Here is a 144179-nt window from a genome sequence, read left to right as displayed (position 1 = left end):
CCTATATAATTTGTGGTATAAGTGCTTAGTAAACATGCGATAACATAGCGATAACCTGAAAACACTACATGTAAAGCACTACAGTACAAGACTACAGGGTCTGAACACCTCTCTCTCCCCTCCCTTGCTCACCTCTCCATTGCATCTCCAATCAGTTCCTCCCCGTCTCCCTCATCCTCCTCCCCAGGCAGAGTTCCTTCACCCAGGAGCCCCTCAGACTCATCCTCAAAGGGGGGCAAGTCTCTCCCGGGGCTGGAGGTCAGTTCCCCCCGCCTGGAGAATCTGCTGGGGCTGGTTGCCATGTGATATGACTCAGATGAATCCTGACAACGGGAAAAAGACAAGCAGTCAAGTCAGATGTATTTTTGCATTGTTACATTTGCTACAGACGTTGCATTTCATATATTACAGAGTCCAGCTATTGTCTCAACACACAGTTTAGTGCTAGATAGCTTGCTAGCTAAGATTAATATACATATTCCTTAAACATGGTGAACAAAGGCTCAAACTACGGAAAGCAGTTTACTAGCCAGCTAGCTAACGTTAACAGTAATTTATTGCTGCATTTAAAATTAGTCATTTAGCAGACGTTCTTATCCAGGGCGATTTACAGGAGCAATTAGGGTTAAGTGCCTTACTCAAGGGCACATGACAGATGTTTCACTTGATCGGCTTCGGGATTCGAACCAGCGACCTTTCTGGCCCAACGCTCTTAGCAGCTAACTTTCATAGTGACAATGATGTGCCTAGCTATGATGGCTGACAAAATGGCACACTTTAGCTACCTGGCTAACAATAGAAGCCATGCAGATCACATTTTTTTGTGTAATTTAGTTACCGTTACATGGCAATGAACACTGAACTTACCTATATAATATAAACGATTAACTACAGATTTTAGATCAGTTTGATGTCTGACTAGCTAGCGAACTAATGAAGATTAATACAATCATGGATACAACGTTAACCAGCACATGAGTTGTCTGTCCCAGACACCGTGAGTCGATTCCTGACACTCAACTTTGACTGGCGAGCAAAAGACATCACGAACGAACGAACAGAAATCCTCAGATAATTTATTAAGGAACATAAACAACTTTCAATGCAATGGGCTTCATTGGCATGGGAAACATGTTTACAATTGCCAGAGCAAGTGGAATAGATAAACGTGAAATAAACAATCAACTATCTGTCAAATAGGAAATATGCTGAAACGTATAAGGTGAATATATTGCCGATTTTGCTAATAATCACTCACCGCCATTATTTCGTGCTTGCTTGTCTCTACTGCTGCCACGCAAAAGTATTTTTTTTTTTACCACTTACTTTTCCCGCGAAATCATCACGTGATATACAAAACGCGCGAAATATTATGAATATGTAATAATGGTACCAAAGAGCAGCATTATGATTGGTCGGAGCAAAAAGAGTAATCTGTGATAGGTCAATATAATGTAAAGCAGGATACTTAGGATGCGCTCGATTTGTTTCACTCAGAAAGCCGGGTGGCTGATTATCAGTTGTTTTACTGAAGACGTGACAAACAGAATTGTGGCGTGTTCTCACATATTGGCCATCTTTTCTTTGTGAAATACACATGACAAATTACGCAATTTTTTTACAGGAATTATACATTATTTCTGCACTAATGTTTAGAACCATTTACATTAAAAAGATGACAAAATATTTGACAATGTAATACATTTTAATAGACAGTACTCTAATTCAAATATTTCATAATGTATTACATTTGCTTTTTATCTAGATAATGCAACCAAATTATTTTAGCTTCACACTCAATATATACAGTATTGATTTAACATCAGTGCATGGTTCATTTTGCCTGTAGTAAAAACATAAACAGCAATCACAATATTCATATGTAATTATTTCATTGTAAATCAAGATGGACCCTGTAAGATTAATATCATTCTTACAGTACATAACATTAGTCAAACACCTCTAAAGAGGATATACAGCGCAGGAACAGTGACAGCAAGCGCACCGTAAGCCAGAACAGTGTTGTACATGGTAGTCTGGCTTATTGAGGCCTCAAGTCTTCTCTCCGTCTGGTCAAGACCTTGCATGACGCTCTTAGTGTCGCAAACAAACATCTGGGAATCTTGCTGACTTATAACTACTGACGGCTTTTCTTCCCTATGATAAGTCTCAATCAAGTTTTGAACAGCCAGAAGTTCTGATTCCACCTTCCCAACACTCTGTTCAAGCTGACCTAGCTGTGGCTGGATGCCTTCTAGAAGACTCTGTGCTTTCTGACTATAGAACAATATCTCTTTCAGAACTGCCTCGGAGGAGGCACTCGGAGAAGGCTGGGGTGGAACCACGATGGGTTCCGGAACCTGAACAGCCACTGGCTTCTTCACATCCTTCTCAGCTATCACCTGAGCTGCTCTATGCTGAAGAGTAACCCTCAGAGTGTCTATAAGGCCTCTCAGCTCCTGTTGTTGAGACTTATGCATACCGGCCTGAACTTTTATAGCCTCCTGTAGACTAACAGGTCCTTTCTGAGCCTCCAGTAGTAAGGTCTTCAGCTCCTGTAGGCGTACTCTGTTGATATAGGTTGACCCCATGACCCCTATCAAAGCTCCGAGCACTGAGCCTATCACAGACCAGTTCTTTGTGCGCTCCGCCCGAGTCCGCTCTTTTTCGTGGCTCTCACGCACACCAGCTGAGAATAAGGCAAACTTCTCTCGTTCTGCACCCTCTGCATTCTCGTAGGCTGTCCGCAGGCGACGCTCCTCCTACAAAAGTGAGAATGTCTTATTTTCTTTATTAGAAATGTATACAACAACTAAAGTCGCCAATGTGAGTCTCCTCAACTCAAGCACAACAAACTGCTTTGCAGCTGACACTGTGTGTGTGCGTCTGTGTGTGTGTGTATTTTCATGGGATTGGGCAATGTGACAGCAAAAATATACAAGTCATATTCAACAATGGATTGTACATCTGATTATGTCTATTAACAGTATTACCTGCAGCAGCTTGTGCTCCAGTGTGGCCAGCTCAAGGTAGTGGGCCTCCTCTCGTGAGACCCGATCCAGTCGGTCCCTCACCTCCTTCAGCTTGACCTGTAGGGCCTCCAGACTGCAATGGGCTTCGCGCACCATGCCTCTGGCCACCATGAAGGCCCTCTCTGCCTAAATATACAGATGATTAGAAATGTAGGGAAAGTATATGATCTGACCGGAAAAACCTCAGAGGCCTTAGTTATAGACCTTAGTTATAGGCTATGGGTCTTGAGCTGTTCAGATTACAAGTTTAGGAAACTGTGTGAGAAATAGAAACGGGAGTTTCCCTGACTACTTGACCTGAGCAGGAAGAACTCTGGGCACTAGTTATAGGTCTCCAGACAACACCTATACACAGGACCCAGAGTTTTCCCTCTTGTAAGGTCATGTGGTCAGGAAAAACTAAGCCTCAAGTGATGAAATAGGGAGATACTGTTAGAGAAAAATACCACAACCTTCAGTTTCCTGACTTGCCTTCCATACGGACTTACCTCTGTGACTTGAGACTGAGCATCTCGGACTTCATTCAGGCCGACAAACTCCTCGTACCTCTCCCACCAGTAGTTAACTGTGTTTGAGGCCGTGCTCACTGACTTCTGTCCCCACTGCTTCCCCAAGTCGGTCAGATTCTGTATTGTAGCCACAGCACGCTCTTGAATAGGAACAACAGGTTTGTCTGCTCCGTCATCTTTTGAAGATGGCGGCGGTTGTTGTTGTGTGCTGTAGGGCCTGCTGAAAGACACTGTCCCTCTAACCGTGCCAGTGATGTGGAAACGGTAGAGACATGATGTTCCATGGCACCATGGTAGGAGCTGTTTACCTCTGTACCTCATTGAGAAGCCAGTCGGTTATATTCACTATGATGCTAAAGCACAAGACATTGGAGCTGCCACCTGTGTACAAAAAAAATAAAATAAGAATAATGAACAACAGTACAGTAGTCAAAGCCTGTTGATGTTTGATGTATCAATGAATATTTATCAATGTTTCGACGTAGCTGTCAAAAATGATTGAATAACTCTAGTTAATAACGTTACAGTCTAGTTCGCTAGAGTTAGATCTTCCAAAACGCCACTATCTTAGTTACTGTACTTTGTATCCCCCTGGCATTTCCTGTATCACCTCTGCTTCAAATATGCTGGGCTATCTAGAGGATAATATCTACATTTCTGCAGCACTGCAGAAGCTCTGTTGACCTCTACAATGCTGGTGTTAATGGATTCATTGAAAATCTATGGCCATTTTGGATGTCATCCATGATGCAGTGGTTTAGACGCCCAATGAATTGCCATAGATAGCGGCCTAGCCAACGTAGCTACCTAGCTAGCAGCTGAGTTTTCAAACTTGCTTTAGGCAACCCAGGGCTAAATACACATCATGTTTTAATCCTGGCTATTGCTCTCTGGTTTGTTTGTTTTTTGTACATAATAAGAATAATCACGTACCGGTTGTCTTCAGTTATTAAGCAAATTATCAGCTGGCTACAAAACGTAGAGAGTAATTTTATCATAAAATGTTTATGATCAGGCACATCACAAACATTCTGCATCCGGTTTAGAGTGGAAGTAAGGTCCTAACAGCGCGGATTAGAAACAAAGATTGTCTAATATATTGCCAAGATAGTCAAGTGACCGCTCCGACAAAGAAAATACGCGTTCTCAAATATGTAAGCAAAGATTATGGATATACTGACAAGATACACGTCTCTGCCCTGGTATTCGTTGTCCACAAAACGTCTGTCTAGCTCCCGCCTATTATTTCTTTGGATTAGTGGATACATCTAATTTTTGTCATATTTTTTTGAATATTTGATGAGGGTTGCTGACGTCAACAGCCTGTATATCTTTATTTAACTAGGCAGGCAAGTCAGTTAAGAACAAATTCTAATTTACAATGACAGCCTACACCAGCCAAACCCGAACGACGCTGGGCTAATTATGCGCCGCTCAATCACAGCCGGTTCTAATACAGCTTGGAATCGAACCAGGGTGTCTGTAGTGACGCCTCTTGCACTGAGATGCAGTGAGTATGCATAGCAATCTCGAGACAACTCCAATATAAAGTGTTTTTTTCTCAAAGTTTCCGGAATGTTACGTGTCCTACTTATATCAGTACAGTCATAACAACTTAAGCATTATGAAACTTCTATTCGATCAAATAAACCTCACATAGCAAATAAGCCATTCATTTTTTGGTTGACCAAATTCGTCACTCTCTCATTGACCTCCGTTTGAAAACCCCATGCTTGGTGAGCGAAACAAACGAAAATAGCCACCTGCTGGAGGGAGACAGATTTTCCACCGAGTTGGGCCTCTTCCTCTTCCTCTCTGATGTAAAGCATGCAGGAAGAGACCAGATCAGGTGGGACCATTCTAGTCAATGAGAGAGTAAATAAACATGCGAACAACAGGCCAAAGAGATAGATATAGCTAGGACTCATCTTTGTATCTGTGCCATTATAGTGTCTATGACAGCATGGGCAGCGTCATTGAGGCTATCTCAATTTTAAAGCAGTCCATCTTATTTTTCTTCATTGGCAGATTGCTCCCAACTCAGGAATCACCACCCAGTTAACTCCTTTAAAATGGTGGATGCCCTCATTGGCAATGTCATCACTATAACAGGTTATATCCATGATGACTGGCGCAGCAGTCTAAGACACTGCATCTCAGTGCAAGAGATGTCACTAGAGTCCCTGGTTTGAATCCAGGCTGTATAACATCTGGCTGTGATTGAGAGTTCCATGGGGGCACACAATTGGCCGGGGTAGGCCGTCATTGTAAATAAGAATTTGTTCTTAACTGACTTGCCTAGTTAAATAAAAAATGGTATTCTATTTATCTCCATAGTAACAGTCATAACTCTGATATAAAGTGTGTGTTTGTAAATTCAATCTGGAGTGCCAGAATGTGCTCTGGGGTTCATAAATTCAGAGCATTGTCAGTTTGTAAATTCAGAGCGCTTTGCTCTCGGAGTGTTCAGAGTGCACACTGGGTGCTCTGGCCAAGGAGTAGGGTTGATGCAATCATTCTGACCTCACAATGGCAGTCAAGCACCAAAGCTAACTGGCTAACTTGTTAGCTACTTCCAGACTCAAATGAGAGAACCTCACTGACCATTTTACTTGCCCTGGTAGAGCTGGTTAGGCAGTGTTCATGTTATCCAGAGCGTTGGTGACTGTAACTGTGCTGCTGGAAACAATTGAATTACATTTTTTGCTGATGTTAACTGACACCGGCCATATTCAATGGTTGTTGAGCGTTTGTAAATTCGTCAGTTGTTCTGCGCTCAGATGAGAGTGCTCTAAAATCGGAGTAGATAGCCAGAGCGAATTTACAAACGCACCCAATGTTATTAATTTTTCAAAAATGCTGAAATGCCATGTGACTCCACTTATATCAGTGCAATTATAACAACCTAACTAACTATCATGAAACTTCTATAAAATCAAATAAGCCTCAGGTGGCAAATTAGCAATTAATGTATTTTTTAAAACAAATTTGACACAATGACCTCCATACAAACATTCCTCACTTCATGGGCTTATTTTGGTGTCCGGAGAAGTAGATGACAGTCAGGTGAAATCCATAGATTAGGGCCTAATGAATTAATTTAAATTGAATGATTCCCTTCTATGAACTGTAACTCAGTAAAAGCTTTGAAATTGTTCAATCTTGCGTTTATAATTTTGTTCAGTAGATATGTATATGTACAGTACCAGTCAAAAGTTTTAGAATACCTACTCATTCACTGGTTTTTCTTTATTTTTACTATTTTCAACATTGTAGAATAATAGCGAAGACATCAAAACTATGAAATAACACATATGCGATCTTGTAGTAACCAAAAAAGTGTTGAACAAATCAAAATATATTTTATATTTGAGATTCTTCAAAGTAGCCACCCTTTGCCTTGATGACAGTTTCACAAACTCTTGGCATTCTCTCAACCAGCTTCACCTGGAATGCTTTTCCAACAGTCTTGAAGGAGTTCCCACATATGCTGAGCACTTGTTGGCAGCTTTTCCTTCACTCTGAGGTCCAACTCATCCCAAACCATCTCAATTGGGTTGAAGTCAGGTGATTGTGAAGGCCAAGTCATCTGATGTAGCACTCCATCACTCTCTTTGGTCAAATAGCCATTACACAACCTGGAGGTGTGTTGGGTCATTGTCCTGTTGAACAACAAATGATAGTCCCACTAAGTGTAAACCAGATGGGATGGTCGCTGCAGAATGCTGTGGTAGCCATGCTGGTTAAGTGTGCCTTGAATTCTAAATAAATCACAGACAGTGTCACCAGCAAAGCACCCCCACACCACCACACCTCCTCCACACATGCAGAGATCATCTGTTCACCTATTCTGCATCTTGAACCCAAAAATCTCAAATATGGACTAGTCAGACCAAAGGACAGAGTTCTACCGGTCTCATGTCCATTGCTCGTGTTTCTTGGCCCAACCAAGTCTCTTCTTCTTATTGGTGTACTTTAGTAGTAGTTCCTTTCCATCAATTCAACCATGAAGGCCTGATTCACACAGTCTCCTCTGAATAGTTGATGTTGGAGATGTGTCTGTTACTTTATTTATTTGGACTGCAATCTGAGGTGCAGTTAACTCTAATGAATTTATCGTCTGCAGCAGAGGTAGCTGTGGGTCTTCCTTTCCTGTGGCGGTCCTCATGAGAACCAGTTTCATCATAGTGCTTGATGGTTTTTGCGACTACACTTGAACCAACTTTCAAAGTTCTTCATTTTCCGTATTGACTGACCTTCATGTCTTAAAGTAATGATGGACTGTCTTTGCTTATTTGTGCTGTTCTTGCCATAATATGGACTTTGTATTTTACCACCCTTATCTTGTCACAACGTAACTGATGTATTAAGAAGGAAATTAATTCCATGAATTTACTTTTAACAAGGCACACCTGTTAATTGAAATGCATTTCAAAAGGCTGGAGAATGCCAAGAGTGTGAAAAGCTGTCATCAAGGCAAAGGGTGGCTACTTTTAAGAATCTCAAATATAAAGTATATTTAGATTTGTTTAACACTTTTTTGGTTACTACATTATATCATATGTGTTATTTCATAGTTTTTATGTCTTCACTATTATTATAAAATGTAGAAAATAGTAAAAACAAAGAACAACCCTGGAATGAGTAGGTATGTCTAAACCTTTGACTGGTACTGTTAATTGTTTTTTCGTTGTTTGTGTGGATTTTTGGTCATTATATTTTCCCGATACCGGAATTACTTTTCTTTAGTGAAGTTTTTCACCCCCGTCCAGTTGATGGCGACAATACACCTTTTGCGTGTAGTTCGCCAATAAACCAGAAGAAGAAGAAGAAGCTTATTTTCGTGGACATACTTTGGGCGGAGTGGAATTTCTCGCTTAGCCTCTTCCTCTCTGTTAGAAAGCAACTGCGGACACGCTAGCTCAGTTGTTTTATTTAGATTTTATTGAAACACTCGCAAATATGTCCGGAAGAGAAGGTGAGATTCACATTTACATATTTGACATGCACCTCGATATTTATTTTAAGGTGAAAAGTAATAATGACGCTACAAGATAGAAAGTTGGTTAGCAACCCATGCAACGTAATGTATATATCTAGCTAGCTGGAATAGCTGGTGAGCCTAACTACTAATTTAGGTTAGAAAGCTGAATCTTTTTAAACTGTGATGGCATTTGTATGTACCATATATGCCCATACATTGCTGTTTGCTCAAAACATCTTTCTCACTGCTCCTAGGTAATACATATATCAAAGTTATTATCGATGGTCAGCTGTGTAAAGTGTGGAACTATCCCGCATGTCATGATCAGTTTAGCTAGCAAGCTTCCTACCTTCTGAAGGCTTCTGTGTGTGACGCGCTTATGCGGTATTCATTCATTCATTTCATTCACGATACATTGATTCATATTGATTGAATGGGATATGTTCTTGTCTCACAGGTGGTAAAAAGAAGCCCTTAAAAGCTGCCAAGAAAGCGACTAAGGAGATGGATGATGTGAGTTTGTCATTGTTTGCACGATGTTATATGTAGCCTATATCATGTAATAAACTATTCTAATGAGGGAACACTCAGTGGGTTTTTTTTCTAAATGTTTGGAATTAAATAGCAGCCTAGTGTATTTCCATTGTAATCCTTATCCAGGATGAAATGGCCTTCAAACAGAAGCAGAAAGAAGACCAGAAAGCCTTGGATGCGTTGAAGACGAAAGCAGCAGGAAAGGGACCATTAAGTAACAATCATTTATTTGTTTTTGTTGACGATCCGAATCTAATCTGGATTCTTAAATTTTTCTGATTCACTGAACAGCCAAAAGTAACCAAAAGGTGGACTTTCAATTCGCCCCAAATCTACCCAACAACCCATACACTGATTCCACATATGCAGAGTATTATTGTCCCCTGCCTTGTGTTTGTAAGTGTTTTATACTGCAGCGGATAACGCCCATTAGCCCAAAGAAAAAGCATTGCAAGTCAACGCTGAGCTGAGGAGAATAGCTCTAGTGATTCTGATGTCACTAGGTGGCAGTGTTTAGCTTTATGGATTTTCTTGACCTGTCATTCAATGTACTCTGCTTGCCACAGCTGTTTTAGTAGTCCCTCTGTCTACTTAAGTTTTCTAAAAGAAGATAAACATATTTTGCATGGTTTTCTCATTCTCTTGATTTTCCTTTTTGTTTCAGCTGGTGGAGGAATCAAGAAATCTGGAAAGAAGTGATTATACAGTTGAAGACCATGTACTCATTTGTTGCTGAATCGCAGCCCCCTGTCAAAATCAACTCCTGCTAACCCCCCCCCCCCCCCCATTATTTGTTTCATTTGGGTCCATTTTAGAAAGAGGAAAAACATATAATGACCCTTTTGAATAATTTCCAATGTGTTCTTGTCAAGAAAGTTCTGAAATAAACTATTGTGACTACTGCAGTATTTTCACTCAATCTATATTGAGATTCTGTCAAGAAACACATCAGTATTAGATCATTAGCTACACTAAACACGCATACAGTACTAATATGACTAGTATTGTGGTAAGTTCAATGTAACTTTTCCCAAGGTTGACCATCTGCATCTTCAGCACCAGTATCTCTAAATTTAGCTTCTCTGGTTGGATAAGGCTTCTTCTCCATCTCCATCACCTCTTCACTCACTTCCTCTGTCCTCCTGTCCATGTACAGGGTTCTATTTCCCAGTCGCAGAGCCTCAAAATGAGTGATACTTATCTGCATTTTTCTGCATAGTTTTTTTTTGTGTCTGTGGAGTGATATTTGTAAAGATGTTGCTGTTTTGTTCTGTGTTTAATACACCGTTTTGACAATTTTCTTTAAGAGGAAAGTTTGGGAGATTCAGAATAAAGTTCAATGATGCTGCTTACTCTGTTCTGCTGGTGTTTTCCTTTTCAGCTCTACCTCCACAGGGTAATGGTCGCTCACCTTCAGGGCCTAATACAGCAGAGTAGTTAGATGTTGAGACATGAGCCAGACGGCTCAACTTTGACATGTACTGTATTTCTATAGACGGGTTGTCACAATGTAGGCTACTAACATGTTCATTTCATCTAGTGCATTTGGAAAGTATTCAGAGCCCTTGATTTGTTTCCCACATTTTGTTACATTAACCTTACCCTAAAATTGATCACGTTTTGCCTCTAACCCATAATGATGAAGCAAAAACTGATTGTTAGACTTTTTTTTTTGCAAATGTGTTACAAATAAACATACCTTATTTACATAAGTATTCAGACCATTTATGAGACCTAAAATTGAGTTCCGGTGCATACATAGTTATCTTGAAATCACCATGTGTCTGGTGTTGTATTTTACTTGTCAAAGGCTCATATATAGTCTTTGGTGACAAGTGCACTCAGTACCAAGCACTGAGAAACACAGGAAGAGATGAGAAGTATATATTACAGCTGTTTATTAATGGGCTTTTATTATTTGCAGCAATCTCCACCTGCGTTTCTGTCAGTCTGTCATTCACCAGAGATGGGACCAAATTACAATTTTGCAAGTCCTAAGAGATCTCAAGTCTTAACCTATACGTCTCAAGTCAAGTTTCAATCAATAATGGGCAAGTCTCAAGAGTAGCCCAATGTTCCACAGCTCAGGTCAAGTCACATCACATGTCCCTAATTTGGGGTTTTGTCCTCAAGTCAATGATTAAGTGTTTTATATAAATGTCATTGCAATTGCAATGCATCAGTCATTTTGGATCCACATGTTTTACAAACTACATCCTTTTCCCCCCACTACCACCTAGTCTTTGAACCCACTGTACCGAATTCTGGGACCAATGATGCCCTGATCCAGAGGTGGCACAGGTCCCAGAGTGATGAGGAATTTTTTTTCCCCTGAGGCCCTGAGCTTTTCCTAATCTGATAACCTAAGCAGGTATAAATCAGTACCCTAAAGGGTCTGACCGTGATTAGTTAGTTGTAAAAAGGGTTTTATACGGACAATGAAACCAGATAAAAATGTTTTGCAGACACCCTTATCCAGAGCAATTTGGGTTAAGTTGCCTTGCTCAAGAGCACATTAACAGATTTTTCACCAAGTCAGCTCGGGGATTCAAACCAGCTACCTTACGGTTATTGGGCCAACACTCTTAATCACTAGGCTACCTTCCACGTAGCTGTATAGATATTTTCAAAACAGGTCACATGGTTTTAAAGAAATTCCGGCAAAAAATGCATGGCCCTAGGGAGAAGGAAAACTGCCAAACAGCAGCAGCCTTGTACTTGTTCATTTGAATTATATTCAACCTAGACTAACATGGGGTTTCTTTTCGCCAGGGAGCCTTGCATTCTCTGCTTTAAAATGTCTCAACACTGGTAAGGGGAAACCGGAGAGCTATAATTAAGATCCATCCAAATGCAATTTGATTTAGCAAATAACAAAGATGTGGACTCGAGTCACGTTACTTGGACTGGAGTACTACTCTAGTCGCAAATTGTTGTACTTGAGACATGACTTGGCAAAAATAAAAAACACTTGACACTCAACTTCGATTTGAGCGTCTATGACTCGTGACTCAACTTGGTCTGTAGCTGTATGACTTCCCTCCGTGGCGTCATCCCTCTAAAGCCTTTCTGTTAGCCTGCTAGCCCCGTGCCGCTAGCTGCCTGAAGCCACGCACTGGACGTGTATGATCACCCGACTACGCATGCCTTTCCCTAACGTCACCATGCCGTGTCGATTGCTGTTCTGGTTTGTAACTATTGTTTTATTTCACTGTAGAGCCTCTAGCACTGCTCGACACACCTCGGCTAACAATTTAGTTCCACCTCCCACACACACAGTGACATCACATGGTTTAAATGCTACTTCTAGAGACAATATCTCTTTCATTATGACTATATGCACAGGTTTACCCCCACTGTATTCACATCCTACTATACCTTTGTCTGTACATTATGCCTTGAATATATTCTACCGTGCCCAGAAATCTGCTCCGTTTACTCTGTTCTGAACGTACTAGGCATCCAGTTCTGTTAGCCTTTAACCGTACCCTTATCCTACTCCTCCTCTGTTCCTCTGGTGATGTAGAGGTTAATCCAGGCCCTGCAGTGTCTACCTCCACTCCCACCCCCCAGGCTCTCTCATTTGTTGACTTCTGCAACCGTAAAAGCCTTGGTTTTGTGCATGTTAACATTAGAAGCCTCCTCCCTAAGTTTGTTTTATTCACTGCCCTAGCACACTCCACCAATCCGGATGTCCTAGCCGTGTCTGAATCCTGGCTTAGGAAGAATTCCTAACTACAACATTTTCCGACAAGATAGAACTACCAAAGGGGGCGGTGTTGCAATTTACTGAAAAGATAGCCTGCAGAGTTATGTCTTACTATCCAGGTCTGTACCCAAACAATTTGAGCTTCTACTTCTAAAAATGAACCTTTCCAGAAACAAGTCTCTCACCGTTGCCGCTTGCTATAGACCACCCTCTGCCCCCAGCTGTGCCCTGGACACCATATGTGATTTGATTTCCCCCCATCTATCTTCTGAGCTCGTGCTGCTTGGTGACCTAAACTGGGACATGCTTAACACCCCAGTCATTCTACAATCTAAGCTTGATGCCCTCAATCTCACACAACTTATCAATGAACCTACCAGATATAACCCCAAATCTGTAAACACGGGCACCCTCATAGATATCATCCTAACTAACTCACCCTCCAAATACACCTCTGCTGTTTTCAACCAAGATCTCAGCGATCACTGCCTCATTGCCTGCATCCATAATGGGTCTGCGAGCAAACGACCACCCCTCATCACTGTCAAACGCTCCCTAAAACACTTCTGCGAGCAGGCCTTTCTAATCGACCTGGCCGGGGTATCCTGGAATGACATTGACCTCATCCCGACAGTAGAGGATGCCTGGTTGTTCTTTAAAAGTGCCTTCCTCACCATCTTAAATAGGCATGCCCCATTCAAAAAATGTAGAACCAGGAACAGATATAGCCCTTGGTTCTCCCCAGACCTGACTGCCCTTAACCAGCCCTTAACCAGCACAAAAACATCCTGTGGCGTTCTGCATTAGCATCGAATAGCCCCCGTGATATGCAGCTGTTCAGGGAAGTTAAGAACCAATATACACAGGCGGTTAGGAAAGCTAAGGCTAGCTTTTTTAAACAGAAATTTGTATCCTGCAGTACAAACTTAAAAAAGTTCTGGGACACTAAAGTCCATGGAGAATAAGAGCACCTCATCCCAGCTGCCCACTGCTCTGAGGTTAGGAAACACTGTTACATTCGACAAATCCACTATAATTGAGAATTTTTATAATTATTTCCCTACGGTTGGCCATGCTTTCCACCTGGCTACCTTTAACTCGGTCAACTGCCCGGCACCCTTCACAGCAACCCGCCAAAGCCTCCACCATTTCTCCTTCACCCAAATCCAGATAGCTGATGTTCTGAAAGAGCTGCAAAATCTGGACCCCTACAAATCAGCCGGGCTAGACAATCTGGACCCTCTCTTTCTAAAATGATCTGCCGAAATTGTTGCAACCCCTATTACGAGCCTGTTCAACCTCTCTTTCGTATCGTCTGAGATTCCTAAAGATTGGAAAGCTGCCGCGGTCATCCCCCTCTTCAAAGGGTGAGACACTCTAGACCCAAACTGCTACAGACCTATATCTATCCTACCCTGCATCTCTAAGGTCTTCGAAAGCCAAGTTAACAAACAGATTACTGACCATTTTGAATCACATCGTACCTTCTCCGCTATGCAATCTGGTTTCCGAGCTGGTCATGGGTGCACCTCAGCTACGCTCAAGGTCCTTAACGATATCATAACCACCATCGATAAGAGACATTACTGTGCAGCCGTATTCATCGACCTGGCTAAGGCTTGTTACTCTGTCAATCACCACATTCTTATTGGCAGACTCAACAGCCTTGGTTTCTCAAATGATTGCCTCACCTGGTTCACCAACTACTTCTCTGATAGAGCTCAGTGTGTCAAATCAGAGGGCCTGTTGTCAGGACATCTGGCAGTCTCTATGGGGGTGCCACAATACTCTGTATACATTAATGATGTCGCTCTTGCCGCTGGTGATTCTCTAATCCACCTCTACGCAGACGACACCATTCTGTATACTTCTGGCCCTTCAGTGGACACTGTGTTAACTAACCTCCTGACGAGCTTCAATGCCATATAACTCTCCTTCCGTGGCCTCCAACTGCTCTTAAACGCAAATAAAACTAAATGCATGCTATTCAACTGATCATTGCCCGCACCTGCCCGCCCATCCAGCATCATTACTCTGGACGGCTCTGACTTAGAATACGTGGATAACTACAAATACCTAGGTATCTGGTTAGACTGTAAACTCTCCTTCCAGATTCACATTAAGCATCTCCAATCAAAAATTAAATCTAGAATCGGCTTCCTATTTCGCAACAAAGCTTCCTTCACTCATGCTGCCAAACATACCCTCGTAAAACTGACCATCCTACCGATCCTTGACTTCGGCGATGTCATCTATAAAATAGCCTCCAATACTACTCAGCAAACTGGATAGTTGTGAAGTCTTCACTATTATTCTACAACGTAGAAAATAGTAAAAATTAAGAAAAACCCTGGAATGAGAAGGTGTGTCCAAACTTTTGACTGGTACAGTATTTAGCATGGTTTTATCAATGTCTAGATTTTTCCCTTTTTTTCAGCTGGTCGAAGAATCAAGAAGTCTAGAAAGAAGAGATTTGGCATTTGAAGACCATGCACTCATATGTTGCTGAATCACAGCCCCCTGTGAAATCCAGCCCCCCTCCGTCTCTCTCCCTCAGTTTTTTTCTTTCATTTCGATCAATTGTAAACAGAGGAAAAACATGAAATTACCTTTTTGAATTATAATTTCCAATGTGGTCTTGTAAATAATAAAGATTGTAACTACTGCAGGATTTTCACTCCATCTTTATTTGAGATTCTGTCAAGATACAAATCAGTATTAGATCAGTAGCTACACTAGACATACAAACATGATATGCAGTATTAATATGACTAGTATTGTGGTAAGATTTAATCAGAGATCAACGTAAGTGTTCCTAAGCTTGACCATCCGAATCTTCAGCACCAGTATCTCTAAATTCAGCTTCTCTGGTTGGATAAGGCTTCTTCTCCATCTCCATCACCTCTTCACTCACTTCCTCCGTCCTCCTGTCCATGTACAGGGTTCTATTTCCCAGTCGCAGAGCCTGAAAATCAGATTTATTTTGTTATATCTACAATTATTTTTCTGTGTCAGGTGATATGTGCATCTGTGTATGGATGGATATGTGAACGTCTGTGTGGAATGATTTGTCTGTAAAGATGCTGTTTAGTTTTTTTGTCTTTACACCGTTTTGACTATTTTTTTAAAGAGGAAAGTTTGGGAGATTCAGAATAAAGTTCAATGATGCTGCTTACTCTGTTCTGTTGGTGTTTTCCTTTTCAGCTCTACCTCCACAGGGTAATGGTCGCTCACCTCCAGGGCCTAATACAGCAGAGTAGTTAGATGTTGAGACATGAGCCAGACGGCTCAACTTTGACATGCACTGTATTTCTAGGACAGGTTGTCACAATGTAGGCTACTAACATGTTCATTTAATCTACTTATAATATTGTAATCAAACCATCTTCCAGGATGGAATTAGTCTGTAACCTGCATACTTACATCTTCTTCTGAAAGCCCGTATTCAATCTGGAAGTTGAATGGTTTGGCAGAGTTTGGCACGACGGCGTCAAGCATGTCATCCCCATAGATCACAATCCTAGATGTTGATCAGAAAAGGAAGTCAGCAGTCATTCCATATTACACACAAGTACACTAGTTTTATAATAGTTCTTATGACAGCTCTTATGACATTTTAACCACCTTTAAACAATACCAAAGAAATGTCAAATGAACTCCATAGGTGATCATCTGTTTCATACATGAGGCGTTCAATAATGAATTTCACAAATCACAGTGCGTCACCTGTCATAAGTGTTATCGTTGCCTGTGTTTGCTGTGGTATCCACATCATCTTTAATCAGCCAGTGGAAATTTTTGTCACTCCGGATACGGATGGCTTTCATGCCCTTTTTAGAAAGGTAGGAACCGTCTGCATTGAAGTCACCTAGGATCATAACGTTCTGGTACAGAGAGAAACATTCAACAACAAAGTTACGTTTCATCCAGAATAAGGAAACTGTTTTTAGTTATCTTGAAATCACCATGTGTCTGGTGTTGTATTTTACTTGTCAAAGGCTCATATATATAGTCTTTGGTGACAAGTGCACTTTCTAAACGGAAGGGAAGTGTTAAGCTCTGTCAATGGTTATTTCAGAACTTACATCAGTCTTCCATTTCTTTTTCACTTCCAGGAAGACATCATAAAGCTCATCCAGCTCCTTCACTGAATCGTCAGGCTTGGTGTGCACTGGGATCAGTACCAAGTCCTCCAGCACTGAGAAACACAGGAAGATATGAGAAGTATATATTACAGCTGTTTATGATTGGGCTGTCATTCTCTGCTGCAATATCCAGCTGTCTGTCTGTCACGTTCATATTATTTGCTAAATTAAATGCTATATGACTGGATCATGCTTAATTCTAGCACTCCTGTGCCCCTTACTAGTGTTGAGACATTTGAAGCGGAGAATGTAAGGCTCCCTGGCGAAGGCGTCCACATCTCCAACCTGGTTGTCCTCATATTGCCAGGAACCAACCAAGTCCACCAAATCATCCCTTTCAGAATAAACAATACAACACATTTAATAGCATTAGTCGTGCATTAAATATTTTTTTTAAATCAGATAACAATGTGAAAAAATCAATAGCATCAGATAGAGGTTTATGAGGGTAAAGTTGAATGGGTTTGAATTGTACCTGTACAGAAACATAAACTGCTCCTTGTATTTGTCTCTTCCCAGACGAGTGCTGATTTGCAGAGTGTAGTGTTGCTTCTTATTGGCCCTGTAATGACACACCTGTAATGAGTGATACTTATCATGTAGGTCCAGGAGTTTCCCCAGTTGTATGTTTTATAGCGTCACATGAGGGAAATCACTTGACTTATTTAATTCCTCCAGGAACTTTTTCACTGAAGTTTCTCTCTTATCCACCACCTCTAGAATCAGTATGATGTCATAGCGAGACACAATCTGAAAGGAAGGAAAATAAGAAAAAGTTCAATAGTTTATCTGTTTATATGTAGGATAACATCCTTGTTTTAGGATAGTTTGCCAAATGTTTATCTGAGGGAATTCTGAAATCATGAATACAATCATATATCTGTACCTTCACAAGGGTAGCAAGGGTGTTTGGGTTTGATAGCTTATGCTTCCCAAATTTCTGGATGTTGAAAGATGCAACCTTCATGACTGCTGCTTGAAAAAGAGAAAAATAAAATCCAACCCATGTAAAACTATAAGAAACTGCTAGTTGATCACACAAGCAACGATTACAGAGAAAGGATGTAATTACCTAAACCATAACGAGTTTAATAGTCTACACGTGTTTATTGCCCTCTGTGTGGGTTTTTATGATAATGCACAACAGCAATGTCTCATAAATGGCTCAACACAAGGAAAACATGCTTCAGGACATACATTAGGATATACTCAGTACATCTGGCTACATTCTTGTTAAAATTCCTGATGCAAAGGAAGTGTTTCTATTGGCATGGTCACATGATGAAACTACTTTAGTGAAAGGGTTGGAAAGCATGTCTCTGAGTACACTTATTTAGAACCTTTAAAAAAAGGTTATTCTGCATGACCCTGTAGAACCCTTTATGGTTCCAGAACCTTTTCACCCAACAAAGAACCCTTTTAGAGCCATTCATTCTGTAGAGAAGGTCCCTGTAAATAGAACTCTTTCTAAGAGGGCAGTCATGTACCTTGTTCTGTGGCCCTGTGAGATCTATAACAACCCTCCATTATTTTCAATGGCAGAAGATCGCCTCATGGTGTGAAAAAAACCTGACTATTACAGCGCAACACATGAATCTGCTAGAGATCATAATAGTAGTTTACAAACTATGTAATATGACGGTCATTACATTGTACATTGAATACTGAAAATCTAATTTGGACCGGAGTCTCCTTCAAGAAATTATTTAAGTATATCAAGGGATTGTGCTAAAATGTCCCTTTATTGTGTTAGGTTAAAGGTCCTGTCATATCAGCGGTAACTCCTGGTTGGTTGGAGATAAAAACCAGTTGATCAAGGTAGGATGGAGCTGGATAAACTGTAGCTGAGACATTCAAATTCAAATGCTCCAAGATTAGTTGATCTGCTGACCACAGAATAGAGGGCAATTTCTCTATGGAGCAATATCACAGCTCCACAGTCTGTGGTTGCAACTCTAATACAGTAATACAACTGTGAGCCAGCAGTTGTACCATTATTTAAATGTATCCTTTACTTAACCAGGAAGTGCTGTTAGATGAGAATGTATTTTTGAGGGAGACCTGGGAAAAGCAGCATTTCCGTACAGTACTTTCAACAAAGTCTAAAGAGGTATAGGCTTAGTCCCTCCAGATGTGTAGTTCCTCACCAGATGTGAAATCCCTAGTTGTGAGAAATTCCACCAAGCAGGACAGATAAAAAAAATACATGAAGTCACTTTAGTCCTACAGGGACTCAGCCTACGGACTAGGAGCAGGTTACTGTAGCAACAGCGTGTGACTGATTCCAACTTCTCTTTGTTGTGCAATAAACAGGGTTTCTTCTCACAGAACAGTAGTTCTGGATGACTGGCTGGAACATAATTATGAATTCAATGTCATGTAGGTAGCATGCAAAAACAATCCAGCATATTTCAGGCAAATGAAACCACTAGAGTTGTAAAAGGATGTAACATGATCTCTGTTGACAAGCTCCAACATGCTCAGACATTACCTGTGGTATATTGTGTGGGAAGGGGCTTACAATAATGTTCTGTCTGCTTTCTTTCACTGACAAACTTGCAAAAACAAAGGATATATTTTACCATCAGTTCAAATACTTCCTAATCCTAATAGCACCATAATAACAGAAGACTTAGAACAGTGTTTCCCAACTCCAGTCCTCCAGTTTCCCTGACAGTAAGTATTTATATTGTAGACCTGGACAAGATCCCATGATTCAACTTGTTAATTAATCATCATGTTCTCAATGAATTAAATCAGCTTTGTTTGTCCTGGGCTACAACAACAAGGTGTGCTGTTGGGGGTACTGGAAGACTGGACGTAGAACAACGTAGAACCAGCCAGTACAGGATAAACATAACATCAACACACCAGTCCTCTTTGCACACCACAACATTCCTGCCCACACACTTATCTCTGAGATCCCCCACAACAACATCTGGAAGTGGCTTAGCTTTCTATTGGAGGATACAGAAGTATTTTAAACCGGGTAGTTCTAGCCCTGGATGCTGATAGGCTGAGACAATATATATACTGCAGGTATTACACAAAAATACTTGTTTACTGTTCTATTTATGTTCGTGACCTGTTTATAATAGCAATAAGGCACCTCAGGGGGTTGTGGATTATCATATCAAATTCAAATCTAATTGTATTTGTCGCATTCTTCGTAGACAACAGGTGTAGACTAACAGTGAAATGCTTACTTACAGGTCCATTTCCAACAGTGCAGAGTTAAAGACGATATATGAAACAGAAATAGTGACACAATGAATAACAATTAAAAATACCATGGCTATATATAGGGAGTAGAAAATAACATGGCTATGTATAGGGAGTAGAAATAACATGGCTATATATAGAGAGTAGAAATAACATGGCTATATATAGGGAGTAGAAATAACATATCTATATATAGAGAGTAGAAATAACATGGCTATATATAGGGAGTAGAAATAACATATCTATATATAGGGAGTAGAAATAACATGGCTATGTATAGGGAGTACCAGTATCAAGTCAATGTGCAGGGGTACGAAGTAATTGAGGTAGATACAGTACCAGTCAAAAGCTGGGACACACTTACTCATTCAAGGGTTTTTCTTTATTTTACATATTTTCTACATTGTATAATAATAGTGACCAAAAAAGTGCTGAACGAATCAAAATATATTTTGTATTTGAGATTCTTCAATGTAGCCACCCTTTTCCTTGATGACACAATCTTGGCATTCTCTCAACCAGCTTCATGAGGTAGTCACCTTGAATACATTTAAATTAACAGGTGTGCCTTGTTAAAAATGAATTGTCATGCGTTTGAAACAATCAGTTGTGTTGTGACAAGGTAGGGGTGGTATACAGAATGTGGCCCTATTTGGTAAAAGACCAAGTCCATATTATGGCAAGAACAGCTGAAATAAGCAAAGAGAAACAACAGTTCATCATTACTTTAAGACATGAAGGTCAGTCAATCCAGAAAATATCAAGAACTTTGAATGTTTCTTCAAGTGCAGTCGCAAAAACCATAAGTTCATTAGAGTCACCAGCTTCAAAAATGGCTGCCCAAATAAATGCTTCACAGAGTTCAAGTAACAGACACATCTCAACATTAACTGTTCCAATTGGAGACTGTGTGAATCAGGCCTTCATGGTCGAATTGCTGCAAAGAAACCACTAAAGGACACCAATAATAAGAAGAGACTTGCTTGGGCCAAAAAACACGAGTAATGGACATTAGACCGGTGGAAATCTGTCCTTTGGTCTGATGAGTCCAAATTTGAGATAGGTGAACAGATGATCTCTGAATGTGTTGTTCCCACCGTGAAGCATGGAGGAGGAGGTGTGATGGTGTGGGGTTGCTTTGCTGGGGACACTGTCTGTGATTTATTTAGAATTCAAGGCACACTTAACCAGCATGGCTACCACAGCATTCTGCAGCGATACGCGATCCCATCTGGTTTGCGTTCAGTCGGACTATCATTTGTTGTTCAACAGGACAATGACCCAAAACACACCTCCAGGCTGTGTCAGGGCTATTTGACCAAGGAGAGTGATGGAGTGCTACATCAGATGACCTGGCCTCCACAATCACCTGACTTCAACCCAATTGAGATGGTTTGGGATGAGTTGGACCTCAGAGTGAAGGAAAAGCAGCCAGCAAGTGCTCAGCATGTGTGGGAACTCCTTCAAGACCGTTGGAAAAGCATGAAGCTGGTTGAAGCTGGTCTGCAAAGCCGTCAACAAGGCAAAGGGTGGTTACTTTGTAGAATCTAAAATATATTTTGATTTGTTAAGCACTTTTTTGCTTACTACATGATTACATATGTATTATTTTTGATGTCTTCGCTATTATTCTGCAATATAGGAAATAGTAAAAATAAAGAAAAACCCTTGAATGAGTAGGTGTGTATGTAACGTGCAGGGATGCGTGAATCTGTGTGTGTGAATATGACTGAGTGAAAACTACAGACAAACAAAACAGGATCATACCTGGAGGAGCAGAGAGAGAGAGAGAGAGAGAGAGAGAGAGAGAGAGAGAGAGAGAGAGAGAGAGAGAGAGAGAGAGAGAGAGAGAGAGAGAGAGAGAGAGAGAGAGAGAGAGAGAGAGAGAGAGAGAGAGAGAGAGAGAGAGAGAGAGAGAGAGAGAGAGAGAGAGAGAGAGAGAGAGAGAGAGAGAGAGAGAGAGAGAGAGAGAGAGAGAGAGAGAGGAGGGATTAGTGAAGCCGTTTAAATACCCTGAGCCCAGGTGACTCCAATCACTAACGACCCTCCTCTGCCTGCAGGAGAAACCACCCCTGCACTGCAGAGGAGGGGCCGTGACAGAGGATACAGTTTAAATGTTCAGTTGCAATAAGAGGAAACAAAATATTGATTAAAATAGGATATAGCTATATATACTGTAAAAACTCACCACGAGCAAATCTAGCGCTCAGTGGACACTCACCATCGCTCAGCGTCACCGATGTTATATAGAAAACTCCCGTTGGCAAAAAAAAAAAAAAACGAAGTGCAACACAAAGAATTTGTTCACAAACTGAAAGCATGTCCACGATGTGTCATATGAACGATATTGAGGGCTGAGAATATTGTTCAGATGAATGATCGATTGTGCAGGAAAAAAACCCGGAAACGCTCAAACTGATAATCATCAGGGAATGAGAAAACATCCAAGCGTGGTCTGATCACCCTCTCTATTTGTGCTTCAATATCAACTGGCTCTTCAAGAAAAGGACACGTCTCACACGTCCTTCAACCTGCAGGCTTCAGCTAAAGAGAAGGAGAAACTCCGGGCTTCGCGGAGTACGTTGCCATAGTAACTGACTCAGAGTTGAGCTGAACTGGCTTTGTGAAACCCCAAAACCCAGAGTTTGCCTTCAACTCTGAGTCAACTAACTCTGATTTCCTTCCCTATATCTGTCACCTCCTTAGTTCCATTCCCCAGGCAGTATTGACTGTGTGTTTCTTCTCTGTATACTACGCTTGTATCTGTCCATGATCCGTTTATTATTAAACTCACCACCTGTACTTGCTTCCCGACTCCCAGCTTCCACATTACAAATGTTCTCTTGATAATAAGTGTGGGAATTAGAACATTTTTTATGTCCTGCTGTGAATTTAAATGTAATGAGTACTTTTGGGTGTCAGGGAAAATGTATGGAGTAAAAAAGTACATCATTTTCTTTAGGAATGTAGTGAAGTAAAAGTAAAAGTTGTCAAAAATATAAATAGTAAAGTACAGATACTCCCAAAAGACGACTTAAGTAAAAAGTCTTGAAAGTACTATTAAGTGATTTACACCACTGTAAAGTGATTTAAGTGATTTACACCACTGTAGGCTACTTAACTAGAAGCAGCGAATTCTAAGGGTGTGAATAATGAGACAAATAAGTGATTATAATACAATAGCTAGGTCTAGGCTAACGCATACGAAAACAGAAAGTCGAACGTCTCCAAATAACAAAAATATTTCTCTCCCGAAGTTGTCTGTTTTCACAACAGCTCCCAACCGCAGCATGAAAAATGCCGACCTCTGTCCAGACCAGCAGGTCCCGCAGGCATTCTGCAGAAATGCAGCCCTCTACCCCAGACCAGCAGGTCCCGCAGGCATTCTGCAGAAATGCAGCCCTCTACCCCAGACCAGCAGGTCCCGCAGGCATTCTGCAGAAATGCAGCCCTCGCAACACCAGCAAAGGCATTTATCATTTGACTTCGTCTGTGACAACCATTACCACAGGCAAGTCTGATTAGGCTCACCCAGTCATTTATTTCTTAATATATGCCTCTGGTCTTACCTATAACACAGCCTCTACCATAGAAACAAACGGAGCAAGGCTTGGTGTCTGTGGTTGTCTCTACCTTCTTGCCCTTTGTGCTGTTGTCTGTGCCCAAGAATGTTTGTACCATGTTTTTGTGCTGCTACCATGTTGTGTTGTTGTCATGTTGTGCCGCTACCATGTTGTGTTGTTGTCATGTTGTGTTGCTACCATGCTGTGTTTTCATGTGTTGCTGCCTTTCTATGTTGTTGTCTTAGGTCTCTCTTTATGTAGTGTTGTGTTGTCTCTCTTGTCGTGATGTGAGTTTTGTCCTATATTTATATTTTATTTATATTTTTAATCCCAGTCCCCATCCCCGCAGGAGGCCTTTTGCCTCGTAGTAGGCTGTCATTTTAAATAATCATTTTGTCACGTTCTGACCTTGATTTTTCCGTTGTTTTGTATTTATTTAGTTGGTCAGGGCGTGAGTTGGGTGGGCAGTCTATGTTTGTTTTTCTATGTTTTGGGGCATTTCTATGTTTTCGGCCTAGTATGGTTCTCAATCAGAGGCAGGTGTCGTTAGTTGTCTCTGATTGAGAATCATACTTAGGTAGCCTGGGTTTCACTGTGTTTGTGGGTGATTGTTCCTGTCACTGTGTTTGTTGTCGTCACAGGATAGGCTGTATAGGTTTTTCACGGTCCGTTTGTTGTTTTGTAGATTTAAGTTATTTCATGTATCGTTCATTTTCCATTAAAGAACATGAGTAAGCTTTTTGGTCCGCTTCTCCTTCTACAGACGAACGTTGTTACAGAATCACCCACCAACCAAGGACCAAGCGGCGTGGTAAACAGAGGCAGCAGCAACAGCAGCAGCAGGAGAAGCGACTGGAGCAGCAGGAGCAGCAGCAGCAGCAGTGGGAGAGGCTGCACTACTTGGAGAAATGGACTTGGGAGGAGATTCTAGACGGGAAAGGACCCTGGGCAGAGCCAGGAGAATATTGCCGCCCCAAGGCCGAGCTGGAGGCAGCAAAAGCAGAGAGGCGGCATTATGAGGAACTAGCACGGCAGAGCGGATGGAAGCCCGAGAGTCAGCCCCAAAAATTTATTGGGGGGGGGGGGGCTCACAGGGAGTATGGCTACGCCAGGTAGGAGACCTGAGCCAACTTCCTGTGGTTACCGGGGGGCTAGAGAGACCGGGCAGGCACCGTGTTATGCGGTGGAGCGCACGGTGTCCCCCGTGCGGGTGCACAGCCCGGTGCGGTACATTCCAGCTCCGCGTATCGGCCGGGCTAGAGTGGGCATCGAGCCAAGTGCCATGAAGCCGGCTCTACGCATCTGGTCTCCAGTGCGTCTCCTTGGGCCGGCTTACATGGCACCAGCCTTGCGCACGGTGTCCCCGGTTCGCCTGCATAGCCCAGTGCGGGCTATTCCACCTCGCCGCACTGGCAGGGCGACCGGGACCATTCAACCGGGTAAGGTTGGGCAGGCTCGGTGCTCAAGAGCTCCAGTGCGCCTGCACGGGCCGGTCTATCCGTCACCACCTCCACGTACCAGCCCTCCGGTGGCAGCCCCCCGTACCAGGCTGTCTCTCCGGCCCATCCTTACAGGGGCTTCCTCTCCAGCGCTGCCGGAGTCTCCCGCCTGTTCGGCGCTACGAGAGCTACTCAGTCCGGCGCTTCCAGAGCCTTCCTCCTCTCCAGCGCCGCCAGTGCCGCCCGTCTGCCCAGTGCCGCCCGTCTGCCCAGTGCCGCCCGTCTGCCAGGAGCCGCCAGTGCCGCCCGTCTGCCAGGAGCCGCCAGGGGCCGCCAGTCAGCCAGGGGCCGCCAGTCAGCCAGGGGCCGCCAGTGCCGCCAGTCAGCCAGGGGCCGCCAGTCAGCCAGGGGCCGCCAGTGCCGCCAGTCAGCCAGGTGCCGCCAGTCAGCCAGGGGCCGCCAGAGCCGCCAGTCAGCCAGGGGCCGCCAGAGCCGCCAGTCAGCCAGGGGCCGCCAGGAAGCCAGGGGCCGCCAGTCAGCCAGGGGCCGCCAGTAAGCCAGGGGCCGCCAGTGCCGCCAGTCAGCCAGGGGCCGCCCGAGCAGCTGCCCCTCTGTCCAGAGCGGCTATCGCCCCTCTGTCCCGAGCTGCTATCGCCCCTCTGTCCCGAGCAGCTGCCCCTCTGTCCCGAGCAGCTGCTTCACCTCTGTCCCGAGCTGCCCCTCTGTCCCAAGCAGCCCCTCTGTCCAGTGGGGTCATTGAGAGGGGTGGCCATGGTGAGAAAGCCACGGAGGCGGACAATAAGGCGGACTAAGACAATGATGAAGTGGAGTCCGCGTCCCGCGCCGGAGCCGCCACCGCGGACCGACGCCCACCCAGACCCTCCCCTATAGGTCAAGGTTTTGGGGCCGGAGTCCGCACCTTTGGGGGGGGGGGGGGGGGGGGGGGGGGTACTGTCACGTTCTGACCTTGATTTTCTGTTTTGTATTTATTTAGTTGTTCAGGGCGTGAGTTGGGTGGGCAGTCTGTTTGTTTTTCTATGTTTTGGGGCATTTCTATGTTTTTGGCCTAGTATGGTTCTCAATCAGAGGCAGGTGTCATTAGTTGTCTCTGATTGAGAATCATACTTAGGTAGCCTGGGTTTCACTGTGTTTGTGGGTGATTGTTCCTGTCACTGTGTTGTCACAGGATAGGCTGTATAGGTTTTTCACGTTCCGTTTGTTGTTTTGTAGATTTAAGTTATTTCATGTATCGTTCATTTTCCATTAAAGAACATGAGTAACCACCACGCTGCTTTTTGGTCCGCTTCTCCTTCTACAGACGAACGTCGTTACACATTTGTTCTTAACTGACTTGTCTAGTTAAATAAAGGCTCATCTGTGGCCCAAACCGTTCACAATGGAAGACCAATTTTACAAGAGTTACATCTTTTTATTTCTGGCCAGTCTCGCTGGAATAATATGAAATTGGTAAACACAAATTAACCATGAGTAAGGAACTAACAAAACAGAATGTATTTCAAATACACCCGATTTAATATACTGTATACAGTACTAGTCAAAAGTTTGGACAACCCTACTCATTCAAGGGTTTCTCTTTATTTTTACTATTTTCTATTTTGTAGAATAACAGTGAAGACGACAAAACTATGAAATAACACATACGGAATCATTTGGCTTTTAGATTATTCAAAGTAGCCACCCTTTGCCTTGATGACAGCTTTACACACTCTTGGCATTGTCTCAAACAGTCTCGTAGGATTTCCCACGTATGCTGAGCACTTGTTGACTGCTTTTCCTTCACTCTGCGGTCCAACTCATCCCAAATCAATTGGGGTGAGGTCAGGTGATTGTGGAGGCCAGGTCATCTGACGCAGCACTCCATCACTATCCTTTGTCAAATAGGGCTCCTGAGTGTCGCAGCGGTCTAAGTTACTGCATCTCAGTGCAAGAGTCATCACTGCAGTCCCCGGTTCAAATTCAGGCTGCATCACATCTGGCTGTGATTGGGAGTCCCAAAGGGTGCCGCACGTCCATGTTTGACTGGGGTAGGCCTTCATTGTAAATAAAAATGGGTTCTTAACTGACTTGCCTAGTTAAATATAGTGTTTTAAATAAATAAAAATAGACCTTACACAGCCTGGAGGTGTGCTGGGTCATTGTCCTGTTGAAAAAAAAATGGTAGTCCAACTAAGAACAAAACAGATGGTGGTTAAGTGTGCCTTGAATTTGAAATAAATCACAGACAGTGTCACCAGCAAAGCACCCCCCACACCATACCACCTCCTCAGTGCTTCACGGTGGGAGCCACACACGCGGAGATCAGCCGTTCAGCTACTCATCGTCTCACAAAAACACAGAGGTTGGAACCAAAAATCTCAAATTTGGACAGATTTCCACCGGTTTCATGTCCATTGCTCGTGTTTCTTAGCCCAAGCAAGTCTCTTCTTATTATTGGTGTCCTTTAGTAGTGGTTTCTATGCAGCAATTCAACCATGAAGGCCTGATTCACTCAGTCTTCTCTGAGCAGTTGATGTTGAGATGTGTCTGTTACTTGAATTCTGTGAAGCCTTAATTTGGGCTGCCATTTCTGCGGTGCAGTTAACTCTAATGACCTTATCCTCTGCAGCAGAGGTAACTCTGGGTCTTCCTTTCCTGTGGCGGTCCTCATAAGAGCCAGTTTCATCATAGCACTTGATGGGTTTTGCTACTGCACTTGAAAAAACGTTCAAAGTTCTTGAATTATTTCGTATTGACTGACCTTCATGTGTTAAAGTAATAATGGACTGTTGTTTCTCTTTGCTCATTTGTGCTGTTCTTGCCATAATATGGACTTGGTCTTTTACCAAATAGGGCTATCTTCTGTATACCACCCCTACCTTGTCACAAGACAACTGATTGGCTCAAACACATTAAGAAGGAAAGAAATTCCACAAATGAACTTTTAACAAGGCACACCTGTTAAAATAAATGCATTCCAGGTGACTACCTCATGAAGCTGGTTGAGAAAAGGCCAAGGGTGTGCATAGCTGTCATCAAGGCAAAGTGGCTACGTTGAAGAATCTCTAATATCAAATATATTTAGATTAGTTTAACACTTATTTGGTTACTACATGATTCCATATGTGTTATTTCATAGTTGTGATGTCTTCACTATTATTCTCAAATGTAGAAAATAGATAAAGAAAAACCCTGGAATGAGAAGGTGTGTCCAAACTTTTGACTGGTACAGTATTTAGCATGGTTTTATCAATGTCTAGATTTTTCCCTTTTTTTCAGCTGGTCGAAGAATCAAGAAGTCTAGAAAGAAGAGATTTGGCATTTGAAGACCATGCACTCATATGTTGCTGAATCACAGCCCCTGTGAAATCCAGCCCCCCTCCGTCTCTCTCCCTCATTTTTTTTTCAATTGTAAAAATAAATGAAATGACCTTTTTGAATTATAAATTCCAGTGTGGTCTTGTATATAATAAAGTATTGTAACTACTGCAGGATTTTCACTCCATCATCTTTATTTGAGATTCTGTCAAGATACACATCAGTATTAGATCAGTAGCTACACTAGACATACAACTATGATATACAGTATTAATATGACTAGTATTGTGGTAAGATTTAATCACAGATCAATGTAACTTTTCCCAAGGTTGACCACCCGAATCTTCAGCACCAGTTTCTCTAAATTCAGCTTCTCTGGTTGGATAAGGCTTCTTCTCCATCTCCATCACCTCTTCACTCACTTCCTCCGTCCTCCTGTCCATGTACAGGGTTCTATTTCCCAGTCGCAGAGCCTGAAAATCAGATTTCTTTTGTTATAGCTACAATTATTTTTCTGTGTCAGGTGATATGTGCATCTGTGTATGGATGGATATGTGAACGTCTGTGTGGAATGATTTGTCTGTAAAGATGATGCTGTTTAGTTTTTTTTGTCTTTACACCATTTTGACTATTTTTTTTAAGAGGAAAGTTTGGGAGATTCAGAATAAAGATCAATGATGCTGCTTACTCTGTTCTGTTGGTGTTTTCCTTTTCAGCTCTACCTCCACAGGGTAATGGTCGCTCACCTTCAGGGCCTAATACAGCAGAGTAGTTAGATGTTGAGACATGAGCCAGACTTCTCAACTTTGACATGCACTTTATTTCTAGGACAGGTTGTCACAATGTAGGCTACTAACATGTTCATTTCATCTACTTATAATATTGTAATCAAAACTTCTACCAGGATGGAATTAGTCTGTAACCTGCATACTGTCACGTTCTGACCTTAGTTCTTTTGTTATGTCTTTGTTTTAGGTTGGTCATGGTGTGAGTTGGGGTGGGCTGTCTATGTTTGTTTTTCTATGTTGTGTTTTGCGTTTGGCCTGGTATGGTTCTCAATCAGAGGCAGGTGTCGTTAGTTGTCTCTGATTGAGAATCATACTTAGGTAGCCTTTTCCCACCTGTGTTTCGTGGGTGATTGTTTTCTGTCTTTGTGTATGTCACCAGACAGGACTGTTTCGTTTCGTGTCATACTCTTTGTTATTTTTGTTTTAGTTGTTCTGTGTTTAATAAACTCATCATGAACACATACCACGCTGCGCATTGGTCCTCCGATCCTTCATACTCCTCAGACGAGGACGACGCACGTTACACATACTTACATCTTCTTCTGAAAGCCCATATGCGATCTGGAAGTTGAATGGTTTGGCAGAGTTTGGCACGACGGCGTCAAGCATGTCATCCCCATAGATCACAATCCTAGATGTTGATCAGAAAAGGAAGTCAGCAGTCATTCCATATTACACACAAGTACACTAGTTTTATAATAGTTCTTATGACAGCTCTTATGACATTTTAACCACCTTTAAACAATACCAAAGAAATGTCAAATGAACTCCATAGGTGATCATCTGTTTCATACATGAGGCGTTCAATAATGAATTTCACAAATCACAAATCACCTGTCATAAGTGTTATCGTTGCCTGTGTTTGCTGTGGTATCCACATCATCTTTAATCAGCCAGTGGAAATTTTTGTCACTCCGGATACGGATGGCTTTCATGCCCTTTTTAGAAAGGTAGGAACCGTCTGCATTGAAGTCACCTAGGATCATGACGTTCTGGTACAGAGAGAAACATTCAACAACAAAGTTACGTTTCATCCAGAATAAGGAAACTGTTTTTAGTTATCTTGAAATCACCATGTGTCTGGTGTTGTATTTTACTTGTCAAAGGCTCATATATAGTCTTTGGTGACAAGTGCACTTTCTAAACGCAAGGGAGGTGTTAAGCTCTGTCAATGGTTATTTCATAACTTACATCAGTCTTCCATTTCTTTGTCACTTCCAGGAAGACATCATAAAGCTCATCCAGCTCCTTCACTGAATCGTCAGGCTTGGTGTGCACTGGGATCAGTACCAAGTCCTCCAGCACTGAGAAACACAAGAAGAGATGAGAAGTATATATTACAGCTGTTTATGATTGGGCTGTCATTCTCTGCTGCAATATCCAGCTGTCTATCTGTTTGCCATTCACGTTCATATTATTTGCTAAATTAAATGCCATATGGCTGGATCATGCTTAATTCTAGCACTCCTGTGCCCCTTACCAGTGTTGTGACATTTGAAGCGGAGAATGTAAGGCTCCCTGGCGAAGGCGTCCACATCTCCAGGCTGGTTGTCCTCATATTGCCAGGAACCATCCAAGTCCACCAAATCATCCCTTTCAGAACAAACAATACAACACATTTAATAGCATTAGTCATGCATTAAATCTTTTTTTTAATCAGATAACAATGTGAAAAAATCAATAGCATCAGATAGAGGTTTATGAGGATAAAGTTGAATGGGTTTGAATTGTACCTGTACAGAAACATAAACTGCTCCTTGTATTTGTCTCTTCCCAGACGAGTGCTGATTTGCAGAGTGTAGTGTTGCTTCTTATTGGCCCTGTAATGACACACCTGTAATGAGTGATACTTATCATGTAAGGCCAGGAGTTCCCCAGTTGTATATTTTATAGCGTCACATGAGGGAAATCACTTGACTTATTTAATTCCTCCAGGAACTTTTTCACTGAAGTGCCTCTCTCATCCACCACCTCCAGAATCAGTATGATGTCATAGCGAGACACAATCTGATAGGACAAAAGGAAGGAAAATAAGAAAAAGTTCATTAGTTTATCTGTTTATATGTAGGACAACATCCTTGTTTTAGGATAGTTTGCCAAATGTTTATCTGAGGGAATTCTGAAATCATGAATACAATCATATATCTGTACCTTCACAAGGGTAGCAAGAATGTTTGGGTTTGATAGCTTACGCTTCCCAAATTTCTGGATGTTGAAAGATGCAACCTTCATGACTGCTGCTTGAAAAAGAGAAAAATAAAATCCAACCCATGTAAAACTATAAGAAACTGCTAGTTGATCACACAAGCAACGATTACAGAGAAAGGATGTAATTACCTAAACCATAACAAGTTTAATAGTCTACATGTGTTTATTGCCCTCTGTGTGGGTTTTTATGATAATGCACAACAGCAATGTCTCATAAATGGCTCAACACAAGGAAAACATGCTTCAGGACATACATTAGGATATACTCAGTACATCTGGCTACATTCTTGTTAAAATTCCTGATGCAAAGGTAGTGTTTATATTGACATGGTCACATGATGAAACTATTTTAGTGAAAGGGTTGGAAAGCATGTCTCTGAGTACACTTATTTAGAACCTTTAAAAAAAGGTTATTCGGCTTGACCCTGTAGAACCCTTTATGGTTCCAGAACCTTTTCACCCAACAAATAACTCTTTTAGAGACATTCATTCTGTAGAGAAGGTCCCTGTAAATAGAACTCTTTCTAAGAGGGCAGTCATGTACCTTGTTCTGTGGCCCTGTGAGATCTATAACAACCCTCCATTATTTTCAATGGCAGAAGATCGCCTCATGGTGTGAAAAAAACCTGACTATTACAGCGCAAGACATGAATCTGCTAGAGATCATAATAGTAGTTTACAAACTATGTAATATGACGGTCATTACATTGTACATTGAATATTGAAAATCTAATTTGGACCGGAGTCTCCTCCAAAAAATGATTTATTTACATCAAGGGATTAAGCTAAAATGTCCCTTCATTGTGTTAGGTTAAAGGTCAAGAGTACTTGTCATATCAACGGTCTCTCACGGTTGGGTGGAGGTAAAACCAGCTGATCAAGGTAGGATGGAGCTGGATAAACTGGAGCTGAGGCGTTCAAATTCAAATGCTCCAAGATTAGTTGATCAGCTGACCACAGAATGGAGGGCAATTTCTCTATTGAACACGTTGCAACATCACAGCTCCACAGTCTGTGGTTGCAACTCTAATACAGTAATACAACTGTGAGCCAGCAGTTGTACCATTATTTAAATGTATCCTTTACTTAACCAGGAAGTGCTGTTAGATGAGAATGTATTTTTTAGGGAGACCTGGCAAAAGCAGCATTTCCGTGCAGTACTTTCAACAAAGTCTAAAGAGGTATAGGCTTAGTCCCTCCAGATGTGTAGTTCCTCACCAGATGTGAAATCCCTAGTTGTGAGAAATTCCACCAAGCAGGACAGATAAAAAAAATACATGAAGTCACTTTAGTCCTACAGGGACTCAGCCTACGGACTAGGAGCAGGTTACTGTAGCAACAGCGTGTGACTGATTCCAACTTCTCTTTGTTGTGCAATAAACAGGGTTTCTTCTCACAGAACAGTAGTTCTGGATGACTGGCTGGAACATAATTATGAATTCAATGTCATGTAGGTAGCATGCAAAAACAATCCAGCATATTTCAGGCAAATTAAACCACTAGAGTTGTAAAAGGATGTAACATGATCTCTGTTGACAAGCTCCAACATGCTCAGACATTACCTGTGGTATATTGTGTGGGAAGGGGCTTACAATAATGTTCTGTCTGCTTTCTTTCACTGACAAACTTGCAAAAACAAAGGATATATTTTACCATCAGTTCAAATACTTCCTAATCCTAATAGCACCATAATAACAGAAGACTTAGAACAGTGTTTCCCAACTCCAGTCCTCCAGTTCCCCCGACAGTAAGCATTTATATTGTAGACCTGGACAAGATCCCATGATTCAACTTGTTAATTAATCATCATGTTCTCAATGAATTAAAGCAAAACAAGAAAATCATTGATAATATTCCAAGTATTTAAAAAGCTTGTGCTGGAGTCTGCATACAAATGAAGTCATATCTCATATCTGTACATTCCAGTTCGACTTCACTTACCTGAAGGGGTGATAGGCTCTATGATGTTGTTGTGCAGTATCTTGTTTAGCAATGAACAACTGTAACTCTCTGACAGGGGCTTGGCCTTCTTATACTGAGCACCTGTCACTTGATTGGCTGAAACTTGTGTGTGAGCCAAGCCAAGCCCCTAGTTGGTTGGGAGGACCTATGGACTGGCCCCAGCTGAACCAGTCAGTAAAAGATAACCAAAACATTAACATCCTGCCTACACACTTTTCTCACAGATCACCTGCAACTACAGTATATCAGGCTGACCTTCTCTTAAAAGGAGGATAATATTCATTAGAAATACCCCTACACTGGTTTAAGAGGGTTTGGCCTACACGCTATCTATAGATACAGTAGCAATGTATTTCTGTATGTACAGTGCCTTGCAAAAGTATTCATCCCCCTTGGCGTTTTTCCTGTTTTGTTGCATTACAACTTGTAATTTAACTGGATTTTTATTTGGATTTCATGTAATGGACATACACAAAATAGTCCAAATTTGTTAAGCAAAATGAAATAAATAAATAGTTTCATAAAATGCAGAAAAAAAGAAACAACTGATAAGTGGTGCGTGCATATGTACTCACCCCCTTTGCTATGAAGCCCCTAAATAAGATCTGGTGCAACCAATTACCTTCAGAAGTCACATAATTAGTTAAATAAAGTCCACCTGGTTGCAATCTAAGTGTCACATGATCTGTCACATGATCTCAGTATATATACACCTGTTCTGAAAGGCCCCAGAGTCTGCAACACCACTAAGCAAGGGACACCACCAAGCAAGTGGCACTATGAAGACCAAGGAGCTCTCCAAACAGGTCAGGGACAAAGTTGTGCCGAAGTACAGATCAGGGTTGGGTTATCAAAAAATATCCAAAACACTGAACATCCCACGGAGTACCATAAAATCCATTATAAAAAATGGAAAGAATATGGCACCACAACAAACCTGCCAAGAGAGGGCTGCCCACCAAAACTCAATGCCTGGTCTAGGCATTGGAGGGTATTAATCAGAGAGGCAACGAAGAGACCAAAGATAACCCTGAAGGAGCTGCAAAGCTCCACAGCGGAGATTGGAGTATCTGTCCATAGGACCACTTTAAGCCTTACCCCCCACAGAGCTTGGCTTTACAGAAGAGTGGCCAGAAAAAAGCCATTGCTTAAAGAAAAAAATAAGCAAACACGTTTGGTGTTCACCAAAAGGCATGTGGGAGACTCCCCAAACATATGGAAGAAGGTACTCTGGTCAGATGAGACTAAAATTGAGCTTTTTGGCCATCCAGAAAAACGATATGTCTGGCGCAAACCCAACACCTCTCATCACCCTGAGAACACCACCCCCACAGTGAAGCATGGTGGTGGCAGCATCATGCTGTGGGGAGGTTTTTCATTTGCAGGGTCTGGGAAACTGGTCAGAATTTAAGGAATGATGGATGGCGCTAAATACAGGGAAGTTCTTATGGGAATCTGTTTCAGTCTTCCAGAGGTTTCAAATCAAATCAAATCAAATCAAATCAAATCAAATTTTATTTGTCACATACACATGGTTAGCAGATGTTAATGCGAGTGTAGCGAAATGCTTGTGCTTCTAGTTCCGACAATGCAGTAATAACAAGTAATCTAACTAACAATTCCAAAACTACTGTCTTATACACAGTGTAAGGGGATAAAGAATATGTACATAAGGATATATGAATGAGTGATGGTACAGAGCAGCATAGGCAAGATACAGTAGATGGTATCGGGTACAGTATGTACAAATGAGATGAGTATGTAAACAAAGTGGCATAGTATAGTATAAAGTGGCTAGTGATACATGTATTACATAAGGATACCGTCGATGATATAGAGTACAGTATATACGTATGCGTATGAGATGAATAATGTAGGGTAAGTAACATTTATATAAGGTAGCATTGTTTAAAGTGGCTAGTGATATATTTACATCATTTCCCATCAATTCCCATTATTAAAGTGGCTGGAGTTGAGTCAGTGTCAGTGTGTTGGCAGCAGCCACTCAGTGTTAGTGGTGGCTGTTTAACAGTCTGATGGCCTTGAGATAGAAGCTGTTTTTCAGTCTCTCGGTCCCAGCTTTGATGCACCTGTACTGACCTCGCCTTCTGGATGATAGCGGGGTGAACAGGCAGTGGCTCGGGTGGTTGATGTCCTTGATGATCTTTATGGCCTTCCTGTGACATCGGGTGGTGTAGGTGTCCTGGAGGGCAGGTAGTTTGCCCCCGGTGATGCGTTGTGCAGACCTCACTACCCTCTGGAGAGCCTTACGGTTGAGGGCGGTGCAGTTGCCATACCAGGCGGTGATACAGCCCGCCAGGATGCTCTCGATTGTGCATCTGTAGAAGTTTGTGAGTGCTTTTGGTGACAAGCCGAATTTCTTCAGCCTCCTGAGGTTGAAGAGGCGCTGCTGCGCCTTCTTCACGATGCTGTCTGTGTGAGTGGACCAATTCAGTTTGTCTGTGATGTGTATGCCGAGGAACTTAAAACTTGCTACCCTCTCCACTACTGTTCCATCGATGTGGATAGGGGGGTGTTCCCTCTGCTGTTTCCTGAAGTCCACAATCATCTCCTTAGTTTTGTTGACGTTGAGTGTGAGGTTGTTTTCCTGACACCACACTCCGAGGGCCCTCACCTCCTCCCTGTAGGCCGTCTCATCGTTGTTGGTAATCAAGCCTACCACTGTTGTGTCGTCCGCAAACTTGATGATTGAGTTGGAGGCGTGCGTGGCCACGCAGTCGTGGGTGAACAGGGAGTACAGGAGAGGGCTCAGAACGCAACCTTGTGGGGCCCCAGTGTTGAGGATCAGCGGGGAGGAGATGTTGTTGCCTACCCTCACCACCTGGGGGCGGCCCGTCAGGAAGTCCAGTACCCAGTTGCACAGGGCGGGGTCGAGACCCAGGGTCTCGAGCTTGATGACGAGCTTGGAGGGTACTATGGTGTTGAATGCCGAGCTGTAGTCGATGAACAGCATTCTCACATAGGTATTCCTCTTGTCCAGATGGGTTAGGGCAGTGTGCAGTGTGGTTGAGATTGCATCGTCTGTGGACCTATTTGGGCGGTAAGCAAATTGGAGTGGGTCTAGGGTGTCAGGTAGGGTGGAGGTGATATGGTCCTTGACTAGTCTCTCAAAGCACTTCATGATGACGGATGTGAGTGCTACGGGGCGGTAGTCATTTAGCTCAGTTACCTTAGCTTTCTTGGGAACAGGAACAATGGTGGCCCTCTTGAAGCATGTGGGAACAGCAGACTGGTATAGGGATTGATTGAATATGTCCGTAAACACACCGGCCAGCTGGTCTGCGCATGCTCTGAGGGCGCGGCTGGGGATGCCATCTGGGCCTGCAGCCTTGCGAGGGTTAACACGTTTAAATGTCTTACTCACCTCGGCTGCAGTGAAGGAGAGACCGCATGTTTTCGTTGCAGGCCGTGTCAGTGGCACTGTATTGTCCTCAAAGCGGGCAAAAAAGTTATTTAGTCTGCCTGGGAGCAAGACATCCTGGTCCGTGACTGGGCTGGGTTTCTTCCTGTAGTCCGTGATTGACTGTAGACCCTGCCACATGCCTCTTGTGTCTGAGCCGTTGAATTGAGATTCTACTTTGTCTCTGTACTGGCGCTTAGCTTGTTTGATAGCCTTGCGGAGGGAATAGCTGCACTGTTTGTATTCGGTCATGTTACCAGACACCTTGCCCTGATTAAAAGCAGTGGTTCGCGCTTTCAGTTTCACACGAATGCTGCCATCAATCCACGGTTTCTGGTTAGGGAATGTTTTAATCGTTGCTATGGGAACGACATCTTCAACGCACGTTCTAATGAACTCGCACACCGAATCCGCGTATTCGTCAATGTTGTTATCTGACGCAATACGAAACATCTCCCAGTCCACGTGATGGAAGCAGTCTTGGAGTGTGGAGTCAGCTTGGTCGGACCAGCGTTGGACAGACCTCAGCGTGGGAGCCTCTTGTTTTAGTTTCTGTCTGTAGGCAGGGATCAACAAAATGGAGTCGTGGTCAGCTTTTCCGAAAGGGGGGCGGGGCAGGGCCTTATATGCGTCGCGGAAGTTAGAGTAACAATGGTCCAAGGTCTTTCCTCCCCTGGTTGCGCAATCGATATGCTGATAAAATTTGGGGAGTCTTGTTTTCAGATTAGCCTTGTTAAAATCCCCAGCTACAATGAATGCAGCCTCCGGATAAATTGTTTCCAGTTTGCAGAGAGTTAAATAAAGTTCGTTCAGAGCCATCGATGTGTCTGCTTGGGGGGGGATATATACGGCTGTGATTATAATCGAAGAGAATTCTCTTGGTAGATAATGCGGTCTACATTTGATTGTGAGGAATTCTAAATCAGGTGAACAGAAGGATTTGAGTTCCTGTATGTTTCTTTCATCGCACCATGTCACGTTAGTCATAAGGCATACGCCCCCGCCCCTCTTTTTACCAGAAAGATGTTTTTTCCTGTCTGCGCGATGCGTGGAGAAACCTGTTGGCTGCACCGCTTCGGATTGCGTCTCTCCAGTAAGCCACGTTTCCGTGAAGCAAAGAACGTTACAGTCTCTGATGTCCCTCTGGAATGCTACCCTTGCTCGGATTTCATCAACCTTGTTGTCAAGAGACTGGACATTGGCAAGAAGAATGCTAGGGAGTGGTGCGCGCTGTGCCCGTCTCCGGAGTCTGACCAGAAGACCGCCTCGTTTCCCTCTCTTTCGGAGTCGTTTTTTTGGGTCGCTGCATAGGATCCACTCAGTTGTCCTGTTTGTAAGGCAGAACACAGGATCCGCGTCGCGAAAAACATATTCTTGGTCGTACTGATGGTGAGTTGATGCTGATCTTATATTCAGTAGTTCTTCTCGACTGTATGTAATGAAACCTAAGATGACCTGGGGTACTAATGTAAGAAATAACACGTAAAAAAACAAAAAACTGCATAGTTTCCTAGGAACGCGAAGCGAGGCGGCCATCTCTGTCGGCGCCGGAAGTTGAATGGTAACCAGGACTGGGACGGAGGTTCACCTTCCAGCAGGACAATGACCCTAAGCATACTGCTAAAGCAACACTCGAGTGGTTTAAGGGGAAACATTTAAATGTCTTGGAATGGCCTAGTCAAAGCCCAGACCTCAAATCTCTGAAAATGTTTATGATATTAACCACTTCTTTGAGTTAATAGAAAAGTTAACAATTGTTTACCAAACAAAAAAAATCTTAAGCTACCCCACCCAACTATCAAGAGATCAAGATACATCCTGGTTACCACCAGCACCACCAGCTATCAAGAGATCAAGATATATCCTGGATACCACCAGCCCCAGATTTACAAAGCCTTCAGAGCTACTCAGAGTTGAAAGATTTTTTAAAGTTTTATTATTTTTATTATGTATTTTGTGGGGGGGCTCGGATGGTTGAGGGGCAGCTCTCAGTGACTGTGGGGGTCTTGGATGGTTGAGGGGCAGCTCTCAGTGACTGTGGGGGTCTTGGATGGTTGAGGGGCAGCTCTCAGTGACTGTGGGGGTCTTGGATGGTTGGTAGCCTGGCGGTTGAGAGCTTGGGCCAGTGGCAGATAAGTTGCTTGTTCGGGTCCCTATTTTGACTTGACTTGGTGGGAGATTTGTCGACATGCCCTTGGGTGGGGCGGTTGACCCAGATTGCTCCAGTGGGTCGCTCTGGACGGGAGAAGGTTAGATGACTGAATGTAACATACATGTTGAACGGCTTCACTGCAGGTAGATTGTATGTTTTAATTTTCAATAATACAAAATAAATTTTACAAAGGCACCAGAGCATCTTTCGGATCCTGGGAACATCTCCATAACACGCTACCAACTTGGAATAAAGAAACAGTTATAATATCGACTAAACTGAATCATCTTCTATGTTAATGTCATATCATTTTTTTTTTATAATATCATTTTTTTTTTACCAAAAAGCCAAAAGTATAGAGAAAGTTAACATGAGAAACGTTTGTATAATATTTAATGTTTATGTTCTTCGTGTGAGAAAAAGCTGCGGCTGATTTGTTTTCACAGGAAGTAACGACTGGCTGCACAGGAAGTAACCCTGTTTTGAGGCTTCCGCTCTCTTTGAGGTTAGACAGTCTGCAAGGCTAGTGTTCTGCTTTCTGTGTGTCAGACACAGGAGGTTGGTGGCACCCTAATTGGGGAGGACAGGCTCAAGGGAATGGCTGGAGCAGAATGAGTAGAATGGTATGAAATGCATCAAACACATGGTTTCCATGGTTTCCATGGTTTCTATGGTTTCCATGTGTTTGATGCCAGTCCATTCCAGCTCCTTAACAGCTTCTACCCCCAAGCCATAAGACTGCTGAACAATTAATCAAATGGCCACCAGATTATTTACAATGACACCCCCCCCCCCCCCTCCATTTTTGTACACTGCTGCTACTTGCTGTTTATTATCTGTGCATAGTCACTTCACCCCTACCTACATGTACAAGTTACCTCGACTAACCTGTACCCCTGCACACTCGGTACCGGTACCCCCTGCATTTAGCCTCATTATTGTTATTTTATTGTGTTACTTTTTTCTAATTTTTTACTTTAGTTTATTTGTTTAATATTTTCCTAACCCTTTCTAGAACCGCACTGTTGGTTAAGGGCTTGTAAGTAAGCAAATCTATTTGATTTGATTACTATGAGCCATTATTATGAGCCGTCCTCCCCTCAGCAGCCTCCACTTATGTCAGATATGGGAAAAGTCTGATTCTTTGGTGCCCCTGTGCAATTTCAGGATGAATGACAACCAGGCAAGATTCACAATGAACAATATTTTATTTGGGAAAGGTGGGAAGCATCTCATAAAAAATAGGGCAATGTCTCTTTAAAAGTCTTTTCTCAAAAATATCAGTTCCTTTTAAAACATAAACATGACATAGAGTACTAATATGACTAGTATTCTGGTAAGACTTAATCACAGTTCAATATAACTTTTCCAAGCTTGGCCATCTGCATCTTCAGCACCTGTATCTCTAAATGTAGCTTCTCTGGTTGGAGGAGGAGAGGTTTTCCTGTCTTCAGTTCCATCACCTCTTTACACAATCCCTCTGTCCTCTTGTCCATGTACAGGGTTCTGCATCTTCAGCACCTGTATCTCTAAATGTAGCTTCTCTGGTTGGAGGAGGAGAGGTTTTCCTGTCTTCAGTTCCATCACCTCTTTACACAATCCCTCTGTCCTCTTGTCCATGTACAGGGTTCTGCATCTTCAGCACCTGTATCTCTAAATGTAGCTTCTCTGGTTGGGGGAGGAGAAGGTTTCCTCTTTTCAGTTCCATCACCTCTGTCCTCTTGTCTGTGTCCCCATGTATAGGCTATTATTTCTCAATCTCATTATCTGAAAATACAGTATTTTTATTTTTTTTGTGTTTAGTGAGTCTGCAAGATCAGAGGCAGTAGGGATGACCAGGGATGTTCTCTTGATAAGTGTGTGAATTGGACCATTTTCCTGTCATGCTAAGAATTCGACATGTAACGAGTACATTTGAGTGTCAGGAGTATGGAGTAAAAAGTACATAATTTTCTTTAGGAATGTAGTGAAGTAAAAGTAAAAGTTGTCAAAAATACACACCACCGTTCAAAAGTTTGGGCTCACTTAGAAATGTTATTTTTTTCTTCCATGAAAACATACATGAAATGAGTTGCAAAATGAATAAAAAGTATAGTCAAGACGTTGACAAGGTTATAAATAACGATTTTTAATTTAAATAATAATTGTGTCCTTCAAACTTTGCTTCCGTCAAATATTCATTCATTTGCAGCAATTACAGCCTTGCAAACCTTTGGCATTCTAGTTGTCAATTTGCTGAGGTAATCTGAAGAGATTTCACCCCCATGCTTCCTGAAGCAAACAAGTTGGATTGGCTTGATGGGCACCTCTTACGTACCATACGGTCAAGCTGCTCCCACAACAGCTCAATAGGATTGAGATCCGGTGACTGTGCTGGCCACTCCTCTGTCCAGTCTCTGTGTTCTTTTGCCCATCTTTATCCTTTATTTTTATTGGCCAGTCTGAGATATGGCTTTTTCTTTGCAACTCTGCCTAGAAGGCCAGCATCCCGGAGTCGCCTCTTCACTGTTGACGTTGAGACTGGTGTTTTACGGGTACTATTTAATGAAGCTGCCAGTTAAGGACTTGTTTCTCAAACTAGACACTCTAATGTACTTGTCCTCTTGCTCAGTTGTGCACCGGGGCCTCACACTCATCTTTATTTTCTGGTTAGAGCCAGGTTGCGCTGTTCTGTGAAGGGAGTAGTTGTACACAGCGTTGTACGAGATCTTCAGTTTCTTTGCAATTTCTTGCATGTAATAGCCTTCATTTCTCAGAATAAGAATAGACTGACGAGTTTCAGAATAAAGTTTTTTGTTTCTGGCCATTTTGAGCCTGTAATCGAACCCACAAATGCTGATGCTCCAGATACTAAACTAGTCTAAAGAAGGCCAGTTTTATTGCTTCTTTATTCAGAACAACAGTTTTCAGCTGTACTAACATAATTGCAAAAGGTTTTTCCATTGATCAATTAGACTTTTAAAATGATAAACTTGGATTAGTGAACACAACGTGCCATTGGAACACAGGAGTGATGGTTCTAGCTACGATAGTCATTTACAACATGAACAATGTCTACACTGTATTTCTGATCAATTTGATGTATGCGGAGGATGAGGGCTTCAGCAGGTATCTCAGATAGGAGGGAATGAGGCCTAAGAGTTTTTAAAAAATAAATAAGCACATTTAGCAATTTAGCCTAGTAGCCTGTTTCAAGTGAGAATTAGGCAGGTCTGATGCTGAAAAATAAATTATATTCTTGACTACTTTACCCATATTTAATTTTTTGTAAAAAACAAAAGTAGTATTTAGTTCCAGTAGTTAGCTACCCTGCTACATGGTAAAACAGTAGTGTGTAGTTACAGTAGTTAGCTACACCGCTACACGGTAAAACAGTAGTGTGTAGTTCCAGTAGTTATCTACACCTCTACATGGTAAAACAGTAGTGTGTATTTCCAGTAGTTAGCTACACCGCTACATGGTAAAACAGTAGTGTGTAGTTCCAGTAGTTAGCTACACCGCTACACGGTAAAACAGTAGTGTGTAGTTCCAGTAGTTATCTACACCTCTACATGGCATGAAAAGTCATTAACTACTGAAAACACTACCAACATTTTTATTTAGTTCAAGTACCACCAAGCTACTGTAAAATGTAGTTAAATTACTGGTTGAACTAGATGTAGTTCACTGCTCCCTAACACAGTATGTCAAAACATGGATTGTTTTTATTTTCATGGAATGCCACTCCTGTCATTGCATGTTGGAACTTGCCCTGATGATCAGAGGGGCCAAAATAAATAGGGGCCCTGTAGCCTAGGTTGGTCTAAAGGTCTAAGCCTCAGCAACACATATACCTCTGGCCTGCTGGAGCATGGGGTTTGAATCCAGCCCACTACTATTTCAGCACACTCTCCTCTCTTTCTATCCTGTCCAATAAACATGAACAAAATATATATGGAAGTAGTGGGACAGTATATATATATATATATATATATATATATATATATATATACTGTATATATATATACTGTATTTCCACACTATGAGGGTGGAATAATACTGTGATATTGTGAAAATTATGGTAATTACTTTTTAGTGTAAGAGCTGTTTGAAAAGACTGGAATTTCAGCCTGTTTTGGTGGGATGGAGTTTTGGCCCTTCCATGATGACATCACCATGCGGTAAATATGTAAATAGAACAATAATACAGAGAGTTCCAAACCTCTCTGCCAATAACAGCCAGTTCCCCCTCCCCGTTCAGACCACTCCCAAACAGATATTCTTGTTTCTTTTCGACCGTTTTCATTTAAAACAATCACAGTGAGGTACTTAATAGCTAACCAGAAATTTGATATTAAGATAAATCAAATTAAAAAAAAAAAAAACCCAGATGCATTGGACCGTAATGGATAGTAATTCCCTTTTTTCTGCACTTTTCTCTCTACGGTTGATCTGAGAATAGTTCACCCGCTAGTCGTTGTGTGTGGAGATCAAAGAAATTAAGGTGTGGTAGAGGTGTCTACAGATACATTGTATTAATGAAGGTGTGGTGGAGGAGGCGTGTCTACAGATACATTGTATTAATGAAGGTGTGGTGGAGGAGGTGTGTCTACAGATACATTGTATTAATGGAGGTGTGTCTACAGATACATTGTATTAATGGAGGTGTGTCTACAGATACATTGTATTAATGGAGGTGTGTCTACAGATACACCATATTATTAATGAAGGTTTATCTGTGTATCAGTGTGTCTGTGTATCTGTCCAGACCTTGACTTAATTCCATCATAATTCCACCATCTTTACGAGCGATGAATCCATGAATAAGGCCAAGCAACCTGTCGGTTCCAAGTGGAACAACGACATTTCACGTTGATGTTCTTCGTGTGAGAAACAGCTGTGAGACTGCACAGGAAGTAATTGCATTCATGTGTTGGACGTTTTGAGGCATTCCGCTCTCCTTGAGGTCAGACCGTCTGTAAGGCTGGTGGTCTGCGTTCTGTCTTCAAAGCCTTTTTGTCTGTACTGGTATCTATTTACAATTTACCGGTGAATTGAATTACCAGGACTGAATCCAACTCCAATGAACACGATGTGGAGACTAAAATAGCGAATTATTTACACCAGTTCATTTCTACCATAAAACGTCAAGAAAGTCGAGCCTCTTTTTGTATGGTAAAATAATGGAAGCATATATTGCACTAAATCAATGTTTGCTTAAGTAAAAATGAGTGTGAAAAATCAGGTTTAACAAGTCATCTTGACAAACATGTTACATCCAAATACAAGCATTGTGGATACAGACTGTATAAACACTAGACTCTATGCCGACTACTAAGATGTATAATGACTGTTATATTACCTGAAGCAATAAGGAAGGTGGCGTCATTTATCGTCAGAAGATGGGGCCCAAGCAATGTGGCCAATAAGAAAGTCCTGAAATATCTCTATTATTCTGTTCTATCCCATATGTCCAGATTGTTCACATAATATATTTAACGTATTATTCTGTTCTATCCCATATGTCCAGATTGTTCACATAATATATTTCACGTATTATTCTGTTCTATCCCATATGTCCAGATTGTTCACATAATATATTTAACGTATTATTCTGTTCTATCCCATATGTCCAGATTGTTCACATAATATATTTAACGTATTATTCTGTTCTATCCCATATGTCCAGATTGTTCACATAATATATTTCATGTATTATTCTGTTCTATCCCATATGTCCAGATTGTTCACATAATATATTTAACGTATTATTCTGTTCTATCCCATATGTCCAGATTGTTCACATAATATATTTAACGTATTATTCTGTTCTATCCCATATGTCCAGATTGTTCACATAATATATTTAACGTATTATTCTGTTCTATCCCATATGTCCAGATTGTTCACATAATATATTTAACGTATTATTCTGTTCTATCCCATATGTCCAGATTGTTCACATAATATATTTAATGTATTATTCTGTTCTATCCCATATGTCCAGATTGTTCACATAATATATTTAACGTATTATTCTGTTCTATCCCATATGTCCAGATTGTTCACATAATATATTTCACGTATTATTCTGTTCTATCCCATATGTCCAGATTGTTCACATAATATATTTCACGTATTATTCTGTTCTATCCCATATGTCCAGATTGTTCACATAATATATTTCATGTATTATTCTGTTCTATCCCATATGTCCAGATTGTTCACATAATATATTTCACGTATTATTCTGTTCTATCCCATATGTCCAGATTGTTCACATAATATATTTAACGTATTATTCTGTTCTATCCCATATGTCCAGATTGTTCACATAATATATTTAACGTATTATTCTGTTCTATCCCATATGTCCAGATTGTTCACATAATATATTTAACGTATTATTCTGTTCTATCCCATATGTCCAGATTGTTCACATAATATATTTCATGTATTATTCTGTTCTATCCCATATGTCCAGATTGTTCACATAATATATTTAACGTATTATTCTGTTCTATCCCATATGTCCAGATTGTTCACATAATATAATTCATGTATTATTCTGTTCTATCCCATATGTCCAGATTGTTCACATAATATATTTAACGTATTATTCTGTTCTATCCCATATGTCCAGATTGTTCACATAATATAATTCATGTATTATTCTGTTCTATCCCATATGTCCAGATTGTTCACATAATATATTTCACGTATTATTCTGTTCTATCCCATATGTCCAGATTGTTCACATAATATAATTCATGTATTATTCTGTTCTATCCCATATGTCCAGATTGTTCACATAATATATTTCACGTATTATTCTGTTCTATCCCATATGTCCAGATTGTTCACATAATATATTTCACGTATTATTCTGTTCTATCCCATATGTCCAGATTGTTCAGATAATATATTTAACGTATTATTCTGTTCTATCCCATATGTCCAGATTGTTCTTTAATAAATCGAATACAACACAGTCCTTTTTCAAAAAGGTTATCCAACATAACCCAATGGAACTAATTCAATATTTTTTGTTTCCTTTGTATCCCATCAGGATTGTGATGTCTGCGGATGCTATGTTTTAGGCGATGGTCCCCAACTCAGCCAAGACCTTCAACTACCACGAAGCCTTTCACCTATCTGAAGCCAGGGTACATCATAGTTCATCTATTAACTATTTGTTGGAGTCTTTCTTGGACTAAAATCATTTTCAATTGAGATTCTCCATTGAGTTGGATTTTTAGTGGAGGACTAGGCTTAATCTGTGTCCATGAAACGGTGTTTGTGGGTAATCCCTTACTATACCAGTCCTTTACTCCCTCAAATGATGCTCTGAGTATGTGTGACCACGACCCTATAGAGGTGGAGCTGAAGACTGTCTCCCAGTATAAACCCCAAAACACAGAAGAAGAAAAGACTGGGAGAAAGACATACCAAAACATTATCTGTAAATCTGTTTCAAATGCTCTCAAATGTTTCAAATTCTTCATTTAACAAAAGACCTGCATCGCAAAATGATATATAAAAATAAAAAATAGGTCACCAAATATACCAACTGGTTCACAGCAGGTGGTGGAAACTATTGCAGCTATAGGGCTTGAAACTGTTGATCCACTAGACTAGAATGTTTACTAACCCTACTTCTGTTGGTTCACAGTGTTGCTCAGATAGCCACAGCAGACACTGTACAGCAGGTTGGAGAGAGATGACACTGTATCTCTCTCCCAGGAGTCACTAAAGAATGGGTGCGTGCCCAAAGGATGGACCTGAGGACACGCACAGCTCAGAAAGACTATCTGGGTGTGGTGACAGACTACCTTTATTCTGCTGCATAGCTTGGGTGAGAGAAAGAGAGAGAGAGAGAGACAGAAAGAAAGAGAGACAGAAAGAGAGAGGGGGAGGGTGCGCCGTGTGGTGGCAGGGAGAGGACAGTGGTGAGTGAATAAGGTGTCTAACTAGTTCTTCAGCCAAACTAGCACAGAAATTAACTTAAATGACTTAAACAGTTAACACAAAATAAGCAAGTACTATTCTGCATTCTACTGCACAGCTTGGAGAGAGAGGGGAGGGTGAGCGAGAGAGACAAAAAGAGAGAGAGAAAGAAAGAAAGAAAGAAAGACAGAAAGACAGAAAGAAAGAAAGAAAGAACGAGATGGGGAAGACAGAGCAGGGAGAGAAAGACAAAGAGAGAGAGACAAAGAGAGAGAGAGAGAGACAAAGAGAGAGAGAGACAGAGAGAGAGAGAGAGAGAGAGAGAGAGAGAGAGAGGACTCGGAGAGAGACAGAGAGTGAGCGAGAGAGAGAAAGAGAGAGAGACAGAAAGAGAGGCAGTGAGAGAGGCAGTGAGTGAGAGAGAGAGAGAGAGAGAGAGCGAGAGAGAGAGAGAGGGAGAGGTGCCATCACAGCAGCAAGCAATTTTCTCTTGTGTACTTTAACAATTTGTGTAGAGAGAGAGAGAGGGAGAGAGAGCGAGAGAGGGAGATAGAGAGAGAGAGAGAGAGAGAGAGAGGGGGGGGAGAGAGAGAGAGAGTGAGAGAGAGAGGGAGACAGAGAGAGGGAGACAGAGAGAGAGAGAGAGAGAAGAGAGAGAGAGAGAGGGGGAGAGAGAGAGAGAGAGAGAGAGAGAGAGAGAGAGAGAGAGAGAGAGAGAGAGATAGAGAGAGAGGGAGGGAGACAGAGAGAGAGAGAGAGAGAGAGAGAGAGAGAGAGAGAGAGAGAGAGAGAGAGAGAGAGGGAGAGAGAGAGAGAGTGAGACAGAGAGAGAGAGATAGAGGGGGAGAAAGAGAGAGAGAGAGAGAGAGAGAGAGAGAGAGAGAGAGAGAGAGAGAGAGAGAGAGAGAGAGAGAGAGAGACAGGGAGAGGGAGATAGAGGGGGAGAAAGAGAGAGAGAGAGAGAGAGAGAGAGAGAGAGAGAGAGAGAGAGAGAGAGAGAGAGAATGTGGGGCCAGGGAGAGAAGAAAGAAAAGGTGTGAGTGAATAACTGGTTCTGTGGCCAGAGAATAAGAGAACTAGAGAACCACCTCCACCCTGAGGGAGGGGAGTTTAAAAGGAGGGCTGAACGCCTAAGACACCTCACTGAGGTCAGACAGCCCTGCTGCTATCCTGTCCTGGCTTGTCCATGAGCATCACTCTGATTCTCCCTCCTCTCCATCTCTCACTCTCTGATTCTCCCTCCTCTCCATCTCTCCCTCTCTGACCCGTACTCCTCTCCATCTCTTCCTCTCCAAATCACTGTCTCCAACTCTCCCTCCACCTCTCCCCTCTCCGTCTCCCCTTCCACCATGAGCCTGAGGTCCAAGCATATCTCCAGCTCCAGTGACCAGCACAGCAGCCCTCTCCACTCTGTCTCAGTCAACATGAGCCTGCTGGCCCCCCTCAATCTGGATATCGACCCCGACCTGCAGGTCGCCCGCATCCACGAGAAGGACCAAATCAAGGGCCTCAACAACCGCTTCGCCTCCTTCATCGACAAGGTCTGTGTGGTTGTCGCTTAGGATTATGAAGGTCTCTTTTTTTTTATTTAATCAGGATAGTCCACCCAGTAGCAATAACTGCCACTGTTTTCCAAGCAGTCTTATGTCTCTGATGGTGTTCCTCTGTCTGAATCAGCTACTAAAGGACTGAAAGCTAACTTGGTTTAGCCATTGATTGGAAAAAGGGAGAACAAACAGTGATTGCCATCTCTGTATTTTTTCATTACAACCTTGAAGTAACTGAATCTATGTCAAATCAAATTCAAATGTATTTATAAAGCTGTTTGTTACATCAGCTGATGTCACATAGTGCCGAACAGAAACGCAGCCTAAAACCCCAAACAGCAAGCAATGCAGATGTAGAAGCACGGTGGCTAGGACAAACTCCCTAGAAAGGCAGGAACCTAGGAAGAAACCTAGAGAGGAACCAGGCTATGAGGGGTGACCAGTCCTCTTCTGGCTGTGCCGGGTGGAGATTATAAGAGTACATGGCCATTAAGGCCAGATTGTTCTGCAAGATGTTCAAATGTTCATAGATGACCAACGGGGTCAAAGAATAATCACGGTGGTTAAACCCCAAAGAGGTCAGGAGGTCAGGAGCAAAGATGATGAAAGCAAAGGATTTTTTTGTCTGTTTGTTGTTCTGTATTTCTGTTGACTTTGTATATCAGTTTCACTCGCGTTAACCCAAGAAAACAAAGTCACCTGCTCTTTCACAGCCGTGGTCACTGATACGCCGCTTAGCTTACATCATATCTGACGTTTCTCACGGAATGGGTAACAGAGTTACAATAGAGGCTTTGTGTCTGCTCTACGCTATGGATCACCAGCCTAGTGCACAGCTCTAAGCTTCCTGCAATAACAAACTCTTATTTGTCTCAGGAGTTGACCTCAACACCAGACATTTTGAGACAAACCATGTCCTAAAGGAAATTTGAGATGCAAAGCCCATTTATAGATGTCTAATAACAAGTAAAAGATATTTAAAGCACCCTCCATGTCCCATTTCTTTCAGCTCATTCAGCTCACTGGTAACCTAATAAAAAACAAGTCAGACGTGGTATGGTCTTTCAAGAGTGGAAAATTCCCTTGTGTTTAGGGAGGAAACTTTTGTGATGATCGCAGACAAACAATGGGAACAAAATACAGCTGCCTTGGGTGTGAAATAGAACCTTGAGGATCTCAGTAGGTTACTTCATTATAACCACAATAATCTCCGTACTGTTATCTATTTAGTATCTACTGTTATCTATTATTTACTATCTCTGAAGACTCAACAGACTTGGTTTCTCAAATGACTGCCTCGCCTGGTTCACCAACTACTTCTCAGACAGAGTTCAGTGTGTCAAATCGGAGGGCCTGTTGTCCGGACCTCTGGCGTGTCTATGGGGGTACCACAGGGTTAAATTCTCGGGCCGACTCTTTTGTCTGTATATATCAACGATGTCGCTCTTGCTGCGGGTGATTCCCTGATCCACCTCTACACAGACGACAACATTCTGTATACATCTGGCCCTTCTTTGGACACTGTGTTTACTAACCTCCAAACAAGCTTTAACGCCATACAACACTCCTTCCGTGGCCTCCAACTGCTCCTAAGCGCTAGTCAAACCAAATGCATGCTTTTCAACCGTTCGCTGCCCGCACCTGCCCGACCGACTAGCATCACTACTCTGGACAGTTCTTACTTAGAATATGTGGACAACGACAAATACCTAGGTGTCTGGCTAGACTGTAAACTCTCCTTCCAGACTCATATTAAACATTCCCAATCCAAAATGAAATCTAGAATCGGCTTCCTATTTCGCAACAAACCCTCCTTCACGCACGTCGTCAAACATACATTCGTTAAACTGATTATCCTACCAATCCTCGACTTCGGCGATGTCATTTACAAAATAGCTTCCAACACTCTTCTCAGCAAACTGGATGCAGTCTATCACAGTGCCATCCGTTTTGTCACCAAAGCCCCTTATACCACCCACCACTGCGACCTGTATGCTCTAGTCGGCTGGCCCTCGCTACATATTCGTCGCCAGACCCACTGGCTCCAGGTCATCTACAAGTCCATGCAAGGTAAAGCTCTGCCATATCTCAGCTCACTGCTCACGATAACAACACCCACCTGTAGCACGCGCTCCAGCAGCTATATCTCACCGTTCATCCCCAAAGCCAACAGTTCATTTGCTAAATTGTATTTACTTCGATACAATGGCCTATTTGTTTCCTTACCTCCTCATGCCATTTGCACACACTGTATATAGTCTTTCTTTTTTTTCTATTGTGTTATTGACTGTACGCTTGTTTATTCCATGTGTAACTCTGTGTTGTTGTTTGTGTCGCACTGCTTTGCTTTATCTTGGCCAGGTCGCAGTTGTAAATGAGAACTTGTTCTCAACTAGCTTACCTGGTTAAATAAAGGTGAAATAAAAAATAATTCAATAGAGTATCCACTGTTATCTATAGAGTATCCACTGTTATCTATAGAGTATCCACTGTTATCTATAGAGTATCTACTGTTATCTAGGGTGTATCTACTGTTATCTATAGAGTATCCACTGTTATCTATAGAGTATCCACTGTTATCTATAGAGTATCTACTGTTATCTATGGAGTATCCACTGTTATCTAGGGAGTATCTACTGTTATCTATGGAGTATTCACTGTTATCTATGGAGTATCCACTGTTATCTATGGAGTATCTACTGTTATCTAGGGAGTATCCACTGTTATCTAGGTAGTATCCACTGTTATCTATAGAGTATCCACTGTTATCTATAGAGTATCCACTGTTATCTATAGAGTATCCACTGTTATCTATAGAGTATCCACTGTTATTGGGTTGTGCCGTGGCGGAGATCTTTGTGGGCTATACTCAGCCTTGTCTCAGGATGGTGAGTTGGTGGTTGAAGATATCCCTCTAGTGGTGTGGGGGCTGTGCTTTGGCAAAGTGGGTGGGGTTATATCCTTCCTGTTTGGCCCTGTCTGGGGGTGTCCTCGGATGGGGCCACAGTGTCTCCTGACCCCTCCTGTCTCAGCCTCCAGTATTTATGCTGCAGTAGTTTATGTGTCGGGGGGCTAGGGTCAGTTTGTTATATCTGGAGTACTTCTCCTGTCCTATTCGGTGTCCTGTGTGAATTTAAGTGTGCTCTCTCTAATTCTCTCTTTCTCTCTTTCTTTCTCTCTCTCTGAGGACCTGAGCCCTAGGACCATGCCTCAGGACTACCTGACATGATGAGTCCTTGCTGTCCCCAGTCTTCCTAGGTTTTGGCCTTTCTAGGGAGTTTTTCCTAGCCACCGTGCTTCTACACCTGCATTGCTTGCTGTTTGGGGTTTTAGGCTGGGTTTCTGAGTCTCTTTTCCCCCTTTAGGTGCGTTTCCTGGAGCAGCAGAACAAGATGTTAGAGACTAAGTTTGATCTGCTGCACGGTAACCAGATGGGCCGCTCCAACATCGAGCCTCTGTTCGAGGCCTACATGGCCAACCTCCGCCGCCAGATGGACCTGGTGAACAACGACAATACCAAGCTGGATGGAGAGCTGAGGAACATGCAAGGTCTGGTGGAGGACTTCAAACAGAAGTAGGAGTCTGTATCTATCTATCTATCTATCTATCTATCTATCTATCTATCTATCTATCTATCTATCTATCTGTCTGTCTGTCTGTCTGTCTGTCTGTCTGTCTGTCTGTCTGTTTTGCTCGCCTGAAGTAGAGTATATTGTGATAAATTGCAGGCCACACTACTTGCCTAGAGAGTTTTCAGCTATACTTTTTGTGGCTCTTTATTTACCACCACAGACAGATGCTGGCACTAAGACCTCACTGTATAAGGAAATAAGCAAACAGGAAACCACTCACCCAGAGGCGGCGCTCCTAGTGGCTGGAGACTTTAATGCAGGGAAACTTAAATCAGTTCAACCAAATTCATATCTACATGTCACATGTGCAACCAGAGGAAAAAAAATTCTAGATCACCTGTACTCCACACACAGAGACACGTACAAAGCTCTGCCTCGCCCTCCATTTGGTAAATCCGACCACAACTCTATCCTCAAGATTCCTGCTTACAAGCAAAAATTAAAGCAGGAAACACCAGTGACTCGGTCTATAAAAAAGTGATCAGATGAAGCAGATGCTAAACTACAGGACTGTTTTGCTATCACAGACTGGAACATGTTCCGGAATTCTTACGATGACATTGAGGAATACACCACATCACCACTCCCGGCTCAGGAGAGATGAAGGTTGAAAGGTTGAAAGGTTGAAAGCCATGAAGTGCTTTGAAAGGTTGGTAATGGCTCACATCAACACCATTATCCCAGAAACCCTAGACCCACTCCAATTTGCATACTGCCCAAACAGATCCACAGATGATGCAATCTCTATTGCACTCCACACTGCCCTTTCCCACCTGGACAAAAGGAACACCTATGTGAGAATGCTATTCATTGACTACAGCTCAGCGTTCATCACCATAGTACCCTCAGAGCTCATCACTAAGCTAAGGATCCTGGGACTAAACACCTCCCTCTGCAACTGGATCCTGGACTTCCTGATGGGCCACCCCCAGGTGGTGAGGGTAGGTAACAACACATCTGCCACGCTGATCCTCAACACTGAAGCTCCACAGGGGTGTGTGCTCAGTCCCCTCCTGTACTCCCTGTTCACCCATGACTGCATGGCCAGGCACAACTCCAACACCATCATTAGGTTTGCAGACGACACAACCGTGGTAGGCCTGATCACCGACAACGATGAGACAGCCTATAGGGAGGAGGTCAGAGACCTAGCCGGGTGGTGCCAGAATAACAACCTTTCCCTCAACATAACCAAGACTAAGGAGATGATTGTGGACTACAGGAAAGGAGGACCGGGCACACCCCCATTCTCATCGACGGGGCTGTAGTGGAGCAGGTTGAGAGCTTCAAGTTCCTTGGTGTCCACATCAACAACAAAATAGAATGGTCCAAATACACCAAGACAGTGGTGAAGAGGGCACGACAAAGCCTATTCCCCCTGAAAATTGTAAAAAAGACCCCTGCCACCCCAGTCATAGCCTGCTCTCTCTACTACCGCATGGCAAGCGGTAGCGGAGTGCCAAGTCTAGGACAAAAAGGCTTCTCAACAGTATTTACCCCCAAGCCATAAGACTCCTGAACAGGTAGTCAAATGGCTACCCGGACTATCTGCATTGTGTGCCCCCCCCAACCGCCCACCCCCTTTTACGCTGCTGCTACACTCTGTTCATCATATATGCATAGTCACTTTAACTATACATTCATGTACATACTACCTCAATTGGCCCGACCAACCAGTGCTCCCGCACATTGGCTAACCGGGCTATCTGCATTGGGTCCCACCACCCGCCAACCCCTCTTTTACGCTACTGCTACTCTCTGTTCATCATATATGCATACTCACTTTAACTAATCTACATGTACATACTACCTCAATCAGCCTGACTAACCAGTGTCTGTACGTAGCCTCGCTACCTGTTGTATTTGGCGCACGTGACAAATAAACTTTGATTTGATTTGTCTGTCGGCCTGTCTATCTATCTATCTATCTATCTATCTATCTATCTATCTATCTATCTATCTATCTATCTATCTATCTATCTATCTATCTATCTGTGTCTGTCTGGATGGAGAGCTGAGGAAGATGCAATGTCTGGTGGATGACTTCAAACACAAGTAGGGACACCTAGTTATTGCCAGGAATGTTGGTTGAGTTCTCTTTTGTTCTCTTTTTTCTGACAATGACTAGGGGGAAGAGCTGCCAGCGAGAGGGGTTTAGTCTGCGGGTTCATGGAGAAACTCCTGGCCCAGATTATGACTAACATATAATCTGGTGTCATTTTAACACTGACCAATAACAAAGTGTGACTCGAAGATGATCAAAGCCAGATACTTTTGGACCAAAGTCAGTCTCTTGTCATTCTGTTTTTACCTAGATACGAAGACGAGATCAACAAGAGACAAAATATGGAGAACGAATTTGTGAATCTGAAAAAGGTGAGAGCGTCACATTTCCCCAGTGATACCGGAATTGTGTTTTAATGGTCTCAGAAGTATAACATTGATGCTTTTGGATTACTTTATGGACACAATACCATACTATGACATCAACTTAATGTTGTATTCAGTGATACAGTGCTGTACCATGAGAGTGAGGTTAAGTCAGACAAACACTGCAAATGAAAAGGCCCAGAGAGACAGAGACAACAATAGCTAGTATGAGCAAACCTGCCCCATATTCTGCGAGATTAAAAAACCATACGCTTGTAAGGTATAATTTCACCACTGAAAACAAAAATGAAGGACCTGGACCTGAGGTGTATAGGGGAGACAGAGAAAATATCAAATCACCATGTCAAAATCAATTTTGACATCAACCTAACTAGTTGTCTTGCAAAGAAACACTCAGTCTTCAATACATTGCACCTGGTATGTTTGGACAAGGTACTTGGTGGCCTACTGTTGTTCTTTCAAGGTATTAGGTTTTTACAAAACAGTAGTAGTAGAAGGGACTAGAGAGGGTAACTATAGTATGTTGTCCTATCAGGATGTGGACTCGGCACACATGGTGAAGGCAGACCTGGGAGACAAGGTGGGAGCGCTGACTGATGAGATCAACTTCCTCAGGTTCATCTATGAAGAGGTATGATCATAACTGTATTACCAAGAAACTGCAATCCACACATGTATGTCCTGTATGGTTCAGGCAGTTGGTGAGAGTGAGTGGCTATCAATGTCAAGGTTGTGAGTTCAAATACTGTAATGATCACATACAAAACAATTCAAGTTACAGTAAGATCCTTTTGGAGTGTTTGTTTGTTTGTTTGTTCACCTCTTCGTACATCCAGGAGCTGCGTGAGCTGCAAGCCAGTATCAGGGACACCTCTGTGGTGGTACAGATAGACAACAGTCGGGACCTCAACATGGACCAGATAGTGGCTGACGTCAAGGCTCAGTATGAGGACATCGCTGTAAAGAGCCGAGAGGAGGCTGAGATGTGGTACAAGTCTAAGGTGAACAACAGTTGGCTATTATAGGATTGAAGTGGATAAGAGGGATTTTGTTGGATTGAAGTGGATAAGAGGGATTTTGTTGGATTGAAGTGGTTAAGAGGGATTTTGTTGGATTGAAGTGGATAAGAGGGATTTTGTTGGATTGAAGTGGTTAAGAGGGATTTTGTTGGATTGAAGTGGATAACAGGGATTTTGTTGGATTGAAGTGGATAAGAGGGATTTTGTTGGATTGAAGTGGATAAGAGGGATTTTGTTGGATTGAAGTGGACAAGAGGGATTTTGTTGGATTGAAGTGGATAAGAGGGATTTTGTTGGATTGAAGTGGATAAGAGGGATTTTGTTGGATTGAAGTAGATAAGAGGGATTTTGTTGGATTGAAGTGGATAAGAGGGATTTTGTTGGATTGAAGTGGATAAGAGGGATTTTGTTGGATTGAAGTGGATAAGAGGGATTTTGTTGGATTGAAGTGGACAAGAGGGATTTTGTTGGATTGAAGTGGATAAGAGGGATTTTGTTGGATTGAAGTGGATAAAAGGGATTTTGTTGGATTGAAGTGGATAACAGGGATTTTGTTGGATTGAAGTGGATAAGAGGGATTTTGTTGGAGATTGAAGTGGATAAGAGGGATTTTGTTGGATTGAAGTGGATAAGAGGGATTTTGTTGGATTGAAGTGGATAAGAGGGATTTTGTTGGATTGAAGTGGATAAGAGGGATTGTGTTTTACTACATGGAAATCAATACCCATTTCACACATTTTGAGCCAAGCCGTACTGCTCTGGCCTGGTTACACATCTACCATAGCAGCTGGAACCAGGCTGGAAGGACAATGTTAATGGATAATATCAGGCCAAAAAGTGTGCTTTGGTAGATAGTGTGTAAAAGGTCCAAGAGAACTCTGTGCCTCTCAGAGTTGGAGTGCTGATCTAGGATCAGTTTTAGCCTTTTAGATAATAGTGAATAACATTATTTCAACCTGATCCTAGACCAGCAGTCCGTCTGATTCGGGGCCTTTACGTAATGCATGTTGTGTTTAAATCTCAGTTGGACCAGATTGCCATCCAGGCCACGCAGTATGGAGACGAGCTGAGGAATACCAAGGGAGAGATAGCCGAAATTAACCGTTTGATCGTCCGTCTGCAGAGTGAGATAGAGGCTGTCAAACAACAGGTAGTTCACTTATTATATAATGCTATATAGTTTAACTGCTTTGAGGCACAGTAATATCAAACAAGTGCCACTTGGTGTGACGCAAGCAAATGCCATGAAATCGATGCAACCTTAACCCTGGTGTTGATGTCCCGTAGCGTATCAATCTGGAGAACCAGATCGCTGATGCTGAGGGCCATGGGGAGCTGGCTGTGAAGGAGGCTAAGTCTCTAACCTAACCCTAACTATACCTATCTCTCCCGTAGCGTGCCAACCTGGAGAACCAGATCGCTGATGCTGAGGGCCGTGGGGAGCTGGCTGTGAAGGAGGCCAAGTATCTAACCTAACCCTAACTATACCTATCTCTCCCGTAGCGTGCCAACCTGGAGAACCAGATCGCTGATGCTGAGGGCCGTGGGGAGCTGGCTGTGAAGGAGGCCAAGTCTCTAACCTAACCCTAACTATACCTATCTCTCCCGTAGCGTGCCAACCTGGAGAACCAGATCGCTGATGCTGAGGGCCGTGGGGAGCTGGCTGTGAAGGAGGCTAAGTCTCTAACCTAACCCTAACTATACCTATCTCTCCCGTAGCGTGCCAACCTGGAGAACCAGATCGCTGATGCTGAGGGCCGTGGGGAGCTGGCTGTGAAGGAGGCTAAGTCTCTAACCTAACCCTAACTATACCTATCTCTCCCGTAGCGTGCCAACCTGGAGAACCAGATCGCTGATGCTGAGGGCCGTGGGGAGCTGGCTGTGAAGGAGGCCAAGTCCAAGATGAGAGATCTGGAGGATGCTCTGCAGAGGGCCAAGCAAGACATGGTCAGGCAGCTCAGAGAGTACCAAGACCTGATGAACATCAAGCTGGCCCTGGACATAGAGATAGCCACCTACAGAAAACTACTGGAGGGAGAGGAGAGCAGGTATGGAGGGGGGGACAGGTATGGAGGGAGAGGACAGGAATGGAGGGAGGACAGGGGGACAGGTATGGAGGGAGAGGAGGACGGGCATGGAGGGAGAGGAGGACAGGTATGGAGGGAGAGGAGGACAGGTATGGAGGGAGAGGAGGACAGGAGGACAGGTATGGAGGGAGAGGAGGACGGGCATGGAGGGAGAGGAGGACAGGTATGGAGGGAGAGGAGGACAGGTATGGAAGGAGAGGAGGACAGGTATGGAGGGAGAGGAGGACAGGAGGACAGGTATGGAGGGAGAGGATGACAGGTATGGAGGGAGAGGAGGACAGGTACAGTATGGAGGGAGAGGAGGACAGGTATGGAGGGTAGAGGAGGACAGGTATGGAGGGAGAGGAGGACAGGTATGGAGGGGAGGAGGACAGGTATGGAGGGAGAGGACAGGTATGGAGGGGAGGAGGACAGGTATGGTGGGAGAGGAGGACAGGTATGGAGGGAGAAGAGGACAGATAAGTAGGGAGAGGAGGACAGGCATGGAGGGAGAGGACAGGTAAACCTGGGACATGATACAGTATGACCATTTTCTATAAGTTGAGGTTCTTAACAAGGACTGGGCAATGTTTTAAAGGTAATTCAGAAACTGAAGCGGCACTATTTATTTTTCTTCTAGGATTGGACATCAATCTATTGTCAATATCCAGTCGGTGTCCAGCTACAGTAAGTAGCCTATGTACTACTGAAAAAATACATCCGAAAATGTACTCTATTTAATGTTATCATCCACTGACTAGAATCATACAAAATTCAGTTTTTTTTTTTTTAACACAAGAGCATTTATGTTTAGGCTCCAACCCATAGAGACCAAGTTCCAGAATAGATTAAAAATGGCAGCCAATATAGATTATATATCAGCAATTGTGTAATAGAATCATTGTCAACCTAAACTATTGTCATATACAGTGCATTCGGAAAGTATTCCGACCACTTGGAGTTTTTCCAGGTTTTGTTACGTTACAGCCTTATTCTAAAATGTATTAAATAGTGTTTTCCCTCATCAATCTACACACAATACCCCATAATGACAAAATGAAAACATGTTTTTAGATTATTTTTTTTGTAAATGTATTAAAATTTAAAACAGAAATACCTTATTTACATAAGTATTCAGATCCTATGCTATGAGACTCGAAATTGAGCTCAGGTGCATCCTGCTTGAGTTGTTTCTACAACTTGGGAGTCCATCTGTGGTAAATTAAATTGACTGGACATGATTTCAAAAGGCACACAGCTGTCTATATAAGGCCCCACAGTTGACAGAGAATGTCAGAGTAAAAAATAAACCATGAGGTCAAAGGAATTGTCCGTAGAGCTCCGACACAGGATTGTGTTGAGGCACAGATCTGGGGAAGGGTAACAAAACATTTCTGCAGCATTGAAGGTCCCCAAGAACACAGTGGCCTCCATCACTCTTAAATGGAAGTAGCTATGAACCACCAAGACTTCCTAGAGCTGTGACCAACAAAATAATGGTCACTCTGACAGAGCTCCAGAGTTCCTCTGCAGAGATGGGAGAACCTTCCAGAAGGACAATTGTCAAATGAAATCAAATCAAAGTTGATTTGTCACATGCGCTGAATACAACAGTGAAATGCTTACTTACAGGCTCTAACCAATAGTGCAAAAAAAGATATTAGGTGAACAATAGGTAGGTAAAGAAATAAAACAATAGTAAAAAGACAGGCTATATACAGTAGAGAGGCTATAGAAGTAGCGAGGCTACATACAGACAATGGTTAGTCAGGCTCTCTGCAGCACTCCACCAATCAGGCCTTTATGGTAGAGAGGTCAGACGGAAGCCACTCCTCAGTAAAATGACAGCCCGCTTGGAGTTTGCCAAAAGGCACCTAAAGGACTCTCAGACCATGAGAAACAAGATTCTCTGGTCTGATGAAACCAATATTGAACTATTTGGCCTGAATGCCAAGCGTCACATCTGGAGAAAACCTGGCACCATCCCTACTGAAGCACGGTGGTGGCAGCACGGTGTGGGGATGTTTTTCAGCGGCAGGGACTGGAAGACTAGTCAGGATCGATGGAAAGATGAACGGAGCAAAGTGCAGAGAGAACCGTGATGAAAGCCTGCTCCAGAGTGCTTAGGACCTCAGACTGGGGCGAAGGTTCACCTTCCAACAGGACAATGGCACTAAGCACACAGGCCAAGACAACGCAGGACTGGTTTCAGGACAGGTCTCTGTTTGTCCTTGAGTGGCACAGCCAGAGCCCGGTGGAACATCCCTGGAGAGACTGGGAAATAGCTGTGCAGTGACGCTCCCCATCCAACCTGACAGAGCTTGAGAGGATCTGCAGAGAACAATGGGTGAAACTTCCTAAATACAGGTGTGCCAAGCTTGTAGCGTCATACCCAAGAAGACTAGAAGCTGTAATCACTGCCAAAAGGTGCTTCAACAAAGTACTGAGTAAAGGGTCTGAATACTTATGTAAATGTAATATTTTCATTCGTTTTATTTCTTTATTTTTTTGCAGAATTTTCTAAAAAGCCATTTTTGCTTTGTCGTTATGGGGTATTGTGATGTCATTATGGGGTATTGTGATGTCATTATGGGGTATTGTGTGGAGATTGAGGGAATCTTTTTTTAAAGACATTTTAGAATAAGGCTGTAATGTAACAAAATGTGTAAAAAGTCAAGGTGTCTGAATACTTTCCAAATGCACTTTAACTATAAATACAGTCTATAGAGGTTATAAACAAATGTTCTGTATAAAAAGCCTCTAAAACATATGTAAACAGACCATCAAACTAAATGTTTGTTTTCGTGGAAAACTGTGAGTGCTATTATGATACAGTATTCGTACTTTTAGTCCATCATTGTAAATAAGAATTTGTTCTTAACTGACTTGCCTAGTTAAATAAAGGTTAAATAAAAAATGAAAACGTTCCCGTTGCATTGACAACTTCTGTAAGTCCTATCATCAACTGATTTCAGCCAGTGAATGTCGTGGATTGACTGTATTGTTGGCAGTTAATTTGAAAAAATGTATGTAATCATTCCTCCAAAACTGACTGGCTAGCTAATCAAAACAAAGTAGTAGCAAACTATGGTTGACCAACTCCCTTATGTTTATACCGTCATAAGAAGGTTCATGTCCATCCTAGCATTCTAATTCCTAATTCTATGCTCTAACCATTAGACTGGTGTGTTCTGTCCAGGTTCTAATAGCAGTAACAAATACCACAGCAGCTTCAGCTCAACACCCAAGCTGCTGATTAAAACGATTGAACAAAGAGGAAGCTCCAGATTCAGCTCTCACTGAGGAGCCCTCAGATCCTTCTGGCTTGGGATGAAGAACCATTACCGGTATATCAGACTTTATATCACATGTATTGCTTCTTTTGTTTATGTGAATGGAGAGTATACCATAAGATCATGATTCAAGATCTAATAGTTGTTTGTAGCTAGATGGATACAAACTTGTCTTTGTATCTTCATTACAGAAAGAACAAACTTGCAGTTTCAACTGGTCATTTCATGTTAATGTAAAATGTTACGTTTATTTTTAAACAAAGCTCTTGTTACTTGCTGTAACACATGGGATGGTGTAGAAGTTTTTAAATAAAGAACAAGAGAGTACTCAAGGCCTATAATGTAAGTACAAAAAGCTTCATCCTCAGGCAGTGAGAGAATGGTTGTCATGAGATCAAAACTAATGGGACACCACCTGCTTCTTGTCTATTCATTTAATATGAACTTTGAGAGAGAGGTCTCTGAAGAAAGGGGGGCGTGTTCTTTGAAGAGATATGATTCGTTGGCGTAGTAAATTCATGGGCTTTATTCATTCTTATTTTTAAACATCCCCAAAAATAAAATATTAAATTCATTTCTCATACACACACACACACACAGTTCATTCATAATTGTTTGCCAGAACATATACGCTATTAATAAGAAAATCGAGGAAGGTAAGTTAAATGCATAGCTGAAAGCATAGACTAGGTATGGTGGTAATACAAGTAGTAACAGAGTATTATTGCCTCCTAGTGTGCAAACAACATACTGGTCCTTCACTGCACTTAAAGATCAGAATCTGGAGTTCCTTCACTGCACGTACATATTTCCTTAGGACCTTGTCACTTCATTGTCAAGGAAGACAATTTTCAAATGTTTTCAGATTACTCCTTTAAGACAATCATCATAACATATACTACAAGTCCAGTCATTTTATCTACTGGGATAAATGTAGGTCAACCGTCTCTCTTCTCCTAAAGAGGAGCAGTCTACGATCCCAGCTGGTACTACCGAAACACTGCATCAGTGCCATCCCACAGTGTTTCTCTAAGTGTTCCCTGGCTTGTTCTGCCACATCTCCTCTGATCTTTAACTCCTTGAAGTGGTCAAAGTCAGACCGCCCTAGCTTCCTCAGCCTCCGGGCAGCTGAACGGTAGCACTTCCAGGGCTGGGCCTCCAGGAGGAGATGTTGGCTGACGGAGGCCAGCCGGGAGAGGAGCCCCAGCAGGGCAGTGTCTCCGTGGTTCAGGTGGACCCACATGGTAACAGCCAGGCACAGGGAGAGGTGGAAGCGGAAGCCGCCATGTTGTCTCAGGTAGTCCTGTAGCTGGGTCTGGCTAGCAACATCCTCAGTGATGTCTAAGGGAATGAAAGAGATGCTCTGGGGGAAAGGGTTGGTCTGTTGGGCCCGGAGGATCAGGGTTTCGTCCAGGTCGAAGCCGAGGAGTTGGAGATCAGTGTCGGGTGGTGTTGTAGAGTCTTCAGACAAGACTCTCTGTTGAAGGTGTCTGTACAATGCCACTGTCAGGTCCTGTTATATATTACACATGGATAGATGAGACAATACTTCATTAGTGACAAACTGAATTGGTCCACTCACACAGACAGCATTGTGAAGAAGGCGCAGCAGCGCCTCTTCAACCTCAGGAGGCTGAAGAAATTCGGCTTGTCACCAAAAGCACTCACAAACTTCTACAGATGCACAATCGAGAGCATCCTGGCGGGCTGTATCACCGCCTGGTACGGCAACTGCTCCGCCCTCAACCGTAAGGCTCTCCAGAGGGTAGTGAGGTCTGCACAACGCATCACCGGGGGCAAACTACCTGCCCTCCAGGACACCTACACCACCCGATGTCACAGGAAGGCCATAAAGATCATCAAGGACATCAACCACCCGAGCCACTGCCTGTTCACCCCGCTATCATCCAGAAGGCGAGGTCAGTACAGGTGCATCAAAGCTGGGACCGAGAGACTGAAAAACAGCTTCTATCTCAAGGCTATCAGACTGTTAAACAGCCACCACTAACATTGAGTGGCTGCTGCCAACACACTGACACTGACTCAACTCCAGCCACTTTAATAATGGGAATTGATGGGAAATGATGTAAATATATCACTAGCCACTTTAAACAATGCTACCTTATATAATGTTACTTACCCTACATTATTCATCTCATATGCATACGTATATACTGTACTCTATATCATCGACTGTATCCTTATGTAATACATGTATCACTAGCCACTTTAACTATGCCACTTTGTTTACATACTCATCTCATATGTATATACTGTACTCGATACAATCTACTGTATCTGCCTATGCTGCTCTGTACCATCACTCATTCATATATCCTTATGTACATATTCTTTATCCCCTCACACTGTGTACAAGACAGTAGTTTTGGAATTGTTAGTTAGATTACTTGTTGGTTATTACTGCATTGTCGGAACTAGAAGCACAAGCATTTCGCTACACTCGCATTAACATCTGCTAACCATGTGTATGTGACAAATAAAATTTGATTTGATTTAGTGACAGACATCTAACTCAAAGTATTCAAAGACCGATGATGAAACTCGGTGATTGTTGTCTTAATATGTGTGGGTGGTGGATCAGTTTGTAAAGGATGGCTAACATGATTAAATCTCTTTATGTGGCTAACGTTAGCTGGCTAGCTTTAGCTTACCCCTGAATTGCAACCGACATCCAGCATCAATATGGTTTCACTGCTGTCCTTGCCATACCCCAAATCCTGAATAAGTGTGGTCGGAATGAGGCTTAGACGGTTCTCTGGTGGGTTAAATGTGTAATAGTTTATAAAATTGCCGTATGGTGCTGCACCGGGATCATCTTTTTCATCCAGAACTTCTCTCTCTGCTCCACATGTGGCCATCGCTATTCCCACGTGTGCAGCATCAAAATACGTCCGACCTAGGAAAAATCTACAGAACTTCTATACCGCTCCTTCCACTGCTGATTACTCAAGAACCGAACGACTTTTGACCCTCACAAGACTCCGTTGTTTTCAGTTACGGAAGAAGTTAAGCTAGCCAGGTGTGTTGACATTGAGAAGGGTATCAATAAACTGACGGTCATATTTTACAAGGTAAGCGACAATGCAATTTACATAGCAGTAATTTGAAACTTGAAAAAAAAATCACAATTTTTATTCAATGTGTTGATAAAAGCTTGCTAACCTTGATAGCTAGCTAACCTAGCTAAATTACATCAGATACCCTGAATTTGACTAACATCCGATGTTATACTTTTTTTGTTGAAATGTTGACATTTTGTTATCTGTGAAACACATTGTTAAACACGAGTAAACAATGAGATGTATGTAGCTACCCTTAGTTGTACTACAGCTTGTCGTTGCTGGATATAACTTCCTCAGGAACACCATCATCATGTTGACCACCGCAAAGCGACTCGCCGACTTCGGATACCGGGGGTTTTCTGCCTCGATGATGCTGTTGACACTCTACGGGGGATACCTGTGCACCATGCGGGGATACCGCTACATGAACAAGCAAAAAGAGCTGCAGGTAGCGGCAGAAAACCAAGACGTGGAGGTCCTCAAGCCATAGAGGACTGGAACTGAATAGTTTGTCCACAAAATCATGGACATTTCTGTTCCTCCCATGGGACTTTTATGTGATAACTATTTGGGTGTGGAAGTTGTGTGCCCAGATGAGTAAAGGAGAATCTACTCTTCATTTACTGTCAAGTTCATAATTTGTCTGCTTAAAGGAGAAGGGGCAGAGGACTGGAGTTGACTGAAAAATGGGTTGACTCCTTCCAGCTTAAACTAAATGTCAAATCAGTCTCTTATCATAACTTGCTCAGATCATACTGAATCATAGTTTGTGTGGTGGGATCTTCAAGTTTATGTACCAACCGTTAATATGAATAAAAACATCTTACACAAATAAACATCTATTTTTGTCTCTGTACTCAACACTCACATTATTAGCCCTAATACACACCACATCCATGGATTATCTCCACTGAAGAGGATTCTGTTGGCTTCTTCACATTTAAATTCATATGCATTTTTTTTTTATACCAAAGACATTTAAAAAACGTTTAACATTCAATAAACATTGGTCTCATATTAATAAGATAGAAACAGTGAACAGAACTGACCGGAAACAAAGTAACTGAACAATTACTTCTTAAAATACACAGTTGTAACTCAAGTCCACCGGACCAATAAAACGGACAGAAGAGAATCTCAGGCAAACTGCAGCATCACATTAAACAAATGGAATACAAGCAAACGTTCTATGTTCATAAGGTACCGCAAATATCTACAGACCCATTCACTTGACATCAGGGAATGCACTTTTTTTTCTCTCTTAATTTCATCAGTTTTGATTCTATGGGTCACAGTAGTGTGTCTATTCATCCATCGTATGCTGTCATAGTCATCGATCATTGTTAGTTCTGAAGAATACATTTTAATTAAGAGTTAGATGAATGAAGAAACTAAGTTAAAACGTACAGGGAACTGGATGAGGCTGGAAAAGCGCTTCAAGATGTAATCTAGGATAGGATGAACTAGTAGTGGAAAGGCCGCACAGATATGCCTAATTCTCACTATAGGGCCGACCCGAACAGTACTGGCTCTGATATTGTCCTTTCCAGCACAGTTCCGACAAATAGTGGATGCGCAGTGTAACCACGCCAGACATATTTGACCTGGCTTGGCCCTATAGTGTGAATCAGACGGCAGGCTCCTCTATCACCTGCTGCTGGTGCGTATCTGTGGCCAGCTTTTAGTGGTGACGGCGTGGCCGTTGGTGCCGTTCTCTGCCTTCGGAGAGAAAGCCATTTTAACCCCCCTGTCATTGGTTCTGTTGGTGTCAGCCTCCTCCTCCGAGCTGCTCTCCACGTCACTGCGGTCATCCTTAGACACCTGACAGACAGAGAAATACAAGGTTACAATTCAAAGTGAACGACGTGCTTGACATCCTGGAAACATGGTTGAATGAATAATGCACCTTATTTTAATAGGTAAATTACACATAAATTAATAACATGATCTCTTCATATGCAACCCATTGCAGGTCAAAATGTCACAAAGATGACAACCACATTGTTTGGGGGGAAAAGTAAATGAAGGCATAAATAGAATACTTACTGCAGAGAGCAGAAAAATATTTATATAGTCATCAGATAGACAGGGCAAGCAAGGAAAAGAGCAGTGGAGGAGGAAGACTCAGCTGAGAAAGACAGATGGAAAGATAGGAGGATCTCTCTCACCCCAGAGAGAAAATAAAATAGCCATCTCTGCAGAGAGAACAAGAGAAAGAAAAGGTATGAACAGATAAAAAACTGTTTTTATTCCATAGTTCTTCCATAGCCTCCAACATGCAACAGGTGTTATTATTTACTCACTATAGCCTGAGCTGAAGTCTGACATGAGGAAATTTCCACTCCTGAGTTTCTCAAGTCTGGGCCTGTATTCACAACAGTCTCAAAGTCTGGGCCTGTATTCACAACAGTCTCAAAGTCTGGGCCTGTATTCACAACAGTCTCCCAGTAACATTGCTGATATAGCATGAGCTGTGTCTTTTAGATCATAATGAATACGATTATATGAACAGGAAGGACCTGATTCTAGATCAGCACTTCTAATCTGAGACGCTGTCCTCATACAGGCCCTGACCTCATACAGGCTCTAAACTCACACTCACCTGTCTATATCTAATCTGTACCAGTCCTACATCCCACTCACCTGTCTATATCTAACTTGTACCAGTCCTACATCCCACTCACCTGTCTATATCTAACCTGTACCAGTCCTACATCCCACTCACCTGTCTATATCTAACCTGTACCAGTCCTATATCCCACTCACTTGTCTATATCTAACCTGTATCAGTCCTACATCCCACTCACCTGTCTATATCTAACCTGTACCAGTCCTACATCTCACTCACCCGTCTACATCTAACCTGTACCAGTCCTACATCCCACTCACCTGTCTACATCTAACCTGTACCAGTCCTACATCCCACTCACCTGTCTACATCTAACCTGTACCAGTCCTACATCCCACTCACCTGTCTACATCTAACCTGCACCAGTCCTACATCCCACTCACCTGTCTACATCTAACCTGTACCAGTCCTACATCCCACTCACCTGTCTACATCTAACCTGTACCAGTCCTACATCCCACTCACCTGTCTACATCTAACCTGTACCAGTCCTACATCCCACTCACCTGTCTATATCTAACCTGTACCAGTCCTACATCCCACTCACCTTTCCTCGAACCAAGGCTTTGTAGGCGATCCCGGCTATGAGGTAGGACCAGATGACGTGCAGCACCTGTAGCACCAGCAGTAGGGAGTTGAAGAGCCACCAGGAAGGGTATGGACCAATGATCTCCCAGCTCTCAAACAATGTTGTGTTCAGGATCCTGGAACATAGGAAGTATCACACCATGAATTAAGATGTGCACAGAATGATGTATACACACACACACACACACACACACACACACACACACACACACACACACACACACACACACACACACACACACACACACACACACACACACACACACAGCCATACTTAATCCATCCCCTACGAATGACACACATACATGTTTTTGGAGATGTGCACTGGCATACTGGCCAGCTCACTTCCTGACAGATTATATCCGTTTGACCTGGGATTTGAACTGGCAACCCTTCAGTTGTTGGCTCGCCTCTCTAACCGCTAGGCTTCCTGGACATGATTTGGAAAGGCACACAACTGTATATATTAGGTCCCACAGTTGACAGTGCATGTCAGAGCAAAAACCAAGCCATGAGGTTGAAGGAATTGTCTGTAGAGCTCAGAGACAAGATTGTGTCGAGGCACAGATCTGTGGAAGGGTACCAAAACATTTCTGCAGCATTGAAGGTCCCTAAGAAAACAGTGGTCTCCATCATTGTTAAATGGAAGAAGTTTGGAACCACCAAGAATCTTCCTAGAGCTGGTCGCCCGGCCAAACTGAGCAATTAGGGGAGAAGGGCCTTGGTCAGGAAGGTGACCAAGAATACGATGGTCACTCTGACAGAGCTTCAGAGTTCCTCTGTGGAGATGGGATAACCTTCCAGAAGGACAACCATCTCTGCAGCACTCCACTAATCAGACCTTTATGGTAGAGTGGCCAGACAGAAGCCACTCCTCAGTAAAAGGCACATGACAGCCCGCTTGGAGTTTGCCAAAAGGCAGCTAGACTCTCAGACCATGAGAAATAAGGTCTGGCTCTGGTCTGATGAAACCAATATTGAACTATTTGGCCTGAATGCCAAGCGTCACATCTGGAGGAAACCTGGCACCATCCCTACGGTGAAGCATGGTGGTGGCAGCATCATGCTGTGGGGATGTTTTTCAGCAGCAGGGACTGGGAGTCTAGTCAGGATTGATGGAAAGATGAACAGAGCGGAGTACAGAGAGATCCTTGATGAAAACCTGCTCCAGAGCACTCAGGACCTCAGACTGGGGCAAAGGTTCACCCACCAACAGGACAACAACCCTAAGCACACAGCCAAGACAAGTCTCTGAATGTCCTTGAGTGGCCCTGCCAGAGCCCGGACTTTAACCCGATCAAACATCTCTGGAGAGATTTGAAAATATCTGTGCAGCGACGCTCCCCATTAAACCTGACAGAGCTTGAGAGGATCTGCAGAGAATAATGTGAGGAACTCCCCAAACAAGCATTTCGCTACACTCGCAATAACATCTGCTAACCATGTGTATGTGACCATTAAAATTTGATTTGAAATACATGTGTGCCAAGCTTGTAGAGTCATACCCAAGAAGACTTGAGGCTGTAATCACTGCCAAAGGTGCTTCAACAAAGTACTGGGTAAAGGGTCTGAATACTTATACCAATGTCATATTTCTGTTTTTTAAATGTTTTTAATAAATTTGCTAAAATTTCCCCAAAACTGTTTTTGCTATGTCATTATGGAGTATTGTGTGGAGATTGATGATTATGCTATGTCATTATGGAGTATTGTGTGGAGATTGATGATTAAAACAAACAACTGAATCCATTCTAGAATAAGGCTGTAATGTAACTAAATGTGAAAAAAGGTCTGAATACTCTTCCCGAATGCACTATAGTTCTGCTGAATGTTATTTAACCTTCAGTTAACCAGGAAGTCCCATTAACCAGGAAGTTTCCCAAGGGAGACCCGGCAGACAGACAGAGGCTAACCATAGAAGGCAGATGATAACCATAGAAAGCTGTGCTGCACTAACCATAGAGGGTAGATGGATAACCATAGAGGGTAGATGGGTAACCATAGAGGGTAGATGGATAACCATAACCATAGAGGGTAGATGGATAACCATAGAGGGTAGATGGATAACCATAGAGGGTAGATGGATAACCATAGAGGGTAGATGGGTAACCATAGAGGGTAGATGGATAACCATAGAGGGTAGATGGATAACCATAACCATAGAGGGTAGATGGATAACCATAGAGGGTAGATGGATAACCATAGAGGGTAGATGGATAACCATAGAGGGTAGATGGATAACCATAGAGGGTAGATGGGTAACCATAACCATAGAGGGTAGATGGATAACCATAGAGGGTAGATGGGTAACCATAGAGGGTAGATGGGTAACCATAACCATAGAGGGTAGATGGATAACCATAGAGGGTAGATGGGTAACCATAACCATAGAGGGTAGATGGATAACCATAGAGGGTAGATGGGTAACCATAACCATAGAGGGTAGATGGATAACCATAGAGGGTAGATGGGTAACCATAACCATAGAGGGTAGATGGATAACCATAACCATAGAGGGTAGATGGATAACCATAGAGGGTAGATGGATAACCATAGAGGGTAGATGGATAACCATAGAGGGTAGATGGATAACCATAGAGGGTAGATGGGTAACCATAACCATAGAGGGTAGATGGATAACCATAGAGGGTAGATGGGTAACCATAACCATAGAGGGTAGTTGGATAACCATAGAGGGTAGATGGGTAACCATAACCATAGAGGGTAGATGGATAACCATAGAGGGTAGATGGATAACCATAGAGGGTAGATGGGTAACCATAACCATAGAGGGTAGATGGATAACCATAGAGGGTAGCTGGGTAACCATAGAGGGTAGATGGGTAATCATAACCATAGAGGGTAGATGGATAACCATAGAGGGTAGATGGATAACCATAAAGGGTAGATGGATAACCATAGAGGGTGGATGGGTAACCATAACCATAGAGGGTAGATGGATAACCATAGAGGGTAGATGGATAACCATAGAGGGTAGATGGGTAACCATAACCATAGAGGGTAGATGGATAACCATAGAGGGTAGATGGATAACCATAGAGGGTAGATGGGTAACCATAGAGGGTAGATGGATAACCATAGAGGGTAGATGGATAACCATAGAGGGTGGATGGGTAACCATAACCATAGAGGGTAGATGGATAACCATAGAGGGTAGATGGATAACCATAGAGGGTAGATGGGTAACCATAGAGGGTAGATGGATAACCATAGAGGGTAGATGGGTAACCATAACCATAGAGGGTAGATGGATAACCATAGAGGGTAGATGGATAACCATAGAGGGTAGATGGGTAACCATAGAGGGTAGATGGATAACCATAGAGGGTAGATGGGTAACCATAGAGGGTAGATGGATAACCATAGAGGGTAGATGGATAACCATAGAGGGTAGATGGGTAACCATAGAGGGTAGATGGGTAACCATAGAGGGTAGATGGATAACCATAGAGGGTAGATGGATAACCATAGAGGGTGGATGGGTAACCATAACCATAGAGGGTAGATGGATAACCATAGAGGGTAGATGGATAACCATAGAGGGTAGATGGATAACCATAGAGGGTAGATGGGTAACCATAACCATAGAGGGTAGATGGATAACCATAGAGGGTAGATGGGTAACCATAACCATAGAGGGTAGATGGATAACCATAGAGGGTAGATGGATAACCATAGAGGGTAGATGGATAACCATAGAGGGTGGATGGGTAACCATAACCATAGAGGGTAGATGGATAACCATAGAGGGTAGATGGATAACCATAGAGGGTAGATGGGTAACCATAGAGGGTAGATGGATAAACATAGAGGGTAGATGGGTAACCATAACCATAGAGGGTAGATGGATAACCATAGAGGGTAGATGGATAACCATAGAGGGTAGATGGGTAACCATAGAGGGTAGATGGATAACCATAGAGGGTAGATGGGTAACCATAGAGGGTAGATGGATAACCATAGAGGGTAGATGGATAACCATAGAGGGTAGATGGGTAACCATAGAGGGTAGATGGGTAACCATAGAGGGTAGATGGATAACCATAGAGGGTAGATGGATAACCATAGAGGGTAGATGGATAACCATAGAGGGTAGATGGATAACCATAGAGGGTGGATGGATAACCATAGAGGGTAGATGGATAACCATAGAGGGTAGATGGATAACCATAGAGGGTGGATGGGTAACCATAGAGGGTAGATGGATAACCATAGAGGGTAGATGGATAACCATAGAGGGTAGATGGATAACCATAGAGGGTAGATGGGTAACCATAGAGGGTAGATGGGTAACCATAGAGGGTAGATGGATAACCATAGATGGTAGATGGATACCCATAGAGGGTAGATGGATAACCATAGAGGGTAGATGGATAACCATAGAGGGTAGATGGATAACCATAACCATAGAGGGTAGATGGATAACCATAGAGGGTAGATGGATAACCATAGAGGGTAGATGGATAACCATAACCATAGAGGGTAGATGGATAACCATAGAGGGTAGATGGATAACCATAGAGGGTAGATGGTAACTGGGATGTATTCAGGTAGGCGCCTCCCTGTTTCAGCCCATTTACTTCCGTTTGGTTCCAAGTGGATACACCCCAGTGTTGCACGTATACTAGAGGGTAGATGACAACCATAGAGGTTCACTAACCGTAGAGGGTAGATGACAACCAGAGGTTCACTAACCGTAGAGGGTAGATGACAACCATAGAGGTTCACTAACCGTAGAGGGTAGATGACAACCAGAGGTTCACTAACCATTGGGGGTAGATGACAACCAGAGGTTCACTAACCATTGGGGGTAGATGACAACCAGAGGTTCACTAACCGTAAAGGGTAGATGACAACCATAGAGGTTCACTAACCGTAGAGGGTAGATGACAACCAGAGGTTCACTAACCGTAGAGGGTAGATGACAACCAGAGGTTCACTAACCGTAGAGGGTAGATGACAACCAGAGGTTCACTAACCGTAGAGGGTAGATGACGACCATAGAGTTTCACTAACCGTAGAGGGTAGATGACAACCAGAGGTTCACTAACCGTAGAGGGTAGATGACAACCATAGAGTTTCACTAACCGTAGAGGGTAGATGACAACCAGAGGTTCACTAACCGTAGAGGGCAGATGTCAACCAGAGGTTCACTAACCGTAGAGGGTAGATGACAACCAGAGGTTCACTAACCGTAGAGGGTAGATGACAACCATAGAGGTTCACTAACCGTAGAGGGTAGATGACAACCAGAGGTTCACTAACCGTAGAGGGTAGATGACAACCATAGAGGTTCACTAACCGTAGAGGGTAGATGACAACCAGAGGTTCACTAACCGTAGAGGGTAGATGACAACCAGAGGTTCACTAACCGTAGAGGGTAGATGACAACCATAGAGTTTCACTAACCGTAGAGGGTAGATGACAACCAGAGGTTCACTAACCGTAGAGGGTAGATGTCAACCAGAGGTTCACTAACCGTAGAGGGTAGATGACAACCAGAGGTTCACTAATCGTAGAGGGTAGATGACAACCATAGAGGTTCACTAACCGTAGAGGGTAGATGACAACCAGAGGTTCACTAACCGTAGAGGGTAGATGACAACCAGAGGTTCACTAACCGTAGAGGGTAGATGACAACCAGAGGTTCACTAACCGTAGAGGGTAGATGACAACCAGAGGTTCACTAACCGTAGAGGGTAGATGACAACCAGAGGTTCACTAACCATAGAGGGTAGATGACAACCAGAGGTTCACTAACCATAGAGGGTAGATGACAACCAGAGGTTCACTAACCGTAGAGGGTAGATGACAACCAGAGGTTCACTAACCGTAGAGGGTAGATGACAACCAGAGGTTCACTAACCGTAGAGGGTAGATGACAACCAGAGGTTCACTAACCGTAGGGGGTAGATGACAACCAGAGGTTCACTAACCGTAGAGGGTAGATGACAACCAGAGGTTCACTAACCGTAGAGGGTAGATGACAACCAGAGGTTCACTAACCGTAGAGGGTAGATGACAACCAGAGGTTCACTAACCGTAGAGGGTAGATGACAACCATAGAGTTTCACTAACCGTAGAGGGTAGATGACAACCAGAGGTTCACTAACCGTAGAGGGTAGATGACAACCATAGAAGTTCACTAACCGTAGAGGGTAGATGACAACTATAGAGGTTCACTAACCGTAGAGGGTAGATGACAACCAGAGGTTCACTAACCGTAGAGGGTAGATGACAACCAGAGGTTCACTAACCGTAGAGGGTAGATGACAACCAGAGGTTCACTAACCGTAGAGGGTAGAGGACAACCAGAGGTTCACTAACCATAGAGGGTAGGACAACCAGAGGTTCACTAACCGTAGAGGGTAGATGTCAACCAGAGGTTCACTAACCGTAGAGGGTAGATGACAACCATAGAGGTTCACTAACCGTAGAGGGTAGATGTCAACCAGAGGTTCACTAACCGTAGAGGGTAGATGTCAACCAGAGGTTCACTAACCGTAGAGGGTAGATGACAACCAGAGGTTCACTAACCGTAGAGGGTAGATGACAACCAGAGGTTCACTAACCGTAGAGGGTAGATGACAACCATAGAGGTTCACTAACCGTAGAGGGTAGATGTCAACCAGAGGTTCACTAACCGTAGAGGGTAGATGTCAACCAGAGGTTCACTAACCGTAGAGGGTAGATGTCAACCAGAGGTTCACTAACCGTAGAGGGTAGATGACAACCATAGAGGTTCACTAACCGTAGAGGGTAGATGACAACCAGAGGTTCACTAACCGTAGAGGGTAGATGACAACCATAGAGGTTCACTAACCGTAGAGGGTAGATGACAACCAGAGGTTCACTAACCGTACAGGGTAGATGACAACCAGAGGTTCACTAACCGTAGAGGGTAGATGACAACCAGAGGTTCACTAACCGTAGAGGGTAGATGACAACCAGAGGTTCACTAACCGTAGGGGGTAGATGACGACCAGAGGTTCACTAACCGTAGAGGGTAGATGACAACCAGAGGTTCACTAACCGTAGAGGGTAGATGACAACTATAGAGATTCACTAACCGTAGAGGGTAGATGACAACCAGAGGTTCACTAACCGTAGAGGGTAGATGACAACCAGAGGTTCACTAACCGTAGAGGGTAGATGACAACCAGAGGTTCACTAACCGTAGAGGGTAGATGACAACCAGAGGTTCACTAACCGTAGGGGGTAGATGACAACCAGAGGTTCACTAACCGTAGAGGGTAGATGACAACCAGAGGTTCACTAACCGTAGAGGGTAGATGACAACCAGAGGTTCACTAACCATTGGGGGTAGATGACAACTATAGAGGTTCACTAACCGTAGAGGGTAGATGACAACTATAGAGATTCACTAACCGTAGAGGGTAGATGACAACCAGAGGTTCACTAACCATAGAGGGTAGATGTCAACCAGAGGTTCACTAACCGTAGAGGGTAGATGACAACCAGAGGTTCACTAACCATATAGGGTAGATGACAACCAGAGGTTCACTAACCGTAGAGGGTAGATGACAACCAGAGGTTCACTAACCGTAGAGGGTAGATGACAACCAGAGGTTCACTAACCGTAGAGGGTAGATGACAACCATAGAGGTTCACTAACCGTAGAGGGTAGATGTCAACCAGAGGTTCACTAACCGTAGAGGGTAGATGACAACTATAGAGGTTCACTAACCGTAGAGGGTAGATGTCAACCAGAGGTTCACTAACCGTAGAGGGTAGATGACAACTATAGAGGTTCACTAACCGTAGAGGGTAGATGTCAACCAGAGGTTCACTAACCGTAGAGGGTAGATGACAACCAGAGGTTCACTAACCGTAGAGGGTAGATGACAACCATAGAGTTTCACTAACCGTAGAGGGTAGATGACAACCATAGAGGTTCACTAACCGTAGAGGGTAGATGTCAACCAGAGGTTCACTAACCGTAGAGGGTAGATGACAACTATAGAGGTTCACTAACCGTAGAGGGTAGATGTCAACCAGAGGTTCACTAACCGTAGAGGGTAGATGACAACTATAGAGGTTCACTAACCGTAGAGGGTAGATGTCAACCAGAGGTTCACTAACCGTAGAGGGTAGATGACAACCAGAGGTTCACTAACCGTAGAGGGTAGATGACAACTATAGAGGTTCACTAACCGTAGAGGGTAGATGTCAACCAGAGGTTCACTAACCGTAGAGGGTAGATGACAACCAGAGGTTCACTAACCGTAGAGGGTAGATGACAACCATAGAGGTTCACTAACCGTAGAGGGTAGATGACAACCAGAGGTTCACTAACCGTAGAGGGTAGATGTCAACCAGAGGTTCACTAACCGTAGAGGGTAGATGACAACCATAGAGGTTCACTAACCGTAGAGGGTAGATGACAACCAGAGGTTCACTAACCGTAGAGGGTAGATGACAACCAGAGGTTCACTAACCGTAGAGGGTAGATGACGAGCCGTGTGATGAAGAAGACTACTGCAAACAGAACAAACAGGAAGTCACACAAGCGCTGGTACTTGGCGTAGTTGGCCAGCTTGGCTGCCTGAAAAAGAGGAGTAGAAAAAGCTTGATATAATTGAATGTACCTACTAGTTTCTGTGTCTGACAATGTTCCATGTCACACCAGAAGTTCCTTCTTCATGAGAAATAAGACTGATGTACATTCCAGTATCTACACTAGCATATCACTGAAAATGCATGGCCAACTCAATCTAAGTAGTATGCTAGTTTATAAATGTGGACACTGGAACTGAGCCCGTGTGTGTGTGTGTGTGTGTGTGTGTGTGTGTGTGTGTGTGTGTGTGTGTGTGTGTGTGTGTGTGTGTGTGTGTGTGTGTGTGTGTGTGTCCGTCCATACCCACTGACCTCCAGTATGAAGTCTGATGCATCATGGACACACATCACCAGGCTCCCGACACGTAGCATGTTGTTAGCGTAGGAGAAACTGATCAGGCTCACTGTTGCTAGGTGATGGATGAACATGATGGGAAAGTCCTGCAATTCAACAAGGAACCAGGAGGAGGTTACCACAGCAACTGGGTCCTAACGAACCAGGAGGAGGTTACCACAGCAACTGGGTCATAACGAACCAGGAGGTTACCACAGCAACTGGGTCCTAACGAACCAGGAAGAGGTTACCACATCAACTGGGTCATAACGAACCAGGAGGAAGTTACCACAGCAACTGGGTCATAACGAACCAGGAGGAGGTTACCACAGTAACTGGGTCATAACGAACCAGGAGGAGGTTGTCACAGCAACTGGGTCATAACGAACCAGGAGGATGTTGTCACAGCAACGGGGTCATAACAAACCAGGAGAAGGTTGTCACAGCAACTGGGTCATAACGAACCAGGAGAAGGTTACCACAGCAACTGGGTCATAACGAACCAGGAGGAGGTTACCACATCAAATGGGTCATAACGAACCAGGAGGTTGTCACAGCAACTGGGTCCTAACGAACCAGGAGGAGGTTGTCACAGCAACTGGGTCCTAACAAACCAGGAGGAGGTTGTCACAGCAACTGGGTCATAACGAACCAGGAGGTTACCATAGCAACTGGGTCATAACGAACCAGGAGGAGGTTGTCACAGCAACTGGTTCATAACGAACCAGGAGGTTGTCACAGCAACTGGGTCATTACAGAAATGTTACAGGGAAATTCTGGAATACTGTTAGATATTGGATGCAGATACACATTTATATGTTGCGTTAAAACGGCAGAAATAATTTATAGGAGCTCCCTATAATAACTGGTAAATAATCTGACTTCCTAGTTTACCTCTTATGAACCTCGATGTCTGGTTCTCACAATCTATCAGAAAATCAATAACTGAAGGAAAATGATACTTGGAAGTGTGGCAACTCGAGACTACTCTCCTTTCAATGTGTGCAAGTGTTTGTGCCTTTGTATGGAAAACTAGGAGTTGTGTACTTGCACATGACCTACTCTTCTACAGTAACAGTAAGACATGATCTACTTTTTTACAGTAAGACACAACCTACTCTTCTACAGTAAGACATGACCTACTCTTCTACAGTAAGACATGATCTACTATTTTACAGTAAGACACGACCTACTCTTCTACAGTAAGACATGATCTACTATTTTACAGTAAGACACAACCTACTCTTCTACAGTAAGACATGACCTACTCTTCTACAGTAAGACACAACCTACTCTTCTACAGTAAGACATGATCTACTCTTCTACAGTAAGACATGATCTACTCTTCTACAGTAAGACATGATCTACTCTTCTACAGTAAGACATGACTTACTCTTCTACAGTAAGACATGATCAACTCTTTTACAGTAAGACATGATCTACTCGTCTATAGTAACAGTAAGACATTATCTATTCTTTTACAGTAAGACATGACCTACTCTTCTACAGTAAGACATGATCTAATCTTCTACAGTAAGACATGACCTACTCTTCTACAGTAAGACATGACCTAATCTTCTACAGTAACCGTAAGACATGATCTACTCTTCTACAGTAACAGTAAGACATGATCTACTCTTCTACAGTAAGACATGATCTACTCTTCTACAGTAACCGTAATACATGATCTACTCTTCTACAGTAACAGTAAGACATGATCTACTCTTCTACAGTAACAGTAAGACATGATCTACTCTTCTACAGTAACAGTAAGACATTATCTACTATTCTACAGTAACAGTAAGACATGATCTACTCTTCTACAGTAACAGTAAGACATGATCTACTCTTCTACAGTAACAGTAAGACATTATCTACTCTTCTACAGTAACAGTAAGACATGATCTACTCTTCTACAGTAACAGTAAGACATGATCTACTCTTCTACAGTAACAGTAAGACATGATCTACTATTTCCAGTAGCAGTAAGACACAGAAACAGACAGGGAGCACTGTAAGCCAAGGTCAGAGATGAACACTTTGAAGCAACGACACTAAAATAAACAGACAGTCTATGACTCTGTCACACTGAGGACATGTCCAGTGACAGCTACAATGACCAGACAAACTGACAGCTACAATGACTAAAAGACTCCCTCCACGTCCTGATGATGATGAAGCATTTACAGTATCCTACCAGTCTACATATTTGACTTATCTGGCACTTCCTGGTTAAACTGCTCCCTTCCTGAGCACATCAAATACAAATAATGACTTGAGATAATTCAATAAGTCTGAGAAACAGAAAGAGACTGGTTCTAGAACTCCTTTCTGATTCTTCTGTACTTCAGCATACCAAAAACAGGGCCTACATTCACTTCCACTACTATTCACAAGACAGCAAAGTGCTTTGAAAAAAATCTTAGTCTTACAGTATCTTTGTAAAGTATTCATAGCCCTTACAGCCTTATTTTAAATGGATAAAAAAATAATAATCCTCAGCAATCTACACACAATACCCCATAATGACAAAGCGTAAACAGTTTTTTATTTATTTAAAGTTTTGCAAATTTATGTTAAAAATAAATACATCTGAAATACCTTATTTACATAAATATTCAGACCCTTTGCTAAGAGACTCGAAATTGAGCTCAGGTGCATCCTGTTTCCATTGATCATCCTTGAGATGTTTCTACAACTTGATTGGAGTCCACCTGTGGTAAACTATATTGATTGGATATGATTTGGAAAGGCACACACCTGTCTATATAACGCCCCACATTGACAGTGCATGTCAGAGCAAAAACCAAGCCATGAGGTTGAAGGAATTGTCCATAGCGCTCCGAGACGGGATTGTGTCGAGGCACAGATCTGGTGAAGGGTACCAAAAAATGTCAGCAGCATTGAAGGTCCCCAAGAACCCAGTTGCCTCCATCATTCTTAAATGGAAGAAGTTTGGAACCACCAAGACTCTTTTTAGAGCTGGCCGCCCGACCAAACGGAGCAATTAGGGGAGAAGGACCTTTGTCAGAGAGGTGACCAAGAACCAGATGATCACTCTGATAGAGCTCTTCAGTTCCTCTGTGGAGATGGGAGAACCTTCCAGAAGGACAACTCTACCATAAAGCAATCAGGCCTTTATGGTAGAGTGGCCAGACGGAAGCCACTTTTCAGTAAAAGGCACATGGTTGTTGGCTTGGAGTTTGCCAAAAGACACCTAAAGACTCTCAGACATTGAGAAACAAAATTCTCTGGTGACAGGAAAACCTGGCACCATCCCTACGGTGAAGCATGGTAGTGGCAGCATCATGCTGTGGGGATGTTTTTCAGCAGAAGGGACTGGGAGAATAGTCAGGATCGAGGCAAAGATGAACGGAGCAAAGTACAGAGAGATTCTTGATGAAAACCTGCTCCAGAGAGCTCAGCACCTCAGACTGGGACGAAGGTTTATTTTTTGTATTTCACCTTTATTTAACCAGGTAGGCAAGTTGAGAACAAGTTCTCATTTACAATTGCGACCTGGCCAAGATAAAGCAAAGCAGTTCGACACATACAACGACACAGAGTTACACATGGAGTAAAACAAACATACAGTCAATAATACAGTATAAACAAGTCTATATACGATGTGAGCAAATGAGGTGAGATAAGGGAGGTAAAGGCAAAAAAAGGCCATGGTGGCAAAGTAAATACAATATAGCAAGTAAAACACTGGAATGGTAGATTTGCAGTGGAAGAATGTGCAAAGTAGAGAGAGAAATAATGGGGTGCAAAGGAGCTAAATAAATAAATAAATAAAATAAATACAGTAGGGAAAGAGGTAGTTGTTTGGGCTAAATTATAGATGTACAGGTGCAGTAGTCTGTGAGCTGCTCTGAAAGTTTGTGCTTAAAGCTAGTGAGGGAGATAAGTGTTTCCAGTTTCAGAGATTTTTGTAGTTCGTTCCAGTCATTGGCAGCAGAGAACTGGAAGGAGAGGCGGCCAAATAAATAATTGGTTTTGGGGGTGACCAGAGAGATATACCTGCTGGAGCGCGTGCTACAGGTGGTGATGCTATGGTAACCAGCAAGCTGAGATAAGGGGGGACTTTACCTAGCAGGGTCTTGTAGATGACATGGAGCCAGTGGGTTTGGCGACGAGTATGAAGCGAGGGCCAGCCAACGAGAGCGTACAGGTTGCAATGGTGGGTAGTATATGGGGCTATGGTGACTAAATGGATTGCACTGTGATAGACTGCATCCAATTTGTTGAGTAGGGTATTGGAGGCTATTTTGTAAATGACATCGCCGAAGTCGAGGATTGGTAGGATGGTCAGTTTTACAAGGGTATGTTTGGCAGCATGAGTGAAGGATGCTTTGTTGCGAAATGGGAAGCCAATTCTAGATTTAACTTTGGATTGGAGATGTTTGATGTGGGTCTGGAAGGAGAGTTTACAGTCTAACCAGACACCTAAGTATTTGTAGTTGTCCACGTATTTTAAGTCAGAGCCGTCCAGAGTAGTGATGTTGGACAGGCGGGCAGGTGCAGGCAGCGATCGGTTGAAGAGCATGCATTTAGTTTTACTTGTATTTAAGAGCATTTGGAGGCCACGGAAGGAGAGTTGTATGGCATTGAAGCTTGCCTGGAGGGTTGTTAACACATTGTCCAAAGAAGGGCCAGAAGTATACAGAATGTTCATACAGAAGGTTCACCTTCCAACAGGACAAAGAGCCTAAGCACACAGCCAAGACAACGCAGTGGCTTCGGGACAAGTCTCTGAATGTCCTTGAGTGGCACAGCCAGAGCCCGGACCTGAACCAGATCGAACATCTCCGGAGACCTGAAAATAGCTGTGCAGCAATGCTTCCCATCCAACCTGACAGAGCTTGAGAGGATCTGCAGAGAAGAATGGGAGAAACTCCCCAAAAACAGGTGTGCCAAGCTTGTAGCGTCATACCCAAGAAGACTCAAGGCTGTAATCACTGCCAAAGGGGCTTCAACAAAGTACTGAGTAAAGGGTCTGAATACTTATGTAAATGTAATATTTCAGTTTTTTATTTTGAATAAATTAGCAAACATTTCTAATAACCTGTTTTTGCTTTGTCATTATGGGGTATTGTGATGTCATTATGGGGTATTGTGATGTCATTATGGGGTATTCTGTGTAGATTGAAGAGGGGAAAACATTTTTTTTAATCTATTTTAGAATAAGGCGGTAACATAAAATTTTGAAAAAGTCAAGGGGTCTGAATACTTCCCGAATGCACTGTAATCCTAATCTCAGTCTTACAAACTCCAACATAGCTTTAGCCTTATCCAACCCCGGCCAGATTTTCTTGCCCACATGGAATCCATGATGGAATATTATTATCCTAATATCACATAACTATAAATCCTGTCCCCTGTGCTGGAACTAGGCATTTAGAGGTTGAAACTAACAGCATTTCTGAGCAGAACCCATGCAACGTTTCATAATGGGGCGGCAGGGTAGCCTAGTGGTTAGAGCGTTAGACTAGTAACCGGAAGATTACAAGTTCAAACCTCCGAGCTGACAAGGTACAAATCTGTCGTTCTGCCCCTGAACAGGCAGTTAACCCCTAGACTGTCATTGAAAATAAGAATTTGTTCTTAACTGACTTGCCTAATTAAAATAAAAATAAAAAACCTTTCATAACGATACTAAACTGCTCTAATCCAGTGGAATCAAGGACATCCCTACACCTGACCTGTATTTCACAACAGAAATAAATATCTCAGCATACCTAGTAGTTTGTTTTTACATCTAGAGGCCAGTCTTTCTCCCCTTTCAAGTAGCGCTGTGTGTGTGTGTGTACGTTCCCATCAAACAGACAGCATCTGTTGCCCGTCTCACCTTGCGTTTGATGTCAGTAAACTGAGAGAACATGAGGGACCAGTAGAAGCCCAGCTCAGTCACATAGTAGTGGTACAGGCCTGGGGTCAGGACCTGTTAGATACCAACAGGGACCAAGACAGACAGGGTTTTTGTTAATACGGATAAAGACATTATTGAACGTGTATACCATACTGTTGTCTTCTTGTACCCTCCTGGGTTTACTAGGAAGTACTCTATCATTCCAAAATACATCCAACCAAATAAAGAGGAAGCCTGTATAACATCACCTGGTAGGGGTAGTTGTACCAGCAGTGGTGTGTATCCCACATCCATGGGCACTGTACAACACAGACAAACACAGTCAGTCTCAATTCAGTACACCAATGTTACATCAATAGGAAAAAATGTAATATACACACAATCACCACAAATCTCACCTGCCATAGAAAACGAATGCCATAGGTAAATATGCACAGATAAAATGTAGACCTCCACCTGTGAATACATGACAGGGCTGGGGTCAGACAGAACAATAGACTGTAAACTCCACCTGTAATACATGACAGGGCTGGGGTCAGACAGAACTATAGACTGTAAACTCCACCTGTAATACATGACAGGGCTGGGGTCAGACAGAACTATAGACTGTAAACTCCACCTGTAATACATGACAGGGCTGGGGTCAGACAGAACTATAGACTGTAAACTCCACCTGTAATACATGACAGGGCTGGGGTCAGACAGAACAATAGACTGTAAACTCCACCTGTAATACATGACAGGGCTGGGGTCAGACAGAACAATAGACTGTAAACTCCACCTGTAATACATGACAGGGCTGGGGTCAGACAGAACTATAGACTGTAAACTCCACCTGTAATACATGACAGGGCTGGGGTCAGACAGAACAATAGACTGTAAACTCCACCTGTAATACATGACAGGGCTGGGGTCAGACAGAACTATAGACTGTAAACTCCACCTGTAATACATGACAGGGCTGGGGTCAGACAGAACTATAGACTGTAAACTCCACCTGTAATACATGACAGGGCTGGGGTCAGACAGAACAATAGACTGTAAACTCCACCTGTAATACATGACAGGGCTGGGGTCAGACAGAACAATAGACTGTAAACTCCACCTGTAATACATGACAGGGCTGGGGTCAGACAGAACAATAGACTGTAAACTCCACCTGTAATACATGACAGGGCTGGGGTCAGACAGAACAATAGACTGTAAACTCCACCTGTAATACATGACAGGGCTGGGGTCAGACAGAACAATAGACTGTAAACTCCACCTGTAATACATGACAGGGCTGGGGTCAGACAGAACAATAGACTGTAAACTCCACCTGTAATACATGACAGGGCTGGGGTCAGACAGAACAATAGACTGTAAACTCCACCTGCTGACAGGGCTGGGGTCAGACAGAACAATAGACTGTAAACTCCACCTGGGACAGAACAATACTGTAAACTCCACCTGTAATACATGACAGGGCTGGGGTCAGACAGAACTGTGTAAACTCCACCTGTAATACATGACAGGGCTGGGGTCAGACAGAACAATAGACTGTAAACTCCACCTGTAATACATGACAGGGCTGGGGTCAGACAGAACAATAGACTGTAAACTCCACCTGTAATACATGACAGGGCTGGGGTCAGACAGAACAATAGACTGTAAACTCCACCTGTAATACATGACAGGGCTGGGGTCAGACAGAACAATAGACTGTAAACTCCACCTGTAATACTGTAAGGGCTGGGGTCAGACAGAACAATCTGTAAACTCCACCTGTAATACATGACAGGGCTGGGGTCAGACAGAACAATAGACTGTAAACTCCACCTGTAATACATGACAGGGCTGGGGTCAGACAGAACAATAGACTGTAAACTCCACCTGTAATACATGACAGGGCTGGGGTCAGACAGAACAATAGACTGTAAACTCCACCTGTAATACATGACAGGGCTGGGGTCAGACAGAACAATAGACTGTAAACTCCACCTGTAATACATGACAGGGCTGGGGTCAGACAGAACAATAGACTGTAAACTCCACCTGTAATACATGACAGGGCTGGGGTCAGACAGAACAATAGACTGTAAACTCCACCTGTAATACATGACAGGGCTGGGGTCAGACAGAACAATAGACTGTAAACTCCACCTGTAATACATGACAGGGCTGGGGTCAGACTAGACCACCTGTAATACATGACAGGGCTGGGGTCAGACAGAACAATAGACTGTAAACTCCACCTGTAATACATGACAGGGCTGGGGTCAGACAGAACTATAGACTGTAAACTCCACCTGTAATACATGACAGGGCTGGGGTCAGACAGAACAATAGACTGTAAACTCCACCTGTAATACATGACAGGGCTGGGGTCAGACAGAACAATAGACTGTAAACTCCACCTGTAGTACATGACAGGGCTGGGGTCAGACAGAACAATAGACTGTAAACTCCACCTGTAATACATGACAGGGCTGGGGTCAGACAGAACAATAGACTGTAAACTCCACCTGTAATACATGACAGGGCTGGGGTCAGACAGAACAATAGACTGTAAACTCCACCTGTGAATACATGACAGGGCTGGGGTCAGACAGAACAATAGACTGTAAACTCCACCTGTGAATACATGACAGGGCTGGGGTCAGACAGAACAATAGACTGTAAACTCCACCTGTAATACATGACAGGGCTGGGGTCAGACAGAACAATAGACTGTAAACTCCACCTGTAATACATGACAGGGCTGGGGTCAGACAGAACAATAGACTGTAAACTCCACCTGTAATACATGACAGGGCTGGGGTCAGACAGAACAATATAGACTGTAAACTCCACCTGTAATACATGACAGGGCTGGGGTCAGACAGAACAATAGACTGTAAACTCCACCTGTAATACATGACAGGGCTGGGGTCAGACAGAACAATAGACTGTAAACTCCACCTGTAATACATGACAGGGCTGGGGTCAGACAGAACAATAGACTGTAAACTCCACCTGTAATACATGACAGGGCTGGGGTCAGACAGAACTATAGACTGTAAACTCCACCTGTAATACATGACAGGGCTGGGGTCAGACAGAACAATAGACTGTAAACTCCACCTGTAATACATGACAGGGCTGGGGTCAGACAGAACTATAGACTGTAAACTCCACCTGTAATACATGACAGGGCTGGGGTCAGACAGAACAATAGACTGTAAACTCCACCTGTAATACATGACAGGGCTGGGGTCAGACAGAACAATAGACTGTAAACTCCACCTGTAATACATGACAGGGCTGGGGTCAGACAGAACAATAGACTGTAAACTCCACCTGTAATACATGACAGGGCTGGGGTCAGACAGAACAATAGACTGTAAACTCCACCTGTAATACATGACAGGGCTGGGGTCAGACAGAACAATAGACTGTAAACTCCACCTGTAATACATGACAGGGCTGGGGTCAGACAGAACAATAGACTGTAAACTCCACCTGTAATACATGACAGGGCTGGGGTCAGACAGAACTATAGACTGTAAACTCCACCTGTAATACATGACAGGGCTGGGGTCAGACAGAACTATAGACTGTAAACTCCACCTGTAATACATGACAGGGCTGGGGTCAGACAGAACAATAGACTGTTAACTCCACCTGTAATACATGACAGGGCTGGGGTCAGACAGAACTATAGACTGTAAACTCCACCTGTAATACATGACAGGGCTGGGGTCAGACAGAACTATAGACTGTAAACTCCACCTGTAATACATGACAGGGCTGGGGTCAGACAGAACAATAGACTGTAAACTCCACCTGTAATACATGACAGGGCTGGGGTCAGACAGAACAATAGACTGTAAACTCCACCTGTAATACATGACAGGGCTGGGGTCAGACAGAACTATAGACTGTAAAATAATGCGTGTCTCGGCCTCTGACCTTGCATGCACTTCATAATTACACACATCCTGATGAATCATGTATTGTAGTCAGTGATAGAACAAAGCCAGTAGTAATGACAGTAGTCAGATTCATTTACAAATTAGACCGCCACACACACACACATACCACATAACAACATGTGCACAATCCCACAGAGGTCAAGGGCAAACTCATTAGTCAATAAGAGCCATAAATCAAGACTAGATGTTATAGCTTATGATATGACCCTACATGTTCTGTACCTGGTTTAATAACTTACATGTTATGTACTGGGTTTGATAACCTATATGTCCTGTACTGGGTTTGATAACCTACATGTCCTGTACTGGGTTTGATAACCTACATGTACTGGGTTTAATAACATACATGTTCTGTACTGGGTTTGATAACCTACATGTCCTGTACTGGGTTTGATAACCTACATGTTCTGTACTGGGTTTGATAACCTACATGTCCTGTACTGGGATTGATAACCTACATGTCCTGTACATGGTTTGATAACCTACATGTCCTGTACCTGATTTGATAACCTACATGTCCTGTACTGGGTTGGATAACCTACATGTGCTGTACTGGGTTTGATAACCTACATGCTCTCACAGAACCTGGTGAGTATGCTGGGTTTAATAACCTACATGCTCTCACATAACTTGGTGAGTATGCTGGGTTTGATAACCTACATGCTCTCACAGAACTTGGTGAGTATGCTGGGTTTGATAACCTACATGCTCTCACAGAACTTGGTGAGTATGCTGGGTTTGATAACCCACATGCTCTCACAGAACTTGGTGAGTATGCTGGGTTTGATAACCTACATGATCTCACAGAACTTGGTGAGTATGCTGGGTTTGATAACCTACATGCTCTCACAGAACTTAGTGAGTATGCTGGGTTTGATAACCAACACGCTCTCACAGAACTTGGTGAGTATGCTGGGTTGGATAACCTACATGCTCTCACAGAACTTGGTGAGTATGCTGGGTTGGATAACCTACATGCTCTCACAGAACTTGGTGAGAATGCTGGGTTTGATAACCTACATGATCTCACATAACTTGGTGAGTATGCTGGGTTTGATAACCTACATGCTCTCACAGAACTTGGTGAGTATGCTGGGTTGGATAACCTACATGCTCTCACAGAACTTGGTGAGTATGCTGGGTTTGATAACCAACACGCTTTCACAGAACTTGGTGAGTATGCTGGGTTGGATAACCTACATGCTCTCACAGAACTTGGTGAGTATGCTGGGTTGGATAACCTACATGCTCTCACTGAACTTGGTGAGTATGCTGGGTTTGATAACCAACACGCTCTCACAGAACTTGGTGAGTATGCTGGGTTGGATAACCTACACGCTCTCACAGAACTTGGTGAGTATGCTGGGTTTGATAACCTACATGCTCTCACAGAACTTGGTGAGTATGCTGGGTTTGATAACCAACACGCTCTCACAGAACTTGGTGAGTATGCTGGGTTGGATAACCTACACGCTCTCACAGAACTTGGTGAGTATGCTGGGTTTGATAACCTACATGCTCTCACAGAACTTGGTGAGTATGCTGGGTTGGATAACCTACATGCTCTCACATAACTTGGCGAGTATGCTGGGTTGGATAACCTACATGCTCTCACAGAACTTGGTGAGTATGCTGGGTTGGATAACCTACATGCTCTCACAGAACTTGGTGAGTATGCTGGGTTGGATAACCTACATCCTCTCACATAACTTGGTGAGTATGCTGGGTTGGATAACCTACATGCTCTCACATAACTTGGTGAGTATGCTGGGTTGGATAACCTACATGCTCTCACATAACTTGGTGAGTATGCTGGGTTTGATAACCAACACGCTCTCACAGAACTTGGTGAGTATGCTGGGTTTGATAACCTACATGCTCTCACAGAACTTGGTGAGTAGGCTGGGTTTGATAACCTACATGCTCTCACAGAACTTGGTGAGTATGCTGGGTTTGATAACCTACATGCTCTCACAGAACTTGGTGAGTACGCTGGGTTTGTCCTGGTTGCGTCTGTGTCTGAACCATTGCTGAACCTTCCTCACATCCCAGTCCAGCTGCTTAGATAACCCATCCAGGTGTCGCCAGTCTGGGCACTGTGGGAGTGAGAGAGAGACAAGGGGGAGGGAGAGAGAGACAAGGGGGAGTGAGAGAGAGACAAGGGGGAGTGAGAGAGAGACAAGATAGACAAGGGAGAGTGAGAGAGAGACAAGGGGGAGTGAGAGAGAGACAAGGGGGAGTGAGAGAGAGACAAGGGGGAGGGACAGAGAGACAAGGGGGAGTGAGAGAGAGACAAGGGGGAGTGAGAGAGAGACAAGGGGGAGTGAGAGAGAGACAAGGGGGAGGGAGAGAGAGACAAGGGGGAGGGAGAGAGAGACAAGGGGGAGGGAGAGAGAGACAAGGGGGAGTGAGAGAGAGACAAGGGGGAGTGAGAGAGAGACAAGGGGGAGTGAGAGAGAGACAAGGTGGAGGGAGAGAGAGACAAGGGGGAGGGAGAGAGAGACAAAGGGGAGAGAGTAACATGGGGCATAGAGAGGGAGAAAGAGGGAGAGAGAGATAGGAGAAAGTATGACTAACAAGGGAAACTCAACACAGAAATTTGCTATAAAACAAAGGCATTCCTGGCCCACCAACACATCACAAGACATTACATCAGATGACAGGCCTAGGTCATAAGAGTATGATTTATGAGGGAGAATAGGAGGAAGGAGGAAGAGACGGATTCAGAGAGTGAGGCGGTTGAGATTTGGACAGGTGGGAGGGTGGGGGCATTAGGAGACTGACAGCACTTATTGTTCTTCAAGAGGAAATTATTTTCACAACTGACAATTTAGAGACAAGAGTCATGTCATCTAGGATTAAAAAAATGTGGGTAATTTTCACCATATTCCTATGTTTTCCATTAAATAATTCCCACCTTGGAATTTAGGGAAAGTTACTGGAATTTTGACAACTTAGACACGAGCGAGAGATGAAAGTAAGAGGAGCAGGAAGGAGGAAGAAACAAATGAAGAACTAAGGCATGTGAGACCAGTATAGTTTAGTATTGTGTAAGACCGCTGCATGGATGCGTGACAAGAGACATAAGGAGACAAAGGACAGCTGACAGACAAACAGTTCAATATTTTCCTTGTATCTAGTGTGGGTGGGTGTGTGGTGTGTGAGGGTAGCGTACCTTTGTGATGTGTGTGTGGAAGCGAGCTCACATGTGAAATGGATGTAAACACTGTAAAAACCTCATCTAATACCTTATTTGTGTGTGTCTGTGTGTGTGACAGCGAGTGTACCTTTGATAGATGTAAACACCTCTAATACCTTATTTGTGTGTGTGTGTGTGTGTGTGTGTGTGTGTGTGTGTGTGTGTGTGTGTGTGTGTGTGTGTGTGTGTGTGTGTGTGTGTGTGTGTGTATACCTTTGTGATGGATGTAAACACCTTCTCCAGGACAGGGTTGGGTGTGGCTCGCCAGTGGACTGAGGACGCGTGGATATGCAAGAGGAAGGCACATGGTCTGGCTATGAACCTGAAGGAAAACCAGCAGTGAAAGCCGATCTCTATCTTATTGCTATTAGCTGTATACAGGGCATTAAGAAAATATTCAGACCCCTTTGACTTTCTTCACATTTTGTTACGTTATAGCCTTATTCTAAAATTAAAATATATATTTCAATCAATCAATAATCAATCTGCACACAATAACCCATATTGACAAAGCATTTTGTTTTAATGTTAGCAAATGTATAAAAAATACTAAACAGAAATACCTTATTTACCTACTGTAAGTTTTCAGACCATTTGCTATGAGACACCAAATGAAGCTCAGTTGCATCCTGTTTCCATTAATCATCCTTCAGATGCTTCTACAACTTGACTAAAGTCCACCTGTGGTAAATTCAACTGATTGTACATGATTTGAAAAGGCAAACACCTGTCTATATAAGGTCCCACAGTTGACAGTGCATGTCAGAGAAAAAACCAAGCCATGAGGCCGAAGCTCCAAGACAGGATTGTGTCGAGGCACAGATCTGGGGATGGGTACCAAAAAATGTCAGCAGCATTGAAGGTCCCCAAGAACACAGTGACCTCCATCATTCTTAAATGAAAGTAGTTATGAACCACCAAGACTTTTCCAAGAGCTGGCTGCCCGGCCAAACTGAGCAATCGGGAGAGAAGGGCCTTGGTCAGGGAGGTGAACAAGAACCCGATGGTCACTCTGACAGAGCTCCAGAGTTCCTCTGTGGAGATGGAAGAACCTTCCAGAAGGACAACCATCTCTGCAGCACTCCACCAATCAGGCCTTTATGGTAGAGTGGCCAGATGGAAGCCACTCCTCAGTAAAAGGCACATGACAGCCCGCTTGGAGTTAGCCAAAAGGCACCTAAAGGACTCTCAGACCAAGATTGAACTCTTTGGCCTGAATGCCAAGCGTCACGTCTGGGGGAAACCAGGCTCCGCTCATTACCTGGCCAATACCATCCTTACGGTGAAGCATGGTGGTGGCAGTATCATGCTGTGGGTATGTTTTTCAGCGGCAGGGACTGGGAGACTGGTTTCGGGACAAGTCTCTGAATGTCCTTGAGTGGGCCAGCCAGTGTCCGTCTTGAACCCGATCGAACATCTCTGAAAATAGCTGTGCAGCGACGCTCCCCCTTCCAACCTGACAAGAACTGGAAGAATGGGAGAAACTCTGCAAATACAGGTGCCAAGCTTGTAGCGTCATACCCAAGAAGACTTGAGGCTGTAATCGTTGCCAAAGGTACTTCAACAAAGTACTGAGTAAAGGGTCTGAATACTTATGTAAATGTGATATCAGGTTTTATTTTAGCAAACATTTCTAAAAACCTGTTTTTAATTTGTCATTATGGGGTATTGTGTGTAGATTGATGAGGGGAAAAAACTATTTAATCAAATTTAGAATAAGGCTGTAAGGTAACAAAATGTTGAAAAAGTCAAGGGGTCTGAATACTTTCTGCACTGTATTCACAATACTGCATTCTGATTGGCTGGGCCTGGCTCCCAAGTGGGTAGGCCAATGTCCTCCCAGGCCCACCCATGGCTGCACCCCTGCCCAGTCATGTGAAATCCATAGATTAAGGCCTAATGAATTTATTTAAATTCTGCTTTCCTTATGTGAACTGTAACTCAGTAAAATTGTGAAATTGCTGCATTTTTAATTAATATTTTTGTTCAATATATATACACACAATGCAAACAATCGCACTTACAGATGGACTCATTATAAACCTATCTATCAGTGAAGGAAGCCTTATCAGAATACACAATTTAAAAATCTTATCATTTCAATTCTCACACCGCTTTCATTCTCATTTCTATTCTTATATTCACACAATGCAATCTCTCCCAATGTCTCCCAATCTCTCCCAATGTCTCCCAATGTCTCCCAATGTCTCCCAATCTCTCCCAATGTCTCCCAATGTCTCCCAATCTCTCCCAATGTCTCCCAATGTCTCCCAATGTCTCCCAATCTCTCCCAATCTCTCCCAATGTTTCCCAATGTATTCCAATGTCTCCCAATCTCTCCCAATGTCTCCCAATCTCTCCCAATGTCTCCCAATCTCTCCCAATGTATCCCAATCTCTCCCAATGTATTCCAATGTCTTGTTTGATAAACATTTTTAAAAGATGTTATATCCATCATGTCAATATTTTGACAATATTTGTCCAACACCAGCCAAAAGACAAAGAGAGTAGAGATTAAATACACAGAAACACATTAAAAAGAACAAGACTGTCACAACTCGATGGTCACTCTGACAGAGTACCAGAGTTCCTCTGTGGAGATGTGAGAAACTTCCAGAAGGTCAACCATCTCTGCAGCACTCCACCAATCAGACCTTTATGGTAGAGTAGCCAGACGGAAGCCACTCAGTGAAAGGCACATGACTGCCTGCTTAGAGTTTGCCAAAAGGCACCTTAATGACACTCAGACCATGAGAAACAAGAATCTCTGTTCTGATGAAACCAAGACTGAACTCTTTGGCCTGAATCCCAAGCGTCACATCTGGAGGAAACCAGGCACCACTCATCACCTGGCCAATACCAGCCCAACGGTGAAGCATGGTGGTGGCAGTATCATGCTGTGGGTACGTTTGTCAGCGGCAGGAACTGGGAGACAAGTCAGGATTGAGGGAAAGATGAACGGACCAAAGTACAGAGAGATCATTGATGAAAACCTGCTCCATTTGTATTCTCACACTGCTTTCATTCTCATTTGCATTCTCATACTGCTTTCATTCTCATTTGTATTCTCACACTGCTTTCATTCTCATTTGTATTCTCATACTGCTTTCATTCTCATCTGTATTCTCATACTGCTTTCATTCTCATTTGTATTCTCACACCGCTTTCATTCTCATTTCTATTCTTATATTCACACAATGCAATGTCTCCCAATGTTTCCCAACGTCTCCCAATGTCTTACATGACTTGTTTGATAAAGATTTTTCAAAGATTTTATGTCCATCGATCAATATTTGTCCAACACCAGCCAAAGGACAAAGACAGTAGGACTGCCACAACAGGGCAAGAGGCCAGATTACTAAAGAGAGTAGAGATGAAATAGGATGCCATACATAGAATGTTTGGCACAGCATTTGTCTGTCAGTGAGAATGCTGCATACAGTAGAGTACAGAAGAGTGGAATGTAAAAGTGAAATATGATAACAAACTGTTAGTGTTCATTCAGTGTGTCCAAAGATAATAGTGAGCATAGGCCTAGAGCAGCCCGGTCACTAGAAATAGACGTTGATTTCGGGACGTAAAGGTAAAATAAACATTCATCCTTAATACGTCACATTTCGAAGGGAAACTATGAGATCTTGTTGTCTAGAGAGCATTTAAAAAATAGTGACCACACCCTCTAAGTAAAAGTGATGCGTCTTCATAAACCATTGATTTGTTTGTAAACTATTCCTTGTCCTTTGTCCTTATAGCTGGACTGTTTATAGTAGAAAATCATAACAAAGAAACAGACAGACTAAAAGGTCAGACAGACACAGTTGACAAAAACAGAAGCCTACAACATAAACAGAACAGACAGACAACACACAACCCCTTTGTCCCAGCCATTCCAGCATTGGTTAGCATACTGTGTAGGTAAACCAGAAGTTTACATAAAAAAGTTAGCCTAAGGCCTCCTGAGTAGCACAGTGGTCTAAGGCACTGCATTGCCACTAGAGATCCTGGTTCAAGTCCAGGCTCTGTCGCAGCCGGCCGCGACCGGGAGACCCATGGGGCGGTGCACAATTGGCCCAGCGCTCTCCGGATTAGGGGAGGGTTTGGCCGACAGGGATGTCCTTGTCCCATCGCTGTGGCGGGTCGGGCGCAGTGCACACTGACACGGTCGCCAGGTGTATGGTGTTTCCTCCGACACATTGGTGCGGTTGGCTTCCGGGTTAAGTGGGCATTGTGTCAAGAAGCGGTGCGACTTGGCTGGGTTGTGTTTCGGAGAACGCACAGCTCTCAACCTTTGCCTCTCCCGAGTCCGTTCGGGAGTGGTGGGACAAGACTGTAACTACCAATTGGATACCAAGAAATTAGGGCGAAAAGGGGTAACAAATAAAATACAAAATAAAAAGGTTAGCCTAACTGTCGGTAAGCCAGAATCCCACAACAGAGGTTAACTGTGGGTAAGCCAGAATCCCACAACAGAGGTTAACTGTGGGTAAGCCAGAATCCCACAACAGAGGTTAACTGTGGGTAAGCCAGAATCCCACAACAGAGGTTAACTGTGGGTAAGCCAGAATCTCACAGAGTAGAGCAAGCTGCCAAAACCTGGTAGAGAATTCCATTGTCGCAGTGGAGGGTGTTAGCCTGGACCCAGACCTGTAAATTCACAGTGACCAAGATGTTGGCTAGACCACATACAGATCTGGGATCAGGCTAAAGGAAGGGATACTCTGCAGTGGAACATGACACTATTCTCCCAGTGGGGCAGTCATTCTGCCAGCCAGAGTCCTGTGGTTAATTAGAATGTGAGAAAAATATCAGATCTTGTTTCTGAAACTACTCCGACCAGTTACTGAAGAAAGAAAAAGACAAGCCCCTATACTCTTCACCCTGTCCCTCCTCCTCTTCCTCCTGTCATTCCGGTTCACAAGTATTAAAAATATGAGCAAAAAGAATTTGTCCATCCCACACTGCACTGGGGTGAAAAATAAGTCAGAGGGGAAAACACAGCCCCACGTCTCAGTGTTAAAACACAGCCCCAAGCCTCAGTGTTAAAACACAGCCCCACGTCTCAGTGTTAAAACACAGCCCCACGTCTCAGTGTTAAAACACAGCCCCACGTCTCAGTGTTAAAACACAGCCCCACGTCTCAGTGTTAAAACACAGCCCCACGCCTCAGTGTTAAAACACAGCCCCACGTCTCAGTGTTAAAACACAGCCCCACGTCTCAGTGTTAAAACACAGCCCCAAGCCTCAGTGTTAAAACACAGCCACACGCCTCAGTGTTAAAACACAGCCCCACGTCTCAGTGTTAAAACACAGCCCCACGCCTCAGTGTTAAAACACAGCCCCACGTCTCAGTGTTAAAACACAGCCCCAAGCCTCAGTGTTAAAACACAGCCCCACGCCTCAGTGTTAAAACACAGCCCCACGCCTCAGTGTTAAAACACAGCCCCACGCCTCAGTGTTAAAACACAGCCCCACGCCTCAGTGTTAAAACACAGCCCCACGCCTCAGTGTTAAAACACAGCCCCACGTCTCAGTGTTAAAACACAGCCCCACGTCTCAGTGTTAAAACACAGCCCCACGTCTCAGTGTTAAAACACAGCCCCACGTCTCAGTGTTAAAACACAGCCCCACGTCTCAGTGTTAAAACACAGCCCCACGCCTCAGTGTTAAAACACAGCCCCACGCCTCAGTGTTAAAACACAGCCACACGCCTCAGTGTTAAAACACAAATATTAGTCCATGAGGGCAGGTACGATACCTACCATCCAGATCAGGGGTCACTACGCACTATTCGGTGAGATGAAACGTTCAAAATGGCAACACATAGACATTTTATGAAAAGAGCTGGCATGATTCCCTAAACTAACCTGACAGACATCACCTGATCATATCTGTCCTACACTATACCTTTCTATCTGAACAATCTGTAACGTGGCAAGAACATGAACAGACCCAAGGGCTTTCCTGTTTCATCAAAATGTTCTTTACTAGTTTAGTGTTTACACCATAGGGTAAACTAGTTTCATTATCAGTGTTTACACCATAATGTAAACTAGTTTCATTATCAGTGTTTACACCATAGGGTAAACTAGTTTCATTATCAGTGTTTACACCATAATGTAAACTAGTTTCATTATCAGTGTTTACACCATAATGTAAACTAGTTTCATTATCAGTGTTTACACCATAGGGTAAACTAGTTTCATTATCAGTGTTTTCACCATAGGGTAATCTAGTTTAGTTATCAGTGTTTACACCATAGGGTAAACTAGTTTCATTATCAGTGTTTAGACCATAGGGTAAACTAGTTTCATTATCAGTGTTTACACCATAATGTAAACTAGTTTCATTATCAGTGTTTACACCATAATGTAAACTAGTTTCATTATCAGTGTTTACACCATAGGGTAAACTAGTTTCATTATCAGTGTTTAGGCCATAGGGTAAACTAGTTTAGTTATCAGTGTTTACACCATAGGGTAAACTAGTTTCATTATCAGTGTTTACACCATAGGGTAAACTAGTTTCATTATCAGTGTTTACACCATAGGGTAAACTAGTTTCATTATCAGTGTTTACATCATAGGGTAAACTAGTTTCATTATCAGTGTTTACACCATAGGGTAAACTAGTTTCATTATCAGTGTTTACACCATAGGGTAAACTAGTTTCATTATCAGTGTTTACACCATAGGGTAAACTAGTTTCATTATCAGTGTTTACACCATAGGGTAAACTAGTTTAATTAACAGTGTTTACACCATAGGGTAAACTAGTTTCATTATCAGTGTTTACACCATAGGGTAAACTAGTTTCATTATCAGTGTTTACACCATAGGGTAAACTAGTTTAATTAACAGTGTTTACACCATAGGGTAAACTAGTTTCATTATCAGTGTTTACACCATAGGGTAAACTAGTTTAATTAACAGTGTTTACACCATAGGGTAAACTAGTTTCATTATCAGTGTTTACACCATAGGCCAGGCTATGGTTTCAAATCTCAGTTTGCTTTATAGTCTAGTGTTAAGTTTACGCCCTCTGTCCTTCATAAATCCCCTATACGAATATAGCGTGAACAATGATTTGGACACAAAAGTTTAATGTAGCTTACATCCTTATGTATTATGTGCATTGAAGGCTCAGGGATGATAGATTATTATAGAGATGTTAAAAATGTTAGTATGTAGCTTTCGTTGAGTGAAGAGTCAGACGGCAAACATTTAGGAGCTGACAGTGGGTGTTTTTTCTGTTTGCAGTCCTGTGTATCTGGTACCCAACAGCTTTATTAGATATTGCTTAGTGTAGACTTGGTCAACTTTATTTATGCAGGTTGTATATCCTTGATAGGCTACCTGTAATCTCGGTTGAAAAGTGGACAGTCTGAGGGTTACTCCTACTACAAATGGTCTTCTGAGGGTTACTCCTACTACAAATGGTCTTCTGAACAGGAAAGGATGATCAGACCAGAGTCACAGCCCTTTCTGCTGTTGTCTGTGCCCAACCATGTTTGTACCATGTTTTGTGATGCTACCATGTTGTGTTGCTACCATGTTGTTGTCATGTTGTGTTGCTACCATGCTGTGTTGTCATGTGTTGCTGCAATGCTATGTTGTCGTCTTAGGTCTCTCTTTATGTGGTGTTGTGTTGTCTCTCTTGTCGTGATGTGAGAGCACTTTTTGCCAGTTCTGTTTGGTCCAGCGACGGTGGGGTTGTGCCCATAGGCGACGTTGTTGCTGGTGATGTCTGGTGAGGACCTGCCTTACAACAGGCCTACAAGACCTCAGTCCAGCCTCTCTCAGCCTATTGCGGACAGTCTGAGCACTGAAGGAGGGATTGTGGGTTCCTGGTGTAACTTGGGCAGTTGTTGTTGCCATCCTGTACCTGCCCCGCAGGTGTGATGTTCAGATGTACCAATCCTGTTCAGGTGTTGTTACACGTGGTCTGCCACTGCGAGGACGATCAGCTGTCTGTCCTGTCTCCCTGTAGCGCTGTCTTAGGCGTCTCACAGTACGGACATTGCAATGTATTGCCCTGGCCACATCTGCAGTCCTCATGCCTCCTTGCAGCATGTCTAAGGCACGTTCACGCAGATGAGCAGGGACCCTGGCCATCTTTCTTTTGGTGTTTTTCAGAGTCAGTAGAAAGGCCTCTTTAGTGTCCTAAGTTTTCATAACTGTGACCTTAATTGCCTACCGTCTGTAATAGAGGTCGACCGATTAATCGGAATGGCCGTTTAATTAGGGCCGATTTCAAGTTTTCATAACAATCGGAAATCTGTATTTTTGGGCGCCGATTTAAAAAATAAAATAAAAACTTTATTTAACTAGGCAAGTCAGTTAAGAACATATTCTTATTTTCAATGACGGCCTAGGAACGGTGGGTTAACTGCCTCGTTCAGGGGCAGAACGACAGATTTTCACCTTGTCAGCTCGGGGGATCCAATCTTGCAACCTTACAGTTAACTAGTCCAACGCAATAACGACCTGCCTCTATCTCGTTGCACTCCACAAGGAGACTGCCTGTTACGCGAATGCAGTAAGCCAAGGTATGTCGCTAGCTAGCATTAAACTTATCTTATCAAAAACAATCAATCATAATCATTAGTTAACTACACATGGTTGATGATATTACTAGATATTATCTAGCGTGTCCTGCGTTGCATATCATCTGACTGAGCATACAAGTATCTAAGTATCTGACTGAGCGGTGGTAGGCAGAAGCAGGTGCGTAAACATTTAAACAGCACTTTCGTGCGTTTTGCCAGCAGCTCTTCGTTGTGCGTCAAGCATTGCGCTGTTTATGACTTCAAGCCTATCAACTCCTGAGATGAGGCTGGTGTAACCGAAGTGAAATGGCTAGCTAGTTAGCGCGCTAATAGCGTTTCAAACGTCACTCGCTCTGAGCCTTCTAGTAGTTGTTCCCCTTGCTCTGCATGGGTAATGCTGCTTCGATTGTGGCTGTTGTCGTTGTGTTTCTGGTTCGAGCCCAGGGAGGAGCGAGGAGAGGTACGGAAGCTATACTGTTACACTGGCAATACTAAATACTGCCTATAAGAACATCCAATAGTCAAAGGTTAATGAAATACAAATGTTATAGAGGGAAATAGTCCTATAATTCCTATAATAACTATAACCTACCTTCTTACCTGGGAATATTGAAGACTCATGTTAAAAGGAACCACCAGCTTTCATATGTTCTCATGTTCTTTGTAAGGAACTGAAACGTTAGATTTCTTACATAGCACATATTGCACTTTTACTTTCTCCAACACTTTGTTTTTGCATTATTTAAACCAAATTGAACATGTTTCATTATTTACTTGAGCCTAAATTTATTTTATTGATGTATTATATTAAGTTAAAATAAGTGTTCATTCAGTATTGTTGTAATTGTCATTATTACAAATAAATAAATACAAATCGTCCGATTAATCGTTATCGGCATTTTTGGTCCTCCAATAATCAGTATCGGTGTTGAAAAATCATAATCGGTCGACCTCTAGTCTGTAAGCTGTTAGTGTCTTAACGACAGTTCCACAGGTGCATGTTCATTAATTGTTTATGGGTCATTGAACAAGCATGGGAAATAGTGAACAATGAAGATCTGTGAGGTTATTTGAATATTTACGAATGACCTTTGAAAGACAGGGTCCTAAAAAAGGGACATTTCTTTTTTTGCTGAGTTTATAAATATAGGACAAAACACACATCACGACAAGAGCCAACACAACACTACATAAAGAGAGACCTAAGACAACAACATAGCAAGGCAGCAACACATGACAACACAGCATGGTAGCAACACAACATAACAACAACATGGTAGCAACACTACATGGTAGCAGCACAAAACATGGTACAAACATCATTGGGCACAGACAACAGCACAAAGGGCAACAAGGTAGAGACAACAATACATCACACAAAGCAGCCACAACTGTCAGTAAGAGTGTTCATGTAAGAGTGTCCATGATTGAGTCTTTGAATGAAGAGATTGAGATAAAACTGTCCAGTTTGAGTGTTTGTTGCAGCTTGTTCCAGTCGCTAGCTGCAGCGAACTGAAAAGAGGAGCGAACCAGGGATGTGTATGCTTTGGGGACCTTTAACAGAATGTGACTGGCAGAACGGGTGTTGTATGTGGAGGATGAGGGCTGCAGTAGATATCTCAGATAGGAGGGAGTATAATCCTTCTACAGATATAATCATCCTACAGATGTCATAGTTGGTACTCGTAACAGTCTATTCTCTTCTTGGCTGTGTTTATGTGCAAAGTGAATGTGGTGATTAGCTACCCAACACACGGCACCGGAGTGCCAATTCTGGGATTAAAAGGCTCCTGAACAGCTTCTACCCCCAAGCCATTAGACTGCTGAACAGTTAATCAAATGGCTACTCTGACTATTTGCATTGACCCCTTTTTTTACACTGCTGCTACTCACTGTTTATTATCTGTGCATAGTCAATTTACCCCTACCTACATGTACATATTACCTCGACTAACCTGTACACATTGAATCGGTACCGGTACCCCCTGTATATAGCCTTGTTATTTTATTGTGTTACTTTTTAAATAGATGTTTTATTAACTTTTTTAAACAATTCTGCATCGTTGGTTAAGGGCTTGTAAGTAAATATTTCATGGTAAGAACCTGTTGTATTCACAGCAAATAAAATGTTATTTATTTGATTGATTGATTTATTCTCCTGAGAGGTGAAGAAGGATAGAGGTCACTTACATCCAGAAACAAACCCTTTGCCTTTGCCCTTGACCTGCCCATCTCCTTTGCACTGTGAAGATCTGGGGAGGTATCTAGCATCTGAGAGTAAATGTGATCTAGGATCAGGTCCCACCTGCCCATTTAATCAACCTGGACTCAGGGGTAGAGATAACATAGTAAATGTAAATTTGGATCCCTATAATTTTTTAAAATGTATCCATTATTTTACCAGGTAAATTGACTGAGAACACATTCTCATTTACAGCAACGACCTGGGGAATAGTTACAGGGGAGAGGAGGGGGATGAATGAGCCAATTGTAAACTGGGATTATTAGGTGACCGTGAATGGTTTGAGGGCCAGATTGGGAATTTAGCCAGGACACCGGGGTTAACACCCCTACTCTTAGGCTAAGTGCCATGGGATCTTTAATGTACTCAGAGAGTCAAGACACCCGTTTAACGTCCCATCCGAAAGATGGCACCCAAACACAGAGCAGTGTCCAACCACTGCCCTGGGGCATTGGGATATTTTTTAGACAAGAGAAAAGTGTGCCTTTTACTGGCCCTCCAACACCACTTCCAGCAGCATCTGGTCTCCCATCCAGAGTCTGACCAGGACCAACCCTGCTTAGCTTCAGAAGCAAGCCAGCAGTGGTATGCTGCAGGGTGGTATGCTGCAGGGTGGTATGCAGGGTGGTATGCTGCTGGCTTTAGTAAAATATGTTACATTTCATATGGTATGTATTCATTTGTGGATGCCAACATTAATTTTGTATGATATGTTACAAAATACAATTTGTATGATATGTCACAAATTGCAATTCATACAATATGTTACGATAACCTACTGTCTATTGTAACAAAACAGTTTCCCAGATTCACATTAACTATGTTACGTGTAGTCTATGAGACCAGACTGATACGATCTTCAAAATGTATGCCTATTTTAAAACATCATTCCTACTCTGAGACACTTTATGAAAAAGGGCAAAAGTATGACCAATGTGGTGAAATGCCCACAATGTCCAGAGCCACTATGAAAAGCCTACAATTTAACTCTTCATCATCACAGGACTTTGTCTTTTGATTTCAACATAACTAAGCCCTAAAACTCTCAAAAGTGCAACCGTTTCCACGCTGTGTCATTTTCTATATTTTCTCAGTGACAAGGGTCTGTTATACATGTTTACTCTCTCCAGCAGTTTTATAGCTATAATTTACAGGCCTGATTTGAATTGCAGACAACCTGTGTATTGCGGGTGGGCTGTAGCCTAACTACAACTGAGGAATTATGTAATGTTAACTGTGTAATAACTGCCTAACAACACAGGCCATAGCCAGCCCTGAGAACTGTCATCAAGTTCTGGTGTACAGCCACTGAGTGTCTGCCAAAGCTACTACTTCAAAGAGATAATGAACTTACTTGATCTATTTCGATGGTGAGCATTGATTGATTTATTTAACCTTTATTTGATCAGGGATTCATACTGAAAGCAAGATCTAAATGACAGAAAATACACACATCGATATAAATACAAAATGCAGAAAGAAAAACACGATTAGAAAAAAACAAACACATTCATTAGTAATAAGGTCCTCAATCAGCTGTCTGAATTACCCAAGAGGCACCAGAACATCACATTCATCAGTAATAAGGTCTTCAACCAGCTGTCTGACTGACCCTAGAGGCACCAGAACATCACATTCATCAGTAATAAGGTCCTCAATCAGCTGTCTGACTGACCCTGGAGGCACCAGAACATCACATTCATCAGTAATAAGGTCCTCAATCAGCTGTCTGAATTACCCAAGAGGCACCAGAACATCACATTCATCAGTAATAAGGTCCTCAACCAGCTGTCTGACTGACCCTAGAGGCACCAGAACATCACATTCATCAGTAATAAGGTCCTCAATCAGCTGTCTGAATTACCCTAGAGGCACCAGAACATCACATTCATCAGTAATAAGGTCCTCAACCAGCTGTCTGACTGACCCTAGAGGCACCAGAACATCACATTCATCAGTAATAAGGTCCTCAATCAGCTGTCTGACTGACCCTGGAGGCACCAGAACATCACATTCATCAGTAATAAGGTCCTCAATCAGCTGTCTGAATTACCCAAGAGGCACCAGAACATCACATTCATCAGTAATAAGGTCCTCAACCAGCTGTCTGACTGACCCTAGAGGCACCAGAACATCACATTCATCAGTAATAAGGTCCTCAATCAGCTGTCTGAATTACCCTAGAGGCACCAGAACATCACATTCATCAGTAATAAGGTCCTCAATCAGCTGTCTGAATGACCCCTAGAGGCACCAGAACATCACATTCATCAGTAATAAGGTCCTCAATCAGCTGTCTGAATTACCCTGGAGGCACCAATACATAAACTTTAATAACATTTTGAAGATTGTTCCATAAATAAGTTGGAAGAAACCTAGAATGAGTTGGCCTGCTCCAGTGCTCTCACTAGGAAGTGACAGGCAACCAGACAGACAACAGGTTAGCTTAGCTAGCTAGGGTGGGCAAACCTCCCAAATGACCTTAGGTTCTTAATCAATTCCAAGTACACTTCCTTTCAATTATTAAATATTCGAGTCGTATTTGTGGCTGCAAAGACTCTGGCATGGCCGGGCGAGTGTTATGTTCAAGAAAGAGTTGATGAATGTAATGATATGAGTTCAAAAAACAGACAGTACGTACCTCTCAAATAGTATTCTGACCGCAAAGATCCCCAAAGCCAGCGGTAAAGCAGAGAGCAAGTGACTGGCTTTAGGATACTCCACCCCGGGCGCTGGGTCTGCAAGGTCCGCCCAAGTCACATTATGCGGGAGCCAAAATCTCTCGTTCCAAAACCAGGCTGAAAGAGCAGCCATGGTCACCAAAAGTGGTTTCAATTAAATAAATATATCATAAGGAAAAACTTGAGAAACGTTTCCACCGCCGTCCCTCCGTTTCGTGCCCCTGTGATGGAGTTCTTGGATTAAGGAAGTGAAATGGGCCACGGCCCCACCTCCCGCCCGCCCGCTATTCAGAGAGGTATCATTGATGGAATACTGTTACTTTGTCAGTCCGCAGCCACCTAGCTAGCTAGCGTTCTTTTCAAAATAAGAGATAATCAATAATAATCCGAGATTAAAATCGTGTGCCCAATATAGGTGAATGTGTGATGTATGTAGAAAATGGTCTTGTCCCCCAGACGTGACTTTAAAAGTTTGAACAAGAGAAGGTCACCACCAAGCGGCCATCCATAGTATTACAAGGGAGACGTTCTGAAATGTCAGGGTTACCCCACATTTCAATTAAACGACAGCAAGAGACCCATACAGCGCCATCTCACACCACTTGTGAATTAATAGTCAGGGGAGCGTACCATGATCATCTAACGTAGTTATTCAATTAGCCCAAAAATAAATTCCCAACCATGTGGATTGACTTCAAATTAAATGTTTGCCGACAATTGTTCTCATCAGCAGCCTACGCTTTAGCCTAATGCACCATATCCGATTACCATATCCTAAGGACATTATCAACATACATATTTAACTTATTCATCGTCTGTTATCAACATTATATGGGTATAATAGGCATTTTATCTAAGAAAATTTCCGAACAAATTTGCCATTTTCATTCGCTATAGAAATACACGTAAGCCTAAGAACGTAAATGCTGAGGATATGGCTTTTGCAAGCGCCAACATCCCTCTCCAAAAGAAATGACAATTCCCAAATGCACGTGCATACATTAACATACGTAAAGAAGTCTGGTAAAAAAATATATATGTGAAAGCGTCTCCATAATAATGAAGGAATTCACTGACACACAAGACCAATATGTTCTTAATATTTTGTAGGAGAGCTAGGTGAAGAAGATGTTAAAAATTGTTCTGGCTGATACAAGCAGAGAACTGTTCAACAGTGTTCCCGAGAACCTGCGCTTTGTGGAGATACTCCATACTCCATATACTGCCGTCTTTACCCAGTTGGAGAAGTTGTTGGGGTTTTATTTCTATAGCTAATGAAAATATGTCAGCCATGTATGTTCTGAAAATAGTCTACAAATGCCCTTCATATCCATATGTATAATAATCGAATGCTAAATTGCAGATTTTGCAGAATATATTGTTTTCTGCATAGAGCGCCCCAGCAGGTTATTGGCGTGCTCTTTTTTTAAACAATATTCTGATTTTGAATTGTTTATATTTCCTGGTTGTCTCTCCCCTTTAAAGACTAAGGGATATGGGCATTCTAAACAAAATGTATTTCTGTCCATTTCTACACAGTACTGACACAATGCCTAGTGACAATGTCATCAATAATACATGAAGAATCAGTTGGAACAGAACAGGGGGTTATTAGTTATTACAGCAGCCCAGGAAGGAGGTACGTTTTATTACAGCAGCCCAGGAAGGAGGTGTTTTATTACAACTGCCCAGGAAGGAGGTACGTTTTATTACAGCAGCCCAGGAAGGAGGTACGTTTTATTACAACTGCCCAGGAAGGAGGTACGTTTTATTACAGCAGCCCAGGAAGGAGGTACGTTTTATTACAACTGCCCAGGAAGGAGGTACGTTTTATTACAGCAGCCCAGGAAGGAGGTACGTTTTATTACAACTGCTCAGGAAGGAGGTACGTTTTATTACAGCAGCCCAGGAAGGAGGTATGTTTTATTACAACAGCCCAGGAAGGAGGTACGTTTTATTACAACAGCCCAGGAAGGAGGTACGTTTTATTACAGCAGCCCAGGAAGGAGGTACGTTTTATTACAGCAGCCCAGGAAGGAGGTACGTTTTATTACAACTGCCCAGGAAGGAGGTATGTTTTATTACAGCAGCCCAGGAAGGAGGTACGTTTTATTACAGCAGCCCAGGAAGGAGGTATGTTTTATTACAGCAGCCCAGGAAGGAGGTTCGTTTTATTACGTTTTATTACAACAGCCCAGGAAGGAGGTTCGTTTTATTACAACAGCCCAGGAAGGAGGTTCGTTTTATTACAGCAGCCCAGGAAGGAGGTTTGTTTTATTACAGCAGCCCAGGAAGGAGGTTCGTTTTATTACAAAAGCCCAGGAAGGAGGTTTGTTTTATTACAACAGCCCAGGAAGGAGGTTCGTTTGACTGAGACATTTTCCTCTCCCTTTTCTTAGGATTCATTTCCAACAGAGATGAGTTAGATGCAATCATCCAAACAGCTCCTCATGTCTCCCTCCCTCCCTCCTCCGGCTGGTTCCAACATCTAAAGCATCCCAGCATCCTTCAGTCAGTTACATGTGTTCAGGGTGGTTCTCTAAACATCTGATGAACTCTTTAATGGGGTGTCCATGGGAATAGATTTGATTGACAATTGAACAAGGGGAACCTGGAGGAAGGATAGAGGGGATAACAGTTTTAGATCCACACTATAGGGCCTACCCGAACCCTAGGTTGAAGATACCCAGGTTAGGACAAGTTATGGTTCCATGTGGAAGCTTTTTGAAAATGAACAGATTCACGGGACCACCTGTTGCTAAGTAGCGTAGCTAGTCCCATTGTTTAGAACGCTTCCTCATTTATGCAAAGAGTTATGGGATATTAGAATCCTCTTGTCTTAACCTGTCATCTTCAACCTTGTCTGAACCGTACAGTCCTGGCTCATATATTGTCTTTCACATGGTTCTTTCAGGCACAGTTCCAGCAACTATGGTTTGGCTCGGTTCGGTAGTGTGAAAAGGTTATAAGATCGGTTTATACATGTCATTCGGATGTTCAATTGAGTACATTGTTACGAATGACTCATCAGCACCTCGCAACCCTTTCAATCTGCACACTCCACTCCCCATACCCCAGGAGTGGTGCCTGAGAGTCTAGGGGTACCATAATCCAGCCTCTCAAAATCTCTCTGACCTGTGGACCTATTTGCTTAGAGGCATGTTGTCAGGGGCCATGACACCTGCCAGCTCTTCTCACTGTGCAGGTCAGTGTCTCCTCACTTGTGGACTTGTGGGATGGAGTGTTACTTGTGTGTTTACTATTTACTGTTGGTCGTAGTTACTAATAGTTCCTGGCCTATCTATCCTAGAAACATAACTCGTACTCAGAAGATTCTGAAGTCAAACTCATCCATTATATATTCATATACTGTAACTGTAACTCACTTGTCCACCAGGCCCTTCTTCTTCAGGATGTGGTTGACTTCAGCTGCAGTGGCTGGACCCTGGAGCTTCTGACCATTCAACATCTCATTCTCCAACTCCTCAATTGTCTACAAATTGTGTACATTAGTTTTTTTTATTGAGAAAAGACGAGAGCGAGAGAGCGAGAGAGAGCACCACAGGGAGTGAGAGAGCAACAGAGCCAAGACCACACTACCGACAGAATGGCTCAGTCAGAGGTATGGGTTACTGAGCTAAAGGAGCAGCCCCCCAGCTACATCACCTCCAACCCAGACACAGAGCTTCTACAGGACCAGATCGACCATTGCAGGACCCAGCTGAAGACCTCTGTTCAGGAGCTGAGAGAGAGCCTTACCACAGCGCTTGAGGAGGTAAAGGCCACCATAAAGAGAGAGCTAGTGCAGGAAAAGGAAGAGATGGTAAAGGAGTTGTCTGTCATCAAGAGGGTGCTGCATCACAGAGAACAGACTGTAGAGACTCCTAGAGAGAAGCTGCAGCCCCTCACCACCCCTAACACCCACCCTGACCTATTGTTATAGTGTTCCATATTGTTATAGTGTTCCATATTGTTATAGTGTTCCATATTGTTATAGTGTTCCATATAGTTATAGTGTTCCATATAGTCATTGTATTCTATATTGTTAGTGTTCCATATTGTTATAGTGTTCTATATTGTTATAGTGTTCTATATTGTTATAGTGTTCCATATTGTTATAGTGTTCCATATTGTTATAGTATTCTATATTGTTAGTGTTCCATATTGTTATAGTGTTCTATATTGTTATAGTGTTCTATACTGTTAAGAGTGTTCTATATTGTTATAGTGTTCTATATTGTTATAGTGTTCTATATTGTTATCATGTTCTATATTGTTATCGTGTTCTATACTGTTATAGTGTTCTATATTGTTATAGTGTTCTATATTGTTATCATGTTCTATACTGTTAGTGTTCTATACTGTTATAGTGTTCCATATTGTTAGTGTTCCATATTGTTATAGTGTTCTATACTGTTATAGTGTTCTATACTGCTATAGTGTTCTATACTGTTATAGTGTTCTATACTGCTATAGTGTTCTATACTGTTATAGTGTTCTATACTGCTATAGTGTTCTATACTGTTATAGTGCTCCATATTGTTAGTGTTCCATATTGTTATAGTGTTTTATATTGTTAGTGTTCCATATTGTTAGTGTTCCATATTGTTATAGTGTTCTATACTGTTATAGTGTTCTATACTGTTATAGTGTTCCTAACTTTGAAGTTGTTAACGTTCTTAGCTTAATCCTTTGAAAAATAGACACGTAAAAAGATTGTGGATTGTGCATCTTCAATATGTACCTATTGTTCCTCTTTAGTGCATTTAACCATATACCACCAGTAAAAGCCTTGGGTAGCAAGTTGATACAATTCCAAGTTTGGAAATGCCACACTTTCCTTATTTTAAGAGGACTATTTCTAAACACATTAGCAATAGTTTGCCTTAGGAAGACATCTCAATAAATACAGGTACTCATCCTTTAACAGACTTCGCTGTTTGAACAAGTGAGGCTATGACCTAGTACGATTAGGATCATTTCAAGAGCAAAAGGTTCATTGAAGCAATACATAGAGTTTGGCGACTTTAGGGGACCCAGAAAACCCATCCTTAACCTCTCACAAGAACAGCTGTCCAGGAAAAACTCCTGGCCCTATAAACATGATATGCTCACCTGTGGGCCAATGACCAGATCCGTCCCCTGGTTGTTATACCATCAAGTGCATCAACCCACTTCTCACAGCAATGAGTCAGGTGTGCGTGGTGTTCATAAGAATCCCAGAACAGTGATGCTGAACATTAGGCAGGTAACAACTTTCATGGAAAGACTGCCAGTTTGTGCATCAAATGGTCGAAAACCAGCTTTAAAATCATCCATTCATAACTGAGAAGTTATCATGAAGATATCCTTTATTATAGCATAGGATTAAAACATACAGGGAAAAATAGGTTTGGTCAATAAGAGAAAAATACAATTTTTAAGTCTGAAGATTTCAATCAGTCTTCAGTATCATCCTTTACAGGATTGGGGGCAATTCAGGATAATCAGAGCGTGGATGGAAAATACACTTTAATATTGAAGAAAAATAATTCCCATTGAAAATAGATGTCGCTTAATTTCAATTCACTTGACTATTGAACTGATAATGAATTGAGTCCAACCATGAAACTTCATACATCCTTTACATGTCATCATATCTAAACAGCAATACAACAAGCGGAAGCTTTCGATCATACTATCAAAAAATATGAAATTCTTCAATGAGTCACATCTACTAGTGAACCCAGCTCTATGCTTATCTTCCTCGGTGTTGATGGCGTCTGCACACTAACAAATACAAATATGAAATCCCAGAAGAAGTCTTCTTAACCGAACAGTAGAACCTTGAAGGTTGTTCTCTCTTCCACACGGGGTCAACAAGCAACTTCAGCTTGCTGTTAGGTTATAGAGAACGTTCTGGATTAAACCATTGGTATCACTTGAAGGGGAACGTCTTGGGAAAACTAATCGGGAGCATTAGACAACGAGTCAAAATGATGGTCTGCCCTTTAAAAACAGACATTTTTTCCTTCACATCAAACCAGATTATTCTGCTCAGTATTTACAAAACTAGATCGACTTGAGGTTATTACTGCTAACACTACTTCCTTAAGGTTTAACTTCTAACAATACAAGCTTTAATATAATTCATAGTTTCGAAACATAAAAAAAGATAATTAACAAACAAACAAAAAGCATCACAAAAATAGTTTCAAATGAAATGGCCCCTTAAATGATTAACTAAACCAACATACTGAATCTTCACAACACTGTGAAGCCCGGCTGCCATCACCATACTCTGAAGTGATCAGGGGAGAATTTTTGAGGTACACAATATTCTACAACAAGAATTCTAGAATAGTCTTGAACCACTAAGAAACGGACAGCCAGCACACCAATAAAAGACCACTGAATACTCACAACCCTATCAATACCAAACAAACACTGAAAAATCAATTCCAGACCAAAGCCAGAATGGTAGTGTGTGTAGTCTATCACCTAATCAGTTATGAGTTAGTATGGACTCAGAGCAAGTTAGAGACAGTCAAAGTATTTAAAATGAACCCAATGCTCTTTCACAAATGGCCAAATGTTAAGACTTAAAATACTCAATATTAGTTATGGTGGAGTAGCATCAATCCTTAGTTAGGGGTCATTTCAACCTCACTTAGGCCTGAATATAGATTCAAGATTGGCGACTTGAGAGAGTTTAGCCCCAAAAGGGAATGCATTGAGGTAAGGCATAGAGAGAGACCACTGAGAAAAAATAAGTCAAAAGATCTTTTAGCGGGACAAATATGAAGAGAGAGGAAGTAAAAATCTAACATTGATATATAACCATAACAGCCTGCTAGGTGACTTTCAAAAAGATATCCTATAGTTACCACCAGCAGTAAAGCAGATGTATATCAAAGATGTTTTTCCTCAAATCGGGGGTGTATTAATGAATGTCCCACACTTCCTTTCCTCCTCCCAGAGAGAATGGCCACTTGTTCGTCTGTTGGCCTGTTTTTCTTTAACATCTTCATCTCTAAGTGTTTCTGATTCCCAGGGCTTGTTCCAGCTCCTGCCTCCTCTGCTGGACCTGAAATACATTTTTTTTTTTTTATATATATATATATATATATATATATATAAATAATCATATATATAAAAAAACAACATTGATGTATACGTTGCCTCGGTGCCCCGACTTCCTGGTTAATTACAGTTACGTGATTAATCAGTTTAATCGCGTAATAATAATTACAAAGTGATTTGATAAGTCTTCAGTTTAATGATGCCAAAAACACGAGTGAGTAAAACATTTAAATATATATATATATATATAAATAAATAAATAAATAATCACATATGTATATATATAAATAATAAAAAAAAATAAAATAAAATATATATATACAGTGCCTTGCGAAAGTATTCGGCCCCCTTGAACTTTGCGACCTTTTGCCACATTTCAGGCTTCAAACATAAAGATATAAAACGGTATATTTTTGTGAAGAATCAACAACAAGTGGGACACAATCATGAAGTGGAACGACATTTATTGGATATTTAAAACTTTTTTAACAAATCAAAAACTGAAAAATTGGGCGTGACTCCATTTTGTTGCTCCCAGCCTATAGACAGAAACTATAACGGGAAACGCCCGTGCTCAGGTCTATCTAATGCTGGTCTGACCAATCGGATTCCACGCTTCAAGATTGCTTCGATCACGTGGACTGGGATATGTTCCGGGTAGCCTCAGAAAACAACATTGATGTATACGTTGCCTCGGTGCCCCGACTTCCTAGTTAATTACAGTTACGTGATTAATCAGTTTAATCACGTAATAATAATTACAGAGAGTTATTTGATAAATAAGTCTTCAGTTTAATGATGCCAAAAACACGAGAGTGAGTAAAACATTTAAACGTGTTAACCCTGGCAAGGCTGCCAGACGGCATCCCTAGCCGCGTCCCCAAAAAATGCGCAGACCAGCTGGCTGGTGTGTTCACGGACATATTCAATCAATCCCTATCCCAGTCTGCAGTTCCCACAAGCTCCAAGATGGCCACCATTGTTCCTGTTCCCAATAAAGCTAAGGTACCTGAACTAAATGACTATCTGTCATCATGAAGTGCTTTGAGAGACTAGTCAAGGATCATTTCACCTCCACCCTACCTGAGACCCTAGACCCACTCCAATTTGCTTATCGGCCCTATAGGTCCACAGACGACGCAGTCGACATCACACTGCACACTGCCCTAACCCATCTGGACAAGAAGAATACCTATGTAAGAATGCTGTTCATTGACTACAGCTCAGCATTTAACACCATAGACCCTGGGTCTCGAGCCCGCCCTGTGCAACTGGGTCCAGGACTTCCTGACAGGCCGCCCCCAGGTGGTGAAGGTAGGAAACAACATCTCCACCCCGCTGATCCTCAACACTGGGGCCACCCGATGTCACAGGAAGGCCAAAAAGATCATCAAGGACAAGAACCACTCAAGCCACTGCCTGTTTACCCCGCTACCATCCAGACGGCGAGGTCAGGTGCATCAAAGCTGGTACCGAGAGACTGAAAAACAGCTTCTATCTCAAGGCCATTAGACTGTTAAACAGCCATCACTAACACAGAGAGGCTTCTGCCAACATACAGACTCAAATCTCTGGCCACTTAAATAACTTAATAAAGGTATCACTAGTGACTTTAAATAAACGCCACTTTAATAAATGTCTAGATATCGTACTTTACTCATATGTACATACTGTATTCTATAACATCTTGCCTATGCCGCAAGGCCACTTGCTCATCCATATATTTATATGTACATATTCATACCTTTACATTTGTGTGCATAAGGTAGTGGTTCTGAATTTGTTAGATTACTTGTTAGATATTAGAAGCACAAGCATTTCACTACACTCATATTAACATCTGCTAACCATGTGTATTTGAAGAATACAATTGGATTAGATTTGATTTACCTTAGCCACGGTGTACACACACATACCACGGTACACACACACACACACCACGGTACACACACACACCACGGTACACACACACACACACCACGGTACACACACACACCACGGTACACACACACACACACACACACACACACACACACATCACGGTACACACACACACACATCACGGTACACACACACACACATCACGGTACACACACACACACATCACGGTACACACAAACACACACACATCACGGTACACACAAACACACACACACCACGGTACACACACACACACATCACGGTACACACACACACACACGGTACACACACACACACACATCACGGTACACACACACACACACACACATCACGGTACACACACACACACACACACATCACGGTACACACACACACACACACACACACACACACACACATCACGGTACACACACACACATCACGGTACACACACACACACACACATCACGGTACACACACACACACACACATCACGGTACACACACACACACACACATCACGGTACACACACACACACACACACACATCACGGTACACACACACACACACACACACACCACGGTACACACACACACACACACATCACGGTACACACACACACACACACATCACGGTACACACACACACATCACGGTACACACACACACATCACGGTACACACACACACATCACGGTACACACACACACATCACGGTACACACACACACACACACACACACACACACACACACACATCACGGTACACACACACACACACACACACATCACGGTACACACACACACACATCACGGTACACACACACACACACATCACGGTACACACATCACGGTACACACACACACCACGGTACACACACACACCACGGTACACACACATCACGGTACACACACATCACGGTACACACACACACACACATCACGGTACACACACACACATCACGGTACACACACCACGGTACAGAATGGTGAGAGGTGAGCATTTTACCTTGGAGTAGAAGTAACGACACACGGCCTCCTGGGCCCAGGGTTGGAAATAGAACTCTGCTCTCCTCTCCTCTTCTGGGTTCGCAACCACATCAGTCATAGTCTGTAAAAAATAATCATAAACATAAGAAACTTCCTTCAATAAAGCCTACAGGTATAATGTGTAGTTTGTTGTTCTACGCACCATGCATGTTATCTATATTTATTTTTTCACACAGATAAAAATCCTCAGGCCTATCAACCTTATCCCTGTGTCGTGGTTAAAGAGAGACCTCTGGGACCATCTCTGTTTTACGATAACACATCTTACTTCAGGACTACAAACTACAAGGTTACTGGGCACCAGGCAACCATGCAGAAGGCTGAATGTTCAGGTGGAGGAAGAAAACAACAGCTATGAACTTTGGACTGGACTCGGCTTCAATCACCCCTCGGTTGTCATTGACGGTCCAGTCAGTCTGGTGTTTGGTCCAAGAACCATCTGAACAAACACTACACAGTTAGCTTGTGCTAATGGCTAACCTACATCCACGGCAGCTAGCTAGTGCTAATGGCTAACCTACGTCCACGGCAGATAGCTAGCGCTAATGGCTAACCTACGTCCACGGCAGCTAGCTAGCGCTAATGGCTAACCTACGTCCACGGCAGATAGCTAGCGCTAATGGCTAACCTACGTCCACGGCAGATAGCTAGCGCTAATGGCTAACCTACGTCCACGGCAGATAGCTAGCGCTAATGGCTAACCTACGTCCACGGCAGATAGCTAGCGCTAATGGCTAACCTACGTCCACGGCAGATAGCTAGCGCTAATGGCTAACCTACGTCCACGGCAGTTAGCTAGCGCTAATGGCTAACCTACGTCCACGGCAGCTAGCAATGACAGCAATGACAACACATGGAGAGGGTCATGTTCAGTAAGACACTCATCAAAATGTTTTGCAAACGAAAACGGCAATCTGTGTATGTATTGGACACAAGTTCAAGTAGTGTCTCCCAGTTTCACTTAATTTCAATGTATTTTCTTCTTAATGAACATGACCCAAACGCTTTGGGGGGTTATTATGTAAAGGGTAATCAGTAACTGAGCAGCACTAGAGAGCTGTGGTTTCCCCGTGCGTTTGTTTACCTTGCAGTAAAGAAAATAAAATATAATATTACTGCTCTCCTCATTTCTTTATCTGAAGTAGAATTTTTCCTCGGCACCAGTTCTCTTAAATTTAGTAGTTTACCTTGAGGTCCCTGTACTGTGATCGCAGCCAGTGATTGATGAAGCCCTGGGGTACCTCCCTGTTTCCACAGTTTTCTCCCTACTGAACTAAGCCCCATAGTGGTGTTTCCCTGTTAGTTTACCCTACAGCCCCTGAACTGTGACTGCATACAATTAAGTTAGTCCTAAATATTTCATCAACTAAAAGCATTGCATTTGGGACAAATCACTCACTCACTAAACCTCAACTAAATATTGTGATGAATAATGTGGAAATTGAGCAAGTTTGCTTGGAGTAACCCTAGATTGTAAAACTCATGGTCAAAACATGTTGATACAACAGTAGATAGAATGGGGAGAAGTCTGTCCTTAATAAAGCGCTGCTCTGTCTTGTTAACAACACTATCAACAAGGCAGGTCCTACAGGCCCTAGTTTCTACCTTCTTAACAACACTATCAACAAGGCAGGTCCTACAGGCCCTAGTTTTGTCGCACCTAGACAAATGTTCAGTAGTGAGGTCAGGTGCCACAAAGAGGGCCTTGGGAAAATTACAATTGTCTCAGAACAGGGCAGCATGTCTGGCCCTTAAATGTACACGGAGAGCTAACATTAATAATATGCATGTCAATCTCTCATGGCTCAAAGTAGAGCAGAGATTGACTTCATCACTACCTGTTTTTGGAAGAAGTGTTGACATGCTGAATGTACCGAGCTGTCTGTTTAAACTACTAGCGCACCCATTCATAACCCCACAAGACATTCCACCACAGGTCTCTTCACAATCCCCAAGTCCAGAGTAGACTATGGGAGGTGCACAGTACTACATAGAGCCATGACTACATGGAACTCTATTCCACAGTACTACATAGAGCCATGACTACATGGAACTCTATTCCACAGTACTACATAGAGCCATGAGTACATGGAACTCTATTCTACAGTACTACATAGAGCCATGACTACATGGAACTCTATTCCACAGTACTACACAGAGCCATGACTACATGGAACTCTATTCCACAGTACTACATAGAGCCATGACTACATGGAACTCTATTCCACAGTACTACACAGAGCCATGACTACATGGAACTCTATTCTACAGTACTACATAGAGCCATGACTACATGGAACTCTATTCCACAGTACTACATAGAGCCATGACTACATGGAACTCTATTCCACAGTACTACATAGAGCCATGACTACATAGAACTCTATTCCACAGTACTACATAGAGCCATGACTACATGGAACTCTATTCCACAGTACTACATAGAGCCATGACTACATGGAACTCTATTCCACATCAGGTGCAAACAGTAAAATGAGATTTAAAAAATACACCTTACGGAACAGGGCCCCTGTGAAGAGACACACGCACTATAACATATACACACATGTACACATGGATTTTGTGTTGCAGATGTGTGGTAGTAGAGTAGGGGCCTGAGGGCACACACTTAATGTGTTGTGAAATCTGTTATGTCATGTAATGTTTTAAATTGTATATAACTGCCTTAATGTTGCAGGACCCCCAGGAAGAGTAGCTGCTGCTAATGGGGATCATTGTTAAATACAAATACAGCCAGTCATTGATAAAGCCCTGAAGTACTTCGCTGTTTCATTCCCTGTTTCTCCCTACTGAACTACGACCCACATGAAGCACAAGAGCAGTGTTTACCTTGAGGTCCCTGCATCGTGACTGCAGCCAGAATGTTTTCTCTCTACAGAACAATGCTCCATAGTGGTGTTTCCCTGTGTGTTTACCTTGAGATCCCTGCACTGTGATTGCAGCCAGTCGTTGATGAAGCCCTGGGGGTCTCTGGCGAAGCTCAACATGAACTCTCTCTGGGTCTTCAGCTGGTTGATCGTCTCTATGGTCTCATGGATCTACAGGGGGAGAAGAGAGAGATGGAGGGTCAATCCTAGTTCAACATCTGAATAAACTATTGTCTAAATGATCTGATGGATCTGAAGAGGAAGAAACAGCAAGATGGATGTCCAAACCAAGATGGATGTCCAAACCAAGATGGATGTCCAAACCAAGATGGATGTCCAAACCAAGATGGATGTCCAAACCAAGATGGATGTCCAAACCAAGATGGATGTCCAAACCAAGATGGATGTCCAAACCAAGATGGATGTCCAAACCAAGATGGATGAAGTAGAGTCACTTTTCTTTGTTATGTTTATTAGACCAGACAACAATGCAAATGGATCCATACTCAGGGTAGCCTAGTGGTTAGAGCGTTGGACTAGTAACCGGAAGGTTGCAAGTTCAAACCTCTGAGCTGACAAGGTACAAATCTGTCGTTCTGCCCCTGAACAGGCAGTTAGGCCGTCCTAGGCCGTCATTGAAAATAAGAATTTGTTCTTAACTGACTTGCCTAGTTAAATAAAGGTAAAAATGTTTTAAAAAGTAACATGAACCAGATTGAACCATTCTGTTGGCCCTGTAGTAGGACCCTGTAACATGAACCAGATTGAACCAGTCTATTGACATCAACGTTGAACCAGATTGAACTCCCCTGTAGTAGGACATCACGTTAGCTCCTCCCATACTTCAGTATAATGAACCAGATTGAACCAGTCTATTGGCCCTGTAGTAGGACATCACGTTAGCTCCTCCCATACTTCAGTAACATGAACCAGATTGAACCAGTCTGTTGGCTCTGTAGTAGGACATGTTAGCTCCTCCCATACTTCAGTAACATGAACCAGATTGAACCAGTCTATTGGCCCTGTAGTGGGACATCACGTTAGCTCCTCCCATACTTCAGTATAATGAACCAGATTGAACCAGTCTGTTGGCCCTGTAGTGGGACATCACGTTAGCTCCTCCCATACTTCAGTATAATGAACCAGATTGAACCAGTCTGTTGGCCCTGTAGTAGGACATCATGTTAGCTCCTCCCTCAGTAGAGAAGGTCTCATCTCTGTTGTGTTTAATTGGCCTTTGTCACAGCAGCTTGTCGAATAACAATTGGCCCAGAACAGGACAGCACAACTGGCCCTTAAATGTACACAGGGAGCTAACATTAATAATATGCATGTCAATCTCTCCTGGCTCAAAGTAGAGGAGAGATTGACTTCATCACTACTTGTATATTTGTGAGAAGTATTGACATGTTGAATGCACCATGCTGTCTGTTTTAAACACTACTGGATACACTACTGTCTAATGAAGGTCTCTCTGACCTTAGTCTGCACTAGATACCTCAGCTCTCTGCAATCACAGGGATAAGACATGCAGCCAATGCTACTGACAGGGTGTGTCTCTCAGAGACTCTTTCCTGTGGGGTCTTCTTCTTTGTCTGTATTAACATTCTGAACTTGAAGTAGGCGTACTGCTGCTGGAGAGGAGGGAGGGCTGTCTATTTCTGGAGAGGAGGGAGGGCTGTCTATTTCTGGAGAGGAGGGAGGGCTGTCTATTTCTGGAGAAGAGGGAGGAGGGCTGTCTATTTCTGGAGAAGAGGGAGGAGGGCTGTCTATTTCTGGAGAAGAGGGAGGAGGGCTGTCTATTTCTGGAGAAGAGGGAGGAGGGCTGTCTATTTCTGGAGAAGAGGGAGGAGGGCTGTCTATTTCTGGAGAAGAGGGAGGAGGGCTGTCTATTTCTGGAGAAGAGGGAGGAGGGCTGTCTATTTCTGGAGAAGAGGGAGGAGGGCTGTCTATTTCTGGAGAAGAGGGAGGAGGGCTGTCTATTTCTGGAGAAGAGGGAGGAGGGCTGTCTATTTCTGGAGAAGAGGGAGGAGGGCTGTCTATTTCTGGAGAAGAGGGAGGAGGGCTGTCTATTTCTGGAGAAGAGGGAGGAGGGCTGTCTTTCTGGAGAAGAGGGAGGAGGACTGTCTTTCTGGAGAAGAGGGAGGAGGACTGTCTTTCTGGAGAAGAGGGAGGAGGACTGTCTTTCTGGAGAAGAGGGAGGAGGACTGTCTTTCTGGAGAAGAGGGAGGAGGACTGTCTTTCTGGAGAAGAGGGAGGAGGACTGTCTTTCTGGAGAAGAGGGAGGAGGACTGTCTTTCTGGAGAAGAGGGAGGAGGACTGTCTTTCTGGAGAAGAGGGAGGAGGACTGTCTTTCTGGAGAAGAGGGAGGAGGACTGTCTTTCTGGAGAAGAGGGAGGAGGACTGTCTTTCTGGAGAAGAGGGAGGAGGACTGTCTTTCTGGAGAAGAGGGAGGAGGACTGTCTTTCTGGAGAAGAGGGAGGAGGACTGTCTTTCTGGAGAAGAGGGAGGAGGACTGTCTTTCTGGAGAAGAGGTAGGAGGACTGTCTTTCTGGAGAAGTAGTAGGAGGACTGTCTTTCTATAGAAGAGGTAGGAGGACTGTCTTTCTGGAGAAGTAGTAGGAGGACTGTCTTTCTATAGAAGAGGTAGGAGGACTGTCTTCCTGGAGAAGAGGGAGAAGGACTGTCTTTCTAGAGAAGAGGTAGGTGGGCTGTCTATTTCTCTTTTTATATCTGGTTCAGTGAGTTTCTCTGTAGTCGGTCCCTGCCCTCCCTGCCTGCTCCCGGCCCCTGCCTGCTCCCGGCCCCTGCCTGCTCCCGGCCCCTGCCTGCTCCCGGCCCCTGCCTGCTCCCGGCCCCTGCCTGCTCCCGGTCCCTGCCTGCTCCCGGTCCCTGCCTGCTCCCGGTCCCTGCCTGCTCCCGGTCCCTGCCTGCTCCCGGTCCTACTCCCATAGGAGACAAAAGGTGTGTGGAAAACATCTGTTCGCAGCCTCACCATAAGATGTTGTAGGCTTGATTCCATCCCTTGAAAATTAATGGACCCATGTAAAGTTCAACTATAGCATGGGCTCCATACATACCTTGTTGTCCAGGCCAGCTATCTCCTGCTGGCTGGCGGTGGACAGGAGGAAGGAGTTCATCTGGGTCTTTAGAGTGTCGTCCACCTCCACATCGATGTCATAGCAGGCTGTCTTCTTCTGGTCATTGGGATCCACACTGTAGACACACAGAGAGGACTTAGATCACGCAGAGTCTATCTTACACTATGGGTTCGTTCCAGATGGTAATTTCTTGCAGTCACGCTGCACATCTCAGGAGAGTTCTATATCATATTAACGTGGTTCCTGAGACATTTGAACACTTCTGTAGGCATTGTGAGATCTGATCATCTGAGCATTGTCTTACAAAAAAGGCCAGGAGTTCTTCCTGACCACGGAACAACTCTCGACCTAAGTGATGACATAGTGAGGTGTTGACCCTAGAGGCCAGGAGGACATAGTGAGGTGTTGAACCTAGAGGCCAGGGGGACATAGTGAGGTGTGGACCCTAGTGGCGAGGAAGACATAGTGAGGTGTTGACCCTAGAGGCCAGGAGGACATAGTGAGGTGTTGAACCTAGAGGCCAGGGGGACATAGTGAGGTGTTGACCCTAGAGGCCAGGAGGACATAGTGAGGTGTGGACCCTAGAGGCCAGGAGGACATAGTGAGGTGTGGACCCTAGAGGCCAGGAGGACATAGTGAGGTGTGGACCCTAGAGGCCAGGAGGACATAGTGAGGTGTTGAACCTAGAGGCCAGGGGGACATAGTGAGGTGTGGACCCTAGAGGCCAGGAGGACATAGTGAGGTGTTGACCCTAGAGGCCAGGAGGACATAGTGAGGTGTGGACCCTAGAGGCCAGGAGGACATAGTGAGGTGTTGGTGCTGGATGTAAGGGTTCGTCCTACCTGGTGACATGGTTAGTAAAGACGATTAGGGTTCGTCCTACCTGGTGACATGGTTAGTAAAGACGATTAGGGTTCGTCCTACCTGGTGACATGGTTAATAAAGACGATTAGGGTTCGTCCTACCTGGTGACATGGTTAATAAAGACGATTAGGGTTCGTCCTACCTGATGACATGGTTAATAAAGACGATTAGGGTTCGTCCTACCTGATGACATGGTTAGTAAAGACGATTAGGGTTCGTCCTACCTGGTGACATGGTTAGTAAAGACGATTAGGGTTCGTCCTACCTGGTGACATGGTTAATAAAGACGATTAGGGTTCGTCCTACCTGATGACATGGTTAGTAAAGACGATTAGGGTTCGTCCTACCTGGTGACATGGTTAGTAAAGACGATTAGGGTTCGTCCTACCTGGTGACATGGTTAATAAAGACGATTAGGGTTCGTCCTACCCGGTGATGACATGGTTAGTACATGGTTAGACGATTAGGGTTCGTCCTACCTGGTGACATGGTTAGTAAAGACGATTAGGGTTTGTCCTATCTGATGACATGGTTAATAAAAACGATTAGGGTTCGTCCTACCTGGTGACATGGTTAGTAAAGACGATTAGGGTTCGTCCTACCCGATGACATGGTTAGTAAAGACGATTAGGGTTCGTCCTACCTGATGACATGGTTAATAAAAACGATTAGGGTTCGTCCTACCTGGTGACATGGTTAGTAAAGACGATTAGGGTTCGTCCTACCTGATGACATGGTTAGTAAAGACGATTAGGGTTCGTCCTACCCGGTGACATGGTTAGTAAAGACGATTAGGGTTCGTCCTACCTGATGACATGGTTAGTAAAGACGATTAGGGTTCGTCCTACCTGATGACATGGTTAATGATGATAGGTTCTGGAGGCATCAGGAGAGCATGTAGACGTTGTGGGATCTCAGAGAACTTCATACGCTGAGTCTCAAAGATCTAGAACAACATAGATAAAAACAACTTTATTCATTTAACTCTGGACATGCAAGGATTTCAATATTGTGCTTTTTACGTTTCGGCTATGGACAGTTAATAAAGATCATATGTCAGAGGTCTGTGGTGTGTTTGGGCTAAGGACAACATAACAGACACATTTACCCATAATCATATCAACCAGCTGTGAACAAAGAGGAGACCTGCTGCAAGTACTTGTCAGTTGATGAACTCTGACCTGCTGCAGGCACTTGTCACAGTTGATGAACTCTGACCTGCTGCAGGCACTTGTCACAGTTGATGAACTCTGACCTGCTGCAGGCACTTGTCACAGTTGATGAACTCTGACCTGCTGCAGGTACTTGTCACAGTTGATGAACTCTGACCTGCTGCAGGCACTTGTCACAGTTGATGAACTTTGACCTGCTGCAGGTACTTGTCACAGTTGATGAACTCTGACCTGCTGCAGGTACTTGTCACAGTTGATGAACTCTGACCTGCTGCAGGTACTTGTCACAGTTGATGAACTCTGACCTGCTGCAGGTACTTGTCACAGTTGATGAACTCTGACCTGCTGCAGGTACTTGTCACAGTTGATGAACTCTGACCTGCTGCAGGTACTTGTCACAGTTGATGAACTCTGACCTGCTGCAGGTACTTGTCACAGTTGATGAACTCTGACCTGCTGCAGGTACTTGTCACAGTTGATGAACTCTGACCTGCTGCAGGTACTTGTCACAGTTGATGAACTCTGACCTGCTGCAGGTACTTGTCACAGTTGATGAACTCTGACCTGCTGCAGGTACTTGTCACAGTTGATGAACTCTGACCTGCTGCAGGTACTTGTCACAGTTGATGAACTCTCTCTCGTGGGGGTCTTGCAGCTTGTGGGTCTTAACATACTGCCAGAGTGCCTGGATGATGACCGGCCTGGTCTGGGTGTGGATCCCCAACATACGGGCCAGGCGAGGGTCCAGCTTGAACTGAGGGGGCTGGGGAGAGAGAAGTGAAATTAGCAGTGGCATTACACCATCAAACTGAAGACGCAAATGACAAGCATGTATTTGGGAGAGATGTTGAGAAAGGCCTAGCGGTCAAAAACGCCTGGATCACATAGGTCGTTATCAATAAAACGTCACAATAAAGAGAAGAGCACAGAACTACAAATATAACATTGTGTACTATACCCGACAAGTAGTTAAGGACAATGTTCCAACCTTGTTCGGCTTTGCCTGTCAAGCAGCATAAGGACACATATGCCCATGTTGTCTAGTCTACTGTTGGCAAGTGATGTCCTTTTTTTTTATCCTACCAACATAGCTAGCTCACAACATTATCCCCTTTTCAACGTTGTTTTTAAGAGCGTTTAATCACGATTGCTGCTGACAGACATGATAGGCTACGTTGATTGACGGACCACGTAAAATTGGCTAGCTAGTTAGCGAACAACAGATCAGGTCAATAATGATAGTGGAGAAGCTAACAACAGATCAGGTCAATAATGATAGTGGAGAAGCTAACAACAGATCAGGTCAATAATGATAGTGGAGAAGCTAACAACAGATCAGGTCAATAATGCTAGTGGACAAGCTAACAACAGATCAGGTCAGTAATGCTAGTCGACAAGCTAACAACAGATCAGGTCAGTAATGCTAGTCGACAAGCTAACAACAGATCAGGTCAGTAATGCTAGTGGACAAGCTAACAACAGATCAGGTCAGTAATGCTAGTGGACAAGCTAACAACAGATCAGGTCAGTAATGCTAGTGGACAAGCTATCAACAGATCAGGTCAGTAATGCTAGTGGACAAGCTAACAACAGATCAGGCAGTAATGCTAGTGGACAAGCTAACAACAGATCAGGTCAGTAATGCTAGTGGACAAGCTAACAACAGATCGGGTCAATAATGCTAGTCGACAAGCTAACTTCCAGGGAATAAACTAGATTTCTTGCCATCTATAGTGCTGATGACTGGCGTTTACCAGGACGAGTTGTGAATAAAAATAGGCTAGTTGCCGATAGCTAGGCTTTTTGGAAAGAGCTTGACATCTAACATGCCAAACAGTTTGGCTACCCTAACGTATCTGAAATCACATGAGCATCAAATGCTTTACTGATCATGAAAAGCATGTCATTATCTGCTGTATATCTCTGATGATAGAGCTAAACAGTTACTAGCTGTATAACAGAGCTAAACAGTTACTAGCTGTGTAACTCTGATGATAGAGCTAAACAGTTACTAGCTGTATAGCAGAGCTAAACAGTTACTAGCTGTATATCTCTGATAATAGAGCTAAATAGTTACTAGCTGTGTAACTGATGATAGAGATAAATTGTGAGCAATTGTTTTGCATGGAATAATTGGACATTTGTAATTCTGACTACAATTTTCAACAAGTGCTGATATCACAACCAAATAGCTTTTAAACTTTAGCAGGTTGTGACTGGCGGTGTGTTTACCTGGTAGTCCAGCATGAGCAGGACAGTGCAGCGTACGCCCACATCCCCTGGCCTCTTCACCTGGAACCCGTCTGTCTCCTGAGTGGTCGCAGTCCTGTGCCACTATAACAATAGTAAATACATTTTATTTGTCTTTTTAGTTTCTTTACAACAGAATATCATTAGAGTTTACTATGGAGGAAATGGTTGAGAAGAGTGGCGGTGGAAATGTGCTAATATTGATCGCCTATTCATGAAAACAGATCTAAATCATGCATTTTTATATCCGAACATTAAACCACATCTTCTTACCTCGACCAAGTGATTGTCAGGCCCATAGAGGTCCTTGTCCAACTCGATGACCAGAGATTTGAAGAAGGAAGAGAACTTTCTCTTCTGCTTGGTGGCTTCATACTTGGACACAGCAGTCTGAGAAAGAAAAACAATTTCAGACATTTCACCAAGTTATAAACACACACAAGACACTATCTGTCAACACACAGACACACACCCCCAACACACACAAACATATGGCTACTAATTAGTCTTACATCTTCAAGCAGACGCCCTTCGACACGCAGCTCCCATGATGCAACAGTGCCCTCTCCGTCTTCTGCGTCGGGCTTGGCAGGGTTGAAGGTGTTGGATATGAAGATACGAAGCTTTCGCTTTTGCTGAAACACAAGAAGCCCAGTCATGTTGAATTTCACTTTCAAAATGTGTATTACCTTCAGAGGAAAACATGGGACGTGATGACCAGGGAAAACTCCAAGTCCCATTTTATAGGCTACAACTCAGGCCCCGAGCTTTCCTGGTCTGGCCACCTTGTCGGTCAGGAAAAGATCCTGGGCCTGAATTGTAGCCTATAAAATCATCCCTGTCCATCTAATGTTATTCATTAGGATCTAAAAAGACAATGATCCTAGATCAGCACTGTACTATACTTTACTCTCTGTTTATTATCTATGCTTAGACACTTTAACTCTACCTACATGTGCATATTACCTCGACTAACCGGTGCCCCTGCACATTGAGTCTCTACCGGTACCTCCCTGTTTACAACCTTGCTATTGTTATTTTACTGCTGCACTTTAATTATTTTTTACTTTAAATTATTTTTATTTTTTTTACTTGACACTTATTTTTCATAAAAACGCATCGTCGGTTAAGGGCTACACCGGTTGTAATCGGCGCATGTGACAAATACAATTTGATTTGAAAAGCTTTATGTATACAGGCCTTGGCCCAAGTGAGGACATAACTCCATATTTGTTACCTTAATGGGTCTCTTGAGTGCCTCCTGGATGTCCAGACGTTTCCTCATGATGGTCTGATCCAGCTTCCTCTCAAACGCCAGCAGGTCCATGTAGGCCTGAGACTCTGGCACCAGCTCCCGGATCCTCTGAGGTAAAATCTTATCCGCCATTTTCTTCTTCTTGGTACTGCAATTGAACAAAACAATACAGTGGGAGTTTATTAGGACCGAAAAGGCCTGTACGCACTATATACACACACAAAGATACAGTCGACTCTGAATGAGGACAAATAATCAAAGTAAACTAATAATACTTTCAATGTCCCTCATCTCCTGGTAGCAATGTAAAATATTACTGTTGAAGTAAATCCATTCAAGCCTAAAATAACAAATACCGATGGCTAGTCAGATCTTACTGTTGGTTGCGTTGTTGCTGGACCTGCTGAGGGGCAGGCCTCTTACGGGAGGGATCCATGACGCCAGGCATCCCTGGTCGGGACACGGGGCTGGAGCCGTAGCCTGGAGGCCCCATGGGCGGACCCTGGGGTGTCATACGGCTGGAGGGTGGCATCCCACCTGGTCTCTGGAGGGGGGAGAGAAGAGACAGGGAGGCAGGGGTTAGAGTCTGGAGGAGGGAGAGAAGAGACCGGGAGGGAGGGGTTAGAGTCTGGAGGAGAGAAGAGACAGGGAGGGATGGGTTAGAATCTGGAGGAGGGAGAGAAGAGACAGGGAGGGAGGGGTTAGAGTCTGGAGGAGAGAGAGAAGAGACAGGGAGGGAGGGGTTAGAGTCTGGAAGTGGGAGAGAAGAGACAGGGAGGGGTTAGAGTCTAGAGGAGAGAGAGAAGAGACAGGGAGGGAGGGGTTAGAGTCTGGAGGAGGGAGAGAAGAGACAGAGGGAGGGGTTAGAGTCTAGAGGAGATAAGAAATAGGGAGGGGTTAGAGTCTGGAGGAGAGAAGAAATAGGGAGGGGTTAGAGTCTGGGGGAGAGAAGAAATAGGGAGGGGTTAGAGTCTGGAGGAGAGAAGAAATAGGGAGGGGTTAGAGTCTGGAGGAGAGAAGAAATAGGGAGGGGTTAGAGTTTGGAGAGGAAAAGATGGATGGTGTTTGATAGGAGAAAAGAGTAGAAAAGGATAAAAGAGATGTAGAAGAGGAGGAGAAAAGGGAGAACTAAAGAGGTTGTGGTTGTTTGTGGGAGAGAAAAAGAAGGAAGAGGAGGAGAGAAGGTGCTACTGATGGTTGAGATTTGAGGAACAAAATGTTCTATCATCTACTGGTATATTAATCTTTGCATCTCTGCCTTAGACTAAACATTCTCCTTTTGATGCAGTCTACAGAATGTGTTCAACAACAGATAGTGTTTTCCATTTGCTTTTTCAGCCGGCTACTTTTAATTTAAAAGTTTAAATTCGCTAGTCCGTCAAGCCCTTTCCCGCTAGAATGAACGATATGCATCTTATAGCAATCCATTGATAGGATAGTCACCTGTCAGTCACAAAGCGAGCATCAGGTCAGGTCACGTTAAGGGAGAAATAAAAGTTTATGGCCTGTATCACTTTGTCTAATGCAGCTGTATTCATCCTCTGGGAAGAATAAACGTGGTTTAAGCTTTCATGGTGTCTGTTGAGTTTTTACTTTTGGGGGAGCCCCCCCAAAAAGAGGAAGAGGGTATTTTCTCCGTACATCCACAGATGAGCCAGTCACACTTCATATGTAGGCTATGGGATGGTAGCTAGCTAAGTGCACAGACGCAATGCACACAACACTAAATACTTCCTCCAAGCGAGCTAACAACTGTAGCTAGTATTGATTAGCTAGTTTCCATGAAACAGCTGCCTGTGTTAGCTGCCGGGTAAGCACAATGTCCTTAGTGAGCTAGCTAAACATTTGGCTATGGGCTGGCACTGGCAGTATGGGATAATGGAGTGAATTAAATTGTTTCTTCGTCATCTTGCTAGGTGGTTATCTAGCTGTGGCCATCTGGCTAGTAACAAGGGATTTCTATAACAATAGCAACATCATTGCAGACAGCTTGGAATCTAGACCATAAGCAATACGCACAGGATATGCATTACCAAACAACGCTGCTGCCACCTTCTGGTTTGGAGTATTTTAACACGGCTGAGTGGCTGACGACTTCCAAGGTCTTTGCTGTGTGAACACAAGATATTGACTGTCGACGCTGTTTAGAGGTACTGTCGGTAGGCAAAGGTTTGAAAATCCTACCGGTGCGTCTGAGTTTTGAGCCTAATTATTTTTCTGGCACATACGTTGAATTTAATTGTGCGTGTTTCGCATGGCCAGCCTTTTATTGACAACTGAACAGCAAGGGTTAACTAGTTTATAAAAGGTGTTGAACTGACAACGTTGGTCTTCTATATGCCTTTGACGTTCATAATTATGCAATGTGATTATATGTCCGTCGGGACAACTGAACCAATGGATTTCTTTGGTTTCCTTTCCTCAGGATGCTTTCTCGGGGCTTGCCAGACAGTGACGCTAAAGTGAGTGACTCATCAGTCAGTGGCTGCATTTAGAGACTCATTCTGGTCCAAATTTGATAATTAGGACATTCACAAAAATCCAGGCATTAAAAAAAGAATTCAACAATATTCAAAAAAGGTATTGAATCAACTAAATGTATTGAACTTAGTAGGGAATCAACTAAATGTATTGAACTTAGTAGGGAATCAACTAAATGTATTGAACTTAGTAGGGAATCAACTAAATGTATTGAACTTAGTAGGGAATCAACTAAATGTATTGAACTTAGTAGGGAATCAACTAAATGTATTGAACTTAGTAGGGAATCAACTAAATGTATTGAACTTAGTAGGGAATCAACTAAATGTATTGAACTTAGTAGGGAATCAACTAAATGTATTGAACTTAGTAGGGAATCAACTAAATGTACTGGACATTTATAAAAATGTGTCCCAGTTTATGATAAAGACATGAACAGAATGCATCAGTGATGTGTATTTTCTGAAGAGGCAACAAGAATGCCCCTTTGTGTGTGCGGCGCATGTCTACCACTTTATGTAGCCGTTAGCGGTGATGCTAATGCAAACTGAACTGCTTTCCCCAAAAACATTCTCAAATAAATGTTAAATACAAAGTAGCCTACAATTACCTGCCAGAATGATAAGATTATTTTTATCAATCCAGTGTGTATTTGTTTTGCAAACTCTATGATTACGTGTGCTACAAAACCACTGCTAAACAACAGCCTCTTGCAAGGTGTCCACTGGAATTAAAGGGTATATTTTGCTAGTTGTCCACTGGAATTAAAGGGTATATTTTGGGGTAGCCTAGTGGTTAGAGCGTTGGGCCAGTAACCGAAAGGTTGCTGGATTGAATCCCCGAGCAGACAAGGTAAAAATCTGTCGCTCTGCCCCTGAACAAGACAGTTAACCCACTGATCCCTGGTAGGCCATCATTGTAAATAATAATTTGTTCTTATCTGACTTGCCTACTCAAATAAAGGTTAAATAATACATTTTTATAAACACCAACAAAAGAAATCAACATCTCAGATTTTTCAGACCTGAAAAGTGGTGTTCTCCTTGTGTGGTTTTAAGCATTGCTGTGGACTTACATCAAATGTTTTTCTGTTTTAAAAAAAATAACTTGATTTTGAGAGCAAAAATATGAAACCTGGAAAAACAAAACCTTTAAATGTATTTTTAAGATAATGTGTCGGTTTTAATAAAAATACATAATTTGTGGCAATTGATATCTTGCAGTAAAATTGTAAATACAACTTTACAATCTCAAGAGAAGACAAGTTAATTGTTAAAAAAAAGGTTTCTAAAAATACACTGAATTCATACATTTTCAGTTATTTAAATTGTAAAGTATTGTCTTTCTTCACAATACCACAACAAATTATTCCAATCTGGGAGGTAAACTCCATAAAGTATTCAATAATTTCACTGTGTATTTAAGATAGAATCAAGGCATTAGAATGTGCCAGATGCCACCAAAATAGAGCTTCTTCGGCCGGGGAGCGCCTGGCTGGCTACTTATTCTATTTGGCTGGCTACTTATTCTATTTGGCTGGCTACTTATTCTATTTGGCTGGCTACTTATTCTATTTGGCTGGCTACTCTACTCACTTGAGGAAAACACTACAGATAAGTTCTGTTCCGTACCATACCAGTCAGGGTCAAGGATGTGGCTTGGTGAGGATGGTAGTGGAAGGAATCGTACAAACAAGGTGATTCTCAGGATAGAGGCAGTTTCAAATGGCATGAAAACTCTATTCAATTCCTCATCATTATTTATGAATAACTAAAAGACTCATGAAAAGGATATGCATTCAAGAAACATTGTTGAGCATACAGGAAACATTGTTGAGCATTCAAGAAACATTGTTGAGCATTCAAGAAACATTGTTGAGCATACAGGAAACATTGTTGAGCATTCAAGAAACATTGTTGAGCATACAGGAAACATTGTTGAGCATTCAAGAAACATTGTTGAGCATACAGGAAACATTGTTGAGCATTCAAGAAACATTGTTGAGCAATCAAGAAACATTGTTGAGCATACAGGAAACATTGTTGAGCATTCAAGAAACATTGTTGAGCATACAGGAAACATTGTTGAGCATTCAAGAAACATGGTTGAGCATTCAAGAAACATTGTTGAGCATTCAAGAAACATTGTTGAGCAATCAAGAAACATTGTTGAGCATACAGGAAACATTGTTGAGCATACAGGAAACATTGTTGAGCATACAGGAAACATTGTTGAGCAATCAAGAAACATTGTTGAGCATACAGGAAACATTGTTGAGCAGCAACAAGTGAAACAAAATCCATGTGTTAAAATACAGGTAGAAATGCTCTGATATTTAATGTAGATCAGAACTAAATTGAACAATCATTCAAGGACAATATAACAAACAACACTAGCCAACAAAATACTGATTGAATTACAACAACCTTATATTGAATCAGGCCACCTTATTTTACATTCACAATAAAAATTATATAATAGTCATCTTAAAATTATGTAAAGTTTGCAAAGCCTTAAATAAGAAACAAAATGTATATTTTCACTACTCAATAAAATATATTTCAGGTATAAGGCTATAGGTGAAATAACCTGGAAATGCTACAGCAAAAAATCCTAATAAAAAACGATAGCAACAAAAATCATCCACAACACACAACCAAATCACTCACCAATCCATGTGCTAGGAACTCAAACAGGCGACTTCGTGTTTCTGAATGCATGAGTACTTATATAGAGAAGGTAGCTCGTAGGCAGAGGAGAGGATAGATGAGACGCCCTCAGAACAGATCGTTTTGGCTTCAGTCAGAGGCACACCTCTCTTTCCCTCTCCTCTCTGCAGCCTTGGAGGGAGGGCTGTCTGTTCTGTTCTGCTCACATCAACGCTGATGCACACACTCTCTCTCCTTTGCCTCTCCTCTCTACAGATTGGAGGGGGGCTGTGCTGTGTGCCTTGCTCATCAACGATGAAGCCCTCTGCCCTAGTGATGGCCAGTATATACAATAAAAAAATCCATATCGTGATAAATTGACCCATTTTTCCAATAACGACAAATCCCCAATAAATTAACAAATTATTTTTGGGTGTGCTGGCTGGGTGATATGGACAAAAAGTTATATCGTGATAAATGTAACCCATTTTGCTCGACAACAACAAATACAACAATAATAAAATGCTTAATGTACAGTTAGTTAGTTACTTTCCATTATCAACAAGGCTCTAGACAATTTTTTCTCAGTGCCAAGTAAAACAACTGAGAGGATATAGTCTATGATTAAAGTAAGCTAGCTCATTCAACATATCCAGGAAATGCATAATTGATATTTTGATGTGCAACCTGTCAAAACAGGATCCAGAATTAGGCTAACATTTATTTATTTTATTTTCAGAGAACTTGCCAACCTCTTTGTTATATTATTCACCAAATGAGGAAGTGAGAACTAAAAACTAGATTGCGAACTCTAAATATGATATTGCTGCTCAATAGATTAATCAAATTAGCCTACACATGGCTATCAGTAAAATGTTGGCCAATGTCCTACAAAGAAACGTTCCAGCGCTAGGCATAGGCTACTTGATGAAGGCCTACTCACTGCAAATGGAGCGCTCCGCTGGCACATCAAAACCACACTAACTACAGCCTACTGCGGGTGTAAAGTGACTCCATTAATACTATTACAGCATGAGAAATATATACCAGTGGAGGCTCTGAGGAGGAGGAGGAAGAGGAAGGAGAGGAAGGGGAGGAAGGAGAGGAAGGAGAGGAAGGGGAGGAAGGGGAGGAAGGGGAGGAAGGAGAGGAAGGGGAGGAAGGAGATTAAGGAGATTAAGGAGATTAAGGGGAGGAAGGAGAGGAAGAAGGGGAAGAAGGGGAGGAAAGGGAGGAAGGAGAGGAAGGAGAGGAAGGCGAGGACCGTCCTCAGTAAATTTCATTAAAAAAAAATTAAAAATTGTAAAACATAAAAGTGATCTTTTTAAGAAAAAACTATACTAAAAATGGTAGTAAAACGTAAAAACGTGTAGTATAATCAATTATTTGGTGACTTTTTTCCCCCCAGTGAAGGTCTACAGTAGCCTCAGCACTCTGTAGGGTAGCGCCATGGTATAGCAGGAGGAAAGCTATTTTGCCAATAATTGGGAAAAAGATCAGAATTGGTCTGCCTGTGTAAATGTAGCCTTATAAGATCAGGTAGTTTCTCTCCGTTTCAGTCTGTTTGGAATCTAATTACCATGACCCTGCACCCTACCTTCAGCCATCTATTTATTCCTTACTTTTCATCCACATTGGAGAATGTATTCTGACATTTGTCGCCATAGTGATTTCAGTGAGTCATGTAGATAGACAAGGTTCTAAAGCAGAGGTTTGTGAATCTGTACACTAATAGATGGAGTTGCTGGAGAACTCACCACCGAAGCGTGCCTCAAACGTCATATGAAAATATTTTCTCTTTATTGCCATTTCATCTGCAAACCCTTCGCCCGGTCATCGAGAGAGCAGAAGGACATTGCAGTTTACATGGCAAGGGAAAAAAAAATCAATGTGGACGTATCTTTTCAGTAATAAACAGACGCTACTGTGTGCGAGTGGAATGAAGAATTCAACAGCCATTAAAATTCTCAAGGAATCGATTTTACACGTCTGTGCAACCTTGGTTTTCTACACAACAACTGGCAGAGTGACTAGGAAGAACGCCACTGCTGCCGGTGAGGTGAAGTAGGATTTTGTGATCCATGGCAGTGACATGAGACAAAAGTAGACAGATCTTTCTTTCACTGAGAAATGTTTTTCAGGGGAATAACTGCATATGTGGGTATGGATGTGGGTACATAGACCCCGAGCCACTGAGGTGCCTCATGAGTTTTGTGTGTCCCCCCCCCCCACCCCCATCAAAGTTGCCCATTGCTAGGTTAGCTTATACCAAACGCCGCCATAGATGTTTCAACTAACCTGCAGTAGAATGGTGCTGCAACGGATAGAAGCCATTTTACAGCCTCCGGATCAATTCTGCTATTTTGTGAGTTTTTTTTGTTTTGTTGCTCTGATATTAACTATGGTTATCCCAATGGTTTCTTATGACCCAAAAGAGCTTCTGGACATCAGAACAGTGATCACTAACTAACACAAAGATTTCTACTTCAACGAGTCAGAGGCTCAGAACATACGGCTCACCCTGGACCAGGACTAATATGCCGGAGACTCGGGAGAGAACGAGACCGTGCAAGGTCGACGTGCGGGCACCCTGACGAAACTAAAATCGGCGAATACATAAACCGCCTCTACCCTCTGTTCTTTTGGAGAATGTACAATCACTGGAGAAGAAACTAGACAAGCTCTGTTCGAGACTATACTATCAAAATGGGACCTGAAGAACTGTAATATCCTGTTTGTCAGAGTCGTGGCTGAACAAAGACATGGATAATATACTGGTTTCTCTATGCGTCGCCAGGACAGAGTAGCAGCGTCTGGTAAGCTCAAGGGGGAGGAGTGTTAACAACCGCTGGTACGTAATCTCTAATATTAAGGAAGTCTCTAGGTTGTGCTCTGAGTTAGAATACCTAATGACGATGATAATGAAAACAGAGAAAACTCTGAAAGATATTAAATCCAAATGTACGTAAATTGCGTGTCACACAATGTGACCAAAACAAAGATCTACACACATGCAAGAGGCATTTCTCACTTGATACAAAATATAGATTTAATATATTTCAGCTTTTTATAGAATCACCTACAACTGGACACGGGCATTTATAAGATACCCGTTTTGTATAAACCAACGTTACCCTGTAACGCCCAGTAATAGAAGCATAGTTGATGAAAGGTATGTGGTATGCTCGTCGAACATCTCATTCCAAAACCATGGGCCTTAATATGGAGTCGGCCCCCCCCCCTTGCTTCTACAACAGCCTCCACTCTTCTGGGAAGGCTTTCCACTAGATGATGGAACATCTTGTGGAAATGCCATTGTGGAATTACCATTAGCACTGATGTTGGGCGATTAGGCTCGCAGTCGCCGTTACAATTCATCTCAAAGTTGTTCGATGGAGTTGAGGTTTGGGCTCTGTGCAGGCCAGTCAAGTTCTTCCACACCGATCTCGACAAACCATTTACAGTGGGCAAAAAAGTATTTAGTCAGCCACCAATTGTGCAAGTTCTCCCACTTAAAAAGATGAGAGGCCTGTAATTTTCATCATACGTACACTTCAACTATGACAGACAAAATGAGAAAAAAAATCCAGAAAATCACATTGTAGGATTTTTAATGAATTTATTTGCAAATTATGGTGGAAAATAAGTATTTGGTCAATAACAAAAGTTTATCTCAATACAAGGTTATATACCCTTTGTTGGCAATGACAGAGGTCAAATGTTTTCTGTAAGTCTTCACAAGTTTTTCACACACTGTTGCTGGTATTTTGGCCCATTCCTCCATGCAGATCTCCTCTAGAGCAGTGATGTTTTGGGGCTGTTGCTGGGCAACACGGACTTTCAACTCCCTCCAAAGATTTTCTATGGGGTTGAGATCTGGAGACTGGCTAGGCCACTCCAGGACCTTGAAATGCTTCTTACGAAGCCACTCCTTCGTTGCCCAGGTGGTGTATTTGGGATCATTGTCATGCTGAAAGAACCAGCCACGTTTCATCTTCAATGCCCTTGCTGATGGAAGGAGGTTTTCACTCAAAATCTCCCAATACATGGCCCCATTCATTCTTTCCTTTACACGGATCAGTCGTCCTGGTCCCTTTGCAGAAAAACCGCCCCAAATCATGATGTTTCCACCCCCATGCTTCACAGTAGGTATGGTGTTCTTTGGATGCAACTCAGCATTATTTGGCCTCCAAACACAACGAGTTGAGTTTTTACCAAAAAGTTATATTTTGGTTTAATCTGACCATATGACATTCTCCCAATCTTCTTCTGGATCATCCAAATGCTCTCTAGCAAACTTCAGACGGGCCTGGACATGTACTGGCTTAAGCAGGGGGACACGTCTGGCACTGCAGGATTTGAGTCCCTGGCGGCGTAGTGTGTTACTAATGGTAGGCTTTGTTACTTTGGTCCCAGCTCTCTGCAGGTCATTCACTAGGTCCCCCCGTGTGGTTATGGGATTTCTGCGCACCGTTCTTGTGATGATTTTGACCCCACGGGGTGAGATCTTGCGTGGAGGCCCAGATCGATGGAAATCATCAGTGGTCTTGTATGTCTTCCATTTCCTAATAATTGCTCCCACAGTTGATTTCTTCAAACAAAGCTGCTTACCTATTGCAGATTCAGTCTTCCCAGCCTGGTGCAGGTCTACAATTTTGTTTCTGGTGTCCTTTGACAGCTCTTTGGTCTTGGCCATAGTGGAGTTTGGAGTGTGACTGTTTGAGGTTGTGGACAGGTGTCTTTGATACTGATCACAAGTTCAAACAGGTGCCATTAATACAGGTAACGAGTGGAGGACAGAGGAGCCTCTTAAAGAAGAAGTTACAGGTCTGGGAGAGCCAGAAATCTTGCTTGTTTGTAGGTGACCAAATACTTATTTTCCACCATAATTTGCAAATAAAGATTAGCTGGCTAGTCATAGGAATGTAGGCTTGAGAGATTATTGATGAGATCTGTGTTCATTTTCTATAGCCTAATGCCTGCAACAAGAAGTTAGTCATTATTAGTGAATGAGCATCGTGCATGGTTCTAGTTAAACTTGTAACAGAAAAGGACATTTTCATAGACAGACTAGAAAGCCAGATCAGTGATTATTGCAAAGAGCAGGTAAAACTATTTTTTTTATAAAATAATTAAATGATTAGTGGGTCTTATGGTTGTGGAAGGCTTACATTTAGCCTAGGTATAACTTCACAAACCCTGAATTCATAGATTATTGCTGACTGTTTGGAATGCTGTGTATTTTACTTTTAAACTGTACAACAACGCATATTTAGAGAAAACATGTTCCCCAATGCTGGAAGGAGGGCCTGAGTAAAAAAGTTTGGGAACCCCTGATGACTACAGTAGAGACAAAGATTTAAACTAAACCCAGATAGACCACAGCCTGCCGTTTCCAACGGGAACAAATGAGTCATAGTGGGCAGAACTAGCAAGGAGGTGGGCAGGACCATGCACGAGCTAGTGAGATCCTATTGGCACATTCTAGCATATATCTACATAGTTCCGTTAGGGAACACCTATGTGAAGTGTGCGTGTGCTATATATAACTCAATAAGCCTTTGCACTCCTAAACAACGCAATTTGCAAAGGGTAAAGTCTACTAAACATAGTCCACTCTGTTCATAACAGATTTTAGTTTTGGGAATAGAAAACTGTATTGTGATCAAATGTTTCATCGATGGGAAAATTTGCCATATACCATATTTGGTAGTGAGCATAAACTCCAAGTGGATGCTTCACATTTATACATCTCATCTGTGGTAGTGATGCACACACCACCTTTCATTCAATCATCTGCAGATGTTGCCAGAATATACAGACCCTACAGTTACGCTTGTTTACACTGAGCTGCACTGGGGTCAGAACGCAATCAGTTACATTAAGACACAGTGGTGAGAGGCTAAAGATATGGGTTCAAAAACTTCCCTCAATGCTCAACTGGCTAAAGTTGGCTAGCTTGCTAGTAACTTCCAGTCACGATTGAAAGAACACCTCACTGATCATTTTACTTGCCCTACAAGGGCTGGTTAGGCTGTTTTCATGTCATCTAGTTAGTAACTGTGTTGCTGGCAACCATTTAAATTGTTCTTCTGCTGACGTTTACTGACACCATTACATTCAACAGATTTTCGAATTCAAATAAAAAATTGAATTTTATTTGTCAAATGCGCTGAATACAACAGGTAGACCTTACGGTGAAATGCTTACTTACAAGCCCTTAATCAAAAACGCAGTTAAGAAAAATAAGTTAAGAAAAGATTTAGTAAATGAATGAACATTGAAAAAAAGTAACACAATACAATAATGACTAATATATATACGCAAAATCGTTATTGGGGTACAGGTACTGAGTCAATGTGCTGGGGTACAGGTTAGACGAGGTAATATGGTAGGGTTATTCATCAGTTATTCTGTGCTCTGGCACACTCAGACAAGAGTGCCCTGAAATCAGAGTAGACAGCCAGAGTGAATTTACTAAACACATTCCTAATGTAACCATGACTGCGTCCTGACCCCAGTGCAACTTTGTGTAAACGGAAGTAACGGTAAGTTCTGTATCTTCTGGCAACGGCGTATTTAAAACCAGACAAATCAAATCAAAATTTGACTAAGTTAGCTACCCAGATAACTTTTAGTTAACACACGCCAAACTACTAGTAAATGGGACAGTTAGTAAGACAGTTAACGAGCTAATGTATTAGTTTTAACCGCCACTTGGGGACAGACTTAGCTCATAGCTACAGTAGCTAACTAACTAGTTGTGCATCAACATAACATTGTGAATAGCCACAAAACAATAAATCAAGGACGACAATCAGTAATCAGGGGCCTTTACGAGTAACGTCACGGTATCCCGTCGTTAACTACATATCATTAGTACAAGTATAGGTTAACTACCGCTTTGAAAACGGCTTTGTTCTAGCTAACGTTTAGCCGTTGAATCGTGGCTCACCGGGTATCCAGGCCCAGGCATCGGAGATCGGTAAAGGTGGTTCTGTGCGCCCGATGAGGGTCCCATCCTTCCACCAGGAGTTCCAGGTCCCATGCCTGGTCCTCCACCTTGCACCTGGGGTCCAGGTCCCATTCCCCCGCCACCACCTCCTCCCGTTGGAGCCGATTGAAAACTACCTCTGGCCGCCATCTCCTCTGGATGTCTCCGCCACCGGATAGTGGAACGGAACTATCGCGACTCGCGAGAGTAGTCAAGTTGATGTAGCGGAGCGTTTCTTTTCTTACAACAGCGACCTCTGCTGTTTAATTTCCACACAACCAGCCTTTATTGAGGTTGAACATGTTATAGTCTCAGCACCCTATGAAAGCAGTTTCAAAATAAAAAACAACCAAATAAATGCATGTAAAACCTTTCTGTATGGAGACGTCTCTGGAGTCAGGAGTTTTACAATTAGCACAGGTTATAGTGGGCAAACCAGGCGTTGACCTGGGATTTTTTTAACCTTCAAACAGGTTAAAATGTTAATATTCATGTATTTACAGTATGTCAACCAGAGTTGTGGAGTCGAGACAAGATTGTAATTGGATATCACGAAAAAGGAGGTAAAATAATGCCTGGGCTTGGAGCACCGAGACGGATGATTTGAAATGATCTGGCCAGGTTTTGTAATGTTTTGTCTCTCATTTTGTGGCAAAGTCTACGTGGTTTACGCTACACGTAGCCACGCACATTCTGATTGGACCAGAAAACTGTCAATCAACACAGGTCGGGTGAGCTAGGGAAGAGATCGATGATTTGCTTTTCAGCCATACGATCAGGTGGAGCGCAAAACGTCAAATTATGGAGAGAGGATTGCCATAATACGTCTCTCTAAACTCCCGCCAGTGGAAAGGGCTTTTTTTTTCTCTTGTTGAAATGTCTGCAGTTGCTTTCAGACGTTTAAATGCATGTAGTAAATCTATATTCCATCTAATACCACAGTAATTGCTAGAGTTTCATAATTCCATTCCCGTACCGTTTATTGTAACACGTAGACATTTCTGTTTGAAGTTTTATAGGCCTACAATACAGTTTAATTTTATAGCCATGTCTCTCTCATTTTTGCTGTGCATAATAGGAGCGCTCGCGGGCGCACAGAACCAGCTTTGGAGTCAGAATAACGTTGAATGTCCATGTCTGAAACAATTAATAATCATGCAGTCTGATAAATTGTGGAAATAGCATTTTACATTGTAGAACCAGTTTATTGGCTATAATTGCCAAGTGTATGGTCCTGGGAGCCAAGATCTTATTTTATAAGAGCTCCTCTTAGACAGATTCTATTTCTCAGATAGGACAGGAGGCTACTTCTTTTGAGATTTTGCGCATATATATTTGGTAAATCTACTTGTATATTTTGTACGATATGGAGCTTTCACCATTGGATCACCAAGAGCTGTACATACATCTACATTCCAAGCACGTCAACCTGCCTTGTTTCAGCTCATTTGATGCTGACTTCCTATTTGACCTTTATTTAACTAGGCACGCCAGTTAAGAACAAATTCTTATTTACAATGATGGCCTAGGAAAAGTGGGTTAACTGCCTTGTTCAGGGTTAGAACAACAACCTTGTCTGCTCGGTGATTCAATGTAGCAACCTACTACTAAAAGCTACTGGACCAACGCTCTAACCACTAGGCTACCTGCCGCCCCGATTACATAGGCTAATACAAATATGTTGTAGACAAAATAACCAAAAGAGCTGTCTGGTATCCTCAATAAATAGACAAAGATTTGGGGGTTGAACAAGTCGTTGCACGTATAGATATTTTATTTTTTTTACTTGACTTGACTTAAAAACGTGTGACTCGAATTGACTTGATCTTAGAATGCACGACTTGGACTTTACTCCAGTCTTGACCCGTTCTACTTGGGACTCGACTTGAGACTTGTTCGTGACTCGAATAATAGTGACTTGGTCCCATCTCTGATATTTACTGTATTAAGAGGGTAAACGATAGCCTGTTTAAAGTGTAAATAAATAATGGAAGAAAGGGACGGAAAAAAACACTCACGGAAATATTAGTTTTGTTTTGTCCTCGGATGCCAAAAAACAAGACATTAGACATTAAAAGTTACACAGGTGCACCTTGTACTAGGGAAAATAAAAGGCCACTTTAGAATGTGCCGTTTGTCACACAACACAATGCCACAGATTCTCATGTCTCATGTTTTGAAGGAGCGTTTACTAATGGCAGGAATGTCCACTAGAGCTGTTGCCAGAGAATTTAATCTTAATTTCTCTACCATAAGCCGCCTACAACGTTGTTTTAGATATTTACTCGTTACATCCAACAAGCTTCACAACGGTAGACCACGTGTAACCACACCAGCCCAGGACCTCCACATCCGGCTTCTTCACCAGCGGGATCGTCTGAGACCAGCCACCCGCACATCTGATGAAACTGTGCGTTCGCAAAACTGAAGAAGGTCTGCACAAACTGTCAGAAACTGTCTCAGTGAAGCTGACCTGCGTGCTCGTTGTCCTCACCAGGGTCTTGATCTGACTGCAGTTCGGCGTCGTAACCGACTTCAGTGGGCAAATGCTCACCTCCGATGGCCACTGGCACGCTGGAGAAGTGTGCTCTTTATGGATGACTCTGGTTTCAACAGTACCGGGCAGATGGCAGACAGTGTGTATCATGTGGTCGAGCGGTTTGCTAATGTCAACGGTGGTGGGGTTATGGTATGGGCAGGCATAAGCTACGGACAACAAACACTATTGTATTTTATTGATGTAAATTTGGAATGCAGAGATATCGTGATGAGATCCTCGAGGCTCATTGTCGCCATTCATCCACTGCCATCACCTAATGGTTCAGCATGATAATACACAGCCTCATGTTGCAATTCCTGGAAGCTGAAAATGTCCCAGCCTGCAATAATCACCAGACATTTCCCCCACTGAGCATGTTTGGGAAGCTCTGGATCATGTGTACAACAGGGTGTCCCAGTTCCTGCCAGTATCCAGCAACTTCACATAGCCATTGAAGAGGAGTGGGACAACATTCCACAATCAAGAGCCTGATCAACTCTATGCAAAGGAGATGCCACCACTGCATGAGGCAAATGGTGGTCACACCAGATACTGACTGGTTCTGATCCATGCCCCTACTTATTGTTTTGGGTTTTTACTCACCTTTTTCAATCTTGTCTCATCACTGCAACTCCCCAACGGGCTCGGAGAGACAAAGGTGGAGTCATGCATCCATCCATCCATCCATCCATCCATCCATCCATTGAAACATGACCCGCCTAACCGTGCTCCTTAACACCAGTGTGTCGGAAGAAACAGTCGCTAGAGCGCAATGAGCCAAGTGAAGCTCCCCCGACCAAGCCCTCGCCTAACCTGGACCAATTGTGCACCGTCCTATGGGACTCGGCACAGCCCGGGAATGAACCCGGGTCTGTAGTAACGCTTCTAGCACTGCGATGGAGAGCCTTGGACCGCTGCGCCACTCGGGAGGCCCCCCCCCCCCCCATTACCTTTTAAAGGTGTCCAACAGATGAATATCTGTATTTCCAGTCATGTGAAATCCATCGAGTAGACTGATGTCCTTATATGAACTGTAACTCAGTAAAATCTTTGAAATGATTGCATCTTTCTTTTCTTTTTACTACAACCATTTGAGCTGAGTATGCCCATTGATTTGTCTATAAACTGTAAACGTACACACACACATTTGACATACATCTCATTTACTGGAGTCTTTTTATTTACATGTTTTATTTAACCTTTATTTAACTAGGCAAGTCAGTTAAGAACAAATTCTTAATTTACAATGACGGCCTACCAAAATGCCACCTGCGGGGACGGGAGCTGGGATTAAAAATAACCAATGAAATAAAAATATAGGACAAAACACACATCACGACAAGCGAGACACCACGACACTACATAAAGAGAGACCTAGGACAACAACACAGCATGGCATCAACACATGAAAACACAACATGGTAGCAACACAACATGGCAGCAGCACAACCTGGTAGCAGCACAAAACATGGTACAAAACGTTTTGGGCACAGACAACAGCACAAAGGGCAAGAAGGTACAGGCAACAACACATTACACGAAGCAGCCACAACTGCCAGCAGATGCTCTTATCCAGAGCTGGTCCTCCGTGGGAATCGAACCCACAACAATGACATTACAACTAGGCCACAGGGGAGCCTCTTCAGCCCCACAGCTGAATCATCATGTATTCAGTTACAGACTTATCTCATAAGGTATTTCAGAATCATTGACGTGTTCTTTGGATAGAACAACATGCTGATCAGCCTGCATGGCTTCCTGCCATCAGTTTTATTAGAAAATCAATAATGGAAGACTTTAAATCAAAAGAATCTTTCTTATGATGTCATGTTGATTCACTCACATTAATTGTGATGAAATCTGGGAGCGAGAGAGTGTGAGAGAGAAAGGTAGAGAGTGAGAGAGAAAAAGGGAGAGAGAGAGAGAGAGAGAGAGAGAAAGAAATAAAGAAAGAGAGAGTATTAGGGAGAAGAGAATTGTTTATTAACAGTCAGTTTAGCTTCCTCACTCAGCTCGCTTGGTCACCTGTACTTTACGTACTTTAATTAATCCAATAAATTGACAGGGAGGGAGCGAGAGAGAGGGAGAGAGAGAGAAAAAGGGAGAGAGAGAGAGGATTGGGGAGTCGGTGTTGTTTGTTACAGTTTTTCTCAATTGCTAAAACACTAAAACCCATTGGCTGAACAAAGTTCTCAGTTGCCTGGACTCATTTAGCTAATTATACAGTCTGTTGTCAATACCTTGAACCATTTCACATGGTAAAACACAATTTGCAGATCTCACTTAGACTTTTCAGCAAAACTCTCATTCTCATTCTCAAAACACATTCTGCACTCTAATGCACTTGTCATCCATACTGGTAAACACAAGTGGCAACAATCAAATACAAATAGAGAACATATGTCATTGATTGAACACAACCACTCAAAATTGATTTAACCTGTTTCAAATGATGCGACACAACCAATATAAGCCAGTTCAGAGAGCAAACAGGTTGTTGAAGGTGGGAAGGAGAAAGTCTGAGAATGGATAGAAGAAACAATGTGAGAGGACGAGGACGAGTGCGTATGCGAGGTGGGCGACGAGGAGGAAGAGGAGGAGGAGGGCAAGAAAGAGGAGGACGGAGAGGAAGAGGAACAGGAAGAGTGGAAATATCTGATGAAATTCGAGCAACAGTTATAGACCATGTTGTTGTCCATGGACTGACATTGAGGGTAGCAGGACTTAGAGTGCAACCCAATTTGAGACGATTTTCTGTGTCCACCATAGTAAGGACATTCAGAGAAGAGAACAGGTACAGTGTACTACTGTATTTTTGTAATGGCAAATTTACTGTACTACACTATATGCAGCTGTTTCAATAGACATTTGTAAAGTTAATTACTGTATGTATTGCACTGCATGAATATGTTTTGTAACTGCACAACTACTTTTTGTAGAATTGCAAGTCTGCCACATGCAGGTGGAAGGACAGCTATATTCACTCGGGAGCAAGAGAGCGTTATACTTGGCATGGTCCTTCAAGATAATGCAATACGACTCAGAGAAATCCAGGAACGAGTGATACAAGACAACACACACTTCCAGGGAATCGTGTGAGCATTTCCACAATTGACCGTGTCCTCCATCGTAACAGGATGCGAATGAAACAAGTATACAGAGTACCTTTTGAGCGCAACTCACCAAGGGTGAAAGAACTGCGAGCTCAGTATGTGCAAGTAAGTGCACATTCAGAAACATTTACTGTAATCCAGATTGTCTACAGTACTAACACATACTATGTGAATGATATTACTCTTCAGTACATACAATGTATGTGAATCAGAAGCCTAATTGTACTCTACAGTATAGCACTGTCTCTGTACGACTTACAAAATCCTACATACAGTATATTGTATTTCTACACAGACAATATTTGACTTGGAATCCTTGGACAGACCCCATGAGTTCATCTTTGTTGATGAAGCAGGCTTCAATCTAACAAAGAGGAGAAGGAGAGGCCGAAACATGATTGGACAGCGGGCCATTGTTGAAGTCCCTGGTCAACGAGGTGGCAATGTCACAATCTGTGCTTCTATCAGGACCATGGTGTTCTCCATCACCATGTTACACTCGGGCCATATAACACCCAGCACCTTCTAAGATTTATTGCCAATCTAAGATATATTTTATTTGAGCAGCAGGTTCAAGAGCAGCAGGGTCAAGAGCTAAATGAGAATCCCATTCCCACCTATGTGATAGTGTGGGACAATGTCAGTTTCCACCGAGCTGCTCAGGTAAGGGAATGGTTTAACATCAATGGGCAGTTTATGAACTTGTACCTCCCTCCATACTCGCCTTTCCTGAATCCGATTGAGGAGTTGTTCTCCTCTTGGAGATGGAAAGTGTATGATAGACAACCCTACACCAGATTAAATCCGCTGCAAGCCATGGATTTAGCCTGTGGTGATATAGGTGAGGAATCATGTCAGGGCTGGATACGGCACACAAGTTCCCTCAGGAGGGACAATATTGCTTGTGATGTCGACGAAGTGCTCTGGCCTGACCCAGCCCAAAGACAAGAAGAAGCACATTGATCACATGTTTACTCCTTTGATTTTTGTCCCTTTTAGTATTGTATACTGTAGTACAGTGCATTGTAGGCTGTATACTGTACATTGGACACATTGTATGGCCCTGAACATTGTGCTTTCCATTTATTAACAGTACTGACTGCTCAATAGATTTTGACTGGTTGAAGGTTCATATCAACAAAAAACAAGAATTACAGTATCACAGACAAAGGACAAGTTTGTGAGATGCAGGGTACAGTACTGTAAAAATAGGGGTACAAGGAGGAAGAACAGTAAACAAAATTGCAAAGAGCAAAGCAGTAATTTCTGATCAATTTTGAGCTACTATGATAGAACATGTTTTCGTTCATCAAAAGACAATGACGGAAAAATATTAATATATTTTTAGAGTAAAAATGTACTTCTCCCTGAGAATTGTATGTTTTGAACAATGTGTTTTCTATTTTTCGGTGTATTGTTTACTGACTGCTTGAGAGTGTATATCAAATCAGTTTATGATTTGAGAGCAGTGTTTGATTTTGAACACAGGTAAAACTGTTTTGAGGCGAATGTTTCATTTTGCAAGAGGAGTCAGAGGTTATGTAAATAGTGCTTGAAGATGAGGTTTTGTGTTTAATGTTTTCAGGAAATGGAGCAAGGTTTCAGAAATTGTGTTTTAGCAATTGAGAAAAACTCTAACAAACAGTTAGGCCAGCTCTCTCTCGCAGTGGCCCAGCTACAACGTGACTCAATGCTGAAATGCTTGCAGTGGCCCAGCTACAACGTGACTCAATTCTGAAATGCTTGCAGTGGCTGAAATAAAATCATGGTTGCACACATTTAATTTCTTCTCAATTTGACCTTCCACAAAAACAACAGGATTTATTGGTTTGCTTACCACGCAGAAAGTATCATTGATAAATTCACTGTACGTACGCAGAGGGAGAAAGAGAGAGAGAGAGAGAAAGAAAGAGTGATGGAAAAGAAATCAGCCTCAGTGACAATTATTTGAATAATTCAATGAATGTTTTGTGCACAAAGGTGATGACTCGATGGAAATTGTCTTCCTGGGCCAGGCGTCAGTTAAACTGCAGTACCAATGCCAAACTGTAGGAGCAGTCAAAACCGTGCTTCTATACCGGAACCCTGGCCCCTTGGTCCAGACAGGTCCTAAGTCTATAACTCACTATAGTGTAATGGCCCGGCATTAATCAACACAACACACCCTTTTACAGACTCGTTTTGATGATGTCATTAATGATGTCATTAAACTCCTGGCTGTTAGCAGGCTTACAGTCCTAACAAATCTATACCTTTTACACTGTGACAAATGTGTGTCGCCA

At 42.8% G+C, this 144179-nt stretch overlaps 10 protein-coding genes across 13 annotated transcripts in view; 3 read left to right on the top strand and 7 right to left on the bottom strand.

Moving 5' to 3' along the window:
- LOC139412686 (minichromosome maintenance complex component 2) overlaps positions 1-1275 on the bottom strand; it is a 6101-nt gene extending 4826 nt beyond the window's left edge. The window contains exons 1-2 of the mRNA XM_071159346.1: positions 1259-1275; positions 133-323 (exon numbers count right to left, since the gene is read on the bottom strand). Coding sequence (XP_071015447.1) covers positions 133-323; positions 1259-1264 — 197 coding nt within the window. The 5' untranslated portion in view covers positions 1265-1275. The remainder of the gene's footprint in view (positions 1-132; positions 324-1258) is intronic.
- Positions 1276-1686: 411 nt separating this feature from the next.
- On the bottom strand, positions 1687-4590 carry LOC139413890 (coiled-coil domain containing 51). Of its 2 annotated transcripts, none has more exons than XM_071161730.1 (4): positions 4475-4590; positions 3521-3922; positions 2994-3158; positions 1687-2762 (listed from the first exon to the last, which is right to left on the bottom strand). In XM_071161730.1, the coding sequence occupies exons 2-4, from the start codon at positions 3860-3862 to the stop codon at positions 1953-1955; spliced, it is 1317 nt and encodes a 438-aa protein (XP_071017831.1). In that variant the 5' UTR covers positions 3863-3922; positions 4475-4590; the 3' UTR covers positions 1687-1952. The 2 variants fall into 2 exon arrangements, with proteins under 2 accessions (XP_071017831.1, XP_071017832.1); XM_071161731.1 differs by lacking the exon at positions 4475-4590 and adding an exon at positions 4122-4295.
- A 3793-nt stretch (positions 4591-8383) lies between these two features.
- LOC139413887 (translation machinery associated 7 homolog) lies at positions 8384-10411 on the top strand. The gene is made up of 4 exons (XM_071161728.1): positions 8384-8519; positions 8983-9038; positions 9186-9273; positions 9724-10411. Exons 1-4 carry the CDS (start codon positions 8504-8506, stop codon positions 9756-9758), a joined length of 195 nt encoding a protein of 64 aa, XP_071017829.1. The 5' UTR covers positions 8384-8503; the 3' UTR covers positions 9759-10411.
- On the bottom strand, positions 10135-17957 carry LOC139413888 (deoxyribonuclease gamma-like). The gene is made up of 9 exons (XM_071161729.1): positions 17800-17957; positions 17575-17663; positions 17389-17475; positions 17135-17247; positions 16854-16966; positions 16495-16652; positions 16192-16288; positions 10413-10479; positions 10135-10239 (listed from the first exon to the last, which is right to left on the bottom strand). Exons 1-9 carry the CDS (start codon positions 17878-17880, stop codon positions 10220-10222), a joined length of 825 nt encoding a protein of 274 aa, XP_071017830.1. The 5' UTR covers positions 17881-17957; the 3' UTR covers positions 10135-10219.
- Positions 17958-28628: 10671 nt separating this feature from the next.
- LOC139413884 (deoxyribonuclease gamma-like) lies at positions 28629-33452 on the bottom strand. Of its 2 annotated transcripts, XM_071161725.1 has the most exons (11): positions 33390-33452; positions 33011-33074; positions 31392-31477; positions 31159-31247; positions 30974-31060; positions 30721-30833; positions 30432-30544; positions 30075-30232; positions 29775-29871; positions 29141-29207; positions 28629-28925 (listed from the first exon to the last, which is right to left on the bottom strand). In XM_071161725.1, the coding sequence occupies exons 3-11, from the start codon at positions 31470-31472 to the stop codon at positions 28906-28908; spliced, it is 825 nt and encodes a 274-aa protein (XP_071017826.1). In that variant the 5' UTR covers positions 31473-31477; positions 33011-33074; positions 33390-33452; the 3' UTR covers positions 28629-28905. The 2 variants fall into 2 exon arrangements, with proteins under 2 accessions (XP_071017826.1, XP_071017825.1); XM_071161724.1 differs by lacking the exon at positions 33011-33074 and having other exon boundaries at positions 33390-33446.
- A 14519-nt stretch (positions 33453-47971) lies between these two features.
- Positions 47972-61084, top strand: LOC139413882 (keratin, type II cytoskeletal 8). Its single transcript, XM_071161720.1, has 9 exons — positions 47972-48450; positions 51822-52030; positions 54404-54464; positions 55015-55110; positions 55316-55480; positions 56523-56648; positions 57326-57546; positions 58205-58251; positions 60764-61084. Exons 1-9 carry the CDS (start codon positions 48259-48261, stop codon positions 60865-60867), a joined length of 1221 nt encoding a protein of 406 aa, XP_071017821.1. The 5' UTR covers positions 47972-48258; the 3' UTR covers positions 60868-61084.
- On the bottom strand, positions 61079-63944 carry LOC139413885 (BCDIN3 domain containing). Its single transcript, XM_071161726.1, has 2 exons — positions 63530-63944; positions 61079-62370 (listed from the first exon to the last, which is right to left on the bottom strand). Exons 1-2 carry the CDS (start codon positions 63734-63736, stop codon positions 61777-61779), a joined length of 801 nt encoding a protein of 266 aa, XP_071017827.1. The 5' UTR covers positions 63737-63944; the 3' UTR covers positions 61079-61776.
- Positions 63945-64238: 294 nt separating this feature from the next.
- LOC139413886 (cytochrome c oxidase assembly factor COX14) lies at positions 64239-64776 on the top strand. The gene has a single exon (XM_071161727.1). The coding sequence runs from the start codon at positions 64251-64253 to the stop codon at positions 64428-64430; it is 180 nt and encodes a 59-aa protein (XP_071017828.1). The 5' UTR covers positions 64239-64250; the 3' UTR covers positions 64431-64776.
- Positions 64775-102826, bottom strand: LOC139413883 (ceramide synthase 5). Of its 2 annotated transcripts, XM_071161723.1 has the most exons (11): positions 102545-102805; positions 89330-89438; positions 87883-88013; positions 82360-82417; positions 82210-82260; positions 81941-82033; positions 76068-76196; positions 75638-75744; positions 67117-67273; positions 65987-66135; positions 64775-65761 (listed from the first exon to the last, which is right to left on the bottom strand). In XM_071161723.1, the coding sequence occupies exons 1-10, from the start codon at positions 102715-102717 to the stop codon at positions 66007-66009; spliced, it is 1137 nt and encodes a 378-aa protein (XP_071017824.1). In that variant the 5' UTR covers positions 102718-102805; the 3' UTR covers positions 64775-65761; positions 65987-66006. The 2 variants fall into 2 exon arrangements, with proteins under 2 accessions (XP_071017824.1, XP_071017823.1); XM_071161722.1 differs by lacking the exon at positions 65987-66135 and having other exon boundaries at positions 64880-65761; positions 102545-102826.
- Positions 102827-107917: 5091 nt separating this feature from the next.
- On the bottom strand, positions 107918-136433 carry LOC139413881 (SWI/SNF-related matrix-associated actin-dependent regulator of chromatin subfamily D member 1-like). Its single transcript, XM_071161719.1, has 12 exons — positions 136207-136433; positions 124500-124666; positions 124105-124270; positions 123380-123502; positions 123141-123257; positions 122850-122951; positions 121219-121380; positions 120294-120391; positions 118561-118696; positions 115529-115651; positions 112552-112653; positions 107918-109650 (listed from the first exon to the last, which is right to left on the bottom strand). Exons 1-12 carry the CDS (start codon positions 136393-136395, stop codon positions 109597-109599), a joined length of 1539 nt encoding a protein of 512 aa, XP_071017820.1. The 5' UTR covers positions 136396-136433; the 3' UTR covers positions 107918-109596.
- Between the last annotated feature and the right edge of the window lie 7746 nt (positions 136434-144179).

The sequence above is a fragment of the Oncorhynchus clarkii genome, chromosome 7 (assembly GCF_045791955.1).
Source record: "Oncorhynchus clarkii lewisi isolate Uvic-CL-2024 chromosome 7, UVic_Ocla_1.0, whole genome shotgun sequence".
In the NCBI taxonomy this organism is placed as follows: domain Eukaryota; kingdom Metazoa; phylum Chordata; class Actinopteri; order Salmoniformes; family Salmonidae; genus Oncorhynchus; species Oncorhynchus clarkii.
This window is presented reverse-complemented; position numbering and strand designations above follow the sequence as displayed.

Coding starts and splice junctions, on each gene's coding strand:
- LOC139413890 (XM_071161730.1), bottom strand. CDS start 3,862: ATGAGGTACAGAGGTAAACAGCTCCTACCATGGTGCCATGGAACATCA. Junction 3,159..3,520: donor CTCAGTCTCAAGTCACAGAG/GTAAGTCCGTAT, acceptor CTGTATATTTAG/GCAGAGAGGGCCTTCATGGT. Junction 2,763..2,993: donor TGGAGCACAAGCTGCTGCAG/GTAATACTGTTA, acceptor TCACTTTTGTAG/GAGGAGCGTCGCCTGCGGAC.
- LOC139413887 (XM_071161728.1), top strand. Junction 9,039..9,185: donor CGACTAAGGAGATGGATGAT/GTGAGTTTGTCA, acceptor ATCCTTATCCAG/GATGAAATGGCCTTCAAACA. Junction 9,274..9,723: donor AGCAGGAAAGGGACCATTAA/GTAACAATCATT, acceptor TTTTTGTTTCAG/CTGGTGGAGGAATCAAGAAA.
- LOC139413888 (XM_071161729.1), bottom strand. CDS start 17,880: ATGAAGGTTGCATCTTTCAACATCCAGAAATTTGGGAAGCATAAGCTA. Junction 17,476..17,574: donor TTCCTGGAGGAATTAAATAA/GTCAAGTGATTT, acceptor GTGTCATTACAG/GGCCAATAAGAAGCAACACT. Junction 16,967..17,134: donor CTTCAAATGTCTCAACACTA/GTAAGGGGCACA, acceptor TGTGTTTCTCAG/TGCTGGAGGACTTGGTACTG.
- LOC139413884 (XM_071161725.1), bottom strand. CDS start 31,472: ATGAAGGTTGCATCTTTCAACATCCAGAAATTTGGGAAGCGTAAGCTA. Junction 30,545..30,720: donor CTTCAAATGTCACAACACTG/GTAAGGGGCACA, acceptor TGTGTTTCTCAG/TGCTGGAGGACTTGGTACTG. Junction 28,926..29,140: donor GAAAACACCAACAGAACAGA/GTAAGCAGCATC, acceptor TCTGATTTTCAG/GCTCTGCGACTGGGAAATAG.
- LOC139413882 (XM_071161720.1), top strand. CDS start 48,259: ATGAGCCTGAGGTCCAAGCATATCTCCAGCTCCAGTGACCAGCACAGC. Junction 52,031..54,403: donor GTGGAGGACTTCAAACAGAA/GTAGGAGTCTGT, acceptor GTTTTTACCTAG/ATACGAAGACGAGATCAACA. Junction 55,111..55,315: donor TCAGGTTCATCTATGAAGAG/GTATGATCATAA, acceptor TCGTACATCCAG/GAGCTGCGTGAGCTGCAAGC.
- LOC139413885 (XM_071161726.1), bottom strand. CDS start 63,736: ATGGCCACATGTGGAGCAGAGAGAGAAGTTCTGGATGAAAAAGATGAT. Junction 62,371..63,529: donor ATGTCGGTTGCAATTCAGGG/GTAAGCTAAAGC, acceptor AATATATAACAG/GACCTGACAGTGGCATTGTA.
- LOC139413886 (XM_071161727.1), top strand. CDS start 64,251: ATGTTGACCACCGCAAAGCGACTCGCCGACTTCGGATACCGGGGGTTT.
- LOC139413883 (XM_071161722.1), bottom strand. CDS start 102,717: ATGGCTGCTCTTTCAGCCTGGTTTTGGAACGAGAGATTTTGGCTCCCG. Junction 89,439..102,544: donor GTCAGAATACTATTTGAGAG/GTACGTACTGTC, acceptor GTTTTCCTTCAG/GTTCATAGCCAGACCATGTG. Junction 82,034..82,209: donor GGTACAACTACCCCTACCAG/GTGATGTTATAC, acceptor GGTATCTAACAG/GTCCTGACCCCAGGCCTGTA.
- LOC139413881 (XM_071161719.1), bottom strand. CDS start 136,395: ATGGCGGCCAGAGGTAGTTTTCAATCGGCTCCAACGGGAGGAGGTGGT. Junction 123,258..123,379: donor AAGGGCGTCTGCTTGAAGAT/GTAAGACTAATT, acceptor TTTCTTTCTCAG/ACTGCTGTGTCCAAGTATGA. Junction 122,952..123,140: donor CTGACAATCACTTGGTCGAG/GTAAGAAGATGT, acceptor CTATTGTTATAG/TGGCACAGGACTGCGACCAC.